This window comes from Hippopotamus amphibius, chromosome 1, assembly GCF_030028045.1.
Source record: "Hippopotamus amphibius kiboko isolate mHipAmp2 chromosome 1, mHipAmp2.hap2, whole genome shotgun sequence".
Taxonomy (NCBI): domain Eukaryota; kingdom Metazoa; phylum Chordata; class Mammalia; order Artiodactyla; family Hippopotamidae; genus Hippopotamus; species Hippopotamus amphibius.
Window position 1 is genome coordinate 58,320,664 of NC_080186.1, and position 144,179 is coordinate 58,464,842.

Here is a 144,179-nt window from a genome sequence, read left to right on the forward strand (position 1 = left end):
TAAAGATCAACCCACTTTCACATTTGGAAAAAACCTAGTATTTCCAGAGCTGCCAAGAACTTCAAGTTGTGAAGGAAGTAATTTGATATACTGCACTTAAAAACTATTTACTTACCCAATTCCATCAGCATTCACTCACATAAACCAAGTGTGAGGACCAGAAAGCATATTTTTATTTATCCTGTATCCAGCTGGGACATGGGATACAGTGTGAGAGAGTAGAGGGTCTTCTGATATGACCAGAGGGCTGGTCAGACACGGAGGCCTGTCCTGAGTGGAAGAGGTGTTTCAAGGGGGCACAAAAGGAGACTATATTAAATAGTTAGAACACCATTTTATAATTTAATAAAAATGTCATCCTTGGCCCTTAAAACAAGTTGGGACTTTCTCATGTGCCATGTCGGAATTGACGTGGTAAAGCCAGCTGTAACTGTAGAGACCCCAGAATGGGCCACCTCAACCACAATGAACCTACATCTTCCCGTACATTCACCTGACTCTGAGATTCCCACTTCCATACTATCTACACCCCTGTGTACACCAGCAGTCATACCCATTTTTAGGCAACCTGTTAAAGTGAACAATTTGAAAAGACTAGGAGAGCAGTTTGGGACACTTTGTTACTGGTTGTTCCTTTAAAGCATATCAATTGATGCCCATTTCAAGCCCAAATCTCCACATGCACGGATGCACTGGATAAAATACATGGGAAGAGTTCATTTTTGTGCAAACTGAGCAAATACAACCAAATAACAAGTTTTCTTTCCCACAGATAAGTTATATGTCAAATATGTACTATTGTTCTTAAAATGACAAATGTAATAATAGGTGAATCAACAGAAAAATCAATAGACAGTAGGTTACTATTTGCCTCTATGTGCTTCCCAATCTTGGAAATTTTGTCAAACCCCTAGAAAACTAAAGATAGGACAATAATTTCAAAGAAGGTTTAAATTTTAGATTGACTTCCTTTGGGAAACCCAAAAAGAAAGTATTTATTTCTCAATGTTTCTTTGTGTTTTTTTTTTTTCTTTTGAGGGACACAGAATATTTTGTTTTTGTTAAATAATTTCCACCGTTGTGATCATACTGATAATTCCTGCTTTGGGGAATATCTGATATTCTATAATAGTCTGTTGCAGAATCATCATAAAAACATGTACACAACATCTATCATATGCCAGGACATTAAGTGCTTTATATATAGTAACTCATGTAATACTCATACAGCCCTAGAAGGTTGGTATTCAGAGAGGTTGTGGAACTTCTCCGAAGTCACACAGCTAAATGAGTGGCGGACAGTCTGCCTCCAAGAGCTCTAGTGTATAAAGCATATCTTGTAAATACATGCCACATTTTCACTTTGACTTTCACTATTGTTTCATCAACGTTTGTCTTGAGCCTTGGTGATCCTTGAGTGTCAGTGATTCCTCTGTCTCTTGAACATTCTCTCCCTTCCCCTCGGCTCTCTCCACCTGCATTTCCGGACTGCCTGTCAAATAGTTAATGATCTGCACACAAACACTTACATGAACTAGTGGAGCTCAGCCTTTAAAAGAATCCTAGGGGAATCCTTTAAAGACTCTTTTACAATATGAATAATCACCCCCTAATTTATTCATCTGCAAATTTTTGTTTTCATATAATAGATTTTTCTTCAGGCAGGGCCAACCTGAATCAGGTTTTTTTAGCTCTTCTCAGATGCATCAGCTTTGCTTTTCCATTTTGTAATCCAAGAAACCAATTATTTTAACGTTCACAACAACCGTTCTCCTTTTAGAGTTTATAAAAGTGAAAGATATGCAGCACAAAAACTCTTTGTTAGGGAATATTTCTCGTGAAATGGAAATTTTAGTTCCTCTTACTTACTTGGAACGCTTATTTCTTCAGACACAGGACGGTGAAAATAAAATTTGTGTCCAGAATATTATTTCTATTCATTTTAATTTTGTCAGGCCAGATCCAGCTTCCACACAGATTAAATTAAACTTTTGTATCAACTCACTTCTCACTTTGAGGTCAAGAAACTTGCCATTCTATATGCTTAGATTTTCAAGTAAATATCAACTGACCCTGATTGCTCTAATGACCCCTTTGAGTGATCTACTCCTTTGACTGATCTATCCTCTAGCAGGTTTAGTTTTCTGAGATCAGCAACCAAAACCAGACTAAACCCGGTCTTTGAGTACTTTGAGTAAAAACTAAAGCGACCCAATAATGACAAAGATTTCAAAGTTGCCACCAAGTCAATCAATGATATGAATGTACAACTTCATACTAGAAACATGTAATGATTCTTGTCGCAATTGCCGAACCCCACATTTGGATTTGGAGTACTCCAAGTTCGAGGTTCAAATTGAGCTCTTCTGCTGTAATATGGTAACTTTCACAATTAATGGCAAGCAGTGGAGATAAACATTAATGAGGAGAACCTATTCACTTTTCCCCGAGGTCTCTGAAACATTTTCTAAACTCTTCCATGTGATCCAGATCATGTTATGGATTTGTTAACTATGCAATACATTCGATTGAAACATCATAATTCTTTCCATGACAACAGTGTCTGATGTTACAGATGCCCAACCAGCAAGGTCAATAGTTGACAGATGGAAGTTGGAGCCATGCAATTACATTTCCCAAACCATTATAAAGAATGTAACCAAAGAAAGGTGGAACCTGGTCTAAAACACACCAAATAGTAAAAAGCACAAAAATAATTGCTTCAAATTTAATGAATCTTTCTTTGATGTGACAAGCAATCCAAGAATCTCTGAATTCCCTTTCTCTGATAAAAGTCAAAACATTTTTGAGCTGGTGGCAGTTTATCTAAATTATTGTTTTTCCTCCATCAGTCTTTAGGCTTAATCTCATTTGCTTTTATGGATATGGTAACCCTTTTGAATAGCTTTTAACCTTTTAAAAGTCTCCTTGACCCGAAGAGCCTAAAATATTTTTAATACAATATTGAATAATAAAAATTGAACAATTGAGCGCTTTTCTTACCAGCAGTCTGCATGCAGTGCTCCAGGTCCTAGAGCAGAGTTTCTGTCTGAATAAAAAAAAAAAAATTAGAATACCTGTATATAGCTTGCTTCTAGCAGAAACCTTCAGCTCTGACCTCTGTTTCATTGGCTCCATTGTTCCTTCCGCCACCACAATATATTGCCTTTCTCTCTTCCAAAGAAAGGGTGTGCTTTATCCTGCAAGCACATCAGTTTCAAAGGGCTCTTACTTTAAGTGTCCAGCGCATCATTATGGTAAATTAAAGAAATCCACGGTTTTAGATTGTCTCTTTCAATAGTATATAACGTAGATAACTTCATGACTAAATGTTATAAACCAAACCTTTTGTTTGCTTGGGTGTTTTTTTTTTTTTTCCTCACCCTAGTCTCTGGGGCATTTTCTATTTTTGTGTTTGGTAAGATGCAGGAAGAGAAGATGATCCACAAATACAACTCACTTTTTTAATCTTTGTGATGTGGAATTTAATTACCAAATAAAAGGAGAAAAAACAGGATGGCATTCTTGCCAGCCTGTGAGAAGGGGTAAGGACGCTCCAGCAGAAGGCTAGCCATGGGTGGGCTCGTGGTGAGAGCTGGGAGAGGACGGCCTTCCCTGGGAAGAGCTACCTCCGACCCGGCAGACCCGGCTGGGATCCACACTCCCGCATCCAGAGACGAGGAGCACCTATTGTGGGGACTAGCAGTCAGCTGACATGCTGTCTCTTGCTCTCTCTATCTGAGAAGGGGATCTGCATTTTCTAAGCCAGTTGGCAGCATGCACCTCAAACAGCAATGCACTGCAGGCCGCAGTATAGACTGTCACCCTGTGATAAGTGTGCCAGCTCAGTGGTGCAAAGGTTTTCAGATACCCTCCCTTGGGCTATCATTCTCCTCCTCCTCCTCCCCTCTCCCTCACACACACTGAGCATCAGGCTCTCAAGCTCACTTCTCGACATAGTTAAAAAAAGCCATCCCGGCCAGTGATGCTTAAAATTGAACCATGGTTCAGGGGAGCAGTAGGCTCTCCCTGCAAGCTCTCTAATGTGCTAAACAGCCATGCCAGGTAACTCTCTCCCTTCTCAGAACGAACAACTTACGGAGACCATCTGTCAATGGAAGTTAGTTTTTATGCAAGTCCTCTAACCTAGTGTTTGAAGGATAAACAAACTTGTACTTATATAGTTTCTTTAAGAGCAGTATCTCCCTAAATGTCCGCTCTAGCTGCCTGCTTCGACTGTGGGCCTAGAAACGGGAAAGCAGTGTAGGTTTCTGAGTCTCTCTGGTGACTGAGCGTGTACCTCCAACACGACTGCGTTTGTACAGCTGAGGCTCAGCATGTAGGGCTCTTTAGACGGTTGGAATTATTTCATTTGGCACCGTGATTGCCTCAAATGATACATGTTTTCAGAGAGAGAAACATTGCAAAAGTAAACTCGAACCAATAGGGACATTTATTCTCCAGGTTTAAAATTAATTTCCTGTATTTCTCTGGCTTTAAAAAAAAATTCTATTGGAACTGCAACCTTATGAGAAGAAAAATCAGAAACTATTTCTTTTACACTGAGCCCAGTATCAGATGAAATGGAAATGTAAGGATTTCCTTAGCGTTAACCCACTGGAATTCTCCAGCTGAGAACTGAGGTCTGCAGGCTGTTTTAGGTTAAGACCTTGCTCCACTCCATGTTAGGTAATCAGATGTCATTTAGGCAAAATAAATGGGAAGTACTCAAGGAATCAGAAGAGGTGAAAGAGCAGAATCTGGTTTGGATAAAAGTGTAATTCCTCGGTTCCAAGAGGCATGGCCCTTCGAAGATGCTGAGCGAAGTCAGGCAGGAGTGGCCGAGTAATGAAGATCGATGCAGCTTGTTATCAGCAAGCCGTTTACTAGGGCCTGACGTAACCTTAAACACTGCAGATAGCTCAATGGCACTTGCCACTAAAGCCCTCATTAATGACTAGCAGGCCCTAAATTAACAATGTACATTTACAGATGAATTCTGGGCACTCATTAAATGATGTTCAAATACCAAGCAGCAGCTATTGGCTTGCTCTGCTGGATTGCTCCATCCACTGGGTGCTTGGAAGGAGTTTCCACCCGGGTTTTCCTGTCTCTGAGGCCTGGAGACCAGCTGCAGCGCAGAAAGGGACACCGTTCTCAGGAGGTGGGGGCAAAGAGATGCGAGCTCAGCTTTGAGTGGTGACACCTGTGCCGCCATTAATAGGGGATCAGAAACAATCTCATATTTAGCTGGTGCTGCCAATAAAAGTAAAAAAAAAAAAAAGTTTGAATCCTAACCAACTCTGCCAAGGACGGAATGAGACTTTTCAGAGAGCGGGCCCCACAGTGCACTTTCGTGGGCGGGCTGGAATGTACTCTGGGGGCGGAGGGTTTAGACAATGTGTAGATTTGTTTGGCCAAAGCTTCATTAATAAACAATTAAGGGCTTGTGGTGAGGGGGCCGGGGTCTGGCTGCTGCAGGCCGGGGTTCTGACTGCCCCCTCCATTTAAGCGAAGACCCAGCCTGAAAGCTGAGGTGCCGTGCCCAGAGCCAGCCAGAAATGCTTTCTGTAGCAGCAGGAGCCAAACTCATTATCTTGCCTTGTTCTGTTGGGGGGGTTTCCTCTTGATTTCGAGGAATAAAATGGGGAGCTGCGGACGTGTAACAGAGATGTAGCCCCCGCGTGGGAAGGTGTATATATGACTATTAAATAATATTACCTTCAATTGGCGCAGAAGTAAAGGCGGGAGCCAACTATGAGTAAGAAACTGGAACGTAAATTAAGTGAAAAAGAAATAGTTTTTAAACATTTGTGGGAGGTGGCAGTGAAAGAGGTTCTTGCAAAGCTCTGGTGAGGAGCAGAATGGATTTGAGGGGAGCAGAGGAGAGCTTCAGGAAACATCACCCTTTGAGATTCTTGCTCCAGCTAAAACCCTGGGGCAGGGCCCTTCTGTTGAGAAGGGAAAGCATCTGGGGTTTCTGAGCGGTCAGTCTCCGGCAGCATCCACGCTAAAGAGCACAGCTCCCTGCCTGCCGAGGGCACAGGGCAGAGGCTGTGAAACAGCCCGGGCGAGTTCCGCACACGGCAGTGCCAAGATCCACGTATGGTCAAAAGCAAGGGCATTGTCTTGCTTCTATGCATTGTCCCCACATCAGGCTTTTCAAACTTGGGTCTGTGGATGTCCAAGGACAGGGTATTCCTATGGCCCCATAGAGACAGTATAAAAGCAAACCAGTTTGCCAAAGGAGAAGAAAAATAACTCTTAATTTTTAAAATGCCAAAGGGACTTGTATTGGGGCAGGGGCTGGGGGATGGGGGGAGAGGCAGGGGCTGTACTCTTCATGTCTGCCAGCTAAATATTCCTGAGTACTTAATGGGCAGACATTGAACTGAGTGGGGGAAAAACAGGTGTTTCCCTTTTCCCAAGGGCATTTCTCATTTATTATATATCTAGTCAAAAGTTTCTTTTTGAGCACACTTTGTCACATACAGCTGAACAGAGGCTGTGTGAAAAATCACCCTGAGCAATCGTTTTAAGAGCTGCCCTCATTCCACATTGTCTGACTGAACACAAATCCTTTATTCTGCGCAGTTTGATGATGAGGTGGAGATTTCACCTCTGCTTGCTGTCATTATCAGTTCACTGAGTTTCTGAGTAGAAACCACAAAGCTCCTGAAAATGTAAGTTACTGGCTGTTTGCCCTTGCCCCATTCCCCCCCACGCCCAAAGCAATCCAAATACAGAGCTTACTGGGAGGGGAGAAGATCAATAGGAGACAGTTTCTTATTACAACATTCCACTGGATTTCTCAGAACTCCATCCATGGCATCTCTAGTCCCAGTGGTCATACAATTAGGGAAAAAAAAAAAAAAAGGGAGACTTCAGACAATGAAAAAGAATGAGCAAAGGACAGCCACAAATCACAGCATCTTTTTCTGCCCCCATTATAAGCTGCATAACCCAGCTCATCATAGCATATGTGTGTGTGCCACATTTCCTCAGGTTTCCAAAGCCTTATGGTTCAATCAGAAATGTATGTCACAATAAAGCAACAAAAGAATTGTCCTTTACATAACCCTCACTGGCAAAATCTTGAGATTCTCTAGCCTATTTTGATTCAAGGAATCCCTGGGGAGTCTCATATATGTCCCAATCACTACAAGCGTCCTACACTACCACCTATGCATTTTCTCAAATCTCTCTGTTATTCCTGACTCCCAGAATGACTCTCTGAGTGTTAAAATTGACATCAATCTCCTAGCCAGGTATTTCCACCCTTGACGTAGTCTCTTTTAAGATTCCGACCTTGGCCTAGAGAAGCCTTCCTGGACCTACATAAAAGGAACCCACTCTTCCTCAGTCTAACATATTATCTAGGAAGTTAAAGGCTAGCCATTTATTCTTGGGAGGGTCTTCTCCTTGGGGGACAAGTGATCAACCCCAACCTGACAGCTATTAATTCTTTCCTCTGTCCAAAGGGAGTTTCACCAGTTCATTAAACCACCCCAGAGAATAACATCTAGGTATACCCACATTGGCTGCCTATTCAGTGAAGACCCTCTCTCTGAGATCCTCAAATATACATGATTAGGTAAGATAATTTTATCAAAAATGTTGCTACTACATAGAGGATAATGAATTGATGCAGATGTTAGCCTTATCCTGTAACAACAGTGCTTTCATAGGACTGCCTCTTGTATTAAGGTAATTTTGTCTGTTGTAACAAAAGAACCCAAAAAATGCATAAATAGTTCAAAGAAAGCAATTTTTTTCTCAATCACAAAACAAACAAAAAACAAAAACTAGGATGGATACTTTTTCAAGTAATAATCCAGGATCCCAGACTCAATCCATCTTGTACCTGCACTATCTTTAATGTGACCCTCAAAGTCACCATGCTCTTTTGCATCAAACTGAGAGAAGGGGAAAGAGAGGCATACTGTTTCTTAATGCGCTTGACTCAGCATCAACACATTGTATAAAATCCATTGTTGAAAATTAATTGCATGATCCCTCTTAGATATAAGGGGCAGGGAAATGAAAATATAGTCCATGGCCAGGAAATAATTTCCAAGTGACAATTCTACACCCTGGAAAAGGAAGTGCAAATGTTGAGGAGAACCAGGCATCTCTGCCAGAGCACTATATAGGTGTGTGTATATATATATGTGTATATATATGTATATACATACCTTAACAAAAGAACAATAATACAATAATAATAATACAATTGAAATTGTATATTCAATTTCAATTTGTTCTTATTTTGAATTTTTTATGCTCTTTGTATTATCCCATTTACTTCTTACTGTAAATCTAAAACACAGCAGGTTAGGTATTATTAGTTCACTTTACAAAAAGAGAAAGTATGGAATCTTAAGAAATTTGTTAAGGAATAAACATGATTTAGAGATGATGATGTCAATGGGAATGGCAGAGAAAGGACCTCCAAAAATCTGCCTCTTCATGAAGCAAAAAGAACATTGGCAAAAATGGCCAAAATTAAGTTTTTCAGAACTCTGGAAATTAAACAAACATTTGCAATGAGGAGTGTTTACTCAAGAAAAACAGCTGAATCTCCACAAGAAAATCAAGCTCTATGGTGTTATGACTTGTCCTATTCCCATCCCCCTCTTCTCAGTGCTGATGTAAACTTGAAAATCAACAGTCCCACAATTACAGTAAAAGTCACTGGCCTAGCAGCCACTGGAGGGTTCCCAGAGAACTGTCATTATTTGACCAGTCTGCCAGTTCCCTGGAAATCCCGCTTGAAGGGCTATCTTTATTTGACCTGACTCAGAACTCACTTAGTGTGAATAGCCTTTTCCCTAAAGATGTTTATCAAAAACAATCAGCAGCTGGGAATTCCCTGGTGGTCCGGTGGTTAGGACTCTGCACTTCCACTGCAGGGGGCACAAGTTTGATCCCTGCTGGGGAACTAAGATCTCACATGAAATGCAGCACAGCCGAAAAAAAAAAAAAAATCGGCAACAATTGTACAACCTTGTAGTTGCCTGAGAAAGGCAATTGCAGAAAACAAGAAGCTAACCAAAAAACATAAAAGAAAAATCTTGGTGAAATATTCACTGAGGCTTTAAAAATCTCTGACATATTTCTGAGAATCTAGAAATCCGTGTGCATGTAGAGGACAGCACACATCCCCAGGAAGACCTGAGAAGGCCCTATACTCCCATTTCTGGCTAACTTTCAGGCTCTGTGGAAGCAAGAAGTGAAGGCTTATGCGGAGTTGTAAGCTACCAACCTGAGAGTTGCAGATGTAACCCAATGCATAGACAAAGCCCTTCAGCAAAGGTTGAGAGATTTATTGGTTCCAGGCATTTAAGAAAATATCTTTCCAATTATTAGCTTGCCACCAAACTAACTGTGCAGAGATATTAGTGGCTTAACATGAAAAAGAAAACAGATATTACATAATTTGTTCAAGAAAGTCCCTAAACAAACAATAAATTCTGGGTTTGATTTCCAGAGTTGCCATATTGTATTATTTAAAATGTCTATTTTTCAACCAAAAAAATTGTGAGACATGCAAAGAAACAAGAAACTATGGTCCTTGCATAGAAAAAAATCAATCAGGAGAAACTGTCCCTGATGAAGTCCAGATGTTAGACTTACTAGACAGAGACTTCCAATCTGATATTTTAAACATATTCAAAACCTGAAGGGCACAACATCTAAAGAGATAAAGAAAAGTATGAAAGTAATGTCTTACCAAATAAAAAAATCAATAGACATTTTTATTTTTAAAAAGCACAAGTAGATATTTCAGAGTTTAAAAGTGCAATAATAGAAACAAAAAGTTACTAGAGGGGTTCAATGTCAGATTTGAGCTAGCAGAAGAAAGAATCAGAGAACTCACCAATAGGTCAATCAAGATTATCCTGTCTAAGGAACAAAAAAGAAAGAAGAATAAAGGAAAATGAACAGTCTCAAATACTTATGGCACACCAAAAGGTTATCAGCATATTCATAATGGGAGTCCCAGTAGGAGAAGAGTGAAAATGACAGAAAGCATATTTGCAGAAATGATGACCAGAAACTCCCCAAATATGATTTAAAAAATATTAATCCACACATCCAAGAAGCTCAATGAACTATAAATAGGATAAACTCAAAGAGATCCACACCTAGATGCATCATAATCAAATTATTGAAAGGCAAAAAGAAGATCTTGAAAGCAGCAAGAGAAGGTGACTCATCATGTACAAGCAATAATCAAGATTAATATCTCATTTTTATCAGAAACCATGGAGACCAGAAGGCAGTGGAATAATATAGCCAAAATACTGAAAGAAAAAGAAAAAGACTTATCAAGCAAGAATTCTATAACTAGCAAAACTATATTTCAAAAGTGAAGAAGAAATTAGAATATTCTCAGATGAAAAAAACTGAGAGAATTTGTCACTAGCTGACCTGCCCTACAAGAAATACTGAATGGAGTCTGTCATGATGAAATCAAAGGATACTAGACAATAAATCAAATCCACATGAAAAAATGGAAAACACTGGTAAAGGCAACTACATAGGTAAATATAAAAAACAGCCTAACTGTATTTTCTGTTTGTAATTCTTTTCCTCTACTATAAGAGTAAAAGACAACTGCATAAGGCAATAATTATAACTGTTGATAAGCACATAATGCACAAAAATGTCACTTGTATGACAAAAATATGACAAAGGAGAGGAGAGGGAATGCAGCTAGGAACAAAGTGTTTGTGTAACATTGAAATTAAGTTTGTATTTACACAAATTAAAATTGTGATAAATTGTAATGTCAATTGTAATCACCATGGCAACTATTAAGGAAATAACTCAAAAAAAAATGTAGTAAAAGAAACAACAAAGGGATTACAAAGCCACAGTAGAAAATATCTAATGTAACATAGAAGTCACTAACAGGAAAAAAAAATAGGAACAAAAAAGGCATGTCACCCAGAAAACAGATAGAAAAATAGTAGACATCAATCCTACCTTATCAGTAATAACATTAAATGTAAATGGATTAAACATTCCAATAGAAGACAAAGACTGGCAGGATGGATTTTAAAAAGCATGATTTAACTATATGATGTCTACAAGTGACACATTTTAGAGTCAAAGGTGAAAATAGGTTGAAAGTAAAACTATAGAAAAAGATATATTACACAAATAGCAACTAAAAGAGAGCTTGAATGGCCATACTAATATCAGAAATAATAGACTTTAAAACAAAAGATATTACTACAGAAAATAAAGAATGTTATAGAATGATAAAAATGTCAATCAAATGACATCATTATAAAAATGTATGTACCTAACAACAAAAAAACAAAATCCATAAAGCACAAGTGTATTTTATTTCTTTTAGGCTGAATAATATCCATTGTATGGATGTAACACATTTTGTGGACAATATAACAGATGAATATTGAAAACATTATGCTCAGTGAAAGAAGCCAGACACAAAAGGCCAGATTATACAATTCCATGTATATGACATGTCCAAAATAGGCAGATCCAAAGAGAAAGAAAACAGATTGTGATTGCAAGAGTTATAGAAAGGGAGAAATGGGTAGTGATTGCTAAGAGTACAGGGTATCTTTGGGGGGTGATAAAAATATCCGGAATTAGATAATGATATTAGGTGCACAGCCTTGTGAATACAATAAAAACCACTGAATTCTATACTTTAAAGGTGTGGATTTTGTGGTATGTGAATTATATCTCTATTTAAAAACTACAATAAAGCTTAACTTATACATACCTCTCTCTCTCTCTCTCTCTCACACACACACACACCCACCAACATGGGTTAGAGGTGAAAGAAGATTTGATTGCAAATATGTCTGACACTGCAAATTTGTTTGTTTTGTCACTATGTGGTTTCCCTTTAACCTAGAATAATTTTTTTTAAAAAGCACTACAATAACTCCAAGATTTTTGCAGTTTATTAGCCATTGTCCTAGAAAACCTTTATTTTACTTTAATATCTGTATCAATCTTTTTTTGTTGTTGCATAACAAACTGCCACAAACTTAAAGGCTTAAAACAACACAAATTTATTACCTCATGGTTCCCATAGGTCAGGCATCTAGGCACTGGTGAGTTGGCTCTTCTGCTCAGCGTATCCCCAGGCTAAAATTAAGATGTCAGCCAGGGCTGCAGATCTCACCTGGGCCTCAGTGTTCTCTTCCAAGTTATCTGGCTGTTGGAAGAATTCAAGTTCTTGAAGTAGTAGGACTGAGACCCTCAGTTTGTAGAGGACATCCACCCTTCCCTACTGAATGGTCCTCTCCATAACTGAGAGTTTGCTTCTTCACAGCTAACAAGAGAGCAGCTCTTTTTTTTTTTTTTTTTTTTCTGATCCTGATTTCCAGACTCTTTTTTAAATGGCTTATCTAATTAGGTCAGGCCCACCCAAAATAATCCTCTTTTTTTTAACTTAGAGTCAACTGATTGGGTACCTTAATCACATCTATAAAATCCGTTCACCTTTATAATACCATGTAACCTAGTCAAGGGAGTGACTGTCTCATCATATTCACAGGTCTAGCCCACACTCAAGGGGAAAGGAATATATACAGGACATGGGTTATTGGGGTTATCTCAGAATTCTGCCTGCCACAAGTAGGTTGTTCCAGGTATGTCAACTGAGAATGGGTCTTGCTTAGTTATGAATATAACTCATATATAAGCATGGTCACCATTTGGACACCGTTTGGCGAGACTTGGTCAGCCACACTCCAACAAAGCTGGACTCAGCTTAAGCATGAGACCTAACAGGAGCTTCCAAACATGCCTGCCTAACAGAATAACCTGAGAGAAACCCTGCATTCCACCTCCTACAAATTCTGATTCAATAAAGGTGCAGCTAGTGGTCTCCATGCCATCCCTTACACATACATGCATGCATGCACACACACACATCTATGTTTCTGAGCAACAAGGTTGAGAACTATTACCCTTAGACTCTGCAAGCCATAATCAATTAAGAATAAAAACAGTACTATAAGTAAACACTATGCTGGCTTGCAAAATAATTAAATTTACATACACATATAACTACTTACAGTATTTAATTTAATCACTGATTCCTCCTCACTTTTTATTTGTAGGAAGAAACACTGTAGCATAGGAATGGAAATCTAAAGTTTAAATGTCAGTTATACTTGAATTTAAATCTCCATTCCATTTGTAACTTGTTTATAGTCTCCATAAATTACTTAAAGTCTCAGACTCAGTTTCCTCATCTACAAAGTGAGACTATCAGTACCTCACATCCTCTAAGGAGGATGGTAAGAATGAAAGGGATTGCTAAACTCATCTAAACGCATGTTGTTAGAGAAAATCTGAGTCTTTGTCCTGCAGTCTCATTGATTTTGAACTGCAGCAATTCCTTGGGTCTATTCTAGGAGCATCCTGGGAAAAGGAAGAAGAGCTTCCCAAAAGAGGACTGCTAGGAAGCCTGCCCCCCTTTCTCTAAGGTTGTCTTCTATTCCTGCTGTTCATCCTCCCTTTTATGGGACCTGTTTGACAGGGAAAGAGCCATACATCTGTGCACGTTAAAGGTTCTCTGTAGGTGGAGCTATGTTCCCTAAAAAATTTTAATATCATATAACACTCCTCCCTCACATCGATTACACATAAATTGGACATGCATGACCAATTACAGGACAAAATACCACTCCCACACCCACCACGCCATATTTCCCCTCGCACCCACCTGGCTAACTTTGATTAGTAACCCCTCAGAGCCAGCTCACTGCCACTGGCTTACCAAGCACCTGGAGCTCAACTTACCAAGCGCCTGGAACTCAGCTTCTTCCAGTGGAAGAGGTTAAGAAAGGCAGGATATGTGGTCTGACATGAAACGGAAATATAAAACTCTGCATAAAAATAGGACCATTAACACTTGAGCATTCATTTTTCCCAAACTCGCAAATAATAATACCTGTTTTATCTAACTTGAAGGATTGTTCAGAGGATGAAGAGAGATAATGGTTGTCAAATGCAGTTTGTACTTTGTTAGGCACTAAATAATCATGTGGTTTAAGAGCAAGATCTCAAAGTGGGTCAAGTAAAATTAGGAGAGAGGAATTCCCATTCCCTCAGACCTCTTCACATGTGTCAAATTATGCTGTGATCATTGCGCAGGTCTAAATCACCCTATTGGACTATAAGCTTCTTCAGAGCAGAGACTGTCTTGTTTGTTCAGAAGGCTGGCTTTTACAAGAGTGTGAGCCAAGATAAGGTACAGCAGGGTAGATGCTTATTTGTCTGTGACGGGCAGCCTCAGGAGGGCGGGGAATTTTGTCTGTTCGCTCTACTTTATTCCCAGTACTTTAGAACTATGCCTAGTACAGAGAACGCATTCAATAAATATTTGTTGAGTAAATGAATGAGAAAATATTTGCTGGCTTGAGTTAAAATAAGGTAAATTTAATTTGACAGAGTGAAATGGCAGCTGTTTTCATCTCTAGGACAGGAGCAAGCAAAGCTGACTAAAGGCAAAGTTCAGTCTTTGAGATACTGTCTCTATGCCCTTCTCCTACCCTGTCAGAATGGCTCTCTTACCCTCTCTGATTCTCTCCCATTCTCCCCACCCCAGCACATTTTATATTGTTCTATGACTTCTCAATACCCTTGCCTTGGAATCTGGCCCAGACCTCCTTATTCATGCTCCCAAATTACCTTCACCCTCCCACTCCTTCCATTCACCACTTCCCCAACAACACTTCCTGCAAGGCAAAGTGGAGAAATCACACCCACACATTGTATGGAGACTGTAGCTATTTCTGCATTTTTGTGTCCTGTTTCTTGAGTGTCTTCCCTGCCAGAACCTCATTCCCCTTTCCCAAACCTCCAATAGTATACTCACCACTGCCATATTTGCCTTGTCATTTGTTACTTACCACTTATCTTATTGGAAGGATGTTATGTTAGCGCTCTCCAAAGAAACAGAACCAACAAGATGTATATACAGGAAGAGACTTAGTATGAAGAACTGGCCCACGTGATTATGACAGCTAAGAAGTCCCAAGAGCCATAGTCGGCAAGCTGGGGACCCAGGAGAGTGGATGTGTGGTTCCAGTCGGAAGGCTAGCAGACTTGAGACTCAGGAAGAACTAATGTTTCACTTTGAACAGGAAGGTGGGCAGAAGTTGTTGTCCCAGTACAAAGGTGGTCAGGCAGGAGGGATTCTTTCTTATGCAGGGGACGGTCAGCCTTTTGTTCTATTCATACCTTCAACTGATTGAATAAGGCCCACCCACACTGGAGAGGGCAATTCATTTATCCAGTCTTATGATTAACTGTTAATCTTATCCAAAAACACTCTCACAGACATAGCCATAATAATGTTGACCAAATATCTGATTACCCCATGGTCCAATCAAGTTGACACATAAAACTAACTATTGCAGATATAAATTCATCACCTAAGTCACCTACTAAACCCTAAAATAAACTTCTCTGAAGCACTTACTTTTTTCTGTCTCCTAGAACTGAAAGGTGGCAGGCCCAAAGCAAGTGCTGTGAAAGGGAAAAGGTTCACCACCCCACACTCTGCCCTGTCTTTCTTCCCAAGCCTGGGGCTCTAGAACTGACTTGAGGCAGGACAGCACCCTCCCTAAGATGAGCCTGCATGGAAGGTTCATCCCCTGATGCCTGCAAGGAAGGACTGATGGGAGCCACAACCTCTTTGTCTCTCCTTCTCCACTCACTCTTCAACCACCTCTACAAATGTTGACTTTGTGCCTGAAACACACTTACCCTTTACATTTGTGTACCTTACACCACTATCTAACCACCAGGCAGCCCAGTCACCCATAGTCATGCTGTTAGATGTGTCAAATAAACATCATTGCAAGTTTTATTTACTATTAAACACTGTGATCAACTTGAAAGACATGGGATGAATAATCAGAAGACTTGAGTTTGAATACTGGCATCATCACTTGCTAGAAATAAGAGAATGAACAAAACATGTAAATTTATTAAGCCCCAGTTTTCTGATATTTTCCTTCATCTACCCTGCAGCACCAGTGTGAGCATAAATGAAACAAGGACCGATCTTGGTACTAGAAGTAGTTTATAAATGATGAGGTGCTATTCCAAATATAATATATTGTTACGCCATTTTCAGTCTTCACAATTTGCTGTTTATATAAGCCTCCACTCATTACTTTAAAAACAAACTTTAAAAGGCCTCTGAAAGACAGGAGCTTCAAACAAACTCTGCTGTAAAGCCCCAGAAATAAAATAGAAAAGGAGAGAAAGAAATATACCTAAACTTTAGGAAATGCAAAAATCAAAGAGCAGAAATGGCTGTGCAATAGCTGCGACTAATAGGAAGTTCATTGTCCTTGGAGGAGGCATTCCGTTCACCATCGCAGGACAGAGATACTGTACTTTAAGAAAGGCCTTCATTTATCATCAAAATGATATCGGGTATCATGCAGACCAGCTGTGAGGCTCTCCAAGGGTGAAAGAGACAGGACAAATTGTGTCCAAGTGTCGAGGGAGAGGGGGTCACAACTCTTCCAGTGCAGCCGCATAGCACATTGGGCAGCAACAACAAAACAGCCCCAACTTGAATGCCGGCAAAGCAAAGGTGGGGTCATGTCAGGGGCATATACAGGGAGAATTCATATCTCTGCTTTATAATGGATGTTCTCTTGTGCTCAAAAAGCTTTGGTGAATTATGAAAGACATTTATCAGACATTAGAAAAATTCCAACGTTGGAAAAAATTTACCATCATTTATCAGAGGCTTGAAGCTACAATGTATTTTTCATTATGTGATATGGAAACACATGTGCAATGTGTGGGTGGGTTTCCAGTTCAACACCAAACCCACACTGTCCTGCTAGTAATTGGATTCAGCCAAATACAGGACAGTGCACTCCAGGTCACTGAGCATCTTAAAGCAAGAAACAAAATTATTCCAAATGGTACTTAAACCCAACAATGATAACTGAAACGCCCATACCAGATAGCTTAACCTTTGGTATCACACTGGGATGAGAGCAATAGACCTGAACATGACCAAGACAAATGCACCTAATGTTCTACTGTAGGCATGATAAACTTCATCTTAGACCTGTTCTCAATCTAAACTCTCTGAGGCTTTTCACTCCTAATCACATCTGCTTCTCTATGGCCCGATCTGTCCTTAATTGCATCCAATTGATCTCAATTTGTACCTTGAAATTGGTACATCACAACCTAATTTAGAAGCACAATAGTGTTCTACATATTACTGTCTCCTTTGATCCTCCTGACAGTCTTGTGGGGGTGTCAGAGGTGTCTGGACAATTACTTTTACTTATCTCTTATATAGGAAAAATTAAGTCAAAGAATAGCTACTCCAAGGTCTAGCCACTGCTAAATATCAGAGTAAATAGGAGAGTCCAGATTTTATGACTCCCTACTCCAGTGCTCCTTAAATATGGAAAAGAACTTCTTGGAGCTTAAGACTGTGAGACCCTCACAATGTGCTCCTCAGGGACATCTCGTAATTTCCTCTTCAGGAGCTCCTTAAGAATAGCATAAAGGCATATCCAGCTGGAACCATTTACACAAACTGTACAGCCTGGAGGCAAGGGATGGACTTAATGACCCTAGGCTAATCAATTCCTGCTTCCTAACACAAGGAGTGATTGCAAAGTAATGATCCACCAGCCCCAGACAAACATCACAGTTATACATTAAATGAAGTTTCTGATTCCTCATTCCATGATAAATGTATGGTTAATCCTGATTCCTGATCCATCATAAATTGCTCTTCTCTTCAGGGTCACTAAGTGACATTTGACTGTGAGTTGTAGAGGAAGTTGAGCGGGAGAGCTTCAGCTGGAGTGGGCGCAATATTGTAGGCATTGTAAGTGTTCGCATTAATCTGTTGCCATCTGTCTTTATTTTGCTAACCCACTCAATCGGACACCATAAATGTTAACAGACATAAAAATGCTTTTCTTCAACATTAGGCACACATATCTTCTTGCTTCACCTCCTGAATCTCAGACAGCCCTTGATTATCTAAGCAATGCCATGATGATCCCCTAGCTCCCTGAAGTGGCTCCGAACAGCCATGCCGTATAAGGCATTTTTCCAAATCCACAACCAGTTTTCGGATTCCATCTCAAGGCTCCAATGCTCTTGGCAGCAGATTTCTCCCCCTCTTACACAAAAAGTTCTAGAATTCAATCTTTGGCTCATCCTCTGAGAATGTGGACTCAAGCTGGGGTGGTGAAGGTCAAGCTAACCTCTTTTTATTCTTCTAAGAAGATTGTGATGGAGACAGCTACACTCTTACCCCAGTCCCCCAACCACCCTACGTATCAAAAACCAGAACAACCCCTGTGTTTTTGCTACTCTATATTAAATGGAAAATCTATTTATTTGATGCCTTGAGTAAAAAAGTTGCAAAAAAGAGAGTTGCCTTATAATTTTTAAGAGATCTGCCATCTCTGGGCCACTGAAGGATCTCTTTGAAGTCTTTACAACTCTGGAACACTCTGGCAACTTTTGAAAGAATCAAATAACTTTAAAAGTCTAATTCGTATTGTAGTGGATGTTGTAGCGCACTGCCCAAATCTGTCCTCTGGGGCTGAGACACCCATTCCTTCAGCACCTGCTGTCTTGATCACTTACAGCTCTCACCCGAGTCCCCCTCTAGGACCTGCCCTAGAAAGTCACCTCGCCCAGGGTCAGAGGATCGCCCATGTCCTATGTCTGGTCACTGCAGAGGTATAAAGACCCAATCCTGTAGCACCAATTCAGGACAACTCTACAAGGCTATCCCAGCTCCAGAGATCCCCAAAGGGCCCTATGACAAGGATCACAGGAACTTGAGGCCTTTGTTGGGACTGCATCACAGCTTGTCTCCTCCCTCTCCCTAATCCTATTCCCTTCCTTTCCCCAAAAGGCAGGGTACTACCCAGTACATGCTCTCAGTCTGTTTCCAGAAGAAACTGCCTTACAACATGCATATTTGAAAGATAATGGGTTTATAAACAAAAATCAAGTGCATAGCAACTCATTGACTTGCTTTTACTCTTCAATATCACTGATAATTTTGAGCTTTGGACTAGAGGGAAACTTTATTCTAAAAAAATAAGGGAACATTGTTGAGGACAAGGGAACATTGTTGAACCAGGTAAAGAATATACAAATGGTACTCTTTCAAACACAACTAACTTTACAGTGTTAATATCATTCTGAGTCAACTGTCAATTCTGTATCAGTTGAAATGTAGGTCCCTATGTGGAAAAGGGTAAAGAAACAGCTAATACTCCCCAACTATTCATACTTGCTCTTTGTCTGTACTTCCTATCTCCTCTGAAGGTCAACCACTGGGGGTGGGGGGAGTGGGGGGGTGCCCTCTCACCTTTGTTTTCGTGTCTTAGCTGACCAAATCCTGACTGGTGGGTCAAGTCTTGATTGTTTTGGTAGTAATAGAACCAGAAGGGAGAGTAAGCACATCATGTTTGAAAAGCTCAAGAAGTAGCTCCTTGCTCCCTAGTCTACTGGCTGACAGTTATGTCTCATCCACCAACCCTCTTGCCAATGGGTGTGGGATCAGAGTGCTCACTTTCTGTTCCCTATGTTCCTTGATCCTACACAGCTCTACATGCCTCTAGACCTGTATTTCTTGCCTCTGATAGTTGTCTCCTTTATCTCCAGGGATATTATGAAAATGAAAAATGATTGAAATAGGGAGGGTTTGAATTTATTAACTGGAAAGAATATATTTCCTATATTACCAACAGAAGGCAGTGAAAGTGATATGAAATCAATATAACATCCTTAAGTTTCATAGCTCCTAAGCTATTAAGAGTCATTTTATCACTCTGACCCACAATTACTGCCTGTGTCTATCTGGTTCCATTCAAGCATCCAATGAGAAGACAGGAAGAATAAAGGCTAATTACAGAATGGTATACTTTTGAAATCATTAACTATATCAGTGCCTTTTCCTAGATAAAGTGGGAAATACTCAAATAAAACTGTCACCATTCAGCCAAAATACTTATATCTCTTTGGTAGCCATAGTATATTACTTCAGTTTTTGTAAATAGCTGCTTAGTTATAAGTCTATAATTTTAATATCTATCATAATGACAAGGTAAAGCAATAATCTGACATAAATGTTGGCCCAAAAAGTGAGAGTATGAGTATAAGAGAAAGAGAACTGACTGTATTACCCAAAGTCATTTATAGAACAGTGCAATTTCTATATAAATTCAAAAGGTATTTTTCACAGAAACAGAACAAATGATCCTAAAATTTGTATGGAACCACAAAAAACCCCAAATAGCCAAAGCAATCTTGAGAAAAAAAGGACAAACCTGGAGGTATCACATTCCCTGATTTCAAACTATATTACAAAGCTATAGTAATCAAAAAAGGATGTTTCTGGCATAAAACAGACCCATAGATCAATGGAACAGAATTGAGAGCCCAGAAATAAACCTACACATATGTGGTCAACTAATATTTGGCAAGGGAGTCAAGAATACTCAATAGGGAAAGGATAATCTCTTCAATAAATGGTGCTGGGAACACTGCATATTCACATACAAAAGAATATAATTGGACCCGTATCTTAACACCACTCAAAATTTAACTTGACATAGATTAATGATTTAAATGTAAGACCTGAAATCATAAAATGCCTGACAGAAAACTTAGGGGAAAAATCTCTTTGACAATGGTCTTAGAAATGATTTCTTGGATATTGCACCAAACGCACAAGCAACAAAAGCAAAAATGAATAAGTGGTACTACATCAAATGAAAAAGTGTCTACACAGTAAAAAGAAACATCAACAAAATGAAAAGGAACCTGTGGAATAGGAGAAAGTATTTGCAAACTGTATATCTTATAAGGGGTTAATATCCAAAACATATAATCAACTCACACAACCCAATAGCAAAACAAAACAAATAAATTTTAAAAGCCCAGATAATCTGACTTAAAAATGGGTATAGGACTTGAATAGACATTTTTCCCAAAAAGAAATACAAATGACCAACAGGTACATGAAAAGATGCACAACATCATTAATAATCAGAGAAATGCAAATCAAAATCACAAGAAGATATCATCTTACACAGTTAGAATGGCTGTTATCAAAGACAAGAGACAACAGGTGTTGGCAAGGATGTGGAGAAAAGGGAACCTATACGCTGCTGGTGGGAGTGTAAACTGGTATAGCCACTGTGAAAAACAGTATGAAAGGATTCCTCAAAAGATTAAAAATAGAACTATCATATGATCTGGCAATCTCATTTCTGGGTATATATCTGAAAGAAATGGAATCATTATCTTGAAGAGATGTTTGCACTCCCATGTTCATTGCAGCATTACTCACAATGACCAAGGTATAGAAACAACCTAAATGTCCATGAAAGGATGAATGGATAAAGAAAATGTGGTATAGGTATACAAGGGAATATTATTCAGCTATGAAAAAAGAAGGAAATACTGCCATTTGCAACAACATGGATGGACCTTGAGGGTAGTAAGCAAAACAAAATGTCAGACAGAGAAAGACAAATCCTGTATGATCTCACTTATCTGTGGAATCTAAAAAAAGTCAAATTCATAGATAAAGGGAGTAGAATGGTGGTTGCCAGATGCTGGTGAGTAGAGGAAATGGAGAGACACTGGTCGAAGGGCACAAACTTCCAGTTATAAGTTGAGTAAGTTCTGAGGATCTAACATACAGCATGGTGACTATAGTTAACAATACTGTATTGTGTACTTGAAAGTTCCTGAGAGTAGATCTTAAATGTTCTTACCATACACACACACACACACACACACACACGAAACTATGTGGGGTGGTAGATGTGCTAACTAACTATATTGTGGTCATTATTTTGCAATATATATTTGTATATAGATACTCCAAATCTTCATGTTGTACACCTTAAATATACACAATACATTACGTGTCAATTATATTTCAATAAAATTGGGATAAAAATAAGAGAAAGGAAACCAAGGTGGAGAAGGTAATCATACGACTTGATGTTCTCTATTTTTCAAAGGCTTTAACTGAAGCATTTCTCTCAGTAATGCTGCTTATGCAACTACGTGGCAACAGAGCATTTGAAATAACTTTTGACACTCTAAGCATAAAAACTTACACTGATGTAAGGCGTTTATAGAAAGTGCTTTCCTTCAATTACTTTCTGCTCCAGTGCTAACTGCTGTTGCAAACAAGAAAAGTGTATCCCCAAAGTTAAATGGGTAATGTCTCATCTGAGAAAGGGTTAAATAAAGAGAACCAGATTCCAGCCAGTCAGGGTCTGAACACCAATGAGCATTTCTTTAGATGATGTCATGCTTGAATCCTGATATCCTTTTGAAAAGAGCTTGTGGTTGAAGTTTCTATAAACCAGACTGAACTGGAATTTCCTCCCATTCCAAAAGTCTCCTTCTCTCCCTCCTACATGGTTTTCTTAGGTAGGTTTGTTCAAATGCAGTAATGTTCTTTCCTAATGTTTGACAAAAAGCACTTTTCGTAATTGTGATTTGCATTTGGAGTCTTTAAATCATCCTAGTCCGCTGCCCTCCGTGGGCCCCTTTCATCCTTACTTGGTAATGGCACGGAAATAAGTGCTTAACAGAAAATTCAGAAAGACACCATCTCCTCTCAGTCATCCTAAATGCTGGCTCTTTCCATTTATGTCCTTCACTCGATTCTCGGGGTGGGGAGGCGCGTGACAAATGAAAACAGAGACCAACATTTTCAGTTACAGAGCAAGACGGCAAGTCGTTGAGGTCTGTGTGGCATTATCCTCTTTTCCACAGCCTGTTGTTGACAACCAAATAAGCAGGACATTTTTGGGTGACAGCAAGTGTGGTGAACTCAGGAAACTTGCTCAAGGAAAGAGTGAAACTGTTGACTCTCTGAAAGCCTTCCCACTGATCTAGAGACATATAGTATACATGATGAGATAGGGTCATGTGCTCTGGATTTTGTTTTAGGCACTCTTTTAACTTAAATCCTGGTGCTATCAAGAGAGTTAGGTTCATAAAACGGCAGGAAAGTTGGTAAGGATTCTTAGGGCCTGGGAAAAATTGGCACATCTCCCAACTTGACAAGAAACAATGTCCTTCATACAAACTATTTCTGGATTTTAAAGAAACCTTCTTCTGAAAGAATTAATTCATCATTTAACACCCCATTAAATCAAATCTTAAAATCTCCATTAACCAATAATCTCTTCTAACATTTCATTTGGAATACACTAAAAAATAGCCATTAGAAGAAAATGTATGTCAAACGTCAAGGCACTAAATGCGTTAATATATATGTGAACAGTCTTTGGAAACAAACAAAAAAAACTATAAAAATAGAAGACATTATTATTTTAAAGATCATTGGCTCTTAACACCATTATTGTCTACCACTAGTGCAGTCTCCAAGACAATAGGAACCACATTTCCTTTGATCTCCCTTGTGTCCCTATTCCCTAACACAGTGCCCGGAACATCGTAAACATTTGATAAAGATTCGCTACACTGAATTTAAATTTGAATCCACAAATGTTTATTAAGCACCTAGTACATAAGGCGCTGTGCTAATAGGTAATTATAAAAAGGAGTACAGAGATAAGTTTCTACCTTCTTGAGGAGAGGACTCAATCTAATCCATCTCCAAGAGCTCTGTCACTCCAGATTGCAAGGCAATGGTTACAAACACAAATGCCTTCAGAACCAGACAGAAAATGTTAAGTCGAAATAGGCTGCCGATTTTAAGCCAATAGCATATCATGAGGGCAGTGAAAACTGGAGAGGACACTGCTTGCTTAATATTGCAGTTATTCAATTTCAAATATTTTGTAATCACTCTACTAACAAAAGTCATTTTGTCAACTTTCTGGCAGGTTATGCATCCATGAAAAGAAATGAAGTTCTGATACATGTTACAATAAGGATGAACCTTGAAAATATCATGTGGAGTAAAATAAGAGCAAAATAAAATGAAATAAGAACCAAAGATATATATTGTATGATTTCACTTACATAAAATATCCCAACCCATGTGTCAAAATTCAAAGACACAGGAAGTAGATAAGAGGTTACCAGGGGCTGGGGGTGGGGGGGAGAGGGATATGGAAAGTTATCCCTTACTGGTTACAATTGCTGTCTGGCATGATGAAAAACTTTCAGAAATCGATAGTAGTGATGGTTGCACAACATTGCGAATGTAATTAATGTCACTGACTTGTACATTTAAAAATAGTTAAAATGGCAAATTTTACATTATTTATATTTTACCACAATTCTTTTTTTTAATTCAGGCAGATCCTACGAAAACTAGCTAGCCAGTTGAGACTCATGAGTCCTGGCACAAGTCTTTGTTCAATAATTATTTGTCAAATAAAGAAAGACATGGTTTCCCCCACCCCTATGATGTTCTAGAGTTTAGTGGAAAGAACACAATATTTCAATTCAGGTGGTCTGCTCTCGCTATTTACTACCTACATAACCTTGGGTAAATTAATCTCTCCGTACCTCAGCTTCCCCTTCCCCACTAATAACGCAGAGATCTGGTGGAACCTGCCTCCTAGGATGACAGTGAAGATTGTAGAAGATGATTTTTGTAAAGCTCTTCTCAAAGTGGCTGGCTCATGATCATTATTAGCTATTATCAACATTAGATAATTTAATAAGAATCAGCTCTTATAATTACTAGAAAGACTAGATAAATAATGATTTGCATTTTTGTTCCTAACCTAATGCTTTGTTTATTTGCCTGACCTTGATTTTCTTCTTGGGAACTATAGATGCATCAAATGGAGTTCATAATCTGTTTTTAAACATCTCAGTTTTATCTAATGATGTTTCTGACTTGCTGATGTTGCTGACTTGCATCATAAAAACCCTTTAATGATTCCCTGTAGTTTTAAAAAGCCCCAAATCCTAGAGCACAGGCTTATCTTCACCTCTTCAGCCTTGTAGTGGACTCTGTGGCCTCCCCATCATCCATTCTGTGCTTCCCAGCAGTCCTGCTTTCTGTCTTATAATCTCTGTGCTTGCAGTGAAGCTGACTCTTTCCTTGGCTCTAAGAGAACAAACACCTTGCCGAGGCCACACCAAAGCAGGCTTTTCCTATCTCCTCGACACTGGGCATGGTCCAAAGCAGAGCATGTGGCCTCCACTGCTCCAATTGTGGTGCATCTCAGACCTCTTATTAGGAATTCTGTAACAAGTATTTTTCTCTTCTGGATGGTGTAGAAGGCAGATGTGAGGGCTGGAGCTGCTGCAGTCACTTCACTACTGTAGGATACTTAAGTCAACATGTAGGGGAGATTAGGGCCAGGAAAACCAGAGAGGAATAAAGAACTCTGATAAAGTTATGACTGGAGCCATCCACCTCTGGATTTTTCTGTTTACTGAACCAATAAATTTTCTCTATTATTGTAACCAAAAAGTCTTAGCGCGTAAAACAAACAAATAAACAAACAAAAACAAAAACAAAAGTTTCATGTTGCTCCACTGCTCCCTACCTCTTTCCAGCCAAACTAATCTGGTTTCTGTTTCAGAACATAACTGAGCTTCTTCTTATCAAACTGTTCTCAGCAATACGATCTCTCCCTGAATTGTATATTTGTCATCCTCCCTCCTATCATTTTCCTACTCTGCTTGCTCTGGTTAATTCTCATTCCCCCTGGATAGGTCAGCTCAAAAAATTATTTCTCCAAGAAAGCCTTCACAGATCCTTCAGTCTAGATCAAGTTCTCCTACCAGGGACACCCATAACATTTTATACTTTGCAAGACTTGCCACCATGATAAATAATTGTCTAATTCATCAGTTGATGTCTATCTCTCACATTTTACTATTTTGTTCACTACTGCTCTGTCTCTAGTGCCTAACATAGAGCCTTGTCCATAAAAATAACATCAAATAAAGATTAGTTGAATGAGTGACTAGCTTTTAGCTGTCAAGGCTAATTATTAAGGCTTTGGTGTAGACTATCTGATAAAAATAAAAACATTTTATAAACAAATCAATAGTTAAGAAAAGAGGGCTTCAGATGAGAACAAGCTGCTGATCTCTGGCTGTGGATGAACAACCACATTCAACAAATATTAGTTGGGTGCAAAACAGGGACTGGGGTACAGAAGACATCAGCCCTGCCCACAATGGCTCTTTGCTGGTCTTTATCTGGGCATAGAGAACACTGCTGCTGTGAAGGATTCCAAGTCACATCTATTACTCATTGCTTTGGTGCTTAGTTCAAGCAGGGTCAAACCTACATTTAGCCTTTTAAAAAGTCTGGCTTCACCAGTGTCCTAAATAGCAGAAAAAGCATAGCTCTCGAGCTCTCTCCTTTCTAGCAGGTTCCTTTGACTTTACCTTTATTCTCTAAAGCTTGGAGACAAAGAGAAGCATGGTGGTTGCCTCCAAACCTGTCCTCCCCAGGTGTATAAGAACATTTTGTGAATCACAACCCACTGTCCACATTTAAGTTCTACTATATCATCATCTGGCAGGTAGAGATAGCAAGAGCCTGGGAATGAGGTTGGATTCTAGTGGGAAGTCAAGATGAGCCAGAAGCCAGAATCAACTTTAGTTCTAAACCACACAGAACAGTGATGGCTCTGGTGTCTGAATAAAGTCAGGCATTGATCCATTCAAACCCGAGCTTCGCCACTTAACTAGCTTTGTGACCTTGTGAATGTTACCTATGATTTTCTAGCCTCAGTTTTCTCATCTATAAATCAGGGATAAAAATACCTAGCCTCATAGAATGGAATGAGATAAAATACATGAAACACTTTGCACAAGGTCTGGCATATAGAAAACATTCCTTTTTACCTCTCATTATTTTTGAATCCACTAGGAGAAAGGTAGCAGATCAGAGTGTGAACTTTTCCCCCAGCTTTTGTTTTGAGCTCAGGCTGCTTTATTCAGTGATGACCTGTATTGACTCCATAAGCAGATGCTTCCTTGGAGATTTAGCTATATTTTCCCCCTGGGCCCACTTTACCCTGAAACAGCAACACGAAAGGTGAGACAGTTCAATGCCATTGCTTTACATCATGATAACAGCATTGTTGACATGTCAGCCCTCTGTGTCAAAATATTATGACAACCATAATAAGTAAAATAAATTTAAAACATTTATTGGTTTTAAGTGTTATCATTTCACTCTATCAGTGACATATCATGTCAAATGTGATCTATTTGAAGTATATTTTAAGCAAGATAATTAATGAATTGGACTTAAGAGCTAAGTATTTAACATATTTTATGATGCAGTTTGATGAAAACTCCCCATATATAAAGAGACAGTTCAACAGAAACTCCTAGCCACAAGTCTAGTTTATAATCTAAAGACATCCTTCCTACCGAGTCACCATCCCCACACACACAAGGGAAGGGACAAGATCAAAGCATGCTACTGAAATTGCTAATACCATTCTAGGAGACATCAATAACCTACCCAGCATTCATTTTAAAAAAAGAAAAAGAAAAAACTCTGGAGAATTGGGTTTATGGTCCTGTATTCTTCATTCTATTCCAAGTCCATCATCCTCATGTATCTTCTCTCAGCTGATGGTTTCTTGGGCAAGGATGGAGGCTGGGCTGGGATAGTTTTTGCTCAGCCAAACCACCACCTTCTGAGCCCCATCAGGGGTGACATCATGATGTCATGAGTAAAGGTTTTAACAGTGACAAAATCCGGGTACCTCAGGAGATGAAAGGTCCAAAGCCATTCTGCACCAGAGTGGCCTTCAGTTCAACAGTGGAGAAAAGAAGGAGGAGGGGAAAAGGGAAACTGAAGCGTCGATGACAATTAGAGATTTCTTGACAGGGCCTATACTCAACGAGTTATAGAGGCAATTACCCTAAAAATTTTGGAGCAGCCATTTGCTCAGTAACATAGCCCGACCTGACACCCTGGCAGAAATTGCCATAAGCAAGGAATTTATGATGTTGGAATGCCAGTTTCTCATGAATTACCTCAGGGAACAGATTTAAACCACTTGGTTTTTAAAAGGTATTCAACAAAAACAACAACAAAATGAGTTTATGCAAACTCAGTACCAACTGCAGGACGGAGCCCTCTAAGTCTTTATCTCCAAAGACGCGGCCCTCCTCCTTGCCTGTTTGTTTCCCCTCGTTGGAGGAAGATTCACAGCATTAATCCATAATAACTGTATCTCACTCCATTACAGGTAGTTCAAGGCCGCTCCGCATAAACGATATGCATGGCTTTGTGTCTTCGTCTTTAAAACCACCAGATATCTTAGTTGCAGACATATGTTAGGTTTAATGCATCCTCTGCTGTAAAAGTGTTGCTTAAGACTAATGAACAAACGAATGTTTGTTTAAACCTCTTTGTGAAAATCAAACAAGCTTTCAACAGCTATTCATATATTTATTGTCAGATGTGAATCATCACTTAGGTGCTTTGCCCTGAACGATTACCAGCTAATGCTTGTAGTTTCACAGCATTAATTCACTTGCTGTGGTTTTTGTTTGGGTTTTTTTTTTTTTTTCGCCTCTTCCTTTCTGTTGGTGCCAGAAAGGCTTTGGATGAAGAGTCCCATAATGTCACCAGCAGAATTGACAACACGTGTGCCTCGCATCGCCATGGTGTTCTCTTCACAAGGGCCATGGCCTCCAGGGACTGCCAGGCAGCACTGTCCTTCACCCAGCACCTGCCTGCCTCGGATGGCGCCCTGAGACTACCCCACCCCCAAGCACATGAACACAAGCAGGGCCTGCGTCCTGCCTCTGCCCCGGCCCCTCCTCACAACGTAGCTGTTTTTTTCAGACTCAGCAGCACCTGAAAAGCTCCCACAAGATTTCCCCATTATATTAAATAACAGGTTTTAGAAGCTGGGAACTGTTATTCTAGTGTGGTTGGGTGTCATTAAGGTTGCACGTCTATGCTTGTTTAATTTTTCTTCTGCCATTAAGCAAACTAAATGCTCAGAGATTTTTTTCTGTCTCAGTGGGGTCCACCCAGAATAGAAAAGAGAATAAGTGTTCCAGGGTTGTGTAACTGGGTTTTTTTGTTGCTTTCATTATGAGGAAGGAATTAAAAATCCCTCCTAGTCAGTACTTAAAATATCAAAGTCATTGTTTAATGCCTTTGAGTCACTGTACAACTAATTCAATTGCACAGTGTAGTGCCGTTTCACGGTGTGTGAAACACAGATAGTACATAGAAGTGATTGCAAAGTTGAATAAACACCAAATTAGTTTTAAAAGTCTGCAACTTCCCGGTGGAGTCTTTCAAACTGAACTGCGCTATTGTCTGACAAAGCTGATGGTCGCCAAAAGGTTGCATTCCCTTCCACTCGTGTTAACACAAGGGGGTACCTGACACTGTGGTGCCTGGAAGAGATGGCTGTCCTCTGGGAGGTGTATGCACTGACAACTCAGCATCACCTGACTACCTGTCACTCGGGGAAACATCGCAACTCGGGCCTGTGTGGGCAGTAAGGCACAGGGCAGTGACAGAAAGGCCGTGGCCAAATGAAAGACCCAGGATAATTTTTAAAGCAATGTGCTGTTGATGCATACTGTGACTTGAGGGTTAAAAATACCAGAGTAAAGGCCCCAACCCTGCTGCTTCCTGGCCACAAGACCATGGTCAATCCATCTCACATTTCCGAGCCTCAGTCTCCTTACCTGAGCCCAAGTCAATAATAACAATTATTGACTAACTCCTATGTGTGTTCCAATATCAAACAAAACAAGTAAGCCCACATCCTCAGTGATGTTTATTAGCTGTTATAAACAATTATAGAAACCAAAGAAAACCCAATGTTTATTGATTACCTAGGATGTGTCAAACACTGAGCTGAGGACGAGAGATACAATCGTACACAAAGCACAGCTCTCATTTTTAATCATTCACTCATTTACCCAACAAAGATTTTCGAGGACCTGATAAGCTCCAGGCACTGGTAATGTAGTAGATAAAAAGTGAAATTTCTTCTTTTATAAAGCTTGTATTCTGATCAGGGAAGGTGAGCAAAAAGCCAAAAATCGTCTGGCCTCTTTCAAGTCTTTGCTCATATATCTCTTCCTTGACAAAGCTATGCGACCACCCTGTTCAGAATTTCAACCACCACCCAGCATCTGTTCTCTTTTACTCTGTGATTATTCATTTTATGAGTCATTTTGACTGGGCCCTCAGGTGTTCAAACATTATTCTGGGTGTGACAGTGTTTGGGGATGAGATTAACATTTGAGTCAGTAGGAAGAGTAAAGCAGATTGCCTTCCCTAATGTAGGTGGGCCTTGTCCAATCAGTTGAAGGGCTGAATGGAACAAAAGGGAGAAAAGGGCTGCCCTTCCCTAGAGTAAGAGGGACCTCTTCAGCCTGACCACCTTCAAACTGGGACATTAGTTTTTGCCTGCCTTTAGACTTGAACTGAAACATTGGTTCTTCTTGGCTCTTGAGCCTGTCAGCTTTCAGAGTGGAACATATGCCATCAGCCCTCCTGGTTCTCAGACCTTAGACTTGGACTGGAACTACACCTGCCTGGGTCTCCCTCTGGCCAGCTGCAGTTCTCCATAATCATGGGAGTCAATTTCTTATGACAAGTATTTATATACATCCTGTCGGTTCTATTTCTCTGAAGAACTCTGACTAACATGTCTGCTTTGTGTCTTTTCTCCATCACACATCACTTTCCAACACACTAAATAATTCATCTATTATACTTTTAGTTTATTATTTATTTCCACCAGTAGAATGCAAGTTTCACAAAGAACTTCTTCATTGATACAAGGCTGGCACCTAGTAGGCACTCAATAAATAGCTGTTGAAAGGTGAAACAAATAAATATATGCCAAGAGGAGATAAATACTATGAAGAAAAATTAAACCAGGTAAAGGAAATGGAACCAATGGCAGTTCTTTTTAGAGAAGGTGATCATGTTCTGGTGGGACCGTGGGCATTGTTTCTTGGATGACCATACTATTATTTATCTTTCAAATTCAAACTTTTTTCTTCTTCTTCTTCTCTTAATATAACTTTTTACCTGAAATCGTTGTAGATTCACATGGAGTTGTAAATAATAATACGGAAATATCCTTTGTACCTCCTTCCCAATTTTCCCCAATAGTAACATCTTGCAAAACAATAGTACAATATCACAAATAAGTTATAGACATTGATGCAATCCACTAATCTTACTCAGATTTTCCCAGTTTTACTTCTGTTACCCAGGCAATCACTAATCAGTCCTCCATTCCTATAGTTTTTCCAACCTGGCCCCTTTTGAAAGCAAAGGGGAACATATTGATAATCACGGCAGGACAACTTGCAATGGAGGACTGTCCCTTGCAAAACCTGACAGATGGTCACCTGTTATAGTAGTAATATATAGTAACAACAATAGTAATAAAACTGCAAACATGCCAGGCGCTATCCTAAGCCCTACCCATATTATCACTTTTAAAACTCAGAACAACCATATGAGGCCAATACCTTTATCATTCACATTTTACAGGTGAGGAAACTGAGGCAGGGAGGCCTTAAGATATCTTCCCAGGGTCATGGGGCATACAGCTTTCAGAACCAAAAATCATAATGAGGTCTGTCTGGTTCCAGAGTGTGCCTTTGAAACTCCTGCATATTAAACAAATAATTACAAAAGCTAAGTTGTTAATTACAAGTGAGCAAAATGTTTTGAAGGAGAAGTAGGAAATGCTACTGTAGCATAAAATGGGTATTGGGAAAATACTTACCTCACACAGAATTATCGTACGGATTAAAAAATACTAGTTGAAGTGTTTGTATACCAAAAAGAACCTTTAAAAATGTTTAGCATTGTCAACCTGTATGCCAGAAGAAATGGCCTTAAGTGGCCATTCATCATCTTGAATTTCCAACATTTTAAGAGCAATCTCCTTAAAAGCACAGTAGCTTCTCATATATTCTCTGAGATGCTGACATCAAACATTGGGTTTTAAGCTTTAACAAAAAATCTACAGTTTCCAACAGCAACTCAAAGGAAGTCCCACTCAGCCTGACACCATAAACTGTGCAGCAGAGTTCACCCCACAGAGGAAATCGTCTCTGAGTTCCCTCAACATGAGAGAATCCATCACTGAGGGACTGAGTCTTTCAGATTCAGAATCAAGTGGGATGTCCTGGAAGGCAAAACAAACAAACAAATAAACAAACAAAAAAACCCTCTAGTCAAAGAGGAATGGATCCAGGAGCAATTATGTCCAATTTTACTCATATTTTCTCAAAAAGAGGAGCATTGAGGATCAGCTATCCTAGCACATATTTAAAAATAATTACTTGCAAAAAGATGCTTGATGTCTTAATATGGCAGTGGGAAAACACAATCAAGAGTACAGGACTAGAATGAAATAATGCCACTTGCAGCAACATGGATGGACCTAGAGATTACCACACTAATTGAAGTAAGTCAGACAGAGAAAGAGAAATACCATATGATATCTCTTATATGTGGAATCTGAAAAATTATTCACAAACATAGAAAACAAACTTGTGGTTGCCAAAAGCGATGGAGAGGAGACAAATTAGGAGATTGGGATTAACATATACACACTACTATATAAAAAATAGGTAAACAACAAGGACTTACTGTACAGCACAGGGAACTACACTCAATATCTTATAATAACCTATAGCAGGAAAGAATCTGAAAAAGAATATGTATGTATAACAATCACTTTCTGTACACTTGAAACTAACACAACATTGTGAATTAACTATACCTCAATTTAAAAAAAAAAAAAAGAGTACAGTACTTGTGTTAAGTTAGAATGTAAAAGACAGAATCTCTCGATAGAGCTGTCCTCAGATGTTCCTGTTCTAAACTTCTGGATTTGCTGAGATCTGATTCTACACCCACTGATGCAAAGTCAGAATGAGGAGGTCCTCCAGAAAGAGTAGACCATGAGCCCGTGTAGGTCAGCTGCATGGGTAGGGGTGAGTGGGAGTGAGAGAAAGGGGTGAAAATTGGTTAAGAGGCCCATCAACTCAACACTGAAGTGAATGTTAAGTTGGAGCCAAAAGACAGAGTTTGAGTCTAAGCTCTAATACCGCTGGGTGGTCCCAAGTAAAATCCCCAAGTCCCAGGTTCCTCATCTATAAAATAAGGATGAAAGTACTTAATGGACAAAGTTGTCTGGGAATTAAATGAGAAAAGTATGCTCTGTATATACTCTCAAATTTTATATAAATAAAGGCGTTCTTTCTATTTGCAAGATTAAAGACAAGGATACACTGAACAGGAGAAATAGAAAAGAAGATAAAAGGGTGAAGGAGCCCCTGCAGGGATTCCTAAAGGAAGGACTTATATAGGAGCTGAAGCCCCTTTCAAGCACTCTGCTTGGAAAACTGCACCCTGAGAAATCTCTGTACCCCAGTTTTTCTTGCCAGCAGGATTTTGATCCTGTCTTATTACCTGATTCCCCAGGCTAGAAAGCTTTTTTTTTTTTTTTCTGCTTCTGCTCCAAAAGACGATAGGCAGTGGACAAAAGGTGAGTCGTAGTCCCTTTAGCAAGGTCTCTGTTCAAATATCACCTTCCCAGAAGGGCTTTGGTTCACTTTAAATGGATCACACTCTCTAAAATAGCAGCCTCTCCGGCACACAGTCTAACTTTTACCCTACCTTTTTTGTTTCCAAAGCTCTTATCGGTCCCTGATGTGATTTTACATGTTGATTTGTTTGTTTATTGCATGTTCCTGCACTAGAGTGTAAGTGCCATGGGGGCAGAAAGATCTTGTCTGTTTTGATCACCAATGCCTAAGAGTGTGTGGGACACACTAGGTGCTCCATAGATATGTTTTGAATAAATGAATGAATGAATTCCTTTCTTGGCTATTGACATTCTCCCTTCTTGGCTGCCTTGAGAAAATTGGAGGCTGTTTTGCTACATCACACACTGTTAATTGTCTTTCTCTGTCATTTGAATCTTATCCTTACTTAGCTTGGGTTCCCTCAAAAGTAGAGACTGAGTCAATGGCTTTGGCGCCGGCAGTTAATTTGGAAAGTAATCTCAGGACTGGAGAGAACGGGGTGGCAGGGGAGGGGGTGTGGAGGAGAAGTGAGGCTCAGGCCAGGAAGGACGAAGAGCCACTCCTAGGCCCCTGTTATGGGCAGGGGGCACTCAGTTCTGTGTGCCTTTCCTGAGAGATACACAGAATACCTGCCAAAATACAGAGGATGGAACATTAAACTTATTTATTTATTTATTTATTTAATTTGTTTTTTTGCTGTGTTGAGTCTTCCTTGCTGCACTCAGGCTTTTCTCTAGTTGTGACAAGTGGAAGCTACTCTTCATTGCGGTGCACAGGCTTCTCATTGCAGTGACTTCCCTAGTTGCGAAGCACAGGCTCTAGGCACCCAGGCTTCAGTAATTGCGGCACGTGGGCTCAGTAGTTGTGGCACACGGGCTTAGTTGCTCCACAGCATGTGAGTTCTTCCCAAACCGTGTCCCCTGCATTGGCAGGTGGATTCTTAACCACTGCACCACCAGGAAAGACCAAGGATGGAACATTAATCCACAAAAACTAAAGAGTTTGGGAAAAAAGTTTAGTCCTTGCCCTTGAGAAAACTTTACTCTGAGTGAAAATGAAAACATGAAATGCTTATGACCTATTTATTGTACCGAAGGGACTTAAATTTTATTGAGTGCCAGACATGAGCTAGGCACTGTGCTGGGTGATTTATATAAATTATTTTATTTCATTACGGCAACAAGAGCTGCCATGTATTGGCTTCTAACATTTAGTTAGGTTCTTCATATACATGATCTCACCAGTTCTCACAATAAGAGTTTTTATCTCCATTAAAGAGAGGAGAAAAGTGAGACTTAGATATAAGAAATCACTTGCTCTGGGCCACACCACCAATAAACAGCAGGTCTCTCTGACCCTATTTCTTGTCCTGTAGAGAAACAACTGCAGAGAAAATCCCATGGAACATACCTTTGAGTGAGTGACTGGGACACAGACATAAAAAAATGTGAGGATTCAGAGATGGGAAAGATTGTTGTGAACTAAACTTAATTTTAATAAGATTTCATTAAGAAGGTGATCTTGGTTAAGTTTTTTAAAAGGTATGGGAGGAGGAGAGAGAAGTGGAGAGGAGAAGGGGGTGACGCTAGCCCAAGAAGACAGCTGGAGAGAAAGGCATGAAGATGGGGTAATGGGTTTCATGAAGCCAGAATCCTTGGTCATCAAAGAACTCACCCCACGTTATCTTCCATAAACAAGTAGCAAGTTGTGGAATTATGGGACATGAAATATGGATTTAAAACATGATCTAGGTCAAATGAAAAAAAAGAAAAAAACTACAACAAAGAACAAAATCCAGATTGTGGTGACGACTCTGAGGCCCTTGAACCTAAGGAACTCTTAATTTTTCAAAGCGTATTTGAAAAGACATATATTCTGTTTTTGCAGCCTGACAACAGTGGAATGCTAATAACATTTAATTTCCTTGACTTCTAACCTTCTTAACCTGCTGTGCCGCGGGAACGGCACTGTAAATCAAAATACACTGAATGGTATGGGGAACATGTGTATTGAGCCATTCCAAATTGCCTGGAGATTTTTAAAAAACACCACTCACAATGGTATTTATACTGTTTTTATTTTTCATGCATCCTTCTCCTCACTCCTGCCGCAACTGGTTAGCATAGGCATCAAAAACAACACACAATAAAGAAAGCAGAAAAGAAACTCAGAAAATGTTGAGGGAGGCCAAAATATCCCTGACATCCCTCCCCACCCCAACTGTTCTAAATATTCTTCCATTTTCAATTTTAAAAAATTGGAATATCGCCTTGGGTCTACTAAATCATTAGCAAATTAAGAACCTGTTTTTAATAACATTTAACTTGTAAATAATGCATTAATTGACTAGCCTGAATGTTAGCTTGAGCATTTGAAACTCTGCTACTAAATTTGTAATGAAAGAAATGCTCTGTAACAGTAGGCTATATGGTGAATATAACAGATTAAATATGACAGTTGATATTTGTGGAAATGGGGTTATAATTAGAGGACACCTGCAGCTGTTTTCCAACCAAAACAACAGAAATTAAACATGCATAAAGTGTGTGCGTGTGTCACATTTTCTGTTGGTGCATTTCTTTTGTTCTCCTGGAGTCTTGTGTTGGGTTTTTTTCCCTTTTTGTCAGGTCACACGTCTAAGCAGGCAACAAGTGGCTGTTTGTGGATATACTTTATTGGATCTCTAAATGATACATCCTGGGGAGGAAAGAAAAAGAACATGAATCTTTTTTTCCTAACAGTTAAGAGTTACTAAAAAACGTGACTGATGGCCCAGCATATTTATAATGCTCAGAATTAGAGGAAACCCTATGAAAAGGAACCAGCAGTCTCCTGTCTTGCCTTCCTTGCCCCCAACTATCCAGTAGGATTTCTGAGATGGAAACATGAAGAATGTGGCACCCTGAAAGTTATACATGATTAAAAATGTATGTGGCAGGGGGTGGGGTAGAGAAGTTGCTGGAAGTAGGGATTAAATTGATGATTGACAACGACTAATAATTAATGAAGTGTTTCAATTACATTAATTCATCCTTTCACTCATTCAACAAACATAGATTAGTACCTTATGGTGCCTACACTAAGCTGGGTCCTGAGACAAAATGAAGAAAAAGAGAGACCTTGAAAGTCAGGGAAATGGATGATATATTAAGAAGCAAATCTTGGTCCATCCTGTCACATGCAACAGGGAAGTTAAGTAAGATAAAGACAGAAAAGCTTCTATTGAATTTGTCAATCAAAGGTCATTAGTGACCTTGGCAAAAATAGTTTTAGTGGAGTGTCGGGGACAGAAACCAGATTACAGTGTGTTACACAAGTAAGAGGCAGAACATGGAGAAAGTGGGTGTAGACTGCTCTTTTCAGAATTCTGACCATGAAAGTCTAGGGAGGGAGGGTAAGAGGGAGAGAGAGAGAGAGGAAAGGTATAAAGAGCCCGTTTTCTAGTTGCACATGCCAAGTAGTGGTCACAGCCATCGCACACAGAGAATCTTGGCCCATTAACATGTGTGTGTGCATCTCAGGGACACTTTTTTTTTTACTGTCAGAAGTTGAAATTCTCTTCTGATTTAAAATTCTCATTTAATATGCCAATTGGCCTCCATTTTACAAAGGATTGATATTAAAGCTTTGGGTACACATTCAAATCTACTACATATTATCAATGAGTTGCCACTAACTTGGTCAATAAACTGCATTTTTCTGTGTGAGAATTTTCACAACTTACTATCTCATTCAAACTGGGTTGGAGTGAACCATTTGAAATTGCCACACTCATGGGTCCAAAATTGCTGAATATTGACAGTTTCACATGGTTCAACCTAATAGTAAATGCGGGACTACAGAGATCATAGCATTTCAATATTATTTTGAATGAGACATAAGGTGAGAAAAAAGAAACAAACAGGAAAGCTGAGACAAAGGGTATTGAGTGAGTAAAAAAAAAAAAAAAAACAAGAAAAATAGTAATCTTTTTGTCTGGGTTAGGTGTGTGTTCCCAAGGGAAATAATTTTTGAGCATGTAGCTTGATAGTAATAATAACACTTTTAAGGAATACGGATGGCTCAGGGGATCAATTGGGATTTAGGGAGTGGGGTTTTTACCTGCAAGCTGTCCAATTTAGTCAGACTAACTTGCAATTTTACACAGTTAAACATCTTACGGATCTGAGACCAACAGACCAAAGAAAAACACTCTTACAATTGGATGTCTGGGTAACTCTTGGCAAATCTTTTATCCTCATTGTAATGTGATTGCTCCATCTTGAAGATGAAGGCATGGGTTACCTGCTCAGTCTCAATCCCATGTGAGAAGTCTAGAATTCTGTCAGAGTTTAGACAGTCCTGGTGCAGTCAGCAAGGGAAAGTAATTTTTCCAAATGGCCTGCACTAAAAATAAACCTCAGATAGTCTCAGGAGACAGCTACCCAGTCCCCTTCATGGACAGTATAGTCACTGTGGTGGGAGGTTGAGATGGACTAGGAAAAAAAACTAAAACCTAAAGAAAGAAAAACACCCTAATGAGGGCACCAGTGGTGAGTTGATGGGAAGTGAGCTACCACTGGGAATGTATTACCTGAGTGTTTTCTCCAGAGCAGGGTCATTGGACAAAACTTCCAGGAGAAATTCCCACAGTGGTGCACGATTTGGGCTCTAGCTAAGCTCTTGGAATGTCCTTTGTCAGTTGTCAGAGTCACATATTCATAAACAAAGAGGAAAAGACTCACTAACATGAAAGTAAAGAACAAAGAGCACCAGATCCTCGCTCTTTCAGTGTTAACACAGAAAACATGAAACTGTTTAAACCAACATACCAGGGGTCCGTGTCAGCTTTGATACCTTCATGGCTAGTCTCAAGTTTCTCATCTCTGTGAGGCCAGAGCTAGGCAATCCCTTAGAATAACTCACTGCTCCGTGCAGTGTACCATACTCGGCACGGGAAGTCTTGAGTCATAGGCCTTAGCTATATAGCATCTTAAAGAAATATCCCAGTTCTCCATCAAGCTTTAAAATTCCTCCTTCTACACAGGGAATGCATATGGAATTCTCTAGCATATCTGGATTTGTATTTTACTGAGTTACAGGCAGAGCTCTTTCCTCTATTATACTTACATTATTATAAAATTGGTCATGGAACTTAAGAAGTTCTCAAAAGACAGGTGTGGATGGGGTTCTCTCTTTCAGTTTATAAGATGTATTTTGTAATACTTGGCATAGTCGCTTTTAATATTATAATATAATACCTATAATGTATGTCATGAAATATCTAACCTGCCTCCTTAAAGGTAAGATATTTCCTAAATTCTAAAGTTAAATAATCTAAGCCACAGGGCCAGACATGAATTTACAGCCAGAAATTCATACCAAGTGTCTAACCACCCTGAGGTTACTCTTGGGGGCTAAATGTCAATTATATTTGGAAAGATGTAATCTGACCCATTGTGTTGTTTGAGGAGGAGTTCTTCTGCCACACATGGAAAAGGTTTTGGCTAATTATATGATTGTCTCAAATTATTTATTCCTCCCTAAAAGAAGCTTATGCTTCCCTTTTCCCACTGACATCAGGGTTGGCCATGTGACTTGCTTTGGCCAATGAAATGTGAGCAAACATGCAGAAGCTTTGAGAGCCTTTGTGTGGTTCCACCTTGCTCTTCTTCCTCTGCCCAGAGAATAGCATGACCTAAAATATGGATTCCTCTTTCAGCTTCAATTCCAGAATGAAGATATGTGGTACAGAGCTGTAACTGGCCTATGGCCAACACCTAACAAGAGAGAGAAATAAATTCTGATTGTTGTAAGCCACCAAGAACCAGGGATTATTTGTTACCAGCAAATAACAGTAAAAGCTTACCAATACAAAAGTAAAACAAATCCATCATCTACAGGAAGTGGTTCTGCTCCCTGAAACCCACACGACTGATCTAGCTGTATCTCAGCACAAATAAGGATGTGGATCATAAGGGAGAGGAATAAAGAAGGAAGTTAAGGAAAGAAATCCCAGGGAAATATTGGTGGTGTTCTAGAAGTGCTTATGCTCTGTCAGGTGCATCTTAGGACATTTATTTACCTCCAGGTTTTATCTCCTCTCCTCTCAGTTGACACCCTCAGGAATATCTTACCATGAGAACATCACTTTGCAAAGGACCAACTATATATGTCTCCAGGAAACCAAAGGGTTCTATATTCACCCCAAATATGTTCTTAATATCCTCCAGTGATTATACTGTACTATATTTTCATAGTCCAATAATTCTCCCTCCCTAGACAACTGTTTTACACCAACACCTCTCTCTTCAAACCTCGAAAAGCTTTTGTCATCCTCTCTCTGGGCTGATGACTTTGCTTCCTAGTTCACTGAGAAAATGACAGCACTCAAGAGAATTTCGTTCAGCTTCCACCACCACATCTGCCTCCCTACTGCATCTCTGTCCATCTACTCAACCTTCCTTCCCAGCCATACTGCTAGTCAAGACCAAACCTCCACTTGCACTAGAGCCTATCTCACTCACTCACTGCAAGACATTAATCCAGTAGGTTTCTCTTCTCTCTTCTGCATTACCAATCTTTTTTCTATTTGATTAACTCTCTTCAACATTGAAACATTGAAATGACATGTTATTTTTTCATATCTTCTTTAAAAACTCTCTTTACTACAATCTTTACTACAATTCCCCTCTAGCTATCTCCCTTTCTCACATTTTTTTTATAGCAAAACTCTTTGAAAGATTGTCTATACCCTCTGTCTCCAATTTCTCTCCTCCTATTCTCTCTTGAACCTACTCCAATCCAAGATTTTACCTACAACTCTCTGTAGACTTGGCTTTTATCAAGGTCCTAAACACCTCTACTTTGTTAAGCCAGTGATCATTTCTCAGTCCTCATCTTATTCAACCAGTCATGAGCATTGGACACAATCACTGTCTCCCCTTAGAAACACTGTTTCTTCATTAGGCTTCTGAGACTCTCTGCTTGTTTGGTTTTATTCCTACTGTTCTGGTCACCCCTCTTTGTCTACCCTTAATATTTCTTCTCATCTCTGCATCAGAGTCCCCAGGCTTGGTCCTTGGACCTTGTCTGTCTTCTCTCTATGCTTCCTCTGTTGAGAAACTGAACCAATCTCATAGATCTAAGCACTTATACTTCCAACCTGTCTCTGTCCCCTGAAATCCACACTCATATATCCTTCGCACGTGATACAACTACTAGGCCAATAGAATGTTTAAAACTCCTAATAGCCCCACCACCACCACCATCTAAACTGTTCCTCTCACAATCTTTCCCATTTCAACAATTGGCAACTCAGTTCGTCAAAACTCCTTGAACTTTCCTTGACTCCTGTTTTTTCATACCCCCATCCTAACCATCCAGCAAATCCTGTTCATTCTACCTTCAAAATATATCCAGAATCCCACCATTTCCCATAGTTTCTGCTGCTACCATTTTAGTCTGAGCCATCATCATCTCTTGCCTAGATTAGTGCAGTAGCCTCTTAACTGTTCCTGTTTTTTCTGTCTTGATCTTTTTTCAGTCTGTTCTTTACATAGCAATAAAGGTATTTCATTTAAACTTGCCAGATGGCATTTTCTACTCAACATCTTCCCAGTTTTTCTTCTGATCTCCCTTCCCACTTCCCTTTTCTTCATTTAACTCCATTCCAGCTAAATCAGCTTCCTTGCTATTCTTTGAGCATATTAGGCACACTTCCATCTCAGCACCTCTGCACTTGCTTTTCCCTCTGCCTGGAATGCTCTTTTGAGTACTTTCATTGTGTCTGAAATAGGAAGCAAAGTCACTACAGCTCATCTGCTGACTTCCTTCAAAACTTTACTGGGTGAGGTCTCCCCGGGTCACCATATCTGATGCTGCAAACCCCATCCAGCATGATTAACCCTGCTTCTCTACTTATTCTTCTTCTAAGCACTGATGATTATCTAACAGACCAAATATTTTACTTACTTGATTTGTTCATTGCCTGTATCCCCCAAAAGAGAACATAAGCTCCATGAGCTCAAGGATTTTTTAACTACTGTACGCTAAATACCTAAGATAGGGCCTGACACATAGGAGATGCAACAAACATTTGTTAAAAGAATAGATACAACAGTTTTTGCAAATTACCTTCTTGATGGCTGGGCTCGATATTACTTTTTTTTTTTGTCCTGACATCCCTCTTTGTCTGCTGATTCATTTTTCGGTATACCTGGCCATTCTACTACTTGTAATTTTCCAGGTCAAAATTCCATACATCCTGTCTTTTTTCTTTTCTTTTTCTAAACCTATCTTCCAGTCTGCAACTTCACTTCCTTAATAGATGGGTGTATTTATGTGTATTTAGTGTTTTATCACCTTTTCTTGGAGTGATAAGAGAATGTCAAAGTTGAGATGAATTTTAGAGTTCATCTTGTTCCACCCTCTCATTTGACACAAATGGAAACTTTGGTCTGAAAGAGGGAAGAAACCTTCAAGATTGCATACCTAGTTCCTAGTTAATAGCATAGCAGGGACACTTCCCTCCCTCAGTACCAAACACCTCATCTTCCTTCTGGCTTCTGTAAGTAAAACCAGCTTCTGTTAATTCTTTTGCCTCTTTTATTTTTTCTCTCCCCTTACTTATATCATTTTGATATCTTCATAAATCTGCTTTTATCTCATTTTGCGAGAATATTTGTATAAAATGAAAAGGGAAGATTTCCATAGAATTTAAACAAAACCCCTACAGACTCTACTAAAGTTTTCATTAGATTCTTTTAAGATGTATTATGTATAAATATGCAAAAGATGTGTTAGAATTTAAACTCCAGAACAAAAATGTTTCAGAAAACATGATTAAGATGTTAATAATAGCATCTTCCTCAAAGGGGTGTTACAAAGATACAGTGGGGAAAATGTACATTGCCTGGCACATGAGAAAGACAGAAAAAACTTACACTATGGCATGGAATTGCGTATTTAAAGTGTGAGTGTTGTGCATGTACCAGAGTTCCTATGTGCCCCTATTCTATACAATACCAGGACCCAATTTTCTCTCTTAATAGAAAAATTTGCTGAATTTGTAACAGTCCAATAAGTTATAGTAATTTATTGTTCTATTTCCTAAAGTACTTTTTTGAATTCTGATTTCTTTTTTAAACAGACACAACATCTCCTTAAGTCAGGGGATGTCAACAGTTATCATCATCTCCATTTTGTCTGTGATGGAAACTGAAATCCAAAGATTATTTACCTCAACTCAAACACAGCTAAGTAATGGGAGAAATGGAAGCAGAAACTTGAATACCTAATTCCTAATCCTGAGTTAGTCCACTGAGTCAGTCAGCACTATAAGCATGAGTAAATACTTCAAAATAAAAAACTAAACATTATTTTTCTGTAGTAGTAAAAATTTGGATGTTCCTTTCATGAAGAGATTGACCCTATAGCCCATGCCCTCGGATCTGTGACTGTTTGGCCAATGAATGCAGAAGTGAAGCTGGGTCAGATTCCAGGCCTAAGAAACTGGCAACTCTCACTTTCTGTCTCTTTAGAACATTCGCTCTGGGAACCCTGGGCCAGTATGTAAGAAGTTCTACTGCCCCGAAGCCACCATGCTAGAGAAGTAATGCAGTCAACACTCCAGCCAACAGTCCAAGCTGAGCCCCACCTTCCAGGCAAAGCTGCCGTAATGATAACCCTGTGAGCAAAGCCATCCTGAACCCTGCAGACACGCCCATCGCCAGCTGAAGACCACTGAGCAACCTAACCCAGTTCAGCATGGAGCTGAAGCATCGCTGAACTGAGCTATGCTGAAATTTTGTGCTATAAAATCCTGATATAATGGAAATGGTTGTTATGTGTAGCTACTGAGTCTTGGGGTAATCTATTATACAGCAACAGATAATGAACAGAATTTGATATCTGGAAGTAAAGTCCTGCCAAAACAATAACCGAAACCATGTGGCAGTGGTTTGGGAACCAGACAATGTGCAGAATTGGAAAGACCTTGAGGACACTGTTTGTGAAACCTGGAAGGACCTGAAGGAGACTGTTGGTGAATACTTAGAAAATAGTACAGTGATTGCTATTGGAAGCTGGAGAAAAAGTTGACCCTAATTATGAAGCAGCAGAAAGTTTGTCCATGCTGTTGCTCGTGGTAATGTACACAATAGAAAATAGACCTAATGGACTAGCTTGGGCTGGATTTGGATTTCCAGAAGGAATGCCAAATGATTTATTTTAGGCATGTGATATGATATGAATAGAAAAAAGGGGAGGTATGGGTTTCCTAGGTGGCACAGTGGTTAAGAATCTGCCTGCCAATGCAGGGGAAACGGGTTCGATCCCTGCTCCAGGAAGATTTCACATGCTGCGGAGCAACTAAGCCCGTGCACTGCAGCTATTGAGCCTATGCTTTAGAGCCCGTGAACCACAACTATTGAGCCCATGTGCTGCAACTACTGAAGCCCACGTGCCTAGAGCCCATGCTCTGCAACAAGAGAAGCCACGGCAATGAGGAGCCATGAACCTCAACGAAGAGTAGCGCCCACTCACAGCAACTAAAGAAAGCCCACGCACAGCAAAAAAAGATCCAACACAGCCAATAAAATAAATAAAAAATAAATAAACAAATAAATAAATTTATTTTTAAAAAAAGAAAGAAAAAGGGGAGGTTAAAAAAAGGGAACTGTTTATTATAATTAAATATTTATATTATTTTATTGTATTTCTGCATAATTCCTAGGAAGCAGGACTGAGACCTAATTAAAGAATGCCAATGTGTAGCCAGTAAGATTTCAGAATTGCTATAGGCCAGGGACTGCTCTATGCTTTCCATTCTCTCCATTTTTTAATAGGAATGCCTATTGCCTGTGTCTGACTTCTGTCTCAACATTGTATGTTGGGGGAAATAACCAGTTCCTTTAGTTCACAGGTTTTCAGACTGAAAAGACCCATACTCCTAGAAACAGACCTAAAGAGTCTCACTCATGCCTGTGCCTGGTTAGGGTAACAAGATCCTGGATCTTAAGGCTGGTCTTGATGGTGCCTAGGTGCTGATGTTGTCATGAGGTGTGAATTTTGGGGTCCTTCAGAGAGAGTGAAGGTATCTTTGCATAGGGAAGGAATGTGAATAATCAATGATCAAAGAATATACTGTGACAGATTAAACCTTACCACAAATTCTCTGATATCTCTTCCATGGAGAGGCAGAGTGTATCTTCCCTCTCCTTGGATCTGGATGAGCCCTGTGATTTGCTTTGATCAACAGAATATGGCAGAAGAGATGCTGGGTCATTTGTTGGACCCAGGCTTAAGATACTGACAACCTCCACTTACATTCTCTTGGAACGCTGTCTCTGGGAGCCCTGAGTCCTCGACTCCCCTGATGCCATGTTGGAGAGACTCATGTGGAAGCACTCTAGTTGACAGTCCCAGCCAAGATCAGGCTTCCAGCCTAGGCACTAATTCTGTGAATGAAGCCATCTTAGAATCTCCAGACCAGCTCATCTGCCAGCTGAGTAATCCAAGTGATCTCAGTTGACTCCACATGGAACAGAGGAATCACCCAGCGGAGCCCTGTTCAAGCTATTAACCAAAAGTATAGTGAAATATAATAACATGGTGTTTTAAGCCACTACATTTCGGAGTAATTTGTTACATAGCAAGAGATAATCAGAACACTGACTATTCATACAATAAGTAAATACATGTAGGCATATTTTTCACAATAGATTATACGTCCTAAAGTGGTGATGAGTTGAATTTTTGTAAAGATAACTACATTTCAAATGTGCTAAGGATGATTTGTATTTTTCTTATCCTTAAAGCATGCAGATAACAGTCACTACCCCACTTAGTTCACAGGAATGTTGAGAGAAGCAAATGAGATAATGTATATCTCATCTGCAAAGCCTTTCCCACTATGTAAATGTATGACATTATTATTACTTTTTAAAGGCATATTTGAATAAAGTGAAGGGTTCCTTTGCAATTCAAATAATCATCCAGTTTTTATCAATTTTGTATGTTCAGCTCCTCACAGGTCTGATTTTTCTATATACGTGGGTATTTATGGGCATGTAAAATTGCTGTCCTATCAATATAGACTTTATTCAGTACTGCATTAAAGCCATACCTGTTCATAAAAGTGTAAAGATGTATTTTAGTACAATGTTGACCTGAAGCAGACATATTTTAACTGAGATAAGTAAAGCACAACTGGTACTATCTCATTCAGTCAAGCGTGAAACTCTTGGGAGAGGTGGGAGAGGCAGGAAACAAGTAGCTCCAGATAGAAGTTGTACCCTGGGGCTGTGGTTCTGCCTCATCTTGACAAGGGCACAATGTGCAGGACGGAGAGAGAGAAGGGAGCATTCAAATACTTTCTTCCACGACAAAGAAAGAAGTGTGATGAAGGCCTAGCAGTAGATGCGTGCATTGTTTCTGTTAGGAAAGCTAAGACTGTGAGAAATTTGTCAAACTTTGGGTTCCTGAACTCAAATATAGTAAGTGATATTTCATGTTTTTAATGACAGTTTTTCCCCCTCAGAAAGCTAAAATATATAAAAAATGTTCTTTGAAAGGTCATACCTTAGAATTAGTATCAAAAAAAGAGCTGAAAGCATGTAAACACACACGTACACACATACACACACACACACACACAATTGTCCATTAGTTTCATTAGCAGTGTCTGCTTTTACACCCTGAAACCTTTCATTTGAATGAACAACATACAATGAACGGCCCAATCCCCCAGCTATCGCATCAGGTGACATTCTGCTATCAATGCCTCGGTAGCTCGGGGCTCCATTCCGCAGAGCAGTCAGAACGCCATAAAACAAAGTGCCTCTCCATGAGCATGCTAGTTGAGCACACCGCCAGTGCCCGGTAAGGTGCTCTTCAGATACTGGCCCATCTGCGCCTTCAACTTATGAAATTTCAGAGATTTCTGGAGCCGTAGAACTTGAGAGGGTCTACTCCTTATTAAAGGAAAGACCAACACGGCCTGGAGGAAACTTGGAGGTGTAACCAAACTTTGTTTCCATTGCCCTTCAGCAAACACCTTTACTGCAATAGCATCTGAGATTCAGGGAGAGTACTAAAAAAATTTTTTTAATTAAAAGAAAAAAAACTTTCATACAATCTTCCACAACATGGCCAAGACAAGACCCAGCATTCACTCTCACTTAACATGTTAGACTGACAAGTGTGTAAAATGCAAAAGAAGTATCGAGACACTTACTGGTTACCCTCACAACAACCCTACAGACTAGATTATCATTCTCATTTTACAAATGAGGAAACCAAGGAATAGAGAGATTAGGGAGCTCGTCCAACATCACATAGCTGTCATTCATTGAAAGGAAAGGAACTAGATTAAAACCCGAGTCTGGCTCCTTAACCATGTGCTTGACCACTGATTATACTGGCTTCCGAGTGAGGATGGGGGCAATGATGATAGTTATTGAAAGGTGATATGGTAGAGTCATGAAACGGGGGTGTTTCAGACAGGCAGAACTCCAATCTCAACCTTTTAACCCCTCCGTAACCCCAGGCAGGTGAGTGAACATCTCTAAGATGGACATAATTACAATACACTCATAGGCTTAGTGTGAGTTTTAATAATCTATTGAGTAACTGGAATTTAATAAGCACTCAATAAATGAGAGGTTAATTATTAGTTCCAATGTACCAAGCACTATTCATGTACTATGAACAACCTAACAACACCCATGAAAGGAAGGTATTTTATCTATTTTATAGACCCAGAAACTGAAGCCTAGGATTGCCCAGAATTGCATAGTTCAGTCAGGATCTGATCCTAGGCTTCTGTGACTACAAAAGCTTTGCTAGTTACAACTGTTCCTCCACTTCTCTCAATACACCAGCCTAGGCTGAGATCACCGTGCACCAAAAATGACGTTCTGAATATCAGTTAATGTTTGTCAGCTACTAATGTGGTGAAATTACATTGTTCAGTTAACCCATTACTTCTCAAATTCTATTTTTACTCCAATGCTCAGGGGAGGAAGATATCTAACTTACATTTAACTTGTCTCTCCTGGGGAAAATATTGAAGTCATAAATGGCAGCATTTTGTAAAAATATTCAAAGTTAATTTAATTTAAAGAAAACAAGTCTGAACTAAGGATCAAGGCACTTGGTTTTTGTTTTGCTTTACTTTTCACAACTCTCCACTGACAAGCTGTGTGCACTTAGACAAGTAACTTCAGGACCTCTGCATTCTCCCCATGAAATGAGAGATAAGAGATAAGCTCAGAGGGTTCCTTCTAATTCTAAGGTGCTACTAGGTAGTACCTCTTACCCACATGTACATGTACACATGTAGCAGTCAAGAGCCTCTAAATCAGTTGTTCTTCTCAGTAGGGATCCAGCAGCGTTGTTACTGCCTAAAGAGCTGTTTCAAAACTCAGATTTTAGGACCATTGAGATTCTGATTCAGTTGATGTGATTGAAGCTTCAGACCAAATCTGTATTTTTTTTAACACTGCTCAGCTTTTTCAGGTAAGTAATCAGGCTCCAGAATCACTGCTTCAGACTCCTTTGAATGGTCCACAAAATCACCATGCCCTGCGAAACACAAGGATGACCAAAGCCTGCACCAAGGCCTCTGCTCAGTGGAGCAAGTTCACGGGTGAGGTAGAGCTGTAAAGCACCAAATTTGATGTTGTTGGCCATGTATTATCACAGGGTGGATAGAGTGGGGGAAGAAACCTTTAAAACTGATTTTCCTGTAGAACAAAAAGTCATACTGCCATTATGACATCCATTTTAAAACTGAAGTAAAGGTCTAGAAAGCAATACAATTGGCCCTCGTAGCTGGTGTCACATTCAACTTGAGAATAACCCAAAGTCAAGAAAAAGTATGATCAATAAAGCCCAATGATATGGTCAGTACATGAGTACCAAACCTATACCCCAGTACCTAGATTTGCTGAGCTGGGATCATGACACGATACCCAGACAGTTAATGAAATTGAACATGAATGGGCAAAATAGATTGAAGAGATTCCAAAGACAAACACAGTGACACCTAATATCAAGAACTGAGTTACAGCGATTTACTATCGTTAAGGCCAACTAAAGTCATACTGGAAGAGATGCCACCAGCCAGAAAGATATGGGTCATTTTTTAAAATGTAAATACTACTCAACCATCATAGTAAATAAAAATATTTACCCAAGGACCAGTGATACTGTACATAAAAGGCTGAAGGTCATGTAGGCACACATCCATTGTCACCATTTATAAAACTCAAGGATCACACAAGCCACAAGGTAAATAAACACAGAGCTCTTGCCAATTTGAAGAGGTATTTTGTGTGTGATCTTAAGTAATTCTTGTTTGAGTGTTATCTTCAAAATGGAGCTAATACTGCCTCAGAGTGTTTGACAACTATTTAATTACAACCTGCAAAGCACACTAAACTCCTTGGCAGAAAGGGATGTGTGAAGAAATGGGTGAAATGGATAACAGCAACATAGTCCTTAAAACCATCCTGACACCCTCCTCTATAAGCTTCAGGAATCACAGCAACCAGGCCACATCTGTCTTCTAGCTCTTCTAATCTCAATATTTCACCGGGTATTTATGAATGAAATCCTTCATTGATAATCAATGAAGGGTACCCTTCATTGATAAACTGTGAATCCTGTGTAGATGGCCTCTTCATTCTGCCCAGAAGGATATGCAAAAACAAGGATCTGTGGCTAATACAAAAATATATTTGGTCTTTGCCCCCAGTTCCTGGCACAGAGCTCCTAAAACCCTTGGCATTTCCTGAGTGATAGGAGTGTCTTTTGTTATTCCTGAGTTTATACTAGTGATATGAATTAGGGTGGGGCTCCTAGATAATCTCAGGATGGGGCTGGCCACCAGAAAGACCAAGTGATTAGAGTGTTGGAACTTTCAGCCCTACCCACCAACCTCCAGGAAGGGGTGAGGGAGGGCTGGAGATTGAGCTCTATAAAAACTCTTGAACAATGAAATTCAGAAAGCTTCCAGGCTGGTGAACACCTCTAGGTACTGGCAGGGTGACGTGTCTGGGAAGGCACAGAAGCTCCATTCTCTGCCCCTCCTCCCCTCCCCAGTACCTTGACCTAGGTCTCTCTTCCATGTAGTAAGTAAAAGACTTTCCAGAGTTCTGTGAGTCATTCTAGAAAATTATCAAACTTGAGGATGGGGTCATGAGAATCTCTGTTTTAGAGACTGTCAGTCAGAAGTAGAGATGGCCCAGGACTTGTGATTGGCATCTGAAGTGGGAGCAGTTCTTATGGGACTGAAACCTTTAACTTGTAGAATCTAAAGCTAATTCCAGGTAGGTGGTATCAGAATTGAATTGAGTTGTTGGATACCCAGTTGTGTCTGAGAGATGGAGAAGTGGTGTCGGAAAACACACCACCTATTTGATGTTCAGGAGGGAAAAAAGTCTTCAGGATTAAAGGACGCAGCCAAGTTCACAGAAGCTGAACTATAGGCTGTAGGTGTCTTTGCTGGCTTCAGCTCCACGTGCCTTTACCACCCTGAGGGTCCATTTCATTATGCCTGCTGGGATGAGTTCGGAAATCCTTGATATTGGGAAGAAAAACCAACCTATTTCCTCATGCCAGAGTTTTCCGGGATTGATGTCCCAAAAGGTTACATTTCTAGACTAAAAGAAAATTGACTGGTGACCTCATGTCAACCAAGAAAACTTAAAATGCAATGCTATTTGGGTTATAATTTCATTAATATCTCTGCTATTTTAAAATTTTTACATGGTAGAAATAAAGCCTGTGAAATATCAACCTAAGTCCAAAATATTTCACCAGGTAGCTTCTTATTAAAACTCTGTAAAAGTGAAAAAAGGAAAATCCAGAGCACAGGAGCAGCCAGGTAAACCACAGGCTCAAGTCCTCTCCTAAGTGAGGTGACAGAAGCAGCTTGTATTTTTATTTTATATTTCTTCTAAGTCATAAGCAACATATTTTCTAAATCAAACAGTCCTGTCTTCCTATTCTATCGTTCTATCCTCATTCCTTTCTCTAAGCTTCAGAGCTAGCTTTCTCTACTCACTTCTCCCCAACTCTAAATAACTTCAGGCTTGTTTCAACTGCTTATAGTAAAGTATATAATGTACTAGAAAGAGTACTAGTTGGGGATCAAGAGACCTGAGTCTTAGATCTATTATAGCCTAACACTGCCACTAACTAGTTTGGGGATTAAGAGTTAATGCTTAAACTCTCTGAGATTTTAGTGGTTTCATTATTATAGTAAAGCATTTGGACTAGATGATATTGAAGATCTAAGATTCTCTAACAACATTTCCTATAATGACTAGCTCCTGAAATTAAGCAAAGATCTCAGAACTTCCCCATGGTCAATATCTGAAGACAAAATTATTTTTTCACAATAGGAGGAAAATGATTGATGTATCCTAATTTCATCATCTACGAAGTAAGAGGTCAATAGATTGTTTCATTCTTGGCATGACTGGAGAAATACAAGATTACACATGTTAGTTAAAACTTCAAGGAAACACAAGAAAACATTTGTTCCAATCTTAAGAGGAAAAAGAGCAAAGAAAACCTAGTCCATATATCAAATGAAAGAAAAAAGGCATCAAAAAAAGCAGAAGCAGAGAGGGAAGCACAAAACAAGATGAAAAAGATAAAAGCAAAACTGTAGTTATGAAAAAATATAAATTCTTTATTAAAAAATTATGACTAAAATTGGGTTAAGAAACAAAATCCAACTATATGCTGGATTAAAAAATATACATATAAATTAAAAGTAAAAAGATGGGTAAAGATCTACCAGGTTTAAGTAATAAAAATACTATTAGTACAAAAAGTAGACAAATGGCACTAGATAAAGCAAAGAATATAAATTTAGAGTAAAAAAGATATAACAAAAGTATAATAGGTAGGAGCCGTTATGTACTGTGTAACTAGCATTAAACTATAAAGCACCAACTCTTGGATATAGTGGGAGAAATAGGCAGATACATGATTGAAACCTTGAAACTGTTTCCCTTCCTTGATAAATCAGTATAGCCTAATATAAAGTATACTTAAGTAGTAATTTTTAATTAATATAATTGTTATACTTTAATGTTTATGCCCTTCTATGAGTACATAGACTCTTAAAAATACATAGAATATTTTTAGAAGTTAATAATGTAACAAAACAAATTAAATTGTGATAAATTTTATACAGTCTACATTCTATGACTGTGATGAAATAAATTAGAAAACAGTAACAAGAATTTTAAAAAAGGAAACTTTATTTGTAAATCAGAAAACATACATAAGTAACTCTTGGATCAAAGAAAAGATAAAAATTGTGATTACAAATTATATGAATATTAGAAAATTGAATAGTAGAACATTTCATATTAAATCTAAATGATATATTTAAAACTATTCAGAGGAAATAGGAGATTTCTATACCTGCTTTATTAGAGCAGAAGTAATACAAGTAAAAGATTTAAGCTTAACTAAAAATTAATAAAGTAAAAATATTTTTTGAAAGCAGAAGGAAATAAAAAAATTAAACCAAAGAATAATGAAAGCAAACACAGAAAATATAATAGTCAAGCATATTCTGGCGAGTCCAGAAAAAAAAGTTAATAAGATAAAGAATTTAAGACAACAATTACATAAAATGAGAAATGAGATAGAACTAGAGATATGAGAGACACACTTAAAATTATACAATATCATATACTGTTAAATTTTCAAAATTCACTAATATTCCAGGAAAATACAAATGGCTAAAATTAACTCAATAAGAACTAGTAAATTGAATAGGTCTTTGTCAGTAGAAAAAAATTTTCTTAATTAATCCCAATAAGGTGTCTAAGTCAAAACTATTTTACCAGTCTTTGCAAGTCTTAAAAGAAATAATCTGCCCATCATATATACCATTTCAGCACAAAAAAAGATGGAAAACTTTCAGACTCCTTTCATAGTGATCATAATCATAAGAACCTAATAAAGATTACACAGGGGAAAAAATTACACACCAATACTACTTCTGAGTACAGATACAATTGATAAGTAAATTTCTTGAAGTTGGGGTCTCAGTTAAATAATGAAGACTGTGAGCCTTTGCCCTACTTACAAGCTGACAAGTTAGACTGCCATAGTTTCATGTGGCAGAAGAAAGAAGACTTTGGGGTCAGAGACAAAGGATTTTATTACTTACAGTACAAGAAGCAGGCTAAGCATCAGTATGTATGTCAGTGTCTCTTGACCCCCATTCTCAGGGGGGTGATGCAACACGGGCCCAGGCCAGATGCCTGCATATTCAGTGGGTTGCATTATAGGAGAGGAACCCTGGGCTTAGGAAACTCAAATCTTTAAAGTGGGCAGTAAGCATCCTCTCATTGCCCCAGAGGGAGACATTGTCTTTATTATAGTGGACAGTAAGCATGCCTACTGTTTGTTCCAGAGGGAGACACTATATCTTCAAGGCCATAAGCAAACCTGCCCTTTGCTCTGGAGGGAAAGACTATCTCTATCCTTGAAAAGATATTCTGAAACAAAGAGCAGTCAGTGCCTCTGCTTACAAGATACACAAAAATGTGAGAGGTCCATGGAGAATTGCCTCCCAACACATCATTAGTAGGTATTATTCTAAAAATGCAAGGATGGTTTAATATTTAAAAGTATAAATAAGGCAAAGGAAAATGATATAATACAATTCAACATTTAGTCTTGGTGGTTAAAAAAGTTTTTTTTATAAATACTATTTCTTTAAATGTCTAATTTAAATCTATCTGTTAAAATCTAGGTAAATATATTAAATGTTTATCCTAAGGCAACAAGCAACATCCTTAAAGTGAAACCCTACAGGCATTCTCATTAAAATTGAAACAAAATAAGGATGGCCACTATAACTGCTATTATCTAACATTATTCTGGAAGTTCCAGTCAATGCGATGAAAACAAAACATATGTAAGAAGTGTAACAAAAATCATATTATTTTAAGTGACACAGTTATACATAGACAAAGCAAGACGATCAAAAGAAAAACTTTAAATATAATGAGTTCAATAAAGAAGCCAGAACAAAATAAACATTAAAAAAAAGTCCAGTGCCAGCGATAATGAGTTATTTTAAACAATGCTAAATCATAATAACTAGTTACATAAGATTCCATTCCTGGTAGCCTCAAAATTGTTTTAAAAATAGAAATAACCTGAACAAGACAGAATGCCACCTATGCAAAGATAAACTCAGCACTTTTGAGGCTTTCAAAAGAAAGTATTAAAATAAAAAAATCACATGTTCCTAGGTGGAAAAAGGAATTTTGAAAGTTATTACATATTTCCAAGTTGAGCTTCAAATATAACTATATTCAAATTAAATTCCCAGTAAGAATTTAGGGATCAGAGTCAATAAACTAATGTTAAATGTATGTGGAAGAAGATCACATGATGATAAACAAGTTTCTAAAAACAAGAGTAATGAGAAGGGACTTATCCTAAATATTAAAACATATCATATCATAAAAACTTCAACAGGCAAACAAAGACAGAGTGAAATTCTAGAAAACTCAGCATTACAATGGAGAAAAACAGAAACCAGAAAAAGACATACACATAATAAATCAGTGAAGAAAGGACGGTACTGAGTCAACTGATATTTTTTCTTAAAAAAAAAACAAAACAAAAGCTTGTCTCTTTTATATGAAATAATTTCTGGATGGTAACAGTTATATTTCTAAAATAAAACCATAGGAATCTAGAGTAAAAGATAGGTGAAAGTTATTGGGGAGGGCAAGGACAAAAGCACGAAAGCCAAGATGGAATAAGTCATGAAGAAAATAAGAATAGATTTGAGTGAAAAGAAATAGAAATCTTTATAGCAAAAAAAGTCACTATAAACAGTATTAAAAGGCATTCTATGACAATAATAAAATATTGCAAAAGTAATGATAGATCTATTCAATAATGGGAGACAGCACTGGGTAGTTTACAAGTTCAAGCCGCAATTTATGTACAAAAAAATTCACGTGTTATTTATGATATAGAATAGATGAAAGGTGATAGAGTGAAGTGATTAGGAGCAAGGGAGCAAATCCCAGTTCCAGCTCTTGCTAGCGATGTCACCATGCCTCAGTTTTAACATCCCTAAAATGAGAATAATAATACCAAACCTCACAGGGTTGTTGGGAGAGTTAAGAGAAAAAACAGCCTGGCAAGGAAGTAAATACTAAATAAATGTTAACTATAGGAGTATTAGTTGCAGCATGGGGTACAATCAATTACACTTTCGCTCTTGACTCATTTGTCTCTCCCCATCTGTGTCAGGAACTGGGTGAGAGATAAACACAAGACTCTAACTGATGTGCATCTAGACATAATCCTAATTGTTGATTAAACCAGATTAGAAAATCAGTTCAACCTGTGGCCTAAAGAAATGAGTCTTATTTGGAGAATAAGAGAAACAGAGAAGCTGGCCACATCCTGGAAACCAGCAGCTCCAAGGGGATGAAGGGGCTGAACTGAGAAGCCTGGGGACTTCACAGGATCGTGGTGGGAATGACTGAGTTGTTACCTTCTCCCACATCACCAGCCAAGGCTCTCTCCACTTTGGGATCCAGAGAGGTGACAAGTCACTGTTCCGCTTCCATGTCTCCGTCCTGGTCGGTGGAGGGGAAGCCCTCCCACCTCCAACCATAGAAACATGAGGTGAGAGGGATAAGTATTCCCCATCCCATGCCACCTTATTATTTGTAAATAATTTTAAATGAAGAAATTGCAATGGAATATTTTATAGCCATTCAAAAGTATGTTTTGGGGGCATTGGAAAATTGTCAAAATACAATGTTGAGGGGGTGGGGTGAAGCAGAGTCCTCTTATTTATTCACATTTGCAAAGGAAAATTCTGTAAGAAATACAATAAAATGTTAAAAATTGGTTATTTGAGGAGGAGTGAACTTATAGGCAATTTTAATTTCTTATAGTTCACTGTATTTTCAAAACTTTCTACAACTTTTCATTACATTCCTATTCAGAGGTAAAAGAAAGAAATATGACTGTTTACTAGCTTCTTCAGAAAATTTCAATTTCTCAAACCAACAGGGCTCTAATTTAAAAGGATTTAAAGTATATGGTTTACTTCCTGGCACCAAGATTTTAGAAAAGGATCAGGAAAGAGAGACTTTTCCTTTGTGTCTATATGCACATCTGTATTTTTTTGGTAAGTGTTTATTACTTTTGAAATTAAAATATAAGCCATTAAAATTTGCATTTTAAAAAGTGGGTTTTTTTTTAAATCTTCTACATCAAGAGACAGGAAAAACAAAGCAAAGCCAAATATATATGTGTAAACGTTAAAGTTTATTGGTTGGGCTTGGGTAGCCTACCACCTAGAAGCTGGGTATTTATTTCAGGGCTCTGCTTCTGTGAGGTTCAAGGGCACCAAACGGGCATTATAAATATTAATAAAAACTTCAAAAGCTAAACCACATTTTTATAGAGTTAGGAGCATAAACTGAAAGAATTAATTTGGGAAGGAAAAGATGGTGGTTTTCTATGGTTGTTTTATTTTGCTTTTGCTGAGAAATCCAGCAGTTCCAATTCTGTCACAATAAGGAAAACTGTGTAGTTTGTTGTTTTGAAAACCGGTGATGTTTAAGTGTGTATCAGGCCACAGACAAACACACAGAGGGTCAAGAATATTGTTTTCAGAGTAGAATTTATACCTAAATGTCTTTTTACTGATCAAGCCCCCAGGTCCTCCAGAAGTTCGGTCATCTATTAGACAATATGCGTGTGTTTGTACATAGGCGTTTTCTAAAAACTGACCCCAAATCTGAAGAATGTGAAGGGCAAAAACATAACCGCATAACTGGCCTCTTGAAAATAAAAGCCAAATCAAATGAGCAGAAAGGATGGGCACTTCTAAGATGGGACTACAGGACAGTGAATTCACAGGGGCCATGATGAGAGGGGACAGCCCTGCAGTCCTACTTTCCAGCCCGAACTGCGCTCCCTTTATAGTCCTGAGAGCGGCTGCATTAAAGTTTAATCATGATAAGACTGTGTTCTATTTACATGGCCCCTTTCATCCCAAGAATTCGAGGACTTGGTAGAATTCCTAGCATTTATCTTCATATCGCCCCCGGAAAGCAAGCTGGAGCAGGTGCTATCTTCCTTTTATAGACTGGGGAACCAAGGCAGGTAAACAGGTCTTCTATGTCCCCTGGTGAGACAGGGAGTTAAAGAAGGGAGGGCTGCATGTTTTTGTCACTCAGAAGGAGTCAGCCTAGCACACAAGAAGGATTATTCCAGTTCAGGAGGAATCTTGACTGAATTAGATAGAGCATGGGCATCAGTGAACAGAGTGAGCAAATGGATAGATGTATGAAATAAGGGGTACAGGAAATGTCCCATCTCAGGACATGGAGAGGAGGTCTCTTTGAGTAGTCCATGCCAGAAATTCCACACAGAGTCCTTTCTTTACGTTCTTGCATGGCAGCCTCAAAAAGCCCCTGTAAAGTGTCAATATCTCTAGAGGCATACTACATTTAGCCACTCTCAGACAATAGCATTGCAATATTAATTTATGAAATTTATCTCTAATTATATTGTTAGCTGAATCCTGAGTCTCAGTGGAACTAGACACAGGGCAAAATACATTTTGATGGAAGGAAGGAGTATTGGTTATATTCCACAAACTCAAGTCCTTTTTGCAAAGAAGGTATATATTAATTAATTCAACTATTTAACTAGAAAAATTGGTCTAGACTATTTCTGATGGAAGCAGAATGATGCGATGAGAGAATAATAATAATCCAGGTTCAAGTCTTGCCTGGCCGCTTACCAGCTACACACCAGCAGGCAGGTCAACCCAGCTAAGCCTCCACTTCTCCTGCATCATGTGAGAACAATCGCGTGTGATCTCAATTTGGAGTCCCCCAAGGGCAAATCTTGAGTCAAGGATGGGGAGCAAGTTTGGGTGGTAATCCCAGGGATCACTGGAGAAGTGAGATAGGAGGAGGGGAAAAATCAGTCCGAGTGGCTTCAATGAGGGCTTCCCACTGTGGTCACTGCTTTCAACCGCTGAGAGGACCCTTTGGGACACTGTGGGAACTTGCTTCAGAATTGTCCCAGCAAAGGGAGAGGAAGTTGGGGGATTTATGCAGGAATTCCCATTCCTCAAAGGTTGAGGGTTGTTCCTGGGCCAAGGATTTGTGAGTACTTGCAGCTTAGCCCCTCACTGGGCTGAGGATCTTCCCATGAGGCCAGAGCACACATCAGGCAGAGAGACACCACTGTTATGCCGGAGACCAGACTGCCTGCAGGTGGCTTCCCAGGGTAGAGCAAAGAGATGTAGATGGGCACCAACCCTATCTGTCGCACACAGAGCCACTTCATACAGCTTCTGAGGAAAGTCATGGAGGAGAATATAAATACAATGCTTAGCATAAGTTCAGGCACATGATAAAGGAGCCAATAAACTTCAACTATTGTGATTGTCATTATTGCTACATTTTTTTAAATTCAGGTGAGCCTAGGCTTACTGTCACAGCAGAGGGTTCAGGGAACCAGGAGAGAGCCAGAAGCCCCTGGATAGGTCTGAGAAACCCTAAGAATGCAGAACAGTGAAAATAGTACAATCATGAAGGTGTCAAAGGCAGCTCTCATGTCCTTCCGAGTTCTGCCTCCATCGAGGCAGAACCTGTAGGGCACTGGTGGGTCAGCTTAGCCAGATCTCTAAAGAGAACCACAGAAGGAAAAGAAGGCTGGGTGTCCTTGCTACCAGCCTTCCAAGGTAGCACTTTCCACTGCACACCTGGCAGTGGAAAATCTCAACCCCCTGGCTAGGACAAGAGTCACCTGACTGCAGAAGGAAGCTGCAGTAAATATTTCTGGCTTAACCTGGGCTACACGACAGCTTCTCTGAAGTTTTGCTTCAAATTCAGGCCCAATTCAACAGGCACAAACCCCCACAAATTCACTTCCAGGGAAAACACAGCCTTTTGAGAAGAGAACTGCCACCTTTTGCAAAAGAGCGGAGCCTTCCGTCTGGTGCATGCAGGATGACTGTCTTTCAGCTGAGGTGAGATATAATGGAGCCAGGTGAACCCCTGTCGACAGGCACAGTGGCCACACTAGCTGAATCCATCCCCATTCCCTTCGTGCAGAGTTATACTTCTACCCCCCTCGTATATGGAACACGGCTCACAAAAGGAAACTGTTTTGTTTGGCCGGTGAGAAATCATTTCAACTGTACTATTTTTCTGTTTACTCAAATAAATATAAAGATGCTTTTCTTTTCCGCAAAGAATTGTTATCGCTATTTGAATCTATGTTGCTTCCAAAACAAACATCTTACTTTTAGTATCAGAGCAGAGCATTCTGTTCCTCAGAGAAGTGATATTCTTTAGAAGGCTGGTGGGAAACTTGTAGAATACTGAAAGGATAAGACTAATTCCAGAACAAACAACCTGGAAACTTTGTTTTCTGAACTTCAATAACTATGACTCGTCTCTCCCATGGCACGGACATTAAGTGACTGGAAGATGAAGGACTAGCCTATAGGACAAGGCCAGGGTGGTCCAGCCCCTCCCTAAACCCACAACTGTTGGTACAAGACTCAGAGCTGTCTGTCTCTCTTTCTCTCTGCCTACATGGAGCCCTGTCTTCCCCTGCAAGCCCCCTTCAGCTTCCACTTGTGTTCTGTGGAAGCCTCACTCCCTCTCTGATGAGCAGGGGCTCACTCAGACCTGGACCAGATCTCAAATCACGAGTCTCATGCAAAAATGACTGGATTCATTTGTGGCTTCCATCTACCATCCCACCATTCCAGTCCCAGCTCCTGCAGGGAGCCATGTCTACCAGCTGTCTGTGTCATTGGCTGGTCAAATTTCTCTAGGATTCCTTCTAGTCTGATTTTGTGTTCATCCTTCCAACCCATGAAATGGATGCTACCTTACATAAGAAAAGCAGGTAAGTAAATATGCTGTTGTTATAGGTCGGCTCCTCTCTCTTCTGTCTTTTTTATGTCAACATCACTATCATCCTCCTCAAAACAAGTGACAATAAGCGAGTATTATCCTGTGCCGTTCTCCACACACAATGAGGGAGATAGCATTATCCCCTTTAGACACAGGAGGAATCTGGAACTTGGAAAGATTAAGTAACTGACCAAACTATTGCACAGCCAGGCAGGGCAGCGTTGGGGGATTTAACCGCAGAACCTGCCTCCCTAGTTTGTGTTTTAAACCACCACGTACTTCTACTTTCCCCCATCTTATCAGGCGGTGGACTCTGGAGCCCCATCTACAGCAGCCCGTATGCAGATCTTCTATTCATAAAGGCCTCGATCTTAACAGCTTCCACGTGTGCTGCCCATACATTTACACAGCCCCTTCCGCATGCGGTCTCTTGTTGAATTCAAACAGTCATGATAGGATTCAGTCAGGCACAAGTCTGCTTTCTCTGCTTAAAAAAAAAAACAACTTGAAATGCAACATTCCCTACCCACAACAACAGCCCAGAAACGACATCTACTTAGCTTCATTCTTTTCTTCCTCTCCCTTCAGGGTGCAGGCTTCTATTACACGTTGTGTGCCCCTTTTTCTGTTTTGCCTCTATAGAGGCAGAGTGTTGTTTCCTCTAAGAAAAGCGTCTCCCTGTTGGGAGTGACATGCACGCATCCATGGAGGAAGAAACGTCCCACAGTTGAAACCTCGTTAGGACCTACAGAATTTATAACTCAGCAGCAAGAATTTTCTCTTTGCAGAAAACTGGGGCATCATCAAGGCTTTCAATGGAGAGCAGAAAAGGGAAATCACAGAAAATCAATTCAGTATTTTTGAGGTGTGGAATGGAGATAAAGGAAATGTTCTCCCAACTACTTTGTGGGCAGAGACATATAATCACTGTTTTCCTCTTTAAGGCTGGCCTTCTCCTCAGTTCATGGTGTGACCTTGCTTGTCATTTTGTGGTCTGATCCTGTTTCCCCCAGGAACTCTAGGAATACAATCATATATTGGGAAAGAGCTCGGTGCAAACACTGAATGACTTGGGTCACTGTCACAACACTGTCACTCATTAGTGGTCTGGCCTAAAGAAAGTTCCTTAGACTTTCTAAGTCCATTTCCCCATCTGTAAAATGGGGACAGTAAATCTGCCTCAAAAGACTTTTGTCAGATTAAATAAGAATCCAAAGCACATAAGGCGCCTGATAGAAACTCCTTAGCAAACCAGAGCTACTAATATATACAGTAATCTTTTTTAAGTCACTTTAAAAGTCCTGTTTTGCTCAGTTTATTTAAGTATCCTGCAACCTAGTGATGACAAATGTTAATACAGATAGCAATGTATAGCAGTGAGGGTAAATGATACACTTGATACACTGTGACATAATAAAATGACACCCAGATCGCAATGTCTTAGCCCAATCAAGTTTTGTTTCTCACTGATGGCAAGTCAAAGTAGGGTTCCTGGTCAGACACACCCCTGGGCTGTCCTTCTTCAGGTGGTGACTCAAGCATCCAGGTACCTACTGCTACAGAGCTCCTTCTGTCTCTCTGTGTCTTCCAGTTGTTGACTTGCAGCCGTTGGCTATATATTTTATGTATAGTAGTGAGTATATGTGAATCCCAAACTCCTAATTTATCCCTCCCCCCCATCTTTCCCCTTTGGGAACCATAAATTTTCTTTTGAAGTCTGTGTGTATCTTTCTGTTTTGTAAATAAGTTCACTTGTATCATTTTTTTTTAGACTTCACATATAAGGGATATCATATAATATTTGTCTTTGACTTACTTCACTTAGCATGATAACCTCTAGGTCCATTCATGTTTTTGCAAATGGGATTATTTCATTCTTTTTATGGTTAATATTCCATTGTATATATGTGCCACATCTTCTTTATCCATTCCTCTGTTAATGGACATTTAGGTTGCTTCCATGTCTTGGCTATTGTAAATAGTGCTGCAATGAACATTGCTGTGCACGTATCTTCTCAAATTATGGTTTTCTCCAGATATATGCCCAGAAGTAAGATTGCTGGATCATATGGTAGAATGTTTTGATATTAGGCTGAATCATTTAGTTGGAAAGACTTCTTAGAAAAGCAGTACATATTTCGGAAAGAATTTTCTGTAGTTGCCCAAGATTCCTTATATCATGTGCTTTCCTTCCTAAATATGGAAACCCAGCTCCCTGGAAGCAAAACGCAATGCCTCCATGGAGGTCATAGTCATCATCGTAATTGCACTCATGAATGAAAATTATTGACTTTTGATTGGGAAGAATCACATTATGTCCACTTCTTCCTGAATCCAGGGTATTGTGGGGGTTTGGTTTTGGCTTTGTTTTGTTTTTGGATGTGTGCAAAACCAAAGATTTTTGTAGTAAATGTCAGCGAAGTAACCCAAGCCCCTTCAGCAGGAATTGTTTCCTGTGAGTAGGTTCATAAATGTGCAATATCTGGCTTCCATGCCCTGAGTGTGAAGAACAGATCTGCTCTTTCTGATGTCATAACCTGGGATAGGGACCTCTGCCGTCTCATTCACAGTGTGAAGGCCACTCTCAAGAAGATCTGCTGTCACTCCTTTAAGAAATCAAGGCAAGGAGCAGGAGGAAAAGCAAGACTCTGCAGCTGGGGTGGCTGTACACAGAGCCACCCTCCTCAGGAGTGTCAGAGGACCCCAACTCCTGGGGACTGTCCCTGAGGTCGGCTCTCACATCCAGTGCCCTTTCCCTTCCTTGACACACACTGACTGTTGAAATGTTCACTGACCCAGTGAGTTAAACGTAACCACACCCTTGCTAGAGAGGGAGAGGCTAGGATGCAGAGAGAGAAACAACTTTCCCAGGATCATACACGTGATGACTGACTGCTCACGGGGACCTGGTCTTGTATCTTTCTAACCAGCCAGTCTTCTCCTCCCAGAGCTCTTATGTGATTGGCTCTCAGCAGGCAGCAAAAGGCAACCTCATTCCCGCAACAGGATTAATGAAGAGGGGATACACGTTGCAGATAAATCTGAATCCAGATCAGCCTGGCCCCGAGCTAGCATTGTGACTTTGCAAAGTCCCCCGTGGCTGCTGAGCCTCGGTCTCCCCTCCTGGGCATGCGGATCCCAGGGGTAATTACAAGGATCATGTGAGCTGACGTGTGTGAAACACTCAGCATCTGGAAAGCACTGGCATCCAGAACCATTAATAGCTGATGATGATATTTTAATTTTTTTAAGTTTACTAGACCCCCCTCCTGGACACAGCACCCTGGGGCTGGCATACAAGATATAGGATACTTACGTGCTCTTGATGGGCTTAAAAATCTAGTTGGAAAGATAGGCTATATGTAATAGCAAAAGAGTACATCTTCAGTGCTAAATGAATGGAATGTAAAATTAATACATTCAGAAATAAGAAGCAGCAGTAATAAGTAGAAGTGTCAGGAAAATTAATGTGGTTTAGGAAGAGAGTTTGCGACAGACGCTAGAGGGGAAGTATTTCGCCCATTCCAAGGGAAGTGGCCTGAGCAGGAATGCTGAGGCTTATATATTTAACAAGGAACTCTCAGTTAACCCAAGTGATTGGCTCTTTGATGGTGGATTCCAGACTCAATTAACAAGACAGATTGCATTTTGAGAGCCTCTTCCTGATGCCCTGCAAGTTATGTTTTGCAAAGGTCTAGCCCCTATCTGGAAGTCCAGCCCTGCCACAAAACATGAGTTAATGTCACAGAGAAACTTTCAGGGTGAGGTGGTGTGAGGGGGTCAAATGACTTGACTTGCTCTTCAGAGGGGGTGAAGCTCGCTAAGATAAATACCCACAGCCAGTGCATGGTGTCTAGCTCTTGATCCTTTCATTGGTGTTCTCAAGATAGATTAGAACTCTCTGCAGCGGTCATTTCCATCCTTTTCTTCTGAGGCCTATGCCCTACTCTTATTGCTCAACAGAGATCCTCCAGGGGAGAGCTGGCCTCTGCGTATGTCCACATTCACCCATGCAGACATATGTCTTGAGCAAGCAGAGCACCTTAGACTTTCCCAGGTGTACATGTCACTGGGGCATTTTGTTAACATGCAAATTCTGGTCCAATAAGTCTGAGGTGAGGCCTGAGATCCTGTGTTTCTGACAGGCTCCTGGGTGATACCACAGTTGCCTCTCCACAGGCCACATTGAGAGGAGCAAGCGGATCCCTTCCAGGTGGTTTGGGGGTCATGTTTGTGGGGACTGGAGACCCCCAAGCCTTGAGGGGTAGTCCTGTTCAGATGAGCTGGTGTGCAGACGCTCCAGGCTGCCCTCCCAGGGAGGATCACCGTGGCCAGAAGATATCCCTAGGGGTCTGGTAGCCTGTGACTAGAACACCTGAGACCAAGTGGACACCTATTCCCAGACCCCTGAGGTTTGACGTCATGGAAACCTCTGCCACGCTCACAAGACACCTTCTTCACGGCTGTCAGGAGATTCTCCCACACGCCGTAAACCTACAAACGAGGCCTGGCTCTGTCTGTGGAATCTTCCTCTGAAGGACTGAGTAGTTCCACGCAGAGTGAGAGAAGGTGAAGGGGCAGCAGGAGCTCAGAATTCCCTCCCCTGGGGGGCCCTAAGTGCTGCTTTGAGTGATGCTGTTGGGAGGACCGGGGCAGGGGTGGGTGTGGGGGGGATGCAGATCCTCTTGAGGCCTGTGTACAGTCAGAACAGAGCTTTGGAAGTGAAAAGCTCCCACAGCTTTAAAGGCTATAAGAAAGCAGTGCCTGGCTTTCCCCATGGACACGGTGACACCTTGTGATCCAACAGCTGCCCGCTGCCCACCATCGGCCCGGGTCACCGTCACCGAAGGCCCCCAGGTAGCGCTGCTTTGTCCGGGACCCCCCTTCTATGCCCATAACTCTGAAACTACATGACATCTTAACCTTTATAAGAATTTCTTCTAGACAGCATTTAAAAACACCCAAATCTTTCTTGACCTTTACATTTTAGCAGAGTTTTTTTTTTTTTTTCTTAAATTGATGTTACAGTAATTTTTTTAAGCTGTGGCATTTTTAAAGCTACTTCAAGAGGAACTTCACTTTCCCTTACCCATCCTATTTGAGACCAATCATTAATCATGAAGGGAAGGCACCAAGGACTCAAAGCCAGCTTTATTATGTTTTCGTGTTTGTGACATTTTCTTTCTATCAGCCAGTGGGAAGTTCCTACCCTTTTCCTTTATTATCTACAAGTTGTCGAATTTGTTTTCCAGGTTCCAGCCCTCTTCCATCACCTTCCACACCCTCCTCTGTCATGGCCCTGGCTTCTGAGAGCTCCTTCAGACTGGGGTCTGCAGAGAAACGCTAATGGATATCATCTTAACTTTGCAAAATGTGAGTCTTGGGCAAAACAGACCTTTCTGCCTGCCAAGGGACAACTCAGCTGTCATATTCCAATCCTTCTTTTTCCCCCCATAAGAGCAACTCTTGTAGAGGGACTATGAAATAATGGATCCATAATTGCATAGGGTTTAGGTCAGAGGTCACAAAAAGCTGAAGCCCCTAAGGCCACTGTTCTGCCTGGCTATAGTCAGATAGATCTGAGAGCAGTGGCACCATCTAAACCAGGGGTTCTTAACCTGGGTGTTCACGGATGCAGCTGTGTGTATGGATTTCACACGGACATGAACTTAGAAGGGGAAAAAAAAATTGCATCTTTATTTTTATTAATTTCCAACTGAAATTTAGCATTTTATTCAATTATCAATACAGGCAAGAAACGACTGTGGTATTGGCAGGTATGCCTTCCCTTCACTGCGCCACCAATGGAAATCACAGATGTTTTCATATCACATCACAGTTGTGGTAGATATCTTGAAAAATTGCTTACATTTACCACTACGTGAAAATACGATGGTTATTAGCTTGGCTGCTAGATCTTGTAATTTAATACATTAATAAAGAAGCACATATATTAGTATCTCACACATTTGTGTGTTTTTTAATACTTTGATAATTATATTTCTATGTAATTGGTTTCCTTTGTAATTCTATGTATTTTATGTTATGTGTTTTAAAGCATTATTCTGAGAAGGGTCCATAAGTTTCACCACATTCCAAAGGGGTTTACGGCACACACAAAAATAAGGGTAAGAAGTCATTTTTAGGTCCCCAGTTTGCCGGTGTCGAAGTGGCCATGTCATTCATTTTTGTAACATTCCTAATGCTTGAACTTGAGTTGACTTACTTAAGTTTAGGGATCTTTTTGAAGAGTTTTACTTTGCATTAGTAGATGTGTGTTTAATCACAGGTAATATCATAGTCATTTACTCATTTTATTATTCATTTATTTAAAATACCCCTAACGACCTTTATTAAGTGTTCTGCCAAGTATTGTGAAAGATTATCAAATGAATAAGACATTGTCCCTGCCTCCAAGATCTCGGACTCCAATAAGAAGTTGATCATTCCTATAAACTCCCTATTAAATTATAAGTGTTCTGTGCTGTTATGCCCACTGCTAGCAAGAGATCTACCCATGAGTAGCAAAGGACAACTATCCAGTCCTACACCAGGTATTGTCAAGACAGAAATTTTGTTTCTTTTTCATCTTCTTCTAGAAAGTTTAAGGACTTTCATCCAATAGCCATTTATTAAGGATCAATTGGACACATGAGCAAGGTGCTTCTAGATGACTCTCAAGTTTCTAGCTTGAGTCTCTGAGTGGAGAAAGCTACTTTTCAACAAGAAACAGAATGTGTTCAGGTGAGGGGAGGAAGGAGATCATGCTTCCTGGGGAAGGAGATTGTTGCGTTTTGATCTTGGTGAATTTGAGGTTGTGTGATTATAGCTGGATATGTGGATCTAAAGCTTAGAAAAAGTCTAGATTCAAAATCTAAATATGGGAGTCATCGGCTGTTCAGATGGTTAGTAAAACCGCTGGCAGGGATGAAATTGCTCTTTTACCATGCAAACGTGCATACTTTGAGGACTTTTATGAAGACACTGAGAGGTGTATACTAAGTAACCTCCCAACCCCCATCCCTCCATGGAACAGGACACAAGAACTTCAGAACTATGAAATCTCTGTGCAAAACCATATTCTCAATATTACATTAAGAGAATGCCAAGAATGCTATAAAAAAAAATTGTGAGTAAAAAGAAGAAAAGAAACAAATTCTATGCTCTTCTGCCCCTCCCATCTCCCACCACAGAGCTCTGCCGCAAACAAGGGCAAACCAACAAAAACTGCTAGGAATACAGAAGAGGGACACAGACGACGGGACCTTAAGGAAAGTTGGAGCTGGCACCAGAAAGATTAAACAGAGCAGAACTTCCTAAAGGAGATTTCAAAGTTTGTGCCTTTGAAAGGGTAGGCAGCACTTTAAAGGGCCAGACACACAATTTAAAGGGATAGACACAGTTTAAATGAGCAAGTACGATTTAAAGGAACAGTCTTTCAAACACATAACTTCTGGAGAGAAAAATAAAAGAGAAAAAAAAAAGAAGGAAGAAGAGTCCTTTAGCAATTAGGTAGTAAGGCAGAAATGAAGAAGAATGTAGCGTCCTGCAAGAAAAAGTGGATCAACAAAATTAGTGGATTCACAATCCCTCCTCCACCACCAAAACAAACAAAACCGATAAAGTATTTGAATTTTTATAGACCAACAGTGAAGAATGTCTTTTAACTAGGACCATGTAAAACATTCCAGTATTGCACAAAGGAAAATCAGAACAAATAAAATCCAAAAAGGACTATTGCAGAATGAATTTATACACAAATCAATTAAGGAAAATCCAACCACCCTCCTCAAAAAAGAAAACAGAAAAAAAAAAAAAACCTAGAAAATAAAACATGAAGCCATGAAGCAGAAGGAAACTTTATGTTTACACTCCAAATCAAATTAAATATATCATAACAAGGATTTAAGGATATGAAAAAAAACACTTTAAGTTATAAGTTCAAACACTGAGAACAGAAACAGACAAAAAAGGGGGGAATGAAAGAATAGTTGATTGAACTCAGGAAAGAAATGGAAGAAAAAAAGATGATATTATCTTAGAAATAAAGAAGAAATTACAGTGCCCAAGAGAAAACAGACTCAAATGAAAATTTAATAAGGAACATTGAAGAAAGTCAGGAAAACAACCAAGAGGATGAAATGACACAAAGGAAGACATAAAGAGGATCAGAGAAATATAGTGGAAATAGAAGACAGGCAAAGAAGGAATAATATTTGTACTACTGGAATCATAAAGAAGAAAAAGAAAACAAATGAAATGCAACTAGTCTTTAAAATTATAATCCAAAAAGTTTTTCCAGAAAGAGAAAAAGACTTGACTCTAGGTTGAAAAGGCTTGGTAGGTATCTGAGAAAATTAACCAAGAATGATCAACACTGAGACATATGCTTATAAAACTATTAGATTTCAAAGACAAAGATAAGATCTTCAAGACTTCTGGACAAAAAGAACAAATAATTTCTTCAAAAGTATTTTTTGCAAAATTAATAATGTCAAGAGAGTTCAACTGGTATCAAAACCAATGTACAAAGAAGGCAAGAGTGGAGAACAATTTTTAAAAATTTAAGGAAAGAAATTGTGAACAAAGGATTTTATACACAGTCAAGCTGTCCTTCAGATATCAAATAACAATTTTCAGTATACAAGAACTTACGGAATCCTGTACCCATAGATTGTTCTTAAAGAATCTACAAAAGAATCTTCATCCAACCAAATCATATCAGTCCTTCCACAAAAGGACGGATAGGGAGCATTTAAAGATATATAAATGTTCATATAACACTAAAACAAAGGCTGGGATGAAGCTGAAAGACTAACACACAGCTTTTGTGTATTGTGACAAAGTAGAAATAGTGCAATAAAAAATAGGAGAAGGGAAAGAGAAGTGGATATACTCATATTGCCTTGTGGGCATTAAGTGAATTTTAAAGAATCAAAATCCTGATTTGGGGGAAAATTTAACAAAATAAGTAAACCACTAGCCAATCTGATCCCCCAGAAAAGGGAAAATATACAAATATGCAAAAAAAGAAGAAATTAAAAGAATAAAATAACCTTTGAAATGAAAAAAAATTAATCATAAGAGAGAAAGTTGCAGACCTCTATGCAAACAAATTGAAAAACCCAGGTGAAATAGATAACTTCTAGGGACATGCATATTGACCTCATTAGAGTTAGAAAGTTTAAATATACAAATTTCCATATAAGAAACAGAGAAATGTATTAAGGAACTCCCTTACCAAAAAAAAAAAAAAAAAAAATCAACTAGCACAGATAATTTCACAGGGAAATTCTACCAAAACTTCAAATACCAGCTAGTCCTAATGCTCTATAAATTGCTCCAGAAAATTGAAAATGAAAGAAAACTTTTTAATCCTTTTTATGATGCAAATATAATACTTATACCTAAACAATTAAAAACAGCATAAAGAAATAAAACTACAGAGCAACAACACTTACTAATGTTTCAAAGCCGCTTCTACATTTTTAGGTATTTGTTACAACAACACGTCACTTCCCAGTACCAAAATCTGCATCAATTTTATTTTCCGATAGTTCTGGAAGTGAGAAGTGTGAAATTACAGTATTGGGAGGGGCATGTGCCCTCCATACTTTCTGGGAAAATCTGTTCCTTGCTGCTTTCAGCTTCTGGTAGCCACCAGCATTCCTTAGCCTGTGACCACATCACTCTAATCTCTGCCTCCATCTTCATATCACCTTCTCCAATACATATGTGTCTAATCTCACTCTACCTCTCTCTCATAAACACATTCTTTATGGCATTTAGGACCCACTTAGATAATGGAAAATATAGGATAATTTCCTCATCTGAGGATCCTTAATTTAATCATATCATTACAACTTTAACATATAAGGTAGCATTTATAGGTTCCAGGGATTAGGACCTGATGGCCACTATTCAGGCTACTACACATAATAACAAGTCTAAGGAGAAAAATCATATGACTATTTCCATAGACACTGAGAAAGCATTTAACTAAATTCAACACTCATTCATGACAAAACTTCTCCAGTATATAAGAACTGACAGATACTTCTCAAAATGATGAATAGTTCTAAAGTCAGTATCTTATTTAATGAAGAAACACTAGAGCCATTTCCACTAAGATCAGAAACACAAATGCCTGTGATCTCTACTACTATTTGCACTATTAGCCAATGCAATTAGACAAGAGAAATCAATTAGAGGCATAAGAATGATTAAAGAAGAAGGAAAACTATATTTGCAGATGATATGATAATATACCTGGAAAACTCCAGAGACTTAATAACAAAACTAACTCAAACAATGAAAGAACTTACTGAAGTAGCGGGATATAAAATTAACATATAAAAATCGATACCCTTCATACAAACAAACACTAAATAGGAGAAATAATGGTAAAGAAAACCCCATTTACAACAGCATCAAAATGCAGTAGGTACATATGAATTAATTAACAAGAAGTGTGCAAACCTACAAAAGGAAAAAATTTTAAACATTCCTGAATTATGCTAAAAAAGGCTGGAACAAATGGAAAGACATTCCCTCTTCTTAAATAGGATTATAGCATTATAAAAATATCAGTTCTCCTTAAGTTAATTTATAAATTTAATACAATTCCAATAAAATATATCAGAAAACTATTTTCTGGAGTTAAACAATTTGACACTAAAATTCAGTTGGAAAAAAAATAAATGCAAAAGTAGGTAGAAAAACACTCAAAAAAAAAAAAAAAACTGAGTGGGATGGTAACTAGTCTTACCAGAAATTAAAACATTCTATAAAGCCTTGATAATTAAAACAATGTGGAACGTGAACAGAGAAATAGACAAAGAGACTAGAATAAACTAATTCAGAAATAGCCCCCAGTATATAGGTAAATTTAGTATATAACAAAAGCGGCATCTCAAATCACTGGGATAGAGATGAACTTTTTAGTAAATAGTCTGAAACAAGTAGGTAGTCACTTGGAAAAGTTAAAATAGATCTATATCTCACATCATACAGTAGATAAACTCCAAGTAGATTAGGGATCTAAATATAAAAACTGAAACCAGGCAGTGCAAAGGAAAACACAGCTAAATTATTCTATTCTTCAACCTTGGTAAGAAAAAAGCTTTCTAACTATGGTTTAAAATCCAAGACCAAAGGAAAAAATTGACAAATTTGACTGCATACAAATTAAAAATTTTTGTGTGACAAAAAGCACCATAAACAAAATTACAGGGCAACTGACAAAGAGCAAGAAAACATTTGTAACACATACTAGAAAAAAAAAAAGCCTAATATTCCTTATATATAAAGACATCTCAATTATCAAGGGACAAAGGACAAAAATCCTGATAGAAAAATGAGGAGAAATTCACACACACACATACACACACACCCCCACACACAGAAAGATTAAAATGGTCTTTGAATATGTGAAAAATTGCTCAAACTCACTCATACTTAAATCTGTTTCTCACCTATTAGATTGGCAAAAAAAATTAAAATATGAGAATGCTTTCTATCAGCTGAGCTTGTTGGTGGAACTATGCGAAAACAGGCACTTCCAAACATTCTTGGTGGGAATGCAAATTGGTACAACTTTTCTGGAGGAACGTTTGGCAATCTCTAACAAAACTGCGTATGTATTTTCTTTCTGGCCTAGCAATCCCACTTCAAGGGGATGTATCTCCAACAATGCAAAAACACACATGCATGAATTTATTCATTGCCTTGTAGCTTCTAATTGCAAAACACTGGAAACAACTTAAATGCCCATGTGTGAAAGATTGCTTGAATAAACTGGTATAGCCATACAATGGAGTAAAATGCAACTGTATAAAAGAATGAACAAAACATCTAAAACTGATGTGGGGTGCTTTCTACAATATATAGTAAGTGAAAAGAAGCAAATCCTCAAAGAGTATACCTCCTTCTCTTAGGTGTCTGCTATTTCATGCAAAAGAAATTCAAGAAGGATAAAGAGAATTTGAATAAACTCAAAGTACCTGCCTCAAAATATTTATCAATACAAAGGGAAAGATAGTAACTTTATCGTGGAGAAATTAACAGGCGCCAACTTAACCAAGTGATCAAGGTAAATATCACCAATAATAAGATATACCGGCATCATGTATCCCTTAATATGATGTGCTGAAAAGGGATACAATATCGTTTCTGTGGCATTCTTGCGAAAATTGAATAATCTTACCCCAATCATGAGAAAACATTAGGCAAAGCTAAATTAAAGAATATTTTACAAAATTACTGATCACTGCTTTTCAAAAAGAGCCAGTCATAAAGGACAAGGAAAGATCGAGGAACTGTGACAGATTAGAGGCGAAATGCAACGTGAGGTCATGAATAGGATCCTGGAACCAAAAAAGGATATTTATAGGAAAACTTGTGAATTTCTAATGAAGTCTGTAGTTCAGTTAATAATGTTGTACTAATTTTAATCTCTTAGTCTTGATAATTATAATGGTGATGAGAGATGTTAACATAAGTAGAAGCAGAGTGAGGAATATAAAGGAACACTTTATAGTATTTTTTCAACATTTTCTAAGTTTAAAATTAGTTTAAACTAAAATATTGTTTTAAAACCCAAATAAATAAATAAATGGAGCTTCTGAACTTCTGTTAAGGGTTTTCTGGAAACCTCCACCTTTTCACAACTCTCCTATAAAAGTTTCAAAACATTTCGGAAACCACATACCACTAATCTTAAACTCAGAATGATCAGAAAGACAGGCTTTTAGGTTGCCAAATTAGCGAAGAGGAGAAAGCTAGAAGGGGCACCAGACGAAATGCAGCATCTGAGGGAGAGATTTTTAAGTGACCTCTTTTGTGTTGCTAAATTTATTCCTAACCTGGAATGGGCTACAACCATCACAAGGACACAAAACTCATCAGGTAAATTCAAGGACTTTTTAAAAATGCATCTAACCACCTCCTGTCCAAAACATTCAAGCTTAACCTTTCTCCTGAAAACGCAATCTGCTCTTCCCACCCCGCCCGCATACCAGACTCTGAGACCTAGATTGTCACACGAGCAGAACCATCCCCTTGTCCTGATTCAATAGGTTCTTGTCGTTACATTATCAGCTTGAGATCCTAGGGGTATATGGAGACGTGCCTATTCATAGCCGAGAGAGAGTTCACACACAATTTCTGTCCTTCACACAACTTTGTCCTTAAAAGCTATTTTTGGAATTCATTTCAGTCATGTTTTCCCAACAACCACATTAGGAGATGACCGTTGTTTCTTCATATTAGAAGTAAAAGAAATGAGACAAAGATCTCAAAACAATTAATTGAGGTGCTCACAATAAAAGACATTACAGTAACAATAACATCAGATTTAAAGTCTCCAGCCTCTGCACCCTCTTTTTGGTCTAGAAAACTGTGCTGCTCTGACAAATGTGCACAGGGACCTACTGACAACAGGTAATCCAGCTAACAGGGTTCTGTCACTCCGTTCATGATATAGTGACGTGGTTTGCATCACTTTATACTTTTCAAAGCCCTTTTCACATATTTTATTCAATTTGATCTTCAAACCACATTGCAACATAGGTAGAACAGAAACTTCCTTTTAATAAAGATGTTATGGTCTGAAAGTTTGATGTCCCCCCAAAATCTATATGTTGAATCCTAACTCCTAAACGGATGGTATCAGGGAGCTGGCATTGGGAGATAGTAGGTCACGAGGGCGGGGGTCTTGTGAACAAGATGAGTGCCCTTATAAGAGGCTCCAGAAAAATCCTCCCTTCCCTTCCACCATGCATGGACACAGTCAGAAGTTGAGACGTCTACAACCCAGAAGAGAGCCTCCGTCCAACCATGCTGGCTCCCAGCTCTTTAGACTTCTAGCCTCCAGAACTTAAAGAAATGAATTTTTGTTGCTTACAAGCTACCCAGTCAGCAGTATTTTGTCATAGCAGCCCAGACAAAGACAAATAACAGCATACCATTCAATAACACTTAAAACTATATAAAGCTCCTTTATGTGCGTGACCTTATTAAGGTCCCACTAAAGGAAAGAGTGTGAGGTAATATTAAGCCCATTTTCAATGATAAGTGAATCTCGGAGGTGGACTAATCCAAAGTCACTCAGGTGGATTTAAGAAGACACCAGAACAATCTTCTGACTCATAACCCAATAATTTTCCCCACTGTGCCATACCCAAATGAGGAGAAGAAATTACATGTTTCTGGTTGTGACTCCAAAAATGAGTCCGTGAGTGACTTCCCACTAGGAGGGAGTCTAATGGGGTCATTCTGCTTAGCCGCTTAGCCACATGGCAATTCCAGTGGGGGAGGCAGAAACAGAGCATGGTCACAAGCCATGCGAGCGGGAGCAGCCCCTGAGCAGGGATCAGGCTAGGAATCGGGTAGTTATCTCTATGGACATCTGTGGTTCACTTAGGAACCGTTCCAAGGACTCCAGGAGAGCCAGATAGGATGTACGTTAATTCATTAATTAAAAGCTCAGAAGGAATCATGAGGTATTTGAGGTAGGAGCTGATTAGGCTTAGAGTGGCTCCTATTACATAAAAGATTGTATTAAGCCAGCTCCCTCCGCTTTACCTCCTATCCTAGTATCTCTTAAAGATATGGGGGTTCACCTTGCATGACCTAGGAGAACTGGGTTTCATAAGCAATGGGACTCCAGAGTCATGCTTAACCCCTGAGCATCCTGCTGGGTTCCATGATGTTCCAGAGCCGGATCAAGGGTTTATAACAGAAAAAAAAAAAAACAAAGAAACTGAAGAGGGAAGAGCTTCAGAGCTATGCTGAGGATGGTATCTGGTGGAAAATTCTGGCCAAACTTGTAATGGCCCCATAGCTCAGCTAGACAAAGCTCATTAATCTGGCAGCTGTCACATTGCTTACAGTGACATAAGCAACAATAGATTGGATCTATTGGTCCTGGACTCCAGGAGTCACACAGGTGTCGCAGCTCTGGGCAGGGAGAGCTTCTCCCGTCCTCCCTGTGGCTTCCGCAATGCAAGTTTCAAGGCCTTTTCCTCCAGGGCTGAGGGGATTTGTGTTTGCCTCGATTTGTTTTTATAGGACTGTACTTGGGGGAAACTTCAGCGTGTGCAAAGCAGCATTCTGATAAATAGTGGCATGAAGAGCTGCGCAGAGTCCTCGAAGCTGAAGGTCACAAGGAAGAAACCAAAACCAGTAAACTCGGGGATGTTTGGTCCTGAACTTGTAAATCCAAACAATCTCCCAGTTAGGAAATGGAAAGTTTGTGGGGAAAAACAAATGCTATGGTTATTACAGTGTTACTGCGTTCATAAAATATATTTCATTGGGGGGGAGTTTACTCAGGGGGTAATGAGATTTTTGCTTTATACATTATTTATAAGCGCTTAATCCAGGTACTGTGGGTTATTTTTTTATTCCTTCGTTTTCACAGCTACAAAACACTTCAGTATTTCTAATTTATTTCTGCTTACAATACAGATGTTCTCAATTGTGTTTCTAACTACATTTCAACCGTTATGATCGCGTTTATTTGTTTGTGTCAGCACACAAGCAGGGGTTGAATGTGCAATACACAATAGTGAGGCTTCGAGAAGCCTGTAAGAGGCCTCTTGTGCTCTAGTTATCAACAAATTAAAGCAGCTTGGCGGCCCTGTCTTTATCATCGGTGGTTTTAATCTCTGGATAATTCCCCTGCAGTTGGGTAAGCGGAGCAACAGCCCTCTCTTGGTGCAGAAAGGTTGCACGCCTTAAAACAGCGCTTTTCGAGATGACCATTTGGAAGGAACATTTGGAGAACATTTGGGTTATGTCCTCTAACTGAATTTCCAAGCTGTTGGTAACGGGCTAAAGAAAACGCAGTCTGTACTGAATCCTAAGAAAGCAAGAGTGTAAGAGCCTTGAAGGTCATGTGTAAATATTGACATTTTCATTTTATTTAGCATACCAAAGTGGAGCCCTCCAGTTGCTTATCTTGCCATAAAAACCCACCCATCTGCACTGCCCCACAGATTGTCGGGGGAAGATCTGATCTGAGCTGCCGTGGGTGATCCTCCCCGCCTTTGCTAAAAAGGCTGAGTTTTGTTTGTGCAAAATCTGAGTCAGAGGGGCGTTCCTCCCCTCTCATCTCCACAGCGGACTGATGCACCTGATTAGATAACAGAAATCTGTGGGCTGAATGTTCATGCAGTGACAGGAAAGCCAAGAGGCAAAAACACTCAGGAAAACAGCCTCCCACTCACTCACGGACTCAAGTCAGGTGTCCAAAACCAAAGTTATTCGGGGAACCAATAACTGGCTAATTTGGCCAGAACACCCTCTTGGGTGTCCTCAGAAGCAGTGTGAGGAAGAAATGCCAGCACGTCCTCAGGCTCTGTATCCTTCTCACGATCCAGGACTCCACCTGAAGAGCTTAATTTAAGCAGGGCCGAATTCTGAAGGTGAGGTACAAACGACAGCCTGGTCTTCCCACCAACAACAATGGTTAGGGCTCCCTAGCACTTAGCAAGCTCGCCAAGATGCTTGAGTGTTACCCGAGGATCGTGTGGCTTTCCTTCGCCAGGGCCAAGAGCCCCGCGTATGTAGGACAGCCTGGCAGTTTGATCAGATGCCTGAGGCTCCCATCTCCCTACAGTGGGGTCACTAGAATCATTTCCCTCCTGAGACATGGTGAATGGAAATGCAGGTCCAGCAGATATGAGGACCCAATGAGTGAAACACAGAGGAACCAGGGCCGCCTCGAGGGGTCTTTGGCCTAAAAGGTTTTTTCTAAGTGAAAAAAAAGAAAATGGAATATGGGAACAAAATGATCTTTGACTGCTTCGTAACTCAAGCTCTGATATACTCACAAAGGGGGATGCGATACTAAAGACCAACACTACTTTCTGCCCTCTGCATCTGAGCTTTGAAGGCTGTTCCTCAAACGTTTCTGATCTAGCCTCTATGCGCGAATCAATGTCATGATTTACAGTTCACACTATTAGTTGAAATATTAACCACCTTCCCTTACCCTAGCCTTGTTAAGTCCTGGCCAATATGACTACCGAAATAGTGCAATAGAGTCAAACACTCTCAAAGATATGTTGTTCGTTTTGTTTTCTTTTTAAGCAATACTGAGTGGGCAGCTTCAGCCCCATTCAAAATTCCCAAGTGGGCAAAATGTGTGTCATTTAGCCCCTTTCTCCTCTCTCTACTTAGCAAAGCTCGCTTTCATTCTCACAGATGAACTTCCAAGTTTCTTCTACTTCAACTAGTTCCTTTTAGTCACTGGAAAACAGAGCTAATAACTACTTTAATCTATTTGCCTGCATAAAGTACTTTTGTGTTTTGCACAAACCAAGAGAATTTTCATTTTAAGGGAAGCAGAGAAAGCCAAAGGAATGGCTCTTTGGAGGTGGGATGTCAGAGACATGACATTGGATAAAATATAACTTGAGGCAGGGGAGTATACGCTCAGCATCCCTAAAACGCAGGAACCAGGCAAGCCAGTACCCATCACACAGACCTGGTAAATTTCAGGACAGAGACTCCTCTCTACATTCCCACTGTGATGTTTTAAGCATAGTGTATAGTAAGCTCTACCTACCTACTCAGAACTTAATACTAATTAGTTCTAATTAACCTTATACCTGATTCCTAAATACCTGAACTAAGTTAACAGAGTCTAGTTATTCCGGTTATTCTCAAGACCCTATGCAACAGTGGTTTAAAAAATTCCAGAAATGGATAAAGAGGGCATTGGAGTTTCTTTAAAACATCTGAGTTAGAGTAGCACAATTCATTGTTTTTATACAGAATTTGATTACCTGGTTAGCCCTGATTTGTTTCCGTCTAAAGCCTGTGATGCCTTCTTCTCAGTTTGGTCTCCTCCACATACTTGAACCTGTTGTGGTAGGAGGGGAGACAAAGAAGACTTGTTTTATTTGAGCTTGTGAAAATGATGGCTCTTATCAAGTTCAATGTCATAAGTTTTCCTCCACAAGAAGGAAGAGGATACTTCCCGGTGAGCGATAGTTCTTTATTACATAGAAATGGTCCCTAATTCTCAGCAGATAGAGCACTTGAGGAAACAGGGGTATTCTCCCAAGTCACAAAGAATAATGTGATGGTCAATATGATTGACTGTTGTAAGCTTTCATAGCTTGTTTCAGACTGAGATCCTGAAATATGGGAAAAGAACAGTGCCAGCTGGCCAAGGGAAGCCTGCTGGGAAAAGGAGCATAAACATCCCAAAAGACTACCAGACAACCATCATTTTCAATATTATTATGAAAAGAAATAAGGTAATAAGAATAGGAAACTTAGGTTATGTTTACTGGATTCATAAGACATTCCCCCCCAAAAGGGGGAAATTTTTAATTTTCCATGAAGTTTGAATTCTACGATTGTCTAACATCATTTCCATGCTTGTATAGGAAATTCATTTTTATTTTCATCTGGATTAGTGTATCTCAATCAGTGAGCACATCAGAAGCACCTGGGAGTTACATGGAGTTTGGGGGTTTTGTTTATTTATTTATTTGCTTGTTTGTTTGTCTTCATAATATATTTTAGTATCTCACCACAAAACTACATTGAATTTCACCGTCTGTGTCAGACAAATGTGTACTTTGAAAAACTCCCCAAGTAACCGCTGAGATTGGCCCCCTAATTCAATGCCACTAATGTAAACACTTTAACCATACCTTTGAATGTTGTGATAACCAATATTCAGATTTAAAACCCACACTTTCTTAATGTGGTGCATGGAGGCGAGGAAAGATGAGAGCGTTTCAACACTAAAGACAATTTTGACAAAAGTGAACATGAGGTTAAGGAATTTAGAACTCCCTGTAGAAGGAGCAAAGAACTCTTTCTTCCCCTGTCTTCTTTCACTGTGCTCCCTCGATTCTTCTCTCAGTGTGGCTCCCAGGCCCCTCTCCTGGTGTCTACTCTGTAAGGTTTGTATCCTGTGGCCCCTTACCCCCTCCCTCTGCACATTTGCCTAGATAATCTAACCTATCTCCTTGGCTCCAAATTCATATATATTTGACTCCTGTATTAGTCTGCTCAGGCTGCCATAACAAGGTACCACAGGCTGGCTGACTTCAACAACAGACATTTATTTTCTCACAGTTCTGGAGGCTAGAAGTCTGAGACAAGATGTTGGCAGGGTTGGTTTCTTCTGAGGCCTCTCTCCTTGGCTGCAGATTACCATCTTCTCCCTGGGCCTTCACATGGTCTTCTCTCTGTGTGTCTCTGTGTCCGGATTTCTTATTATTATTAAGACACCAGCCGTGTTGGAATAGGGCCTACCCCAGTAACCTCATGTTAATTACTGCTTTCAAGACTCTATCTACAAATGCAAGTCACCTTCTGAAGTATTAGGGGTTAGGACTTAACCGTGTGAACTTTGGGGATGTACAATTCAGCCGATAACAGCTCTGAACCATCTAACTCTAGACCTACGTGATGACTGGCTCATGTGTTTGAAAAACTGTCACATGAGAAAAAGGGCCAAGACCTCTGTATCGCTTGAGATCAAAACAAGGACCAAAGTGGGGAAGATAAAGGCTGAACGTCTCAGCCCAGCATAAAGAAAGAATTGTGTGACAATGAGAGGAATCTAGTTATTAGGGGCTGCAGCCCCTGACTGTGTGTCCCCATCATCAAAAGGGCACGGCAGAGGCTAGATGGACCCCTATGGCTCCTACCTTCAGGAAAATCTAGCAGGAGCCTATAAGGCCTCTTTTTCTTCTTTAATTTTATGACTTTAATGAAGGAACATGAGCTCTCAGGGATTAAATCAAGATCATCAAAATAGAGCAGTAGAAAATCTAAAAAGCCTATGCCTAGATGTCTGTAAGTATCGCATAATCAGATATGAGAAGAAAGGTTTTTTGGAATTCTTAGATTCATGGCTTTCCCTGGGGTAATATAATGGGAAATAAGGTAAGGGTGAGAGCCATTTCAAAAGTAGTGAGGCCTCGGGTGACACTGACAGGGAAGGCTAGAGCAACTCAGAAATGTCTTTCCCGAGAGAAAACGATCATTCAACAAGTGGATGTCCATAGCAATTTAAAAGGAGAGTTTCTTACAGAAATCACAAAGATCCGAACCCAGGTGATTTGACACAACAGCTCTGCTCTAAGCATCGACCTGTGAGGTATGCGCACAAAAGCCACTCAGGAGGCCATCGGGTAGCGTGTGTCAGCATCAGCGGGCCAGTTGCTGGAGGACCCTGACTCCAGGTCCCATTCTTCCATACATGAGTCCGCTGACCTATGGTAAGGCCTTGTCTTCTTTGAACCTCAATTCCTTAATCTGTAAAATAGGAACAATATTACCTATCCTCATAGCAAGTTGGAAGAATTGATGAGATCATGTAATTTATGAATTTAACTATGCAATTTAATTCAACTTAACTGTGAATTATAGAGCATTATTCAAATATATGGTATTAACATTCTTGCCATTATGCTTTTCTTCTTGCCCAGGGTCACTGCCTATACTGAGCGCTATAAATGCAAGTCATCTTTCTCTTAGGTGGAACAGGAAAGGTTTCTAGGGACACTCTTTGACAACACAACTCATTCTGAAAGATTCAGACTTCCTAAATGCAGTGGAGAAAATAATCCAGGAGAGTCTTTCCTATCCCAAGAGACTATGAGGAGATAATCAAAACCAAAAGCTGAAGAATGTGCAAAAATGAAGAAATTCCATACGTCAGAGCAGCAAGTGATCTTGAGACTCTTTTCATAGATAATTCCAAACTTTACTCTGCATTAAACTCTATCTAAGATGCTTTTTTTTTAAATATATATATTTATTTATTTATTACCTGTGTTGGGTCTTCGTTGCTGCATGCGGGCCTTCTCTAGTTGTGGCGAGCGGGGGCTGCTCTTCATTGTGGTGCATGGGCTTCTCATTGCGGTGGCTTCTCTTTTTGTGGACCACAGGCTCTAGGTGCATGGGCCTCAGTAGTTGTGGCACGTGGGCTCAGTAGTGTGGCTCGTGGGCTCAGTAGTGTGGCTCATGGGCTCTAGAGCACAGGCTCCCTAGTTGTGGTGCACGGGCTTAGTTGTTCTGTGGCATATGGGATCCTCCCAGACCAGGGATCGAACTCATGGCCCCTGCATTGGTAGGTGGATTCTCAACCACTGTGCCAGCAGGGAAATCCCTAAGATGCTTATTAAAAATGCAGACTCTCCCTTACTGGAAATCCTCCCCACCACTACCACCACTCACCCTGATATTCTAGTTCAGTAGAACAACACGTTGAAAAACACTTTCCTAGAGGGTGAATTCAGACCCTCCGAAAAAACAGCTCATGCTTCTTACACTTTGGAGGCTTTGCAGTATTTGCCAAACCTGGGTTCCGTGGGCTGTACCCAGGAGTGACCTGGGGTTTCCTTAGCATCCCTTTCCAGTATCTCCATTGGCCTACCTCCAAAATAAGCCAAAATCAGCGTTCACGTGAAGTAAAGATTTTGTGCTTGCTGGGCAAAGCAGCCTCAAGACAAGGCCCCTAATCATTCCCTCTTTCCAGATTGCCACCCTAAACCCCTGTATCTAGGAATTCTGGATTTGCCAGCTGCCCAGAAGGATTAGCGCTACTTGTATGAGAATGTCAAGTCCCTGATGAGCTGTGTGAAGCTGGCATGTGTAGAGCTGTCTTGGTTTTTCAGGGGCTCCTCCGGGCACATGTAGCTCAGATGGAATGAAGGGCCTGGGAAGGCTCACCCATCCCACACAACCCATCACCCACTTGCACCAGTGTACACAGCAATAAGTGAAACAGCTAAAAACCAACTCTGGACTATATCTCTAAAGACCCTGAAATCCTGAGTAAGAAACTAGGATGTTTACGTGAACTTTTGGAATTTGGGGACTTTGTTCTCACACCTTGCTAATTACTGTCACTGAGGAGGTAGCAGGACCAGTTTTTCCCAGGTTCTCATCACCTGCCCTGACATGCTGGCCTCACCTACTGCACCTCCAGATCAGGCCCAGTTGATTCCCACGCCACATGCATCCTGTGGTTCCCCCCAAAGGCCTGACCCACCTGAATCCAGGAAAATGCTTGCATCAGTGAGGGATAATTAAAATCAGGTGACGCTCTAAGGCAAACTCTTTTATCCTATACTGTTTCTGTCTTTGCTAAGAAGTATACTTGTAATCTGATCAGTAGAGTATATGTAGCACTCTCTTTTATAATATTTTTGTGGAAATCAATACAGTGTAACCAAATTGGTGTCAATAGGTTAGATTCCTTATTTGTCATTATTGAGACTTTTCATTTCTTCATTGAAAAACTATCGGTTTACATCATGCCATTTGAATTCTGGTTCAAGGGCTTTCAAAGAAACTGATTTTTAAAAATGCATCCTTGAAAGCCTGGCAGCCTATCAGTCGGAAAATCTAAGTCAAGACAGAATGGCAGACTAAAGATGGGTAAGATGGGAAAGCAAGAGGGTGACTAGGGTAACTAAGGACAATAATATTAAGTATACAAATATATGTTTACCAACAAAAACCAGAAGAGCAAACGGAGCAGCCAGTAATAAAAAAAATAGGCAAGTGTATTTTGATTTAAATTTTCTTAAGTACCCAGTGTCCCAATACCTTTCCATTGAAAAAAAGGTAGCCATTATTCAAAGGGAAAATGTGTGTGTGTGTGTAATACATTAAGACAAGAATTCCACTTCAGTTTCTGAACCTCACAAGCCATTATCCTCGTCATCTTTCCATTTGTGCAAGGTTTCACAGTCTATAATGTTCTTCCGCAAGTACTATTTATTCATCCAACCAACATTTACTGAGTTCCTCCTGTCTTTCAGTGTGCTGGACACTGGAAGTATAAATGTAAAAAGTTAATGCTTACCTGGGAGAAGTCCATAAATGCAATCTCCTATCCTAAACAAATTTAAGGAAGGGAAAGTCTTTGCAAAGATCAGAATGGAACAATGATTTTTTTAACATGCAATCTTCCCCCTAGAATTCCAAAATCCTAGGAATGACAAAGGAGAAAAAATGATCACCAATTTCCCCATAATTTGAGAAAGCCATTTCACTGCTTCTCACTCATTGGACTCTGCTGCTAACCATTTGAGAGCTTCATAAAGTTTAAGGGGTCATGCCCCCTAAGCCTCTCTAAAAATTTCTAGGGTTGCCCTAAGATCTATAGACCTCTTCTCTATTTGCCAGGTCCTGGACTAAAAGGGGGTAGTATGTTTTCTCCTTAATTGTAATAGTTTAGGCATTAGGTTTACAGATTAACCTTGAGTGTATCAATTTAAAAACCAAATAAGGATCACCTATGATGTGTGATGTACTGTGATAGGAATTACAAGAGAGAAGTAAAAGCATGCCCTGACCACAAGGAGCTCAGGAGGGGAGAAAAACCTATAAAAAGCTAAGTATATATAAAGCAAATGCTCCATGATCAAGGTAAAGACAGTACCTGAGGGTAGACTTTTTACCTGGCTAATCTTCTCAACTCTCTCACTGACGTCCTCGACATTTTACACTGGTGGGGATGAGCGTCTGAAACAGATAGCTGTCATGTATTAGGCACTGTGTCCTGTTGTTATTTAAATTCTTCAAAATGTTAGAGTGGGTTATGAAAATATGTCCTCTGAGCCCTTTAGAAAACAAGCCAGACTAATTTCACTTAGAAATCACATCAGATTAATCTTCTTATTTTGATGAGACTGTTGAATTAGACTACTAGATGAATCGAGTGAATTTGAGTTGAACAAGAATTCTGAGAGGGTTTCACGATTCCCTGCTGGTCAAGTTGAAAAATAATTTGTACCAAATGATACCACAATGAGACGAATTCATAACAATTAAACTACAGTGCCCTGACTATGTTGGTTAGCTTTGAGGAGTTTCTAAAGACATTCCTTAGGCCTGTGTCCTTAGCCCTATTTTAGCCAACATGTTACACAACAATTTTCATGAAGATGTAGAAACCATGTCCCACTGAAACTCCAGTGAATTTAAAAATCTCAGACTATGACAAAAAAACTGGCACTGAGCCTGGTCCATGATAAATGTATTTTTGAAAGTTTCTATAATGAATGAATGAATAAACAAATGGATTCCATAGCTTGAAAGAGGAACTAACATTTAATAGACCACATGTAATGAGATAAATGTAAGGTCCTCCACCAAGGTCTAAAACTACCAAAGTACAACAGAGAGGGAGAGAGTTTCCTGAACAGTTTGATTGGGGTTGTCATCCCCTCCCTTCCAAAAAAAGATAAAGCATAAACAAAAACATTTAATACTCTAATTGGTTGTATCAATAGAAATATAGAACCTAGAATGAAGGAGATGATAGTCTCCTTTGTACTATCAGGTCATATCTGGAGCATTTTGTTCAGTTCTGAATGCTACACACTGCAATAACATAAAGAAAAATTGAATGGTGAGTAGGCTAAATATGTCATATGAGAAATAATTTATTACATGGCATTATCATCATAATCATAAAAAGAACTAAGTGACAAGTGCTTTACATGCATTTTCTCACTAGGTCCTCACAACATTCTGCCTGTGAAGCAAATACTATCATTATCCCTATTTCACAATTAAGAAAATAAAGGCTGAGAAAGGCCAGGCAATTTGCCCAAAGTCAGAGAGGTGATAAATGGAGGCAGCAAGGCTTCTCTGATTCTAGACCCTACACATTTAAGAGGAGACAAATATTGGAAAGACTATGATGTGGACACAGAATTGGAGCCTATTCATACTGGCTTCAAGAAAGAGCACTGGAACCAAAGAATGGAAGCTACTGGGAAAACTGGCTCATTATATGAAAAAATGTATAGTAGTTCTTTTAGGTGTCTCACACAGATCCCCTCCCATGTTTTTCCACACCATTTCAGATCAAATTGACCATTTTCTTGAATGAGAGCAATTATATTAATTGCAGAGAGTTTTCTGTTTTCTGTCTGTAAGGACTCACAGTTCAGATTTTTAAGGTGGTATGTTATTGTTGGTCACATTTCTATGCCTGTCTATATTTCTGTTCCTATTAACTACTACACAGATCTGAGTAATGCGAGGATCAAAGATCTGTAGTTTTGACTCTATAAAATATACTAGTTAGAGCTGCCCTTGAGAGCCAGGGATTGTGTCTTCCCTCAGTGCCACCTTGAAGCCACCATGGGAGATGTACAAGTCACCCTAGGTTTCAAAATGAAGCAATCCATTTCCAAGTTGCAATCTACTTGAAATAATCTCCCCAATTACATGGAAGTAATTTACTCTCTATTTACTTTCTGCTTTGGACTATCAAATATCTCTTCCTCTCACCCCCAGGGGCAGCAGCTGGGATTAAAATTTGCACTACCCTCCCGGCTGGGGCTTTATTATTTAACTCTTTTGTGCCCACTTAGGAGTGGACAAGGTTTGCACCAGATGATGGCTGAAGTCATCTTTAGCCTAAGACATATTATTGCAATATTAATCTTATTTATTTTAGATCCAACCTATTTTCAAAGATGTTTATTGTTTTTAGTACAAGTTCTTTCTGCAGCACCGTGGCTGACCTATATAAAGCTAAGCAGTTGGAAAGTAAAACATTTAATCAAGTAACAAAACCACCCATGCAATACCAAACAGACAAATGTATGTATATTGTTTGCTATAAGGTCAGGCAAAACTCAAGGGGCACTAAGCCCAGTGGCCCCTCTCAGCTGGGTAAAGTCTTACTTTCCACCCTGCCAATGGTGCCGGCCAAAGCTCAGAGTGGGAGAATTTTTATTTCTAAATTCTCTGTCCTGGGTGTAGCCCTGCAAATTTATGGGCTTCTTCCTGTTCTGTCTCCTGTAGAGAGGAAGAAAAAGCCTTTTCAAATCCATCTTGGCCTCTCATACCCCAGAACCATGGGTGAACATGACTTTCTGTTTGTTTTTAATAGTAGACTTTGTTTCTTAGAGCTGTTTTAGGTTTACAGAAAAACTGTGCAGAAAGTACAGACAGTTCCCATATACCACTCCCCTAACCCATCCCCATCTCCAGTTTCCCCCATTATGACACCTGGCCTTGAGCATGACTTTTTGATAGAGTGGTCCGGGTTTGTGGTTCTTAAGTTCCCTGACCTTAGGATGACAAAGAACGTGGTCAGGCCTATCCCTGTTCCAAATAGAACTTACTTGCTCCGGAGGCTTCCATCAGCTGCTGGGACCAGCCATCCCATCCTGAGCTGAGCTCTTCAACAACATGAATCTGGCCCAGAGGCAGCCACCCCTAAAAACAAGCCAGACAGGGAGCGGGAGGGAGGAATGGGCTCTGGAAAGAGCCCGAGGACAGCAAGTTTCAACAGAGTACTGTTGAAGAGATCGTTGGAGACATTATCTTATTAAATTACAGTGGGATCATCCTTACTTGGGTAAACTCTTTATGAAAAACAATTCAGCAGATATCACAGGGCTGTTATCGTTGAGAGTTGCCCCTGCAAATCTCTTTGATCAGGGCTGCTGTGCTAAGATGAACCTCTCCCTGCGCCTGGCCCTCTCTCTGCACTAGCTTTTAATTGCTAATGAATTAAACTTTCCGAGGAGATGAGAAAAATGTTGTTTTGTTTGCACACAGGCTGCATGACTAACAAGGACAATATAAATAAACCCATTCCGAGCTTTATCTGTGGGTGGACACACAGTGCATGTGTTCAAGTGAAGCCTGGGATGGCTTCCACACAAGATTAGGTGGTTATTGCGGAAGCCAAGGCTTGCACACTGTTAAAAGCCCGAGCTAATATGTTCACTTAAGACATTATGCCTAATTATGCTATTTGTCAGTAGGGAAACCTGTTCCCCAAACCTTAAACCATCCTGATTCACCGGTGTGGGTCTGAGCCCTGTAAATATGCCAAGGTGACTCTGTAGGATTCAGAGCCAACTATGCTTCACGATGTTATAAATGTGGGCAAAATCTAGTCCTTGTGCATTCTTTCCCCCCAGGATGGTAAGCATTTCTTCTTGGTCCTGTAGCTACCATGACAAATAAGTGCAAGGGTAACTGTTTGTGCTTTTATTTTTGGAAACTTACTGCAATCTCTGCAGACATCTCCTGTGAGATACAGAGCTCTCTGTCCACCAAGTTGTTTTGGGGTGCTGGTGGGCCGGGGGTTCTTTATTTATGGGTTTGTTTCAAGTTCAAAGAAGGGCTGCCCTGGGGGGATGTAAAGTACAGCATGCCGACCATAGCTAATAATACTTTATTGAATATTTGAAAGTTGCTAAAAGAGAAGATCCTAAAACTTATCACAAGAAAAAAAAAATGTTTATCACCAAGAATGGTGACAGATGTTAACTAGACTTATTGTGGTGATAATTTCACAATATATATAAATGTCAAATCATTATGTTGTACACCTGAAACTAATACAATGTTATACGTCAATTATCCCTAAAAAAAAAAAAAAAGCATGCCTTCATGACCAGGAGAAATAACTGATGTCTCCAGTCCTGAGTCATGGTTTGGGCTTGGCTCCTGATGTTAGTAAAGTGTTATGTGGTTTGTGTTCCTTGCCTGTAAGCAGGTGTGATGTGGTATGATAAGAACACTAACCATTGTTTTGGCTGTGTGCTGAGTGCACAGAATCCTCTGGTGATGTACGAACATCGTGTGTGTGTGTGTGTGTGTGTGTGTGTGTGTGTGTACCTTCCTCTGCCCCAACCCCACTGATGTAGGGGAAGCAGGTGCAGTCAACCTGGAGTAGGAAACTGATGCACTGAGAGCTGGTCAGAATGTCTACAATTTACTAACCATCAGTTCAATAGGCTTCAAAAATGAATTTAATTTGATTAATCAGAGATTGAAATAATACCTCAAGGCCTTAGGAGATCTCATGGTGAACTAAATCAAGTGGATCATTTCATTCCTTAAATCCTGCCTGTGGCTCCCAGGCAGAAGCCGTAATCTCTGGGAGCTTATGAGGCAATCATTCACCCCAGACATATCTGGACTCTGCCTCCAACAGGTAGAAGCTTGAACCTATGCAGCCATCCTCATTCACTCTCCCAGCCTCTTTTCATAAATATTTCCAAATACCTAAAACCACCCTAAACTCCACATAGCTGTGTCTTTTTTTTTTTTTTTTTTGGTGGGGGGTGGGGTAGTGTTAAATTATTTACTTATTTATTTATTTATTTGGTTGGGCCGGGTCTTAGTTGTGGCAGGCGGGCTCCTTAATTGTGGCACGTGAACTCTTAGTTGCAGCATGAATGTGGACTCTAGTTCCCTGACCAGGGATCAAAGCCGGGCCCCCTGCATTGCAAGCGTGGAATCTTAACCACTGAACCACCAGGGAACTCCCTCATTTGTTTATTCTTAAAATATGCAACTTGTCTAAAAGTAGCTCATTATTCCCTAAAACAAGATCCTTTCCCTACATCCCGTATTTCTTCCTGTAGGACCCCTGCCCTCCCTTCTCTCTTATCTCAGACTTCTAACCAAACCCACTGCTGCTCACTACCCCCTGACTTCTAATTCTTCATTTTCCCATTCTCAATGTTACTGCTCCAAGCTCTGATGACCTCAGTTTTCCTTGTCTCTCACCATTCTAACCCATTTGTAAATACTGTGTTCATCTTGTGAACTTAAGACCTTTTTTTACTGTCATTTCTGGTTCAACCTTTTTCTTGCCTTTGTGTCAATCTGACTCCACTCTTTACCTCCTATTATTCACCCTTTCACCAGCATCCATCTTTCCATCCACCCATTTCACAAGTATTTACTGAGCACCTATGGGGACCATGCACTGCTTGAAGCATCGGGAACAAGAAGATGAATAAGATCAGCCCCTATTCTCAAGGAGCTCACAGGGAAAGGTGGGCATGTAGGCAGTGCATGTGGTTAATTACTTAGTGTGGTATAAGCAATAAAGAGGAGCCTAGGATGCTCTGGAGGTCCAGAGAGGGAGGGGAAGGTAATCAGACGGTCATCTTCTCCTCCCCTGCCAGGCTCGTGTCCCCGCTGCAACACTAATACCAGGCCTTGGCTCACACCACCTATACCTCGGACCTGAAGTGCCCTTTCTATCCAAATCTGAGCTACATTACAACATTATAGTCCCTCAGATTTCAGTAACCATCACCAGACCATACTTATCTCTACATTGGTAAACTTTTAGACTTGCCATTCATAGGACCCAATTCAGGAACTGTTTTATCTGTGGTGCTTTGCCTTCTCAAATTGAGCTTAACTTCTAATTAGAGGCTAGAATAGTGTCTGCACACATCTCTTGTATTCTTCACAGTGTGCTGCCAGGAACACAGTAAACACTCAGTTAAAAAGACCAGATGCACTGATACTTAGATTTTCCTGTCCATTTTCCCCCCTTTCATAACAGGAGTAACATCACATCTACACATAGTAAGCACTTAATAAAAGGAAGGCGGTATGAGATATAGGAAAGAACAAGGGCTTTGAAGTCAAACAGATCCAAGTTCAAATCCCAGTTCAACTGCACTGTCCATCTGATCTTGAGCTAGTGTAACTTTTCTGAGCCTCAGGTTCCTAAATCGCAAAATGAGGACTAATAATACAAACTTTGTTTCTGTTTTGGGGATGATTAAATGAGTCTATGACTGTAAAATGCCTGGCACAGTGCTTGGCACATATTAAGGGACCAAAACCTGCTAGATCCTGTCCTTCCCACTATTCTTCCTCCTCTCTCCATCCTCACTCTCTCACACCAGGCAAAATTTGGCAAAAACCAATAGAGACATTTAAAACTTCTCCACCTGTGTGCTTTTGGTTGCAGAACAGAGCTATAAGCTTTTCTCAAGCACCCAACCTAACACCTGGTGAGTACTTAAATTGTATTCATCACACCCAGCTTGTCACAGGGAAAATGTTGCTTTATGTATTTTTTTTTTTACTGTTATTATGTGGACATAAATGTAATAAGAATTCTGTGACCTTTGAGTCCTACAGCTCTCAAAAACACATGATGCTCTACATTTTTGACTGCCCTTCATTCGGTCCACTGGAACGTGAAATCCATGGAAATCCCTGTACATTCTTCTACCCACAGAAAGGGTTAAACATTCCCACTACAAAAGGACTTAGTGCTCTAACTGTAAATGTCATGGGAACATGGCCTGGAAAAGCTGAAGGCCATTGCATTATACAATTACCTATTTACTGGAGACAGTATATTTAATAACTAATCATCTAATCTAATAATACCAAAGAATATCAGACTGAAAGGTCAAGTGTTTGAGATTAGGGAGAAAGCAGCCTTAAAAGTACATTTAAAAGAGCCTCACAGATCAACAAGTCAGTAGATTCTCTCATGCTACTGCTGCTTCCAGGCCTTTAGGGGACTGAGAAATGTCACTATCTTTCAAACTCAAAATATTTATTACAGCCTCTACTCATAGGGGTTTTATTCCATGAGGTCTCTTAGTTAGCAGCTGAGATGATTATTTCACTTTGTGTAATGGCATATTAGCTCTATGAAGAAAAATGTTATACTAGGAGGTTTTCAATACAATCTTAATGAGAGCTTTTGCCCCGAATGTTATTTTTCCCTTGGGACTTGCTTGTGACAAGTTCTGTTTGTTTCCATTTGTGGTTCCCTCTTCTGGACATCTTTCTCAGAGACCTAAGCGGTCATCATTCCCAGAGATTTGCATGGTACAAACTCCTCATTTTGTAAGATCTTAAAAACCTTATATGGAAAATCACCCTTTATTCCTCACTTTTAAAAGCCTGAATGGACACCTTCCCCATTCTTTAATAAAGGAAAAGTCTTGTCACAGTTCAGATCCCACAGACGAATCCCTTAAAGAACCACCATGTGATTCTGATGATGCAAATTTGGCCAGCAAGACATTTATTTTTATTCCAGATATTTGAGTCCTTTTCCCTGATGTTTCATAAATTGCTCACACTTCAATCCCCTGATGGCTTCAAATCTTGGTACTTTGCTTACAATTTCTCAGGGTAGAACATCTTTGGAGAAAGATCTAGATATCCCTTCTTCTTCCAGGAAAAACAAAAATATAAAAAACCCTATAAACTGTCAGGATAGAATGGGTTATGCTGAGGTAACAAATTAGCCCTGAAATCCCAGGGGATTATCAAGACAAAGGTTTATTTATTTTCTTGTTCCGGTTCATATTCATCACAAGTTAGTGAGAAGCTCTGCTCATATGGTTACTCAGGGACCAAGCTGAAGGAGGTTACACCACCTGGTCATGTCTCCACAGCAAAAGGAGGAAGAGACAAGGGGTATCTCACTGGCGCCCTTTTATGCCTTGACTCAGAACTGACATCATCCCTCTTCAGTTTACAATCCATTAGCTAGAACTTGCCACAGTTTCCCCTAAGTTCCAGGAAATGTGGTCTTCTCTGTGTGCAAAAATAAGAGGAGAGCCAGATATTGGTGAAACCAGAAATGTCTAACACAAGCACACAAACACATACATATCACCACTGTCTACATTAAGAGTTTACGCCTCAAGAGGAGTGAAGCCAACAAAACAGACTGAACACAAAAGAAATCCTAAGCCTGGATACCCAGTGAATCCAGAATAACCAAAACAGAATTCAAGTATTTATTGTGTGCTTTTGTCAAGATGAATACAAATACCGGTTCTGCTTTTAGTTCCTTGATTTTTCTCAATATTTTGTTGTAAGGTTTTCTTTTTTAGTCAAAGTTTTACATTGTAGGTAATAAAAGAATTTCCGAGGAAAAATATTGATGTTCACTAATTTAAAAGTGTGAGGTCAGTTACCACATGGTTCATATCAAATTCTCTAGCAAATCCCAAGTCCTAAGTGGGAGTTTTGGCTCTTTATTTCCATCAGTTCCTATGGCTTGCTTCTATTTGTCCAAAAGACTAATTCATGCCCAAAATAGTGCCTGGCACAGTGCCTGACATACAGTGGATGCTTAGTGATGTGTAACAATGCCTAAGAATAACAAATGAATGAGTGTGAAATTAGAAACATCTATACCAAGAGTATTTATACAAATTTCTAGACTTACACTCCATGCCACAAAACTAAAATTCAAAATCAGTGTGTCTTGCCTATTATATATGATGAGGAATGTCAAGGGCAGTACTGATCGTAGTAAAAGGATAATTAGGAAAAGGGCAGAGACTTTTCTGTTTTGCTCCAATTTTGAATCTGTCCTCCCCCATTCTCTTCCCCTTTTGCACAGATTCTTAGGATATAGTTTTCATTTATCAAGGAGGCAATATCACTCCAGCCTCACACCAGGGGAAACAACTGTGCTATCTTCAGTGCCCATCTGAAGGGGAGAAGCCACCAATCTTTCTTGGAAATCAGGTGCTGTTAAAAATAATTGTGTAATTCTTCTCTTAGTAGAAGAAAATGCTGGTCAGGATTACGCAATAAGATTCCTCTCTGTTGGAAGATCCTGACTTATAATTCACCCATTCTCTGCTACTCACATAAGAACAAACTCAAGTCAAAAAGAAGAAGCCAATATGAGGTTGAAATTTCTTCATTTCAACTGGACTTTTCCTTGGGCATAAAAATAAATAAGATATAGTGTGAATTGAGTTTTGCTTCATGTCTTGTAGTGTGCTAATGTTACCAAACCAAACTTGGGTCCACTCACCTGCCACACAGCAAAGCCAATTTACTAACACTGGGTTGTGGTGAAGGAAAGTACAGAGTTTATTTGCAGGGCATTAAGCAAGGAGAACAGGCTGCTCGTGCTCAAAAGACCCAAACTCCTGGATGGCTTTCAGGGAAGGATTTTTAAAGGCAAATTTGGGGGTGAGGGTTGCAGGGTGCGTGACTTCCTTCTGATCTTTTGGTGGTGAGGTAACAGGGTATTTCAGGTGTTTTGGGAAACTTAATCATCCACTTCCTGGTTCCAGCCAGTGTGAGGTCTACATGCATGTGCTCAGCATGTAGTCACCATCTTCCACGTGGGTGGGGGTTTCTGCAGAACAGTTCAAAGACACGCATCAGATTATTATGTATATTCCTTGAGGAAGAACTAGGACTCTCTTTTATTGCTGAATTATTGTTCAACCCATCTTGTTTAACTGCTTTTCCTTTGCTTCAGCATTCTCTCACGTCCCTAATTAGTAACTGCTTGAGTCTGCTCTTTGGAACTCAGAGAAAGTCTAGGAGAAGAGAAGAAATGGGGGACATGGAGGGGCTTTTGAACCTGGGAGGGCCCTGCAGTTTCCTGCTTGGTTTCAATCCCCTCTTTTCTTTGATACTCCTCAATCCTAAGGGGAACAGAGGAGGGACAGAAAAGGGAATAAAGTTTGGGATAAAGAGGGAAATCATAAACTCGGCAGGGAAACTTGGTTTTAAGGGCACTCAGCTCCACTAAGCATGTTGCATTTATTATGATTCTCCAAAGTGGGGTCATGTACCCCACGAGTTGTGCAAGATGAGAATAAAATATTAAAATATTTATTTCTGTTGTAATTTCATTATTTAATTTTCATTTTTGTGTATCTTATAATTTTCATAATATATAGTATAATGGTACCTGTATAAAAAAGAAATATTTACTCATCCACATATATGTTGAAAGTACATGAACAGCCATTTGTTCAATTGTTTTGTTTTGTTTTGTTTTGCTTTTTGGTTTTTTAAACTGAAGAGATAGGATGATGGTGATGGTGATGATTCTGTTTACAGAAGAGGAAACTGAGGTTTAAAGACATCAAAAAGACGTGTCCAAATGTCAAAGCTGCTAAATGGTAGAGCAGGAGCCAGTGTCTAATTCCAAAGTCTATGTTGCCTGGCGTGATCATTAAAGGCATTCCTGGTGTTCAAACACTGGTGCTTGAAAACCAGTCTCATTTGTGCCTGCAGAAATGCCAGCCTCTGGGGTAGAAGAAACTCCATACTTTGATCATCTTCCACAGTGAATTAGAAGGAAAAGAAGACGAAAAGAAATCGAAGGAACCAAAGCCAAACAGACGCAAGGTAGTAAAGGCAAAAGAATTCAAAGAAAGTAAAATTCAAAGGGAAATGTCACAACATTTGGTCCGACATCCTATTCCTCACCCAACCCCTTCATGTCCTTCTAGGGAAATCAGATTCCTGGCACAGGCGAGCCACTGTTTGAACATGCGGTAATGGACACATCCAGAATCCTAGCATCGGGGAGCTGAGAGGCAATCAACACGAATTGAGACACTTAGAGCTTCATCTGCTGCTGATTGAGTGCTGAGGGGTGTGTATCCCCATGTGGTCCCTAAAAGCTACACCCACGGGAGAAACATTTTACATTCTTCAAAATACTTGGAGCTATGTCAGTTATCTTCAATTTTCTTAACTAGTAATGAGTGAGGCTCGTAAATGCTAAGCCGGAAAGCACTAGACTCTCTGTAGGACATTCATTATAGAAGACTTTGAAGCTTAGGAAGAAGTTTGGAGCTTAAAGAAAATAAAATTGAAAACAACTCTTTATTGTACACATTAAAAAAATAAGTGCAATGGAGTTCTGCAAAGGTAACCAAGTTTCTCCGGCAGTGATGATTTAATTTTTTTAAATCACTATCAAACCCCTATGCACGTTATTTGCATAAGTTCTCAAACAATGGAACTGTTTTCATGTAAATTTCTTTTCAGGGAGATCCCTGCTTTCTGAAAGCAGTGTAACTGTAGCTGAGTTATATAAAGCAACATTTTATTGCCTCCTGTGGAAGATGCTTTGCACTAATGTTCTGAAAACTGGTGTTTCGTGCTTGGTATTAGCTGATCTGTGGTTCAAAATGTGAGGAGAAAGAGACGCCTTTATTTTTCAGTTAATTACTTTTGACTAAGATGGTGGGAGAGCTTCCTAGAACTTCCTGGATCCCTGGAATCCAGAAACCCACTGCAAAACTTGAATGAAGCCGCTGACCCCATCATAGGAGTGACCGCAGGAAAGAACAGAAAAGCGATTCGCTAGTACATGCCTAATATCAGCGAGAAATCTTTCTGTGTCAGAAATCTGACTCTTTTCCCTAACTGCCCTTGTCACCTTGCTGCCTGAGAAAAGGGAGACCAAAAAGCAACATGAATATGTAAAAAGGTGAATTTTGTTGAAACTACAGAAATAGAACTGACTGCCCTATAAAGAACAAAGCTCTCACTCCACTGAGACTTTTTACCATGAAAAACAAAAACAAAAACAGAAGAAAACCAAAAAACCAACTTGCTCATTTTGAGGTTTTTGGCTCAGATATTTCAATCTGAAAATTATGGTAAATCAATTAATCTTTTTCTTCGCTCCCCATCTCCTTCCTTTATTTCTCAGGGACTCAGTTCTCTAATTCCTGAGTACTCCTAAGGCAGTTCAGCTTACTGCAACAGAACGTTCTGTGGTTGTTTTCTGATTCCACATTAACCCCTCTCCACATTTGCAGAGAGCAGGGCTCCTTGATGGCGTTTGAGTTTCCAAGAGAAAAGGCTCATCCCAGGTTAGATAACCCACAGTCCTCCACACACAGTGCACAAAAATGTCAATCCTGATGGCAAAGTTCAGGACAGAACTGTGTCAACTCATTTAATCATTGACCATGAAATACCAGTTATCTTAATCTTATGCGCAGTCCTAAATCAGCTGTATATTTTTGTGCAATTGAATACTGACCCTACCAGGAAGAATTCAAGGATTTTGCTTTTTAGTAAATATTGTGAGAAATAAAATGTCTCAATTGAAAACAAAATAATAACATTATTTAGATGCTGAGTTTTCTCCCCAGCACTTAAAGTGCTACCACTCCTGCAGCCTCTGGCTTAGGCTAGTGGTTTTCCTACCAGCCACCACTCCCAGCAGAACCACACGCTCCTTGCATTCCACCTCTATTTTTTTATTGTTGTTGTTCTATCACCATTTGAAGCATTCTGTGTCTGAGGACTCCCTTTGGACACGTAGGAAGGAGAAGAGTGCTCTGGGGAAATTGGGCCACAGGAAGCAGCGAGCTAGCATGGCACCCCCCTAACGCATCCTGTTTCTGTGTCTTCCTTTCCTTTCTGGATACCTGATATGGTACGGGGTGGCAAACACAACAAGGCCAAGATGTCTTCATTTTCTACCAAAGCGAGGCCTCAGCTACAGTGTCATGAAGGCCCTGGATTTCTGAGGCCAGCCGGTCAGAAGCATCCCCAGCGGCTACGAGCAGGGCGGGAGATGCAGGTGAGGAGGCTGACCAGGCCGGGGCCTGCGGCTCTGTGTGTGACTGCAGCAGAGAGGCCAGGCCCAAGGAAACCCTAGCAGCAAGGGAAAAACAGATTGACTCTCAGTGACTCATTTAGCTCCTGGATTGGACAGATCTCTCCCCTGCTGGCAATTTGGCTTGGCATCAATAGTTCGGATACCAGGCTGAATAGCTTAAAATAATTAGGGGGAAAAAACCTGCAAAACTGCTAGCCATCCAACTCTATTCTGTGCTGAAAGACACAGGACAAATGACATCTAGGTTATTAAATATGAAGTCACTGGATTTGCTGCCCATGTGGTCCAAAAAGCGGAAAACTGGATAAAACTCAAATTTATAATTCAGTGTAGATGGCCTGTTTGTCCTTGAAGCAATCCATGAATTTTGGCCAGGCAGGCATTGTGACATGTGGAAATAATGGGGGGGCGGGGGGAGGGATGCACAATGTTTGATTTCGCCCCCATTCAGCTTCCACCCCCTGGGAAAAAAAAAATGAAAATGTCAATAAAGAGTGTGAATGTGAAGAGAAATGGAATCAGAGCCCAGAGTTTAGTAGCTGGCAGTTTCAACTTTATATACTTTAGGCCGACAGGCGGCTGGATTTCCTGTGCTTTATATCCAATGTACAAAAACAGAAGCAACAGGCTCATTTGGTATCAGTAAAGGTCAGTTAAAATTATAGAGACATCCTTTGGAGCAAATCCCCAGTCTTGTATTTGCATATTTATGAACTAGAGATTATGACAGGCCATTCCATTTATTAGAGCAGTGCTGCTATAGTTAATAGTCTGTCAGCATTTCCATTATAAACCCCGTTTTTCAGTGTTTTAATATCTCAGCTGTTAGAAATCACATCAGGCTGAAAAGTGGTCTTCAGCCTCTCCAGGCCACAGCGGGGTAAGCTGCTGGTGGTGGTGGTGATGGGGCTTTGAACCCAACAAAAGCACTTAAATCAAGCCAACGATTTTTGCATTGGGCATTGGCAGTAAATATAAAGTCAAGGATTCCGAGAAGGGTTGTTGAATTCTTCTCTTCCCCCACCACCTCGAGTCCCCAAATCATCTTTCCCTTGTCTTGGCATCCTTGTCAGTATCAGGGCTTTCACTCTGTTTAGAGAGAAGGCTGTTTGGGATTTTAGGGCAAAGATTCAACATGTTAACTCTGCAAAGTCGTCTCCCCCCACTTCACTGGCACTGGGGGGACAAAAGAGCCCCAGAGTCAAGCAGAGATGCCAGAGGCATCCATTCATTCATTCACTCAGAACTAGCTCCTGCAATCACGGAGACTGGCAAGTTTAAATTCTGCAGGATCAGCCGCCAGGCTGGAGACCCAGGGAGGAGTTGACATTGTAGTGCAAGTCTGAAAGCCATCTGCTGGCAGAACTCGCTTTCTCAAGAGAGGTCAATCTTTCTCTTAAGGCCTTCAACGGATCAGATGAGGCCCACTCACACTACGGCCCATAAAATTCACCCTCACAGGGGATAATCTGCTCTACTCAAAGTTTACGGTCATAAATGTTAATCTCATTTTAAAAATACCTTCACAGCAACATCCAGGCATAGCTGACCAAGTATTTGGGTACAGTGGCCTAACCAAGTTGCCCCCTAAAATTAGCCAGAACAGACATGAACAACATCATATCTTAAGCGTCTCCTATACATTAAGTCCTGTGTTTGACCCTGACAATGCAAAATTAATGACACAGTCCTCATCCTCAAGGATCTTAGGGTCCAGCATCTCACTGCTACCAGGATTTCACAACAAAATTACAAGGCCCAACAGAATCAACAGCTGGTTCCATCCTTTGCTTTCCCTTTCCAGTGACTCAGGATGCCCTCTGGTAGAAGCATATCGGTGGGCGTGATTTCAGCTGCACTCTCAAGAGAAGGCACTGGTGTCTAGGGACTCCTTATCATCCAGGAAGACAGCTTGCTCTCTCCAAACCAAATTCTTGTCATTTTGACCTGACATGAAGCTGCCGAACAACTCAGTGATATTCGAAGCTCCCTTGGGTTTTGAAGAGCTATTGGAATAAGAGGAAAGAGGAAGCAGGTTGCCTTCTCCTTAATAGGGCATTCATTTGAAAAACATGAGTAGTGACTCCTGTTATACGGCTCCCTGACACATCTCAGGAGAAGCCCCACATCCTCAAATGGAAAGTCTCCAGGGTGCAGGCTGAAAATTCCCACACTGCTTGGCAGAGCTTTCAGGATTCTCCCTCCACAGCACTACGTACCAGACCCAAAACCCTTCATCAGAAGACTATCTCCAGGACAGTCTGACCCTAGGTAAGCCCATTCATATAACCAGCTCCCCTGGCTAGCTCTGACTTTGAGAGCTGCCTTACATAACAGAAGCAATTCTCCTTGCCCTCTTCCCTATGTTTCTTTTTAGGGTCAGTGGCCTTTATTTTACTTACTTAAGATGTGTCACATTCCCAGACACACAGAATAGGGTTTTGAAGGTACGAGGCAGAGAAATGTCACCACGATATCACTCCATTCCACTGTAAGAAAAACTTTAAAAATAAAACTAAATACACAAATTACAGATGCTGCCATGGCTGCTTGCTCGCTGGGGGGAAAAAGGCAATTGGATAAGAAGGTCAAAATGTGCCGATTCAGTCTCCTGAGAGTGTAGCTCAACATCCTATCAAGAGATGCGACATTCCATCTAAGTTACAGTTGCCCTCAGTGCCTGTGAGTTTGGCTCTTCTTTACTTCTACCCCTTAGATTCCACAGGAAATGAACAGGACATACGTCACTGCTTTCAGCAGCATCTCTGAATGCGAAGAACAATTACGTAATAAGACATACACCAGGATGTGTGTAACTGTGTAATAACAGCATGCCTCACCATGCTAGGCTGGTTGCCAAGAACCACCTAGTCGTGCTATTTTATTACAAGAACATATGCCCTCAAGGTATGTTGAAATTATTTTGAGGATTTAAAAAAAAAAAAAGTTTACCAATCAAAAGAGAACCTCAACTTAAAAAACAATAAAATACATAATTTTTAAAAGTCTGATCACGATCCCTAAAGGTAACAGAAAAATTACACCTAAACTAACAAAACCTATAGCTTCAAATTAAAACATGGTGTTATGATTCACTCCTGTCACCACAGGACTTAAGATGACAGAATGCCAATAAGGGAAAAAACAGAAGCTGGACTTCAGAGTGACATGTTACTCCCATAATTGGCCAGAGTTCTGACCAAAGTGGAGCCATTTCTCAACCGAGAAAGTTTCAGCTCTTTAGAGCCTACCCTCCTTCAACAGAGACACGCCAAAGGCTTTTTAGACTGGCCACACTCTGAACTTCTTTCCTGTGGTTCTGATAGTCACCAGATCGAAAAATAATCTCAGAAATGTCAGAGCTGAGACTTTTTTTTGCCGTTGAACCTCCTCAATGGTGTCTTCCCTCAAGTGAAAATATGTGGTAGGATAAAATTCTCACACCTTTATTTTTATCGTGCATCTATCTATCAATCTATACACACAATAAACATACGCATATGCAATATGAAGTTCCAGTATCTTATTTTTCTATATATGCAAGATAATTACATTTCCATCTCTCCTGTTCTTCTAAGTCATTCAGCAGAAACAAAACCTCATGTACCAAGAATAAGTGTGAGACAAGGGGGGGTGGGGGAGGAATATTTTTGCAATTTGTAAGTTTGTCATTCCTTAGATGAGACTGTATCCACTTCATAACCAATGCAAGTTTCATATCAAGGCAAGTATAGAGGCCTATGTCTGATAGACTCCAAATCTACATAACTGATGTGGGGTTTCTGGGGTTTTGGTGTTTCTGTTGTTTTTTTGGTTTTGATTTTTTTTTTAATTGTGCTAGTAGGGCCTTAAGATATAGAAGCTATGACAGTTATCATTATGGACTGAATTGTATCCCCCCAAACTCACATGTTGAAGACCTAAGCCCTAGTACCTCAGAATGTAACTGTATTGGGGGATGAAGTCTGCAAAGAAGTAAAGTTAAGTGAAGCTGGTAGGATAGGCTCTAATCCAATATGACTGGTGTCCTTCTAGAAGAGGAAATTTGGACACACAGAAAGACACCAGAGGGACAATCACTAGAGGACACAGCAAGAAAGTGGCCATCTGCCAGCCAAGGAGAGAGGCCTGAGAAGAAACAAAACCTGCCAGCACCTTGATCTTGGACTTCCGGCCTGCAGAACTGTGAGAAAACAATATCTGTTATTTAAACCACCTGTTCTGTGCTATTTTGTTATAGCTGCCTTAATAACTATAGTTACTAATTTATTAACTCAACAAACATTTGGGGGGCAGTTTCGAATGTAAGTAATAATGACAGAATGGTGAACAAAAATAAGTCCATGTGTTTTCAGGGCTTGCCATCTCCCAAATAAGTAATTTGACAGGGTATGAAAAGAAAGGCATCAAATATAGGCATGGTTTTGAATCTATTATGAGTATGGAATCCCCAAAATGCCAGTTGTAAGTTGATTTTTTAATATTTCCAGTGATCTTAAAGGATATCAACTGAATATTTCAGTTGCCTTAATGATCAAAAGTATTCAATGATTCAACAAATGGCCTGCCAATAATGACTCCAATTTTGCATGTATACCCAATCTAAATCCCCACTGAGTTAAATTCAAGCCAATATCTACAGGATTATTGGTACCTCCTCATAAATTGTTAAAGCCGCTCACACCCACTCTGGAAAGCAATTATGCACGTCTCTTCTTAACCCTGTGTTCAGTAAGATCATGTAAGTAGCTTGCAATCAGCCATGGTAGGAGTATTTACACCACAGAACTTGTGAAAGGCTACCCATCAAGCTCCCCTCCTCCTGAGCTCATTTTTAAAAATGGCCAGCACGCCACTCATCAGGGTGAGCCCTGGCCACAGGACAGTTCAAAGACATTTAGAAAGTAAATCCATGATTGAGAAACTATTACAGGAGTTAAAAGGGATATAAAAATATGGGATAAAAAAAAAGAGAGAGAGAAAGAAAGTGAAAGATTCTGACATTTTGAGAGCAGTGATTCTCAAACTTTTTGGCTTGCACCCAAATCCCCAGGAGACATAGGGTGGGGCAAGGGATTTGCATTTCTAACACGTTCCCAGGTAATGCTGACTGCTGCGCTAGATTGCCAGTCTGGCCATTCTTCTCACTGCTAGCCCAGCTTCTGTGCTGGCCACCTGGTTGAGGAGAGGGTGGAGTTGCTTGACAGGTGGAGCTAATTCCATTGGATTGGCAGTTCTTGGTAAAGGAAATCAATGGCCATGTATCAACAACATTTAAGCTGAAGCCTGGTTGAAATGCTCCCTGGGGACTCACAGGCTGCTCACAGCCAAAGGCAGCACTGCCCAACATTGCCCCCAGTATGTAAAAATAACATGCACTAAACTCCTTCATCTACTCCTGAGTGTATTTTTCATATGCCTGTATAGAAGGTGGTTTGACCAAAACAATCTCAGTTAGCACCTATGTGAAGATACACTCTTGAAACCACAGTGAGTTATTTGTCTGGGAGGCAGGACCCCATTAAGACACTAGGTGTTGTCTTTCATTTTTGGATTACCCCGGGCACACCGTGTCCCCAGAAACAGAAAACTACACGCCACAGAGAGAAAGTTAAATGATGTGACTGGTCAGGTGGGTATATGACACTTGCTCTCACAAAATAAGGATGATAGAAGAATTCCACTCTGTTCACATTTCTTACCCTCTGTAATGTTAAAGACCTGAAATTTGGTTGTCAATAGATTGGCATTTGTTTTTCAAATTACAATCTCAAGAAACAAACAGATTGAATACAGGTTGAAGTTTGGCTCTTTTATAAATACACAGCTGATGATAACACTGTCAGAAATGAAAAACTGTAGATGATTAATAAGAAATTGTTCAAAGAAATGATTCTTGCCAAACACAACATCAATGAATTTGAAAATAATTTTCATTGACAAAGCATGTGCCTGTTGGGCATTCCAGAGGAATGTGATGGGAATAAACTTGATTGAACCTTTAAAAGAGTTTCTACTTGTTGGGTCAGATCTTCCTGCTAAATCCTTTACTGTTAAAATGCTGTTTTGCTTTTCCTAACTGCTCTGGGCACACCCTCTCACACACTATGTGATGTGAATCGGAGGATCACACTGTAAATGAGTTCCTGGATTGCCCGAGAAATAGTTCGAGCTATACTTTCAAAAAGCCTTCTGCTCCCCCAGGTCCTCTGGGAGAAGTTTATCCAAAAGAAAAAAAGAAAGTAACCTCAAAAGCAAACTTTGGAACCACTACAAACATGGAAGCCATGTGCACACCATGCTGTCAGCATTTCCTGAAGAAGCTGTGTGTGGGCTTCACTTCTCTTGGATAATAATCTGGAAATTATGTATTTTATTGTAGTAAAGGTCTCATAAAAGTTAAGATTTTTGAGTGTTAATATTGCATTAATTGTAAGTTAAAACAATATTATGATACTATTTTTTCAACCATAAATTGGCAAAAGAAATTTATGGAATGTAGTATTTGGTAAGGAAATGAGGAAATGGATGAACGTTCAAGTTCAGTTGGTGGAATTATAAAGTGACACAGTCTTTTCAGAGGACAAGCTGGCAGTGTCTCTCAAAGTTCCAAACATACCCATCCCAGGAGGGAGCAGAGCGCAGGAGTTAAGCTCAGACTCCGGATTCAGAGAGCCTGCCATCCAATCCTGGCTTTACCACTTAGAGCTACGAGACTGCAAGCAAGTTACTTAACCTCTCTGAGCCTAAATTTGTCTTCTGCAAAAAGGAGATAATAATAATATCTATGCTATTATGGGAATGAAAAAAAGTTGATATTTTAAAGTGCTTACAATGGTGCCTGGCATGTAGGAAGCTCTTTGTAAACTAAATCCTCACTTCTAGAAAAATATTCTATGAGAATTCTAGCCAAATGTCAAAATTCAATGTACCACTGCTTCTCACAGCATATAAATGGAAGCTAACTGTAGATACTCATTACTACGATAACATGTAAATAAATCATGGTACATCTGTGTGATTGAATAAGGTACAGTTCTTTAAAGGATGAGACAGAGCTACATGTACCCCAATATTTTGCTGTGTACAAAAACAAATTATAAAAAGAGTATTTTCAGTATAATCTCATTATTGTAAAAACAAACTGTCTGGGGGGGGTGTGTGTGTGTGTGTAAAAATACATGGCATTCTAACAGTGTTTACCTCTGAGGAGTGGGATTGATGCAGAAGGGGAGAAAACTTTCAATTCTTATTTCTCTATTGTTTGAACTTTTGAAAATAAACTTGAATTACTTCCATAATTTAAAAAGATTTTAAATTATTCGTCTGAGCATAGTTTTGATTTAAATAATTGTTCTCTTTTTTTTAAGAATCAGAGTTATAGCCATGGGGTGGATGCTACTGTTATCACTGATACAGATGACCAGCCAGGAAATGATATTGTATGAAAAGTCCATTTAATTAAATGTTTTGGCCACTTAGATATTTGTGAGCATAAAGTGTGGAAACACTTACAAAATAAGCTTTCGTTGTGCAGTAGAGAGTAATAAGATTTGGTCAGTCTGTGAGAGACTTAAGTCTAACCAATCTTAAAGAAAAACAGGACTAAAATATTTCAAATATAAAGTTAGATTAAAAATCACAGTTTCAAACTGTGAATCCTAACAAATCAATAATTTTAGTGTATTGTCTTAAGGAAAGCCCAGTGTCATACTTGAAGGTGAACCAACAGGAAGGTTAGCACTCTCAGCAGCCAATATTTTCATCTAATACTAATACTTTCATTTGCCAAATTATCTTCAGAGATACTGCCTGACTGAAGTACTTCTGCAATATAAGTATCTCCATGTTAGTAGATGAAACTGGGGAGTGTTAAAGTTGAAAGCAGCCTTAGAGATTATCTAGGTCAGTGTCCTCATTTCACAGAAGACACTGAGTTCTGGAAAGGTCGTGAGACTTTGTCAGAACAAAACCAAAATACAGTGGGGGCGGTGGCAAGTGATCACCGGTGTGGTGTACCATCTAACACATACTTTCCTAGCACTTTTTGGTTTTTTTTCATATAACGATTAAAAAACATGCACATGGTAAAAAAATAAATAAATAACAGAAAAGAATAGAATGAACACAGAAGTACCCAGTGAAAACTTTCCTTCTTATCCCTGACTCCAAGCCCCAGTTCTTCTCCTCAGATATAACCACTATTAGCAGTCCTATGTAGAGCCTTTCAGAGACACTCTACAAATTTCTAAGTATGTGTGTGTGTGTCATATTGCATATACTCTCAAGCATCTTGTTTATTTCTTTGTTTTCACTTAACCATGTCACAGAAATTATTCTACATCGAAACATATAAATCTTCTCCCATTCTTTTTAATGTCTGCATAATATTCCATTGTATGATATTTCATAATTTATTTAACCAATCCCCTGTGGATATTTAGATTGTTTCCAGTCTTTTTATTACACACATGCTGCTACCATTGAATATCCTCATATTTTAGAACTTATGCAAGTATATACAGAGTATATATCAGGTAATTTCTTAGATGTGGAATTATTTAGCTGAAGACTATGTACATATTGAGTTTTGATAAGTATTATTAAATTTACCTCCAAAGAAGTATATTAATTTACAATTCCATTAAGAAAGTATGGGAGGCGAACTTTAACTGTATATCATACAGTAGTCATTATTTAAAGTTTGTGTGTGTGTGTTTTATATCCTTTTATATCATTTATTATAGCCAAATAAATGATAAATTCCTTGAAGATAGTAAACTATAGCTTGTGCAGCTTGATTCCAATGCCCTTGACCATTCACATAGTCATTATTCAGCAAATATTGAGTGATCAGAACTGTGCTAAAAACTAAAATACAAAAGTAGAACTCTACTTCCCACAATAGTAGACTAGCTTTCCTCAGATTAACTCTTCTTCTGAAAAAAAAGTAAAATAAAGTTGGGGAAAATGTGTTTTAAAAACCCACACCTTCCAAAAGCACCAAACAGTTAACCAAAGAATGAGAAACTGCCCAGTTAAGATCTAGAGGAAAATAAAAGTCCTATATTCAAATCTTTTTTCCTCAAAGGACACTTGCCTATCTGAAAGAAATACCTGGAACACTGCATTTCCTTTGAAGATCTTTGTGGGAGAGGGAACAAGAGTTAAAGCTCAGGGTCCACCAAAGTTTCAGACTCAGATAAACTTCATACCACTGTTATGTCTCAAAGTATTCATACAAGTAATTTATCAAATACATTGCACCACACACAATGACAGGAAATAAGGTACACAGAAAACAAGACACCACGAGTGAGAACCAATCAAAATAACAAGACAATAGAAATAGACTAACAAAGATGCCACATATCAGAAATATCTGATACAAACTTTAGAACAATTATACCTACCAAGTCAAAGGAAAAAGAAAAGCCAAGCCTAAAATATTCAGGAAGAAACTGGAAAAAAGTGACATGGTTTTGAAAGGGAAAAATATAATAACAAATTAAGAATTGATTGAGTGAGTTTAATGGCAGATTCAACACATCTGAAGAGAGAATTATTGTACAGGAAAACAGGTCAGGATAGACTTTCTACAATATAGCACAAAGAGACAAAAAGAAAATATAGAAGAGAGGATAAGAGACAGTGGATATAGTGAAAAGATCTTACATATTTAACTCTAGGTTTAGAAATAAAATCAAGAGAGAGAAATGGGGCAAAAACAATATTTAAAATGCTATGGCTGGAACTTCTCAGGTGGTGCAGTGGTTAAGAATCTACCTGCCAATACAGGGGACACGAGTTCCATCCCTGGTCTGGGAAGATCCCACATGCCCTGGAGCAACTAAGCCCATGCACTACAACTACTGAGCCTGCACTCTAGAGCCTGCAAGCCACAACTATTGAGCCTGCATGCCACAAAGACTGAAGCCCACACACCTAGAGCCCGTGCTCCGCAACAAGAGAAGCCATCACAGTGAGAAGTCCATGCACCACAACAAAGAGTAGCTGCCGCTAACCACAACTAGAGAAAGCCTACGCACAGCAATGAAGACCCAACACAGCCAATAAATAAATAAATAAATAATTTTTTTTAATGCTATGGCTGAAATGGCAGAATTTTCCAGAACAGATTAACAAAATCTAAAAACCCTACGCAGGATAAAGAAAAAAGAAATATATATCAAGATGTATCATTGTGAAACTACAGAAAACTAAAGAAAAAATGAAAAATGTTTACAGCAGCTAGAGAAAAGAAGACAGAGTTACCTTCCTAGGAGCTATAGTTAAATATCTCAAGGGCAAAAATGAAAACCAAAGGAACATGGGAATATATTTTCAATATTCTTATAGAAAATAAAAACAATAGAATTTTAATCTTCAAGCAAAATATCCTACAAGCATGTAAGTGAAATATGGAAATTTTCAGGTGAACAAAAACTGAGTGAATTCACAACCAGTAAACTAAGCTAAAGTATCAGAGATGCAGGAAGGATTAAAGAATTTAAAAAGTGGTAAGCATGTGAGTAAACATAGACATTGACTTTAAAGCCATAATATTAATATCTTACAGAGTTTTAAAATACTAAAATTCATGACAAGTATATGTCGTCAACTATAAATTGGGGACAAAGAGAGAACTGAGTTAAATTATTCCAAAGTCCTTGTATTTATTCCAAAAGAGAGTAAACATGTTGATTAACACTAGACTTTGATAAGTGAAGGGTGAATGTTGTAAATTCTAGGGTAACCACTAAAAGAATAGAGAAAGGTAAATGATACCCAAACCAACAGAGAGGAGAAAATAGATAGTATAGAAAAAAATCAATACAGAAGAAGTCAAGAAAGGTGAGGGGAAAAGACATAATATGGTGAATCAATTAAAAAGCACAAAGTAAGATGGTTGATTTTAACCTAAATACGTCAGTGATTACATTAGGCATAAATGTCCTAAATGTTCCAGTTATAATACAAAGATTATATGCTGGATAATAACAAGGTTAATCTGAATTAAATGTCATTTATAGGAGATGTATCTAAAATATAATACAGAAAAATTTAAAGTGAAAGAATTAAAAGAATAAATCATATAAACATTCACCAAAAGAAAGAAGGTATAATTATGCTAATATTAGACAAATAGACTTTAAATAATGACTTATTCACTAAAGTTTTGTATTGGGAAAAAAATGAAAAAGATATAAACATAAATAAGATTCCCCGACCATAGTAATCTTAATACAGTGAATTATGCCCTGGGAAAGGTGTGTATGAAATGTTTTGATGGCACATAAATGGAAAAGATAGTATATAATTGTGCATGATAGTTAAAATTGGTTCCTTAGAGGAACTGACATTTTATCAGAATTTTGATGTATTCATTCATCAGGTATCTCTAAGTGAGGGGAACAATACACAAAGTAGGTGTTCATAAATATTGGTTGAAAGCGTTGTTTGATTTAAGCTTAGTGAGGACCAAAGCAGCACTGTGCCCTACCTACACAGCAGCTACAGTGGATGCTGTGAGGCCCTGCACAGATCCTCCTCCCTTCTTCTGAAGGCACTCATTTTTCAAGATGTGAGAAGTGCTACCTGCTGATGGTTCACAGCCGAGTCCCTCTACAGGCACTGCCCTCTCCTAGGATCATGACCCCTCCCACCGACTGGTTGATGCAACTGTTCAAAGGCCCTGTGTCTCAATTCAGGGCAATTCTGAAAGACCCACTCCAGCTCCAGAGCTCCCTGTGGGATCTACTGAGGCCTTTTGTCACAGCTAGATCACACTTGATCTCCTGGATAATCCTGCATCCCTCAACCCATCACAGGTGTTGCTGAGAACGCACCCCAGTAAATCTCCTATGCAGCAATCTCCATATTAGAGACTTTTTCTCAGGAAACTTGACATAAAATAGTAGCCAAAGTGGGAAAAAGCCCAAGGATCCTGACTCCTGACACAGTGTTTCACCCCTATACTCAGCTGATGGCAGATACAATTTACTGTGGAAATCTCTGGGACCAGAAGCCACACCTAGATTGCTCCTAGTATCAATGTTTTTCAGTTGCTCTTTTTCTCATTCTTTCTCAAGCTAAAATACCAGTTCTGCTGAGGACTTCTTCCACGTATCACTTACGCTATTCTGCAACTAGTAAAGAATAGCAGAATGAGAAAGAAAAAAACCTGCTCTTTGAGTATCTACAATCAGCAAGATCCTTTTTCCCACGAGATCTGAGCTTGAGGGTGGTTCATGACCAGTCTGAGCTACCAAGTGGCAGAGCCAATATCTGACCTGAGGATCAGATAAAGCTCCATCTCCACAGCTGCCCTCCTACGAGAGGGACATATTTAAAGTGACCTAAACGGAACAGTAGAGAGTGGAAAAGGAAAGAAATTAAGACTGCTCCCTAATATCGATCAAGCCTTGTTCAGGCTGGCCTACCTGCTTGGTCAGTAAGTGTTCTTTTAGCCCATCTACCTTCAGCCCTAAAACTGAGCTACCTTTAGATCTTTCAACTAGTCTTTGCTCTTACTTCTTGGTAAACACCAGTTCCACGGAGCTTATATCACTGACAACCTTTTATCTTTATCTAATGATCCTGGTTGAGACTTAGTTCTATGAATGGATTTGATGAGCCTTTTAGAGTTTAGAGAAAAGTTAGTTCTTGATACCAAGATATTGCTATCACCAATTTCTTTCATTTCTACAACCTCCCACTCCTCACTAGACGGGCGGCAGGGTTTGGACTCTGCGGCCAGCCCCGGGCTCACACGTTGTGTGCGGCAAGGCTTGGAAAATGAAAACCAGAGGCATCTCAAAGAGCATGCGGTTTGGACTCTGGGGCGGCCCCTGGGCACTCTGCCAGAGCGCTGGGAACTCTGGTGAGGTACTTTGATGCAAATGGCCAGCTGGGTCTGGTTCATTCCCTATTTACCCCACAGGGCTATCCGCAGGGTATTTGTTTGTCATACCACTGGAGCACATGGAGAACGTCATCCTCCTGAAATGTACACTAGGCACTGACAACGTGCCAGCCTCCGGACGGGGATGGCAATATACAATGCAAGTAAAGAGCAAGGTCTTTGCAGTTAGGGGGCCCTAAGTCTGAATCCTGGCTCTAAGACTAGTAGCTGTGGGCAAACTATTTCAAGCTGTAAGTCTCAATAAACTCATCTATACAACAGGGATAACACCCCTATTATTGATGGGAAGTTTGATGAAATAATGAATATAAAGATATTAACACAGTGCCTGGCTCATGGCAAGTGGCTCCGTAAACAGTGGTTGTTATAACAAACAATACCTCCTGCCAGCTCACACTGGCAGAGACCGTGCTTTGGAGATGCTCTTCACGCTCTTCATTTTGTTGTTTTTCCTTTCAAGTTTGTCCATCTGAGTGCAACGCTTGGTTGGCAGTACCTGAATGTGGGATAAACAGCACCAACAATCCTGAAATGTTTAAGGGCAATCTTGCGCTCAAGCAGAAGACAGACTACAAAGGCCCTTTTCGGCTGATCATTTTTTATTGGTCCTTAACTGACCAGTCTCTACTAATGAAGTTCACATATCCAGACAATGCAGACGTTTTTCAAAGACCATTCTCTTGAGAAGAATAAAATGGGCATTGTAAGAAATGCTAACATCATTCTGGTCCTGAGAAGATTTTCCCGAATTATCCAGTTACGTGCCTGAATTCTCCATAGAGGTTTGACAGGGAAAGTCCTAGCTTTGGCGTGTCATCGAGTACGTGAACTTCCCCCGACCTGCTGCCCTGAAAACGGGTGTTAGCAGTGACCGCCGTGAAAAGCCCCTCAAGAATGCTGCAGCATGAAGTGGGGTGTGGGTGTAGAGCACTCACAATTGCAGGATTTGGTGAGTTGAATTTATACCCCTGACTGTCTCAGGGCACTCTCCATCTTCCAAATATGCCACAATAATAATGCTAATAATTGCAAGCAGCACCTTTGTTGTATCTCATTTATTTTTACCCCAAATTATGGAGCCTTGAAAGAACTTACTGACTGCTTGGGTTTTCTGACTAATTGGGGTAACTCTGTGCTATAGCCATTAGGAGATTTAAATATAGCTCTTCTTGAGCAATACTCTTTATTGGATCCCCTGTTATCCTTTAAATATCTTGGTGTGCAAGTGAATAAAATTAGAAAGAATTTGTTTGCTTTAAATTACCAACCTCTGCTTGATAAAACTATTAGCGATTTAGCTAATTGGACGGCTCTTCCATTATCATTAATTGGCAGAGTTAATACTATTAAAATGGTTGTTTTATCTAAATGTTTGTATTTATTTCAATGCTTTCCCATCAAGCCACCTAAAAATGCTCTAAAGCTTTGAATTCTGCAATTAGTTTTTCTTTATAGGCTACAAACAGTGTTAAGATTAATCTTAAAACTACAACTACTCTAGGGGGCCAAAGGATTAAGTCTTCCTTTCCAAGGAGTAGATGAATGTTAGACTTTCTTGATCAGGCTTTGTCCATCATTCCTGGTATCTTCAATAAGTGCCAAAGCCCAAAAGAAATTGAATAGGGATTCTGGTTTATGTTCTTGATCTAATAAAAACTTTACAAGAAAACTTTATTTCTCACTCGTGTATGTATTCAATCACACAGTTATTCATTCAGCAAATATTTATTGTGACTTGCACCAATCACTATATTAGATACTGTGGAAGATTTCCTAGGTGAATAAAATGCAGTCCTTGCCTTCAAGAAGTTCAAATAAAGAAAACATAAATAACTACATGTTAACGCGGTAAGTGTTACACTGGAGAAATGATCCCCAAGCTGGGACAGAGGAAAGGGTGTTGCTAAATCTGTATGAAGGAGCAAAAAAGACTCCCCCGAGAAGGTGACATCCAAGCTGGATCTTGAAGGATGGGGTTCCCACAGGGTCCTTCCAAGATTTAAAGGAACACCTTGACTGACTTGTGAGACAGTTAAAATTGTCCACTCAGTTAAAAGGTGACCATTTTCTCTTTGGTGGATCAAGGGAATTCCATATACATAATGTACCAGGACTTCAGCAAGATGTTTAACTAGGGCTTTCATGATCTCTTTGAATGTCGAGACTGGGACATGTGAGCAGAATGATGGCACAAGTACATAAAACTCTAGATGGTTGGAAAATGGCCGCCTATGCATTAATTACTGTTTTAATGCTCACCCAAGAGAATGGTCTCCCGGAAACATGTCAATGGGTTTTCTCTTTGGCTGTGTCCTATTCAAAGTTTTTAATAATTTGGATCAGGACATAGAGACTCGCTCAGTCAATCTTTGGATGATACAAATCATCCAAGGCAGCCAATATATTGATGGATCAACCAAGGATGTATAAAGATCTCAAAAAGCTGGAATAAAGGGTCAAAGTTAATCACATATAACTAAATAAGAAAAATGAACATCCTGCCTGACTTAATCCCACTTGCTAAAGCACAGGCTGGGAAGCGCTTGCTTATGGCATGGTGAGGAAATAGAAAATGTTCCAGATTTGGTGTCAGAAGACCTAAGTTCAAGTCCTAGCTTGACTGAATGTTACATAGGCAATTTCAAGTAATACTCTAAACTTAACTGAGCCTCAGTTTTTCCATCCATAAAGGAAAAATAATCATACAAGTTCACAGAGCTGCTGTGAGAATAAGGGTTATAGAAAGACACTGTAAACTATCACTATCCAAAAGTTATCTTTTGTAATGCTTGTAATAGTAATAGTTAAATAATAATAATAACAATAACAGTAATTTATATGAAGTCCTGTGGTCTTAACTAAATTCCAACCTAGAGACCAACAGTGACATGGCTTTCAAAATTGTCAATATAGTCACTACCCAGCCTTCTATATTTTCAACAACCTCTACAGACAATTCTGATATGTAGTTAGGGCTGGGAACCAGTGGACTGGGTTTGTTTCAAACTTTCCTGATGATAAAAATACCACATTGTTTAAACACAGTTTCTGAGGGGGGCCCCACCTCTGGAGATTCAAATTCAATAGGTCTGTAATAAGGACCAGGAATTCCTATCATCAGGAGAATTTGAAAAACACTGAACTAGATAATCTGTCATATTCTTCCCAACTTCTAAGATTCTGAAGATCTGATCCAACTCTAGCTACTCATTGGTTCTGATAACAGTTTTGAAATACTTGGATTACAGTAATCAAGCCCCAAGCAAAAATATGTATGCCTGTAGCTGGCCATGATATTCTTCATATGGTGTCTCTAAAGAATTAAACACATTTTTTAATAAACTAAATAGCATTGAGCATGTTGACTTTCCAATTGGCTACAGTTTACTATTCTGGCTGATTCCAGTAAATCTATGTACACATAAATGCAAATGACAAAGTGAATCATTTTCGTTAAAGTGTTACTCAGTATAAACAGACTTCAAGCCTTTGATCAGTTAGGAGTTGTGTGATATATTTAAATCAATATTTTATAAATATTTTCATTTAAACATGCTCCATTCTCTGACAATGCGAACATAAGTCACTGGAGTTTCGGTCTAAACACACTCTTTTTTTTTTTTTAGCTAATGTTTCTCTCTAAAGTAGAAGTGAGAAAGTATACACGTGTTTGAGTGCTGATCTGCCATCACATTCAGCAACTTTCATTAGCTTTTGATAGTCTCATCGGAATCCGCTCAAGAATAATGTTCTACCTCTATGACCCCAGATCTAGATCTTCTGCAAGTCCTCTTTTCTTTCTTCAATTGCTTGCAGCTTAGAACCAAAAGCAAAGCTTTCTATGTATTTCTGAGAAAGTGACTGGAAAAGGTTGAAAAGGAAATTATTACAAAGCAAATGAAATGTGATTTTTTGCATTGAGGCTTTTCTTTCAGAGCATGGTTCCCTTGGTCCGGAGGGAAACGGCTCAGGCAGCGGCTGCAGCCCCAGATCTGTTTGCGTCTCTACCGGGTAGATGATGCTCTGAGGGACTGAGAATCTTGCACGTTCAGCTTGTGAGATATAGGTTAAAGATAAAGGGGAAAATGGAAGACAGATAAATAGGCAGGAAGAGAGGAGGGCAGGCTGGGTATAACTGCATCCTCCATAACACAGACAATAGCAAGTAAGCCCCACCTTTCATTGAACACTTTGTTCTTGAAAGGGAAGAATGTGTTCAGTTTTAAGATTCCTTTGCTTATAATAATAGTTTCTATTCCAAAGCAGGGAGGCGCAGGAGTATCAAATGTGTTTGGGAAGAATCGAGTCATATTATTTGGGAACACATTGACAAAAGCAAGTCAAACAATTTGAGAATACACTTTTCTTTATTTCCCAAAATGTTCTCTGGGGGAACATACTAGGTCAAAAAAGATAAATTAATAAGGTCATTATTTTTATCATGAGTGATATTTTACGTTAATAACCAAATCAGACACTTTGGTTTAAGAACAAATTCAGCAAGCAAATCTTCTACCCAAAAGCGTGTTGATGTATTTCAGATCTTTCCCTAAAATGACATCCCTCCCCCGCTCCCAAACTCCCACTGAGAGACAGTCTGCAGATTGTCTTCCATAGCTCCTGCAAATTCCCTAAAGAACAGAGCTGGAGAATCCATGCCATTCCCCAAAGAATCACAGCTTCCTCTACTTCGCAGAATGAGGAGAAGCCTCTGTGCGACAGATGAGAGAAGGCTGAGCAGCTCCTTCTCTAGGTGGTAAAAGATGGAGGAGCAGGTGAAGAGAAGTCATCAGGAGGAGGAGGGAGAGGCCAGAGGGCAATGCCCCCATCCAAGCTCTCTGGGCACTCTCCACCTCCATGAAGTCTGGTGCCTCTCTCTTCTTCTCCAGCAACCTTTCTCCCTGCAGTGTCCCAGACACTGCTTGTCACACCACTTCCCTGGAGGGATTCAACAAAACTGGCACCTTTTTTTTTTAATATTTATTTATTTATTTATTTATTTATTTATTTATTGGCTGTGTTGGGTCTTCATTGCTGTGCACGGGCTTTCTGTAGTTGCAGTGAGTGGGGGCTACTGTTCGTTGTGGTGCACGGGCTGCTCATTGCAGTGGCTTCTTTTATTGCAGAGCACAGGCTCTAGGTACACGGGCTTCAGTAGTTGTGGCACGTGGACTCAATAGTTGTGGCTCACGGGTTTAGTTGCTCCGTGGCACATGGGTTTAGTTGCTCCATGGCACATGGGATCTTCCCAGACCAGGGATCGAACCTGCGTCCCCTGCATTGGCAGGTGGATTCTTAACCACTGCGCCACCAGGGAAGCCCCAAACTGGCACCTTGTATTCACTCACCTCAATCACCCGCACGTCCTTTTACCTCCACATAATTCAGTTCAAAGCAGGACACATTTGTTGAGCACCTGCTCAGTGCCAGACTCCCTGAGAGCAGGAGTACAAAGGTAGATATTTAGTCTCTACCTCCCTTAGACAGCCTACTGAGCCGCATGCACAGGGCAGCACAGGTAGCTTCATGATGCAGACTCTATGACATTTGCCAAGGATGAATGGACATGAAAACAAAATTGGATTTCAGTGCACCATTTATCACCGGGGGGTGGGGGGTAGATGTGCCTTTAAGAAAACGATAATATCCCACATTTGTGTAAAGGTCTAGAGTTCACAAAGTCTTCTCATAAACGTGATCTCATTGTGAAATGTCGAGAGTCAGCTTTTTTTTCGCAATTTACAGATGACAAAACTGAGGCTAAGAAAAAGTAAAGTCATGCTGCACCAAGAGATTTTATAAAATAATACTGTTCAACAGCCAATATACACCCAGAAAAAAAATAGGCTAGTTCCTGACTATAAGGTAACACCCTAAAGTATTTACAAAGTATAACTTCAGTTATCCCACAGAATAAGGTTTGGAGGGAAAAAGATGCCAAGTACTACAAGCACATTTTACCAGTGGACAGAAGGAGTTGTCACAGCCTTGTCATACAGTACCCAGGAGATAAGACAATACACTTCTCAGGGTCTGGAACGTTCCTCCCTGGATAGCTATGATATGAGCCCTGTACATGGAGTTGATCATGGTTCTAGTGACTTCAGCATCAGAACACAAATCAAAGACCCCCGGAAATTTCCTGAAGTGTGCAGCTTACTGGGCAAATAACTTAATCAACTTGGATTTAAATGACATTATCTTCAGGTGAGAGTAGAGATGAAGAAGACTGTCTTCCAGGAAGGTGTGGGAGCTGAGGAGTTATTGCTTCACAGGCACCCATCTATAAAAAACAGTGCTGTTGTCACTGGATACATCAAGCCTCAATGAGGGCTTCGAGGCTAGAGAACTAGCACATTGAAATGGGCTGGAGCTCTTCGGATGAAAGACATTTCTATAAGACATGTGGATGTACATTTGATAATCTTTGACATATGTTTAATATTTAGATTTCCAAGATTACTCATGTTAATATCCGCTGCACATCTTACTTTTTTGCCTTTTATGCTCACTGGGAGATGTGGGTTTGGACACGTTTCAAGCCAGATTTGTTTCTGTTGCTTTATTGCTGCTAACCACAGGGTCACTAAAATGGGAAAATCATCTGCTTCTTCCTCTACTGAACTTTGAATTCAGAGCTTACGATTCCAAAAAAGAAAGAAAGAGAAAGAAAGAAAGGAAGGAAGGAAGGAAGGAAGGAAGGAAGGAAGGAAGGAAGGAAGGAAGAGGAGAAAAGGAGGAAAGAAACAAGTAAATGAATAATGAATGTAGTAAAAATAAATGTGTGGTTCTGGGCCCTGTTTAATTTTTCTAAAATGACAGTGTTGTTAATGCTATGAAATATTTTCTTTGATAAATGTGAGTTAGCTAATTTGCATGAATGGCTAGTCTGTCATTTTTTCAGTCTGTTGAGTTATGGGTTTTTAAAAATGGGTTCTTTTCTGTATCACTTTTAATACATTGTTATTATTATATGTGATCACTGAGCTTTCCTAATGGCATGCTGAAAACATGGGTTTTATCTTTTTTTAAAAAATTGAAATTAATTTTGAAGAAGTAATTTATGTAATAATGAATTTCTTCAGATAAATGTATTTATAAGGAAAAGCCATTGACACATTATTCAGTATTCCTTTTTAATGCAAAAAATAAAATCTATTTTCTGCCAAAGTCTCAATCACAGAAAACTTGGGAAATTTAAAATTAAGCTTCCAAAGCTTCCCCTCCACACTAAAGGTTCCATAACTCTCTAAGGACTGAAAAAAAAAAGAGCTCTGCAAAATCTCTCATGTGCACCTGTCCCACAAAAGGCCGAGGAGCTAAAGAAAGGTCATTGGATTCTGAATCTTACATTTTGCTACATTCATGCGAGTTAAATAATGTTAATGATACCAGAGAGAGGTTTCAGTGGCCTTCTTTTGAATAAAGCAGGGACAGGTGGAAGGAGTGTGCCAAAGGAAGGCAGGGATTCCAAACAGTGCATCACTCCCATTTACTTTTTCTTTTTCAAGTGTTTTTAAAGTAAACTCAGTGCCCCCTAAACCTTGAAGCAGATGCCTATGCCTCAAAATTGCCCAACTGCACACCAACAACAGCATTTGGACATTGATGAAATCGTAACCCGTGAGACAATTACTTCAGAGTTAGAAGCTTTAGAAAATAGCATTATATGATACCAGAAGTGCCATCTCAGCAGTCATCACAGTGTAAAGCACTAATGAGTAAGTGCTATCTGGCTGCCTTGCCTTATCAATGACAGAATACTAAGATAGGGAACCTGACTTAAATCCATCAGGCATAGAAAAGTGGAGGTGTGTTGAGATAGTCAACCAGCCATGGCCCAGGGTTTTGCTTCAGCACAAAGAGGAGGGCCTTAGACTGCAGGGTGTATAGACCCAATTTCAAATCCCCCTTGGCCAACTACCCTCTCTCTTATCTCCTCTGAGCACTTCTTTCTTAGCACAGAGTAAGTTCCTTATGCTAGCTACTGTTGTTAAGTATTTATACTGTTACTAAGGTATTTACACAGCAGAGAAAATAAGATCGACTTTGTGACACTACTTTGAATATTAGTGATAAAACACTTGTAACTACAGACACAATGCTTGGCATTTAGGTAGCTGCTGCTCCTCCTATTCTTATGTCATTATCATTGGAATCATTTTCATTGGACTATAAACTACTCATTAGAGCAGGGATTGTGTCTGTTGAATTTAATGGTGACGCTCCAGCACTTAGAACAGTGCCTGGACATAGAACAATCTGTTCGCTCCTCTTCCCCTAGTAGCACTGACATAATTCAGACCATTCCTGATGTGTTTTTTTGCTTGCTTGCTTGCTTGCTTTTTAAGTGTAAGGCTTTAATTCCAAAACGCATTCAGACTGAAAACCAGAATGCCCCATGAAAGTTGCAAATAATCTGGTTGTACAGTCAGTTTAAAACAGCTGGAGATCAAGGAAGAGCTCTGGAATCAAAATGCTGAGATCCAGCATCCTTCTGGTTTCCGTGTCTCTATGACTTAATGCAAGGGCCAAATGTTCCTGAGCTTCAATCCACTTATCTATGAAATGAGGAGTAGTGGTGATGTGCTTTACCTACTGTAGTAGTATTGCTTTGAGAGCCAAGTGGGACTGTATATATAAATATAGTATTGGACAAGTTTGGTGTTCTACAAAATATTACTGATAATAAATGTTACTTATTGGCAACACAATTGAATGTCTTCTTGGACTCTGGACAAAAGGAACTGTGTAGACCAGGGGTCTACGGCCAACTGCAGCCAGCAGGCCAAATCCAGCCTGTGAACTAAAAATGGATTTTACATTTTTACATGGCTGAAAAAAATCAAAATGAGAATTCTATTTCATGACACACCTACAATATTTACTATGTGGATCTTTGGAGAAAATGTTGGCCAACCCCTAACTCTTAAGAGTTTATATTAATGATAATGTTAGTTTCCTTTAAGGTTAAGGCTAGAGCAAGTAGAAATTATGTCCTGAACAACTGATGCTCAATTAGCTGCAGCTGGGGTAGCAACAAGACCACCTCCTTAAAGGCAGACCCGGCTGTGCCTCACCGGCCCTAGGAACTTCCTCAAGTCCTGGGTTGAAAGCTACCCATTCTAGCCTGCTCACCTCTCTGAACCTCAGGTGAGCCTGTCATTCACCAAGGTCAGTGTCTCTCTTGTTTACCTCTTCATTCTCAGCACCTATGGAGTAGCAAGTGTTTCCTAAGTATTTGTGGAGTGAATGGATGACTGAATTCAACTATTCATGCATCTGCTCTTCACAGGCTGGCTCTAGCCCTTGCTCTTCCATGAAACCTTCAGAAACTACCCCAACCCAGAGGTCTTGCTCAGGTCTTGGAGTCTCATGCCCTCTTTGATCCAAGGGAGGCCACGCAGGGTATTCGGATACTCTTGAACTGTTGCCCACACCCTTTGCTAATGATTGCCCAGTTTGCTCATTTGTTATGTATTTATACTTTGGTTCTTCCAATGCGGTTTTAAAACTGAGTGTCAGTTGGCTCCCTGTCTCTACTTCTGTCTTCCTCCGCAAAACCCAGCAGGTGAATCCATCTGCACTTGCAGCAAAATATATTAAGCTGCTCTAACCCCAGCATCTATGACTCAACATGGAGACCCTCTCATTGCTGGTCTGCCCTGAATGTCAATCCCTGAACTGAAAACGTCAATCCTCAATCCCACCATGTCTTGGGTACCAGCTCTCAGCTTTGTTCTTTTGTTCCTGGGCCCCAGCTGTGGTCGTTTGAGGCAGGGCCTCGCTCTTGCCTGGCGCCACTATAAGGGGTGGAATTGAATCTCTCATCCCCGGCTCAGTGCCTGGGCTGCATGCTCTGCATCCTGACGCTGTCAGTCTTCTGCCTGCTGGACCTCGCAGGACCTTCCAGTGCTCTCAGGCTCCCACTGTTAGATCAGTCTTCTGGACCATACCCACAATTATTTGCCAGGACTACAACCTCCAGGATATCACATTTTATCCACCCTTTTCTGGCCTACCCCAGCCTGCGGTGAGGCCAGATTAAGCCAAGGTGTGAGATACAATTCTGTGACTTGCGCTTCTTTTTTATCTACAGCATGCCTATACGGTGCTTGCACCACTGTAGGCTTACCATAGGAGCTCAGTAAAGATCCATTCATTGATCCAGCATGAAAAATAATAATAAAAGTTGGTCACTTATAAGGTGTCATATCTAAGTTTCGTGTGTTTCAGACTCCATGGTTTTCATCCCATCAGAACCAACATCTCTTTTTTAGAACAAATATTTTATGAGCCCCCTTTACTATCCTGAAATGAAATTTATAGAATATATAAGGTCAGCCCTCAGAAACTGAGAGTTCTGCAGCCAAGGAATCAACCAATCACAGATGGAAAGTATTAGTTTTTAAAAGTTCCAGAAATTTCCAAAAAGCAAAACATGAATTTGCCATGCACCAGCAACTATTCATATTGTATTTACAACTATTTACATAGCATTTACATTGTATTAGGTATTATAAGTAATCTAGAGAGGCTTTTAAGCATATGGGAGTATATGCAAATACTATGCCATTTTATACAAGGGACTTGAGCACCCATGGATTTTGGTATCCACAGGGATTCTGAAACCAATCCCTGAAAGTACTGAGGAAGAGCTGCTTATCGGATTTGTGTCAATATATATATATATAGCTATATATATATGTCTCGGTAATATATATATATTTCCTAGACATACTTTTTAAAACACCAATATAATATCTATATATTAAATATATATATATATAAAGGAGAAATATAAGGGAGAAACAAATTTAATATAATATAGAAACAAAAGGAAAGAAATTCATGATGAAATACTGTGTATTTACACATTTACACGTGTACACATGGAAGGCTTGAAAAAGTAATCAAATGTTTGCACTGTGATTTCCTCACTTCCTAATTTTTGGCAAAGTTCTGAAGAAAACAAAATATAATCTTTCCTTAATATACATGGTAGTTGTAAATTCATGGAAAATTTAGTGTGTATTAAAACTGGGCAACAAATCATGTAAATTGGAGTGAAGTTTTAGACTTAGATAATTATAAACAGGTTTACCTACATGAATGCCTGGCAGGACATTCAAAAGCCATATGAGATGCTGCGTGATTCTGCATTGTGTGGGACTGTCCTGTGAAAAGAGACTGTCTTGCGAACAGAGACTGTCTTGCATCCCTGGCTCCCACCCAGTTTGGTGACCTCTGAAAAATGTTACTAGGAATTTCCAAAGCACTCTGTAGGGGGCAGTATTACCTCCATTGAGAACTATTGGTCCAACCCACCTATTCAAAACTGTCCTGCAATCAGATCCCCTCTCACGCAGAATATCTCTTCTGACCTTCAGAGCCCAGACTAAAAGGTTTGACTGAGTGCCTGTGCTTAAGGGGTTGGCACACCCCAGATCCAAGGGTCAATGTTGAATGAAGCCAGAGTTCTCAGCACTTCCAAATCTTGAGGCTATGATGTAGGATGTTACAAGAGAAGGAGATATAGTTGCACAGTGGAAATACACAGGGGAAATACAGAGTTCCCTCTAACCAATTAATTAAACTAAAAGGCAAAACCATCAGCATTTCCTTCCTGCACCGATTCTCTGCATGGCATGCTCATTTTGCTCTATAAAACCACCGAATGTAAGAGTTGACAGTAAGTCTCTCCCTCTGCATGCAGCACTTGGGTGCATGCCCAGCACTTTGTTTTCTGTATCCCACACACCACCCTCTCCTTCTTCCCTGACCTTCAATTGCTAGTCCTACCTCACAACTGGCCTTGCTTCCACAGTCTCTCCCAACTCCAATCCTGGAGGCAGTTCTGCACAGTCTAGATCGGCCCAGACTGCTTTCCCATCTCCCTCATCTGATTCGCTTTGGGAAGGAACTCTGACTGGTCTCCAGAGGCCCACCTTGGGTGGTTTCTCTGTATGTTCTCCCACACCTTTTCTCTTCGATAGCCACCTTCTGTTCAGCAATGTGGGACCTCGGTTTACACAGCATGGCACTCCACCCTCTGGGACTTTTCTCTTGCTGTCTACCTGGAATGACTCTTCTCCTTCCTTTCATCTCTTAAATTCTAACAACCTTCTAAACCAGCTGGAATATAACCTCCTCCAAGAAGTCCTCCTAAATTCTCTCTCCCTCTGAGTTCCTGTACCTTTTCCCTAGTGAGTCTCTTTTGCTCCAACCTTGAAGACAAAAGTCCTTTTAGGTATGTTTCATGTTCCCAATGGCATCCAGGAACTTAAGTAGCCCAATTGTCCAACACACTCTTGTGGTTTTATGAACTCAAAAGAAAGGGAAGTGATAGACTGATGCGATATTTGAAATCTTCGAAGAGGATACCCTAACCTCTCCTTCACAATCACTTCCTTTCTCCTCAACTAAAGTAGAACCCCCTCAGGACACCACCTGGCCTAGCGACGCACCCTCCCCTCTTCCAGTTGCCACATTAGTGCATTGAAAGTAGATCTATACCCTCAGTGGCCCTGAAAACATGAACTAAGACAATAATAAATTAACACAATAGTTAACTAATAGCACTGTGATGCTTTCATGTATGAATTGGAATGTGAACACTGAGATTTTCATTTCATGGTTGAAAAATATACGAGTTGACCCAAATACTAATTTCTGCATTTCTGTCATTTACATATCATGGGTCAGTAATCATTTCTTGCCTAAGTGGCTTTCCAAATGAAAAGCTGTAACATTGTAATGGTTTATCATATTTACAAACATCATATTGTGCTACCTACTCAGTGCTTTGGATTCATTGGCAAACAAGCAGATCCCAGCCCCTGAGAAGGCAGAGCAGGGCCTGAGAGGAGAGACTCAGGTCCCCTAGGAGAGATTCAGTTGTTTTTTCCTCCCTCACGTTCAGGAGTCCAGGAACCTCTATTCCACTGGGACACGTTTCAGGCACCTTGTTTCTCCCAAGTGCCTGCCATTTGGTCAGCAAGGGCCAGGGATAGGCTCTGCTTGTGTTTCTGTGATTGTTCTCCTCTCTGGGGCCAAAAAATCTAGCTGCTTTGAAAATGTCTCCTTGGGAGGCTGGAAGTGCTGAGAGAGCTGAATGTGATCTTTGGGAAGGGTAATGCAACCTGATGTTTTTTATTACAGCTTAGAACAACATCGAGTGAAATGTCTACGGTGATTCTTTTCCCTCATTTTAATGCTAGGATAATACAAATCAGCACATGACTTAACCAGTCTTTGATGTAAGCCCTGTCCTTGACACTGGACTTCTTCACAGTGTCCAGAGTTACCTGCTCCATTAGGGACCTCACTCTTGTCGCTGAACACGAGCCTCTTAGAAATCTGTGTTTTAAAGGATAATAGAGTTAGCGCCTTAGATTAAAAGGAGAACCAGTGTAACCGTTACCCCTGCCCCAGCAGGCTTAGTTTCCAGGTCTGACTTGCTCTTTCTTATAATTGGGGTTGAACATCAGCATCCAGACTGTGTGGGGAGAGTCTCCCCTTCCTCATTCACCACGCACGCTCTCAGCCCGAGCTGTTCTCCATCCAACACCTCCTTTGCCGAGCTTCTGTTGCTCCTACTTTGGCACAAACACTTGAAAGGAAACTAAAGAAAAAGCATTGAGGTCATTTATTAGATTCTCCTGTGAATTTGGTTTCAGGACTAGAAAGCAGTGCAGTGGTTGTGTGATTTATGAAATCCCTCCTGCTGCTGCTTTTCCTTATTTTGAGGGTGATGTACAAGAAGTGAGTTAGCAAAAAGTTGACTGGTCACATTTCACACCCTCGCCTGTGAGTCCTAGGATGGAGGGCATAAAAACAATAATGTGGACGGAGAGGTGGTGGGGAGGGAATTAGCTGTTAATGGAAATTTCTCCTTCAGACTCTCTGGAAAAAAATGTTGCCTTTTGGAGGATGGATCTCCCCCCTTTTTTTTCTCCCTCGCCCCCATGTTTTAGAAGGGTTAAGGGGTGTTTGTGTGTGCGTGCGTGCATGCGTGCGTGTGTGTGTGTAGGGGTGTGTGTAGGGGTGTGTGTGTGTTTGGAGGGAAGCAGACAGAAATGGAGGGGAGTGGGAAATGATTCTTATCATCCCAAAGTCCTTCTTCTCTCGCTGGCTGCCACTCTGTTTATGAAATGCCATAACAATAGTGAGCTCACGCCTGTGTGCTCCTATCGTGCAGGGTTCCTGGGTGCCAGATGGGCACTTTGTGACTGTATGAACATGGATTATTTCATTTCCTACATCTGGGACTCCAAATGGCCTCCTAGAACGCCACAGGAGAGGGGCACCGCTTCTCAGCTGGGGGAACCTAACTTCACCAGGGATCCCAGTGGAACAGAGGGGATGAGGCCAGCCATTCCCAAGTGAAATGTGAAAGTTTACACATATCAGGGCCATGGGGAAACTTTTAGAACTCAGAACGAGATGGAAATAAATAACGAATCGTGTGTCAGCTGCAGTTAAAAAAAAGGGAAAAAACAAATGAAAACAAATCATACACATTTTCTTCTCTGGCTTCGGAAGATGTTCTGGGAATAATGTTTCATATTTCAGCTTTGAAATTCTGCTGCAACCTTCTGCCACACACCTCTGGATATTGCTAGTGGTCCAGATAAGGAAACCGAAATGATCTGAGAAATGCCAGCAGAGACCACAGCCCCCTGGCCTCTTTCTCACTTTATTTCGATTAATAGGATGGGGTATATCGGTGTGAAATAGTAGCAAGAATGCTTACTTCTCTCAAGTACTGAACCAAAATTGAGTGTATGCAAAGGCAGCATACTGAACTGTTGTTTAGATGAATCTGATGGACAGAGTTGCCATCCAAATATCAGGTTCTTCCTGTTTTCAGGCTTATTGTTGAAAATTCTCACCATCACCTCTGTTCTTCCCCCCTCAAAAGGAGTTATCCACATCACTCAATTTGTCCTGCAGGAAAAAAAATGTTTTACAAGAATATGTGACTTACGTTAAAAAAAAAATCTGGCAGTTGACTTAACTGTTTTGCATAAGATATTTACAAACCGCAGCAGATTAAAGGGGGGTTTTTATGCATTTTCACATCCTGCTTGGTTTAAAGCAGCAATTTTCTGCAAGGACAACAGAGAAAAAAAAAAACACGCTTTACACTGCTTATATTAATTACATTTTTTCATTACCCGTCATGTTTTCTGCAGGCTTGTGTATTATTACTGCAAAATGTAATGAAATAGAAAAAAGAGAAAAGAATGGACTTCTGGGAAATTTTCCAATTCTTGAAATGCAATGTTAATTGAGAGCTATTTTTAGGGCTGTGCAGATAGTGCAGGACCCAGTGCCATCGGTACGAATGGGTCCAGTCCAGGTGCAGCTTCCCAGATGACAGCCTGGGTCTCTGATGCTGGAGAGACTGAAAATCTTCATCTTGCTTGGTGCCAAGTCTACCGAAGGACATGGAAGGATTTCTACAAATGAGCTATTCACAAAGGTAGTAGAAGAAAAGCGAGGGGAGATGAAGGTGGATCCCTGTAGAGCTCAGGCTCAGTGATGCTTGGTAGCAGGTCCCAACCTTGTCTTCAGTATCCACACCATCAGAGGGAAAGAAAACTAATCAGTATTTAGGAAAATGGTGACACATAATCAAATAGTTTCCAAGGCCCTTACAATGAAGAATCCAAAAAGTGTCCATAAGGTGGTGACAAACAAGACCCTTTATCAGGAACCTTCTTCCCCTGGTGGAGAATTACAGGTTCTTAGCCTTGGGTATATCCTGCCAAAGACTTTAGGAAAGTTGTCCAAAGAACAGGAACTCATGGATTGGAGACATATTATTTCTTTTATTACCAAACTATATAGACCATAGTTTAAACTTTCCATTTGGTTACTCTGAATAGGTAGTTCTCAAATCCACTGATGCTCTTCTGTGTTACTTCTGTGCCCCAGAATCCCATTTCCTGATGTAGTATTGGAACCAACCTTGCAAATGATGGAGGATACATAGTAAACATGTTGACAGGGGCCAAGTGTTCTTCCAAGGAAGGTCTCAGAAGGGCTTCAAATAATTTAGAAACTCTGCACACATTTGAAAATTTCAATCTCAACATACCATAAAGTATTTGAGGCTCCCTGAGTGTTTCAGCCACCCCTAAACATTAATCTCTTGCAAATGCATTCTGTAAAAAAAAAATTTTAAACAACTGCTAAAACCCATAAATTCCTATAATTCTTATTGTTGCTTCCACTTTCACAAAGTAAACACAACAGCCCATAAAAGTCATCTGGCCAAAACTCGCTTTAGGCTATCAGACTTAGAAATCCAGTATGAGCAACATTTCACCCAGTTAAAAGCAACAGAGAAGAACAAAGGGAAAATGCTTTCCAGCCAATAGTCTTCTCTGAGCTATGAGGCAAGTACCTTGCTTGCCTGTCTCAGCTGCTCCAGGCCACCCAGGGCCTCAGTCAGTGCCGTGCACTCACTCCGAAGTCAGCAGATTGCAATACCCTGCTGCAATGTTGTCATCAGATGCAAACTGGCTGTCTGCCCTGAGATTATTGCTTTAGCCCTGACTGACACATTCTTTGGAGTAAAGTGTATAGTAAAAGAGAGAAATTCCAACATATCTAGGAGTTTCTTCCAGGAGCAAAGTCAACTACAAGAATCTTTGGTAAAACCAGTGGTACTTGGAGTGGGAAAGCAAAATGGAAATGGTGCAAAAGAACCAAAATTTCATAGCTGGGTAGACAGAAACATGCGTTTCTAGTTCCCATTGCCTGGATTCAAATCACAAAGATTAACACAGATAGCTCCTGTCCAGCCTGGCCCACATTCGGTAGCATCTAAGGCTGGGCTAACCGGCTCATAGGCTTACATCTCCTGCTCCTCACCACGATGACCAGAGGAGATCTTCTAAGCAGTCCTTCGTTTATTCCAAGTCACTCCCGTTTTTAACCACCTGCTGCTCCAGATATGCCTCTTCGGACTTCTGGGCTTATTTTAATTCTAAGAGTGTTATATCCCTATTTCTCTTTTTATCAACTTTAAATAATAACTATTGACCCCTGCTATGAATAATATTTAGTTCCCTTATATTCCCCCCTCCCACTTTATCTACCTCCGTCTTCTCAATTTCTAATACCTACAGCTTAGATTTTCTTCCTGGTTATGTTTGTAGTGTCAAATAATATAGCTAATGTCTATTTCTCATTTTAGCAACTTTATGTATGTTAGATAAGGATATTGTTGGTTCTATCTTTCCCTCTCCCTCCACACCTCCCCCATTCCATATCCAGTATCTGTTAATTCTACTAATATATTTACATTGTCAAAATTGATAACATTTATGTTCTTTTCTGTAATCATAATTAAGCCTTCTGTGGGTTTGTCTAAGGATTGACTCTAACGATTAATAACCTGCAACCTATAAGCAGGGTTTATGTGATCATGATTATATAAATATTTTTACTTGTGGACCAGTCTTTTTTTTTCCTGAGACATCCACCCAGCTGTCTCTGAACTTCTGCTCTAACCCAGAGAGCTGGCTCTTTAGAGACTGCCCCATCTGTCACCAAGGGACTTTCCTCTCTGCCCTTTCTAGGTTAGAGCTATTATTTCCTGAATCTCACGTCTTCCTCCTTCATGATGTTTTCCATTTTGCTGGAGTTCACTCTCAATTATCTTCTTCAGAAATATAAACTATCATTTATTTCTTGTTTGATATGTTTTTCCACTCGCTACTTCACTAGGGTTTGGCTGGGGATAGAATTCTACAGTCAAAGTTATTTTCCATCACAACTTTGAAGATATCATTCCATTGTCTTTCAGCATCCAATGTTGCTGATGAGAAGTCAAATGCCTTTCTGATTTTCATTCCCCAGAAGATAATCTATTTTTTTCCTGTATTGAATCTCTTAGGAGTCCCTCATTTTCCTTGGTGCTCTAAAGCTTCATAGGTATGTGTCTAGGTATGGACAAAACTGGTTTTAAGGCATTTTGATAGATAGATCTGCTTCTTTTTGTCTTCCCTGTTAGGGTTAGAAAGAAGAACACACGTTTTGGTTTCTGAAACTCACATTGATATGAGGGAAGAAATAAATCATAAACACATATTAACAAGATTTTTTTCTTATCTGACAGATTGAATTTAGAGTATGGAGTTCAAATATTTATAACCAAGTTAATAAACACATTCTCTTGGGACAATGTCAAGATCGCTAATTTAATTTTTTTTAAACCCTTAAAGGCCAGAAAGGGGAAGTTTCCCATGCCTCATTCATGAAGTAGAAGAAAGATGGTGGGTGAGAAGAAAAATATTGACTACATTTTTGACATTTTCTTATATTTACCAAAAATACAAAATTATTTGATTGCATTTTAATAGAATGATGAAAATAACAGAGAGAGTTTATGGCAGAAAGTATATAAAGAAGAATTTCCTTGGATAGATTTTGCATAAATACCTCATCCTATAGCAAATGAACCTGGGTTTTAGAACATACATATATGGATGGGAATTCTGGCTCCACCATTTTCTAGTTATGTGAGTCTTGAGCAAATTAGTTAAACTCAATATATGTTATTTTCATTCCTTTCTTAAGCCTAACTCTATTGGATCAACATTGAGGCTTGGATAGTTAAAAATGTTCTATCCAGTGTAACATGATGAGGTACAAAGGATAGGTTTATTCATGTAACAGAATGTTAAATTGGAAGTTCTGACTGATGCACCAGATAAAATCACTGTTGCATTGCAAAGAAAATGCTTGACCATGTGCAGAAGTTCCAAAAGGAGAAGTATAGAATAACTAATTGCGTAATCTTTGAAATCTGTCATTCACATTAAAGACATAAAAGGGCCCTGAGAGCGGAAATGAAGGAAGAATTTTGTGAGAAGGATTTTAGAAAAGAGACTTTGGGATTCTGGGACTCCTATCCTTCTAAGGGAGGTCAGTAGAGCTCCAGAGACCTTAATGTGTATCTCCTGCAGTTAGGGAACAAGTAACCAGGGCCTAGGTTATATCTGAGGAAGCCGAAATGACCCTTAGAAGCAAGGTAATAGACTACATTTAAGAAATGGCTACTCACCAAGGTCTGTGAATACTAAGAACTAGATATAGAAGGCCAAGGGCCATTTAAAAATGGATCTGCCTATGGGGTGGCTTAGCAGACTGAGGAGACACATAAGAATTGTACTCCTAATTTAGATCAACTACCTTAAACTATATCACGTTTATGTGCACAATTCCCTTTTTCAGTAGATATTTCTATACTGCCCAGAGTGAACACTGTAATTCCACATCCATAATATGTCTGCAACAGTTCTAAGTTACCATCTAATTTAAAATAGTGGCTAACACTTATTGAGAACTTTCTATGCACCAAGCACTGTTCTAAGTACTTTGTATCTATTAATTCACAAGAGCCCTAGAAAGTAGGCATTTTTACTGCCATCCCCATGAGGAAACCGAGACACCCAAAGGGTAACTTGCCCACATATTCATAGCTAGGAAGTGGCAGAGCTAATGTTCATCTCAGGTGGTCCAGCTCTGAGGCCTAAGCTCACAACCATCATGGCAGTCCCTCTCTAAGGCTTGGCAAGAACAGTTCCAAAGAAAGAAGTCCCCTTCCTTCTATTTTCAGCAAATAAGGCAGTTTTTGCCATCGCAACTAATAGTTTTAAACCTTCAGAAGAGTTTGTACTGGTTTGAAGAGTTCCTACAAAAGAAATAAAAAGCAAATCTCAACTCACAGAATTATTTTTCAAAAGTAAGGTGGCATAGGTATGGAATAGAGGAGGAAATAAACAAGTAAATACGGTACTTGGTGTCTGAAACTGGCCATTCATCAAGACGTGTCAGCAATAGCCAACTTAAGTTTGATGAGTTCAATATTTTCAGGACTAGCAGAACTTCTTGTGACCTGTATAATTGAGCAGAACTTCTTGGTTAAGATGGGCCTGGGGCTGGACCTCAGCTCTCAAGGCTAAATTTCTTCATTCCATAGTTCTTCCAGGTCACTGTCAAAACCACTGGTAATTTTACACTGCAGTGATCTGTGCCTTTTCCTGGCCTGAGGATAAATAGAAAACTTAACAGTTCTGAGAGCTGTTGACACCATGTACTCAGAAACACAATCAGAAAATGTTAAAGGAAACCTTGAAGGATGTGAATGAAGGATGTGGACATTCACACATGGAAATTCCCCACGTGATGCCAGCTTTGCTCCTCAGCTCCGTAGCCAAAAAATGAACAGGTCAGAGAGGGAGCAGGGGTGCGTGCCTGAAGCTTTAATACAACACAATAAGGGATGAGTGTTCCCGGCAAGGCTTCGAATGACCATTTGCTGGTAGGCGGAGGATTCTAGGGTGCTCAAGAGAAGGGTTACAATGACACAAAGGATGCCTGTGAAAGGATTGGGAAAATCCAGTTCCTCCCCAACCACTATCAAATGTAGTTGTTTGTTCTCCTGTTTCATAAACACACACTGATACATTTTTTTAAGTCATTTTCCCCTTTAAGTAGGTAGCCCACCCAATCTAAGGTCACACACTTAAAGAAAAACGAGGAAGGTAGAGATGTGTTTCCTGAACCCTACAATTGGATCCTTGGTCTGACAACAGGACAGCATATTTGAACTGAGAACAGGTAGATTCCCTTACAATCTCGGTCAACATGAGCTATAAGGAAAAGTAAAGAAAAGGGAAGGGGTGTCTGGAGGTAGAGAGAAGGTTAGTTATGCATCCTTGCTTTGAAGCATGCACGACACAGACACGTGAGGGCTCAGATCTGAATGCTGCCCCAGCCGTGGATCCCACTCGAGTAGCCTAAGCAATACGCTAAGGGTCTGCTCCTTGTTAACTTACGATAAAAATTGTTCGAGTTTTTCCTCTCACCAATACAAGGGTCTCACAATATTTCCCTTCTTATTCTCCAGAGATAGACATAGACAGCTTCATTCCCAGTTTAATTACTAGTCCCTCAATATAAATGGCTTTCATTCCTTCATTCACTCACTCATTCAATATATAAACACTAAATGCTGATCTAGGTACAGAAGACTCACAGATAATTATGCCATTGTCCTAGTGTGTGAAAAAACGAGGGACGTATAATGTGTTATATATGAAGGCAATAACAGAATTATGTGCGTGACATAGTGACTGCAGAGAAGACAGGGTAATTCAATAGAGGGGACAAAGTATTCTCATAAATAATGATCTAGAAAGAATAACAGGAAGGGTCTAAGGTTCTTCCCTCATTAAAATAAGGCTGTAGAACTTGGTGCATCTCCATCTGAGCCCTCACCCTGTCTTCCTCCAAGCCCTCGGATTCGGGTGCTATGTAAGTCTCAGAAACAGGAGAAGGGGTTGCTTAATCTATTTTGCAATTGAATAAATCAACAATGGGCCTATGAGCAATGGCCTCTGACAAGTCCTCGTGTCTGCCTCAAGCGCAGGAGAAAGCAATGCTCAAGTGGCGGACAACTTGCCTGCCCAGGGACCCTCCTGGAGGTGAGGCGCTGTGGGCGTGAGCAAGCACTGCGGGGCCTGGCCACGGGCACGTTGAACTCTGCTCAGCCGCAAGCGCAGCCTTGGAGAGGGTGCTCCTGCAGCCGCTGCAAAGGGGTGATTAAGAGGCAGCACAAATCGCATGGATCCTGTCCTAGCTTTATGCTTTCTGAAGATGATGGTGATGTATGAGATGACGAATGAGCTATGAAAATCCTATAAAAACCCTCCTGTCCTCTCTTGCCTGCTTTTCTTCTCCTATTCTCTTCCCTGTCCCCAAATTCATTTCTCTAATGCTTTGATGATTCAAACCACTTTTCCCATAAAGACAACCTGAAAATGCCCCCCCCCCATCAGCCCCTGAGCCTGTACCCCTTGCTAATGACAAGGCCCATCTCAGCTGACACAAGCCATTTTTACATGGAGTATTTGACGGTTCTGTGTTTTGTTCTGATGATTGTTAGCTCTTTTGGTTCATTGGCGTTGGAAATAAATCACATCTAACCTCTTTTGTACTAAAATTAACTGTCTCCTTGGACTGATTATCTTGCCCTTGGTCTCTGCGGAGTTGCACCCACAGGATCTCCAACGTGCCTGGCAGCCCAAGCGGTTTGCTGAAGTTACATGTGAGGGGAGTGAGGCTGGCTTTCCCAGGCTCCGGTCAAGAGGGCTTGGCTACTCCTAAAAACAGCAACATGCTTCAGCAAAGTTCAGAAACCAAAGCAGGAAACAGAACCCCTCTTACACAGATGGGTAGAAAAAGGCTCTGGTGGGACAGGAAACGGGAGCATTTTGAACAAGTCCATCCATCTGTTTACCAAGTGGGTTTAGCTTTCTCAACAACGTATTATAAATTCCAGTTTGGAACTTGTCAGAAATTTTTTTTTTCATGATAAAATTGCTTTTCTTGAAAAAGAAGAAAACAATTCCAGAACAAAATAGGGGAAAAAATTATTCTTTTCAAACTTGGAAAACAGGTACAAGGCTTTGCCACAATTTAAGACATAAACAAAAGCTCCTTTTCAGAGGGTAGGGAAAGCAGTCCTCAAAGAGAGAAAAAAAAAATAGTTTGGTGGCCTCAACAGGTGAGAAAGTGGGACCCGGACGGTGTCAGGTGACAGGTAGCTGGTCCATCCCCAATTTCAAGGGCCGACTCTAAACCAAACCAACATGCACTGCTTACCTCTTGAAGTTGTCACCCACTCTTGCAGAGGCAAGGATAACCTTGTGCTGACCTGAAATTGTTCCCTCCCCATTTCCTACACCACGTGGATGCTCCTCCAACCTCTCAGACTTCTCCCCAACTCATTCTGTATCTCCTTCTGAACTTCCCTGCTTCTGCATGTGAACTCTCAAATTGAATTCAGTATAATCAAAATCCCAAAACCATTACAAATGTTTTAAACTTGTTTCTCTTTCTGATTTCCTGATTCCTATTAAACACAGCACCATTCTGCTCCACATACATGCTTAAGAGCTGAACAACAACACCCACCACCTTGCACAGCACTTTTATTCAACACTGTCTTTATCACAACCCTTTCCTGCTTAAAACACCATCAATACCTCTTCTTAAGCTCTTACACGACAATGTCCCCATTGCATGTTTATGATTTCACAGTATAGCTAGATGTTAAAGGATCTCTATCCATAAGTTAGCCTCAAACTCCTGAAGGAAGCCTCAGCTCCAGCCATGCTTGTCTCCCAAAAGCATCTAGCATACGTCTACCTCCAAGTCCTTGTTCATGCTGTGCCCTCCACCTTGAATGCTTCATTCTTCTCTCCATGTATTTAGACCCTTCCCATTTATCATGGTTTACCTCAAGACCCACGTCATCAATGAAGTCTTTGGAGCCACCCAAGTTCATGGTGGTTTCTCCCTCCTCCCCTGAGCATCTGTGGCAATTAGAGTTTGCATTACTTGTTTGGCACTTATCATTTACTCTCTCATATAACCATTAATCCAACAGACACTTTTGAGAACCTACTATTTCCTCTGTGGCAGACTCTTTGATATTTGCTAATCATAAAAGTTTAGTAAGAAACAAGAAGTGTAGAGGAGAAGGAAAGATGGGCAGAACAAGCAGGTCTAAGAGAAGGAACTTTTTAAATAAAAGACATGTGATGATGTCCTACATCATAGGAAGGAGGACCAGTTATTAGCATGCTGTCTCTCAGCTCCAAGCCCACCCTTTTATTCTCCATATTGTAATGCTAGTCTGGGACTTTGCAAATGTTTTTGCTTTGCCAGTTGACCTCCTGGGAAGCCCTGTTAATAGGGAGTGCTAAAGGAAGACAAAGACTGGAGGAGGAAGACAGGAATTGCTCCTTCCTGTCTGCTGTTTGTTGTGTTCTGTGGACTTCTTGTCTGTTTGTGGTTCCCGTGAGCATCACCCCAGCAATACCCCTTCACCTCATCAGTGGCAGTTCCTTCTGGTAACAGCAGCTGAATCCACTTTGAAGTTTTTCCAGTTCATAGAATCAGCTTCTCTGCACCCTTTCTCCCATCCCAAGACACCACTGCATGCCAGCCAGCACGTGCTTTCCTCCTCAGAGTCTGGGTCCCAGTCTTTTTCTAATGCAGAGGTACCAACACCAGCCAAGCATCATATCTCCTCAGAGGTCTGACTTTCACCTCCATGGGGCTCCTCCTTTAAGCTTCTAAGTTTTAATAATTATAATCTCTTCTCTTTGTTCTCTCAGCCCTAAGGGTGATAAATGCTTCCCACTTTCATGATATCTTAGCATCCTTTTTCTACCCTTTCAGTTACCTGGGTAACACTTTTTATATTAAATTCTATTCAATAACTGGTATGGTTTCTATCTCCCGATTGGACCCTGACTGATACAGATGCGACTAGCTTAGGGGCATAGATTAAAATAATGCAAAATGGTACCACTAAAAAGCCAATAGATAAATTAAATATTCAAACAATCCAAAAGAAGGAAGGAAAGGGAATAAGAGGAACAAAATTTAGGAGGGACAATCTAAAGCCAACCATATCACTAATTACATTAAATGTTAAAGCACTAAACTTTCGCATAAAAAAACAGAAATGATCAGACTTGATTTTTAAAATGAAAGAGCCTACAATATTCAGACTATAAAAGACATATTTTAAATATGGTTTATTCATAGGTTGAAAGTAAATGGATAAATAGAAAATATATAATGCAAACTGTAAACACAGAAAAGCTGAAGTGGCTAGATTAAGAGATAAAATAGACATCAATGCAAAGAGTACATCAAAGACAAACATGAACATTTTATAATAATTAAAGAGTAAGTTCATTAGAACAGTCATAAATTTATGTGTGCATAATAACAGAGCTTCAAAATACAAAAGGCAAATGGTGACAAAATTAAAGGAAGAAGTATACAATCCAAAATCACAGTGCAAGATTTAAATACCTTTCTACCAACAATTCATAGAACAACCAGAAAAAATCACTATATCCAGAGAGGATCTGAATAACACTATCAATGTGACTTGACTGATATTTCTAGATACTTATACAATCCATCATCCAACATCTCTTCAAGTGCAATTTTATATTCACCAAAATAGAACACATACTAGACCATAAAATAAGTCAAAAAATTTTATAAGAATCAAAAACCAGGGTAATAGCAGAGGATTAAACAACTGACATGCAAGTTGAACTCAGCCCTAGAAATTAAACAATAATGACACCAACAACAACCACCTCTCCCAATTAAAAAAAAAAAAATTCACACCAAAGTACATTACTATGGAAGATCAGAATACTTGGGAGATAGTGGCATAGAGGATTAATAAGCAGATCACAAAAATTCCAAATGGTGAAAACTAGGCCCCTTACAAAGAAACCAACCCAGTTGGCATCAGACTCATCAATAGCAATACCAGATGTTGGAAGAGTGGAGCAATGCCTTCAAAACTTTGTGACAATGATTTTCAATCTAGCATTCTATTCCCAGCCTGTCAGTCATGTGGAGGCAGAAAAAAGACAGCTTAGACATGCAAGAATTAAAACATAATGTTTTAGAAAGTTATCAGAAAGCATGTGTCCACAAACAAGAAATAAACCAAAGAAAGAGAAAGACATGAAATCCAGAAAACAAACCAGAAGAGAGACAAAAGCATCATATAATGATATCTGTGCAATTTTCCAGAAAGAAAAAAGTTCACATTGGAGAGGGAGAGGGAATTTTGAGGGAGAAGTTCTCTAGAAAAATTAGAGCTGCTGTGTGTGAGTCCATGGACAAAATTATTTATTTATAGTAGAGATATTAGAACATTTGGAAAATTAATCATAAGTATATAAAAAGAGGCTTAAAGGAAAGAATGAAGTCACTGTCATTTCCAAGAGAAATAAGGGAAGGACAAGGAAGGAAATATAGTTGTAATTCACCATGGCTTATCATTGGACATATTTGCATTGCATAATAAAGAAACTAAAATTAATTTACTTAAACAAATATGTAGAAACGGAGAGAAGATGACAGATGAGTTAAGTTTTTATCTACTATGGCAAAAATGCAATAAAATATTCCTAAAATTTATCAGTCAAGAAATAAGCATATTATTTAGATTAAATGAAGTAATAGCACTTAGAATAGTGACTATTACATGGTAAGCAGTATCAGCTATTATTAGAAATACAAAGTTAAATATCAGGGGAAAGAGCTAGAATTAAGAGTGGTTGTCTCTTGGGCATAGGAGCCAGAGTGAGGAGGAAAACTATTTCGGTTCATTACAAGCTTTTTAGTACTACATGACTTTTAAAATAATATACATGTATTGCTTTTATAAAAATAAAAATTAAATTAATAATAAAACAGCTATATTGTAGAATAAAATATAAACATAAAAATGTTAAGGCATTGTAAATAAGGAAATAAAAAGTAATTTACAAGTATGGTGAATATGTATTCTTTTTTAAAAAAAAGACATAGTAAGCTCTTTAACACACTATTGAGTTAAAAAAAAATAAAAGAATTTAAAAAAAATCATACATACTCAAAAAAAAGAAACATATTCCATAAACAAAAACCAAAGCAAACAAACAAGAGAGGTCTCTCTAAAAAGAGATATTGAAAATGAGAGAAACAAATGGGAAACCAGGGAGTTAAGTGAAAACTAGGCTGAATATCCAATGCGCAACAGTGGTATAAACCACCCATATGAGGTTAGGAGTCAGAATAGTGCTTTATAGTCATTAATGGCTGCCGCGGTATCTCCACCCATCAGCCCAAGATCACAGCCAAAGAGAAGTCACCTGCCCGTAAACAGGGTAAGCACTGAGTTCTTATATTAGAACTAGGACCTTAGGGAGCTCTCTTGTAGCCTAGTGGTTAGGATTCTGGTCTTTCACTGCCATGGCCTGGGTTCAATCCCTGGTCAGGGAACTGAGATCCCGCAAACCCTGTGGTGCACTAGTCCCCCACCCCCACCCCATCCCTGCCACCAAAAAAGAACCAGGACCTTAGTCCACCACTGCATTCCGGGGAAGACCCCAGAATTGCATCATTTCTGCAGAGAGACAGACCCAACCAAACCACAGATGTAAGCCTTAGTCAGAAACAGGCTGTAGGGCTGGGGCAGAAACAGCCGTGAAACCATCCCTATAAGGAGGACAAAAAGTCCTGAGAAAATGAAAAGATGAGCTCACAAACAAAATTCAAAAATGTATTTTTAAAAATCCATATCAAGGAGAGAAAGCCAAAATACCAGAAAAGTGGACAAATTAAACCCAAGAAAACAGAGATATTTGAGCAATATAGAAAAGACATTAAAATGATAGTTTTTTAAATTCTCAGAGATAAAAGAAGTAATAACATCCACAAAAGGAGACCAAGAAATAGTAAAATAAAATCTTGAAGATTAAAAATATTTATGAAATGAATAATTTGATAAGTTAAAAAGTTAGACACAGGTGAACTGATAGAGAGAACAGAAGTAATCCCCCAAGAAGCTATAAAAAAGATTCAAAACTGGGGCGGGGTGAGGGGAGGAAACTTGAGGAGACAGAGAGCATAGGGAAATGATTTAAAACCTACAACATGTATCTCATAATAGTAGTTTCATGAGGACACATTAGAAAGAATGGGGGCAAGGGGGAGAGTATAAAGAGATGGTAACAGAATTTTCCAAAACTGAAGAGACTCACGAGTTCTGAAACTGAGAAATCCTATCAAGGTTTAAAAATTCACACCTAGATATATCACAGTGAAAGTGCACAATATCAAAATTAAAGAGAACTTAAAAGGATGAGAGACAACTGATAAGGGAATGAAAAACATTGACAGTGGACTTCCGGTTAACCACAATGACTATAAAAAATCTATGGAAGAATTTTCAAAGCATCAAGGAAAAATACTATGAATCTGGAATTCTGTACAAACTGCCATTCAACAGATGGGATTCTGAAAATTATTGGCCACAAGCTCTTTCCTTTAAAAACTACTGAAAGATGATTTCAGTATGAGAAATGAATTAACCTTGGAGGAAGAAGAAACTGTGTGGAGAAAAAATTGGTAAAACACATTAGTAAATCTTTAAATCTAAATAAGTGTTGATTATCAATAATAATACAAATAATTCCTGTGTTTACAAACAAGGTATAACTCTAATACTAGGCCATTCTAATATAAGATCTAATATAAGAAGTTGACTCAGATGAAAGTATGAAAGTTAAAGCTTCTAGGAGAATGATGGAGACACTAATTAAGCTTTGATGGGAAAATGTAAACTTGAATATATATGTTAAAAGCCAAGGAAAATTCATGAGAAGAATAGAAAAAGTAAGTGTAAGTTCCAAACCACTAGAAGAAAAAGGAATATAAAAAACTCAATCAGCCCACACAAGAAAAAAGGAAAACAGAAAAAGATAAAAGATAGTAAATAGGAAACAAAATAAAGTAGCAGAAATAGCTTAACAAATGTAGATAAACTCCTAATTGTATTTTTAAAAAGAAACCATGTAGGAGTCTCTCTGAGACAAGGCAGAACTCGTAACAGCTGAAAACTGTTGGACTAAAACTGAGGGACTGCTGGTGAAAGAGCTCTATTTTCCCACTAAAATTTAATGCAGAGAGTAAGGGAACAGGAGTACGGTCCAGACTTGAGGGCTCTGGTGATCTTATCAAAGCTTTTGGGTCTAAGTAACAGAAATCCATTGGCTGTAGTTCATATAAAGTGCAGTCTATTTAAATGATACAGGAACAACTGTCAAAAGAAAATCTGATCGGCCGATGATCAATAGATTGGCTCACCTGGATAGAGTATCAGGTGTCCACCCTTTTCCAAACACCTGTGTTAGGGTTGGGGTGGAGGTGGGGTACATGCTGGAGAATATAAGCGTCTAGAAGACAGGGCACCTGCCTCCTACAGTCATAGCCTAAAACACTGTGTCAGGAAAGAAGGCGACAGTGAACCTAGCAGAGTTGAGGAAAGGCCAATGTTGAGAGCTCAACGGTAAGTGATAAGTGAGATTGTTAGCCAAAGTTGTTCCATTTTCTGCTGCCAGTGAAAGGAATGGATAAAGCTGAAGACTGGGCATGAAAGGGGATTCGCAAGGTTGGTAAGAGAAATTCCCTTGGGTTTCCATCTAGGTGGAGGGGAGTGAAGCACAGAAGGGGTTTAGGACTGGGCGAGTAGGAAGTGTCAAGTTATAGCTATCTCACTAAGCCTCTGCGGAGGGGAGGGAAAGGGCAGTGTGGATGGGGGAGAGATGGTGACGAGCAATGGGGGTGTCACTGCTGGAGGCTTCAAAGCTGGAGCAGTTCTGGGTGTAACAGGAGAAAAGCGTTGTCCACGTGGAATAGAGGGAAAGTAGTTAGAGCAGAGGAAGTCAAAGGGCTAGGTACGAGTCATCAGTGATGACAGAAGACCGGGTGAAGAGGGATGCCGAGGGCAGGGTGCCAGGGAGCTCAATGAATCTGGCAGCTGAGCGGTGGGAGGGAGTGGGGGTGTGAGAAGATCCTGTATTCAGAGACCATGAAAGTGATGAGGAGAACTAGGAGGACACCGACACAAATCTGACTCCTGGACCCAAATTTATCAATGGCTCCTGTCACTTTCGGGGTGAAATTCTAACCCCTCAGCACAGAAGACCCTTACAATGCTTCATTTTTCACCTCATCGCCCACCATGTTTCTCCAGGCTCTTCATTCTTCTACCGAACTGTCTTCTTCCATCTCCACATGCTGATTCTTCAACTGGGAATGTCCTCTCCCTGTATCCTTACCCAAATGACTCCTGCTTAGTTGTCAGAGCTAAGGCCAGGAGTCATCTCCTCTGGAAAACCTTCCCCCAAGTGAGTTTTCCGTCTGAGTTAAATGCCCCCCGACCCCCGTCGCGCTCCCCCTGCCCCCCGGAGCCTCCGTCACAGAATTACCACACCCCCGGAAAGTTGCCAAGGGTAGGAGCTGCATCCTACGTAGTCTGACGTCCCCACTACCTAGTGGGGTTCCTAGTATACAGCAGACTCACAATACACACTTTTAAGTATATGCACACATTTCAAGGGGTTTGAAAAAAATCATGCCATCACAATTAAGGTGAGGAAATCAAAGAAGCGATGAACCTCAACAGCGGCCTCCAAGTGACATTGAGTAGAATGGAGAATCAGTAGAGTGCAGTACGCGAGGTGAGGAAGGGAGTGAGCAGAGGACGTACGGGCTGCTGTGAAGGGTATTACATTGACTGAGGAGATCAGAATGAAACAAGACAGAAGAGGGCTCTCTGGACATGTTCGTACCACGCATGTGATTCTGGGTCACAGGGATAGAAGAGACAAGGCACTGGGGGCCACCAACATTTGGCTATATGCTGTATATATTCTCATGTGGTCTGCACAGTAGACGCCTGAGATGGCAACTGACCGCCCCTTTGTACTGGAAAGCCAGCAACGAGGTTCACAATGGAGTTGAAGTGGAAAGTCATGGTAATTCTGTGACATTTCCTTCCCAGGTGTAGTGAGATCAGCTGATTGTGTCAGGCTTGGGCCTCCTTGTCCAGGAAATTCATACAAAATCCTACAAATGACAAGAGCCTGCCTTTTGGTTCGTCATATGTCCTAGAGCACCCAGCATGTGTTATAGACTTATTAGGATTCAATATGTATTTGTTGATTGGATGAATGAACAAATGACTGAGTCAGTGAGTGAATGAAGGCTGACCTGTATTAAGTACAAAGGTCAGGCGTGCTAAGTATTTGATATGTGTTATTTTATCTAACCCTCCTGATAGCCATGATTATCCTCCATTTCACAGATCAGTAAACTGAGGCTAAGATAGCTTAAGAAGTCTACCCAAGGTCCCACAGCTTGTAAGTGACGGAGCAAAAATTTCTCCAAGCATTTCTTCCTCAGAACCTCCATTCTTAGCTACTCTGCTACATGGCCTCTCAATAAATGGATCCCTTTGAATTCATGGATTTCTCTAGAAATCTTAGCTTCCCCATATGAAGAGAGATGGTCCCTGATGTTCCAGCCCTATGAATAAAAGCACAAAACATTGGGAGCTGGGAGTGATTAGTTCAAAATGTAGAAAAATCTAAAAATATATTGGTTTTACTCTTAGATATTTGTCCAACAGGGGTGGAACAACTTTAATTAGTGTAACAGGACAATAGGAATTAAACTGGTTTAGTCAAAAGATTTTTACAGGATGACACTGATGGTATTACTATCCAACTTCAAAGATTTGGAAAGATGTTCCTGCTAACACTGGAGAATAGAAACCTGTTTTTCATCAACTAGGCTGGCCTGACAAATTAAGTCTGTGGAGTCATTAGATTAAGATAAGAGCTTATCTCCTCGGCTGACATTTATTCAGAGGTTTTTATACTGCTCAGCTGGTAATTAGTGCTGTTGAATTTTTAACACTGCTTTGTCCAGTCATTCAAAACTTCTAGAGGTGTATTTGCATCTCCTGTTTATGTTTTTGGTTATTAAAATAGAAGAGAAATACAAGTGAATTACTTTAGGAGGTTTGAAGAATTCTTCCAAAAGTTATTCTGTGGTGAAACCTGGAGCTTGATGACTTATTTGCAGAAGAAGGGACCAGTTCTCCTAAATTGATCAGTGTGGAATAAAGAGTTGGCTTTTACTATGAGATCCATCATTTATTTCGAGGCATACATAGTATAGGTTTATGATGTTCTAGTGGAATCATTAAAACTAGGATCGCATGCAATAATGGTTTCCTGCTGTTTCACACCACCAATTCAGCAAACATACTATAGAGTCAAGGAACAGCTCAAAGTTGTGGAGTTTTTTCAGTTTCTTTCCTATGACTGATTTGACTGTGAAAGGTTTATTTTTCCAGTTTTCTTGTAGTTATAATAACAACTTGATTACTCTAGAATAAACTAATACATTAAGCCTGCGCGAGTGTCTTGACAGTCTGTCAAACAATGCTCACATTTTAAAATGCATGGTTTGCCAAATTCCAAGTTCTATGGTGAAATACTAATAAGTAATCAGATGGGTAAGACCCCCTGTTTTAATGAAGTCCATCACTTGGTTAAAGTTTCATCCCATTCCTATGACTATGACATCATTTATTTTGTCCTAAGTGTAGACATCTCTCATCACTCAACATATTGCATTTGCCACTTACAAAAAAAAAAAAAAAAAAAAAATGAGGCAGAGAGAATTCTGCAGGGACAAGTAAAAGTATTTGACTCTCCTGGTTCACCTCATCACCACCCAAAAAGAAGCCTCAAAGAAGACCCTGCATGCTTCAAAGATTCAGTCTGGAAGACAGGTTCTCTGTCATGAAAAAGTGACCTGTGAGGTTTTGTAATTAACAAGTTTCTGACAAAGTCACTTGCGAACCAACCTCTGTGTGCAGTGGGGACAGTACCTCTCGTTGGGCACACGCACTGCCTGAGGTTAACTGTCCCAGAAAGCAGGGGAAATTCTTCGTATTTGTTATAGCACACAATCATCCTTTCTCAACACCTCAGGTACTTTCAAATATAGGCTTGACGTCTCTGGAATGTACTGGAGTGAAAAGTTTACCACTTCAACAAGCCACTGAACCTCAGTTTCCTTAACTAAAAAATAGACATTTGCTCAGGATAATCTTTAAACATATCTCCCAGGGTCCTGAATCTCAGATCTATGATTTGACTCCCAAAGTGGAAGCCTTAGAGGACAGAGAAAATTATTGTGGAAGAAGACCCCACTGAGTTTAGATTCATCTAAGGAATTTGTACAATTAAGTTGAAAAGAGTAAATGAGAAACTCCTAAATTACATGATTACGTTTTGTCATAAGATAGGGGTCAGAGTATATTTGTTGAATAAATGAATGAACGAGTAAGCGAATGAATGAATTGAGAGGTAGCATGGGATGTTGGAATTTGGAGTCAGGCATACCTGGGTTCAGTCCGTAACACTGCTGTATACTTGCTTTGTGCCCTTGGAAAATACACCTCTCTGAACCTGCTTCTTCATTAGTAAATCAAGCATAATAACTAGATCCTAGTGTTGTTGCTAAGATGAATAAAAACCTACCTGAGCACATGGTAGGTGCTCAGAAACCATTTGTTTTCCTTTCTTTACCCCCAGGAAATGTAAGTTTCCGTATACATTGTTGTAAAAATAGCACCATCCAGCTTTCCAATTCATGTATTACCAACTACCTCCAACACATTTGGCATGTGTTGTTATCATCTTTTAATGGGTAATGAAAAAGAAAGAAGAGAAGAGGAAAAAGAGCATAAAGCGTCCCTTCCAACTCCCCGTGGGTAATCAGGCCAGGGAAGGTAGGCGTCATTCAGTGTGTTTACAATGTACTCCATCTCAGTACTCAGCCTTCGTTAACTCACCCCCACCCCCACCCCCAGCTTTCTGAAGAGCAACATGTAATTAGAGCACTAACGAGGTCATTTAGCAGAAACCATGGGTAGGGAGTAATGAATGTGCTATCAGGCTCTGAGAACAGCTTGGGCAAAAATCCAAACAGTCCATGTTCAACTCTGATGAGCTGACCTAAACTTGGAAAACAGAGCTTGGCAAAAAGGTTAATAATAGGACATCGAAGATGAAAGCCCCCTCTCCAGAGAGACCTAGAGCAATGTTTAGAGCGTGATCTTTTGGTAGCTGGTCTGTGCAGGCATGAGGCGAAGCTGGGTGTCACCCAGTACCTGGCAAGATGGTCTGAGAGCTTCAGCGCCATGACTGGGGATCTGTAGAGTACAAAACTGGAAGGGACTTCAGAGGTCATATATTTCCATCTCCCCATTTTACAAATGAGTTTAGAGCGTTCCTGAGAGCTGAACTGGCTTGACCAGTCATTAGAGAGAGAGCCAAACTCAGTACCAAGGCCTCCAGATAGGTAGGGCGATATTTGATTCACTAGCCCATGCTGTCCCCTTGCTTCCAAGGGTGACATTTAGGAGACCATTTGGACAGAGTATAATGATATTTTAAGTGGGGCTAGTGTTACTTGGGCCACTTGTAGAGTAATTAAGTCCCAGGGGAATAAACCCATCCATCCACCAGTTTGCATTTGGAATGAACACTCTTAATTGCATTGGAACTGCTAACATGGCTGTGGCTTTTAACTGTATAGAAAAGAAAGTGAAGAAAGAGAAGCCAAAAGAAGCCAAATACCTCCAAATCCCTGGCCCGCTGATTGGCAAGCTAGAGCCATGCACACCCCACCCTCACCTCCTAGGTCACAAAGTCGTTCCCTGCATCTTTGCAAGCACGGAGCACTGCCAAGTAAGTAAGTTAAACAATGGGCCACAGACTACTACTCTTCTCTTTACAGTTTATAGATGTTATCGGAGTGAATAAAGTAAAAATTACTACAAAAGCATTTTGTCATTGTACTTTTCCCCCCAATCAATAGATATTAAGAGTACAAGAAAATATCCCTAAGTAGAGAAAGAAATAATTTAGTCACTCTCAATACTTGAAGTGGTAAGTACGAAAGTATTAAGATTCAGAGGATGGATTTTGTTCCAGAGATCATTTGCACTTCAACGAGCATTTACTAAGCACTTACCACATGCACAACACAACCAAGCAGTTGGAAGACAAGACGGCGCGTACAATCTCTGTCTTGAGAAACTGACTGTTCCTTTGAGCAGGCTCAACATACCTACAAAGACAGGGAAGAACAGGTTTCAGGAAATGTATGACAAATCCTAGGAGTTTCTTGCCTCCTATTAAATTTATTTTTGTCCTTCATTTAAAATGGTAGCTGAAGAGGGTGGCTTTGCAGCAGCCTTTGGGATCAGGAGGCATTTGTTTGCTCTTTTGATGTGTGTAGTGCCTCTCTGGGGACCCTCTTTTTGGAATAGCCCCTCTATACAACTGGGTTCCCCTAAGAAAGACCCCCCAGGAACCATGTTTTGCCCAAGGGCACTATTCCTATTTCCTGGGCATCCTGTACTCCTCACACCAAGAGCCTGCACACATGCCGCCTTTGTTCCCATGGAGCCGACAGGAAACAGGGAGAGAATCTGCCTGACAGGGAATGGTGAGTATCAGAAGGATGTTCCAGTGCCAAAAATAACGTGAGGGCGATAACCATGCCACGGGGATGAGAGTCTGGGAGTGCCATTCTCATTCCAGTAACACTGTCTTCCTTGTTTGACTTTGAAAACAATGTCATGATAAAAGAAAGCTCCTCAAAGCCCTAGATTACCAACTAATTCAGGTCCTACTATAAAACAGTGTAGAACAAGGGTTCATGGCCACAGATGCTGCCCAGTTGTTTAAGCACTTACCAAGAAATTTTCCTCTCCTTTGCCCCTCCAATTGTGGGATATCCAAGTCAGAAGCTGATGATGCTCTGGTGGTGTGAGAGACAGCCTGCTGGATTGGAATCCAGACATTGGGGTTAGGTGGATCCTGGTTCAAATTCTAGCTGAGGAACTTCAGAACTGTGTGGCCTTAAACAAGTTGCTTAACCTCTCTGAACTCCGGTCTCCTTACTGAAAAAGAGAGAGGCTAACGGTTCATGCTTTAGAGGATGACTGTGAAGATGACAGGAGACAAAAGATGTCAAGACATCTGGCACATAGTAGGTGCTTGATGAATTTTAGTTATTATGTTTTCAGGGCAGAATTCCACCACTGTCT